The 120,006-nt window shown below is 35.3% G+C and overlaps 2 protein-coding genes across 3 annotated transcripts; both read left to right on the top strand.

Moving 5' to 3' along the window:
• Positions 1 to 8,968: 8,968 nt before the first annotated feature.
• Positions 8,969 to 18,557, top strand: LOC145684380 (E3 SUMO-protein ligase ZBED1-like). Its single transcript, XM_081756978.1, has 3 exons — positions 8,969 to 9,255; positions 11,821 to 13,423; positions 18,510 to 18,557. The coding sequence occupies exons 1-3, from the start codon at positions 8,969 to 8,971 to the stop codon at positions 18,555 to 18,557; spliced, it is 1,938 nt and encodes a 645-aa protein (XP_081613104.1).
• A 2,247-nt stretch (positions 18,558 to 20,804) lies between these two features.
• On the top strand, positions 20,805 to 92,757 carry LOC145683546 (uncharacterized). 2 transcript variants are annotated; one of them, XM_081754898.1, is made up of 2 exons: positions 20,805 to 21,289; positions 92,734 to 92,757. In XM_081754898.1, the coding sequence occupies exons 1-2, from the start codon at positions 20,934 to 20,936 to the stop codon at positions 92,738 to 92,740; spliced, it is 363 nt and encodes a 120-aa protein (XP_081611024.1). In that variant the 5' UTR covers positions 20,805 to 20,933; the 3' UTR covers positions 92,741 to 92,757. The 2 variants fall into 2 exon arrangements, with proteins under 2 accessions (XP_081611024.1, XP_081611017.1); XM_081754891.1 differs by lacking the exon at positions 92,734 to 92,757 and adding an exon at positions 53,251 to 58,840.
• The last annotated feature ends 27,249 nt before the right edge of the window (positions 92,758 to 120,006 follow it).

Raw genomic sequence — 120,006 nt, forward strand, 5'->3', positions numbered from 1 at the left:
GGCTCGGAACTCGACACGAGGATATTACCTTTGACTTGACTCGAAACTCGACTTGAATTCGGGTCGAGTCGAGTTTTAGCTTGACTCGTGCTCATCCCTCTGCGTTAGAAAAAATGGTTGCTTATTATTATTCTGCTAAACTAATTATATAATAATAACAATGTTGTTAGGTAAAATTAAAAATACAGAATATAGAGAAACATTACACTGCAACTAATAAAATGAGAACACATGAACTGGGAGTGAATCAAAATTTGCGAGTAACTCTAAAATCGATACATGCTTTTTAAAGCTAGTTTCAAACTCTATAATCAACGGGACTCAGGATAAGCAAACTGAACTGAAAGAACTCCAATTTACATACCATCAGCAAACTATTTTCTAGTAATAACGTAGGCCTGCTCATTAGAACACAGTTTATTCATATTAACCCCTTACTGTAAATCGTTAATTATGGCACCCTAGTTGCTGATAAATACTGTCCGCCGGGGCACTTCAGACACTTTACTTTTAAATTCTGTCCACCATCATCCTCAGCTTTTAAGTAAAAAGTACTCTTTCAAATGTTCGAACGGTAAAATATTTTCGTTCTCCGTCTTTATAAAAACAACACCAATCAAAGTAAAATAAACTACCGGTATCATTGCACTCCTTGTTCACTCACTGGATGTATTGATTTGGAGCTGTCAAAATCTACGACAAAATCTTCCAGGTGCTTGCCATCAATTCACGTGATTTCCCTAAAGCTGTCCTCATCTTCAAAACACAGCAAGTGGCACTATGAACTTATCTCTTTCTTTGTGTGTCTGTGACTGTAGATCACTGACATACGTAGTTCATGCTCGATAGTTTTATTCTGATAAATTCACTTACAGGAAAGAAATATTTGTTTCCGAAAAAACATACGGTACATATTTTGTAGATACTCATCCGAAATGTAACGCGAAAAAAGTAACGCAAACTAGGTACGTTACTAAAAAATTTACTTTAGAAAAGTTACTTTGGAAAAAATGTAACGCGTTACTAGGAAACGTTACTTAAAAAGTAACGCGTTACTTGCGTTACGTTACTTCCCAAGACTGGTAAGAAGTTCTATCTCATAAATTGCATATTTGCTTTCTGTTGGTGTTTGTGTATGAGATGCAGAAGATTTCTCACAGTGTCGTCAACACATTTCTTGAAAAGAGTACCGTGAGATTGGTTGATCACATTCTTTACAACCTAATTGAAAACGTTGGTATGGAAATGGATAGTACTGTGTAGCTAAAATAATGCCTTCAAGTGTATTATTATTATTATTATTATTATTATTATTATTATTATTATTATTATTATTATTATTATTATTATTTTGCTTAAATGCTTCTCCTAGCTGATAGTGGAGTACCCTTTTTAGCAAGTGAATACCTTATCTCCGTTATTATCTTCTATAGAATATCCTATTAAGAAAATTAGAAGTAACAACAAAAGACTATCATTAAATGCTCACAATAGTTACTTAAATATACGGACGATATAGACTTAGTAGGGGATACAAAATAAATACTACAGTGTTAGCAAATAGGAATGAAATTAACAAAAAAGTAAATAGTAAATTAATAGCAGGTAGAGGCGTAACGTGATCGAAGGTTTTTTTTGGAGGGATGGGATAACCATATACGTATATACGAATGAAAAATTTTTAGGTATTAGAAATAATCTTGAAATCACTATACACACAACATTGCGATAATATTTAGATTAAGAGATATGTGCTTCTGCCAAGACATAAAATTTGCATTTATTTAGGGAACACTTTTTTGCATTAATAGCTTCTACCTATTTACTCAGTCCTGGGTAGTCCTACTTATTATAATTTAATACGTTTGAAATACGTTCAGCATATTACTGTAAGATCATTCATTTTAATTACGAAAAGTAACTGTGATGTTATTTGATTTTTTTTAAAAAAAATCATTCTTTTGAGATAGTATATAGCAATCTTTTATTTGTTGTGGTTTCCTCCTTCCAGGCTGTTTCGGCTCTCTAAGGGTATTCAATCTCAATTAAACAACAATCAGATATTTAAATTTACCATCAAATATATGGGTTGTCATATTTTCAAATGAAAACTACTAGACTTATCAGGGTAGATAAATATTTATTCAGATAATAAAGTAAATCGTAGTAATTCGACGAAATTCTTTAAGGCCAAAAAAAAAAAAAAAAAAAAAAGATTCGGAACTCTTTCACTTCAGAGCCCTGTCCCTTAAGTTAGATGATCATCACTCAGACTACAGACTCCTATAACTTTACTTAGTTAGACTCCACCGATCCGTCATTCCCTCACAGTTTCATCTGAGGCCTACCTCTATCAGGAAAGCCTGACTACAACTTTCCGTCTTTAAACGTAAGAGATCTGTTTGTCAATGGACATCACTTAGCTCAACGACAGATTCTCTTTCTCTAAAGAGAAAACCATCACTTAGGTTTCTCTGGCGAAAAAAAAAATCTAAAGAAAAAACTTTAAAATGTTTTCTGCTTCCGAGGTTAAAAAAAATTATAACCTACTTCTCCTAACTAGAAGATAATGGGAATCACTTATCCCAATAAGCTATCATTTAAGCTTATAACCTGGCTAGCTAAATGTCATCAAAACTTGGTCATCACTCAGACTGAAGGAAGTCACTTATTCCTTGCTCTGACCATCACTTAGGCCAGTCCCTACTTATTTCATTAAAATATCAGAAAATTCTAATGCCATCACTCAGGCTCCAAAGAAATAATTTATTCTCTGTCATCGGCCATCATTCAGACTGTTCCCTACAAGATAGGAAAGTTAAAAAAAAAAAAAAAAAATCGAGGCAGGACCTTAATAACGCAGGTCGGCTCTAACAGCCATAGTCATCCAGCAGTATATCCCTATGCGGCAAGAGACTTCCTTTTATATGGTCGATGACTCTTCCCCTTTTTAGTTTACTTAATTTTATTTTCGCTTAAAAATCCGCAAAAAAAATCTTTTGAAAAACGAGCAACCGTCACAAGCCTCTGGAAAATTCCATCGATCACTATAAGAAAACCTATATAGAAAAAACTTGAATATTGAGTTCGTTAAATAAAGCTGAAAAGAAATCCAAGCTAGAGTACACAGCTTAAGCAGATATACACATATAAATAAGCAATAACAAAGATGAAATTATAAATATATATAACACATAATACGTGTATATGTAATTAAATATATGTCTGGCCAGACTTACCTTTATCAATAACAACATTATATACACTTGTACACTAATTCTTTATTCACAAAAAATTAAACACAGTAAGGGCGAATCCTCGTCCTTACATATTTTAGGTGTTTTATAAATATTTATTTATTTTAATTCTGAAATGCTGATCAAGATTTTTAAAGCAAAGGTCAAATGTGAAATATACTTACTACAAAAGTCTTGCTACAAAAGTTTTATTGGGTTTCCAGTATTTAAAAAATGTTATTTCAATAAAGGGAAGAATTACAGATAGCATTTTAGATGCTTTAGAGTTAAAGAAAGAAATATTAATCATTTTATTACGCTGCGTCTATGATTCTGTGCCTTGAATTTTGTCCGTTTTGGCAGAATTTTCCTTGGGCTTTGTCCTCTTGGATTCTCTTCTGCATTCCTAAATCTGTTTAGTGTTTCTAACAGATTATGTATGAAAAATAACTCTATCTTTAAGTTTCATCATATATTTTGGCTGTTATTCTACTTGTTCTTCTCGGAAAAATGATTAGGATACAATTCTGTTATTAGCTGTGTTATTTGCACTTACTTTATTAATGATGAATGTGATTTAAAAAAAATACCTGCAGGGAAATTGAAAACTGATTGTTATTAGAAAGCCTTTTGATATTATAACTGAAACGAACACAAAACAAACTTACTTCAGTCTAACATCAAGTCATTCTACAACAAAAATTCATTCGGATTTAAAGAAATTTATTTTCTGCGTGATAAGTACTATACACATCCTATACATACATACACTAACTACATACTATAGCTTACATCCTCAAGATATGTTTGGTCATATGTTAAACAAACAATGCAAGAGGATACATAAGACGGCCCTTAAGAAAGAGTCTTAGTCTTCTACATCATAACTCCTTTTCCGGCATCACCTTGTCAGCTGATTTGTATTCTGTATATAGCAGCAATACAAAATATCAATATCACATGTTGAAATACTTCTATGTTTTTGTAAAGTTGCAATCAAATCAAAAGGTCTAATAATCGAGGAAGAAAGGGATTTATAAGATTTTGTTTCAGTTCGGCACTTTTGAAGGTGAATGGTTGCTGGGTTCACTCTTTTTCTTTTTCCAGATAGATGTGGAACTATTATGACAATGTTGAGGGAAGAACAACTAATATTGTCATGGGGTGACACTCTAAATGAAACAGAAAACTGACAAAAGAAATCCAAATATTTTTACATTTGTGCAACTTTTACAAGAACAAAGAGAAAATAAAGCTACTATGTTAATGTTGGAAGTAGGGAACAAGGAATTAAAGCTTAAATATAGGCGAGTTGAACAGAAAATCACAACACTGAGAAGAAGTCTGGAATTATGTGTAAGATTTGGTGTCTTACGTATATGCAGTTGCATACTGTTCACATTTAGAACAGTGATGATTCTAAATTGTATTGGCTATATTGGTGATATGTGATATTTAGTATTCCTAGTATATGCATTGACAATATAAGTAGCTGGCGTATGACATATTGCATGTAATATAGAATCAGGTATAGAAGACAAATCACCTCATCAGGTTATGCCGAAAAAGGAGTTGTCATGTAGAAGGCCAAGGCTTCTTTTCTTAAAGGGCCGTCTTATGCATCCTCTTGCATTGTTTGTTTAACATGTGGTGAAACATGTTTTGAAAATGTGTACTGTGACACCTTTTAAGTACTGCAGGCCTTAGCATGCTGGAGATAAACTACTGGAAATCCGAATAAATTTTGTTTTAAAATGACTTGATATTAAACCGAGGTAAGTCTGGTTCGTGTTCCTTTCAGTTGCAATGTCAAACGGCTTTCTTGCAACTGAGTTAATCAACTCAAAAAAGATGTGATGTAGAAGACAAACGCTCTTTTTTAAGGATCGTCTTATGCATTCTCTTGCATGGTTTGTTTAGTATATGGCCAAACATGTCTTGAGGGTGTGAATTGTGACACCTTTTTACGTACTGCGAGACTTTTAAAGTGCTGAAGATGAACTGCTGGAAAACTGAATAAAATTTTGTTGTGGAATGGCTTGATATTAGACCGAAGTTTGTTTTACGTTCGTTTCAGTTACAATGTCAAACGACTTTCTTGCAACTGACAAAGGAAGTTCGGGAAAAAGCACTTGCCTGCAGAGAAATTAATCATACCACATGAAAGACCAATTCATGCTGATTACAACAAGGTAATCAAATGCATGTACGGTTGAGAACTTTTCAAGAGATTCAATGTTAAACGCAGGATTGCACCTCCTAGCAACATACCGTAATTATACAGTTTCGATGGTTTAAACTTACTACTGCTTGATCACTGTGGTCCATTCACAGACAAATTGTCCATTGTAAGTAGAATGACGGATGGCAAAGACGTAATGATTGAGAATGTACCAAAGAACTGCACATGATTTGTACAACCATTTGATGTGTTTGGATTCCGACCAATTAAAGATTATGGCAGGAGATTTGTACATAGTATGAAACTTCTTCATCCAGACGTTATGATGTACCAACGAAACAATCAAACGAAGTTCGTATCCATGGTAATGAATTAGTTCCGATCACCGCGATACATTGGATTGTTTCAGTTTGCGTTCCACAAGGCATGTTACCGAACAATCACTTGTCGTATCACCTATCGAATTTGTTTTTTGCTTTGATTGTGCGAACTGCTCCCTTGACGGATGCAACGCAATTGCACATATAAAGTGTTCATGATGCAAGGCAGTATTTTGCCCGTGTCATTTCTTTACAGAACAGAAGAGCAGCAGTGATCAATTTTCAACTCTAACCTATGATTATTATGAACAGTATAGGGGAAACCATATAGTCGTTGGCACTCTGACAATTATTGGCACTTTCCTTAGTTTTTTCTCTTCACTAAGGAAAAATGAATACGTGTTTGTAAAAATTTCCTGCAGCTGGCAGCTCTAATCCTCTCTGCCCGCGTTCCTTTTGTTTGTTTTGTCGGGAACCTTTCAGTCAGAGGCAAACTCTAGTCGACAGTGGAAGCAATTTGGATTTTTCAATTTTGCAGGTAATTCTTATACTTTTTGTTAAGGATATCTATCAGCTTAAGATAAATGTAATTAGTTTGCTATTGTTTAAAATCTTTTAATATTTTTTGCACGAGAGGAATTGGGTCTACTAATCATTCCAATGGTACATTTTCAACCGATTTGTTTGTCCTTCGAGTGAATGCATGGGGTGCCAATAACTGTACGAATGAAAATATAAAATGTCAGTTATTGGCACTAGAGTGCCAATCACTGTCTGTGATGCTGAAAAATAAAATAGCTTGAAAACTGTCCGAAAAGGCTTTCCATCTCCACATCTATTCTTGGTCAAAATTTTGGTTTCCTACTCTAATAAATAACAGTTATTGGCACAGTGCCAAGAACTGTATAAATGACCATGCCAATGACTGTAGGGATTTGCAGCAGAATAGGTTCTGGTAATGAAATATGTCTAATATGCCTATTGAAATTATTTGTTTATGTAGTTTAGTCCAGGGGCGGACTGGCAAAGTTTGGCCCACCCGGCTGAGTTACAGAGTTAGCCCACCATCAAAATTTATTATAATAGTTTGAACGTTGAGTTACAGCAAGAAAATATTTTTCAAAACTCAGCTAGTCGGCCATGAAGTGCGCGTGGTCAGACACAAGAATAGTTATTAACAATGGCGAGCTAGCCTAAGTCAATGTGAATAACGGTGTAAAGAAACTCCGGTAAAGAAAAGTCTGCTATGAGATTCAAAACGTTAGTCCCAAACGTCTGGACGGTTATGGACATTGTTGGTGTTAGCAACATGGGCATTTAGTTTCTACTTTTTTTTTAAATGGTAGGGCCTAGATCAATGTCAAACTTAAATTATTTCATATAAAATTAATTACAAAACGTTTTCTTATTGTTGCAGAAATCGGCACACAATGCCAAAGATTGGAAGAAAAAGATATTCAATATAACAGAGAAGTGCTTCCCTTGAAGCAATATCAAAAGGTGTAGGAATAAAGACAGCATCGAAGCAGTATGGCGTTCCTCGGTCTACATTACAAATCCATCTGAGAAATCAAGATGTGAAATCATCTTCCGGACCACGACCCATTTTAGAATAGGAAGAACCATTGTTGGTGGAATTGTTAATAAAATGTGCTGAAAAGAGTTTTCCCAGAAAGAAACAGGATATTCTTAAAAGTATTCAGGACTTTCTCGTGAAACATCCTCGTTCTAATCCGTTTCCAAATAACATGCCGGGAGATGGATGGTATAAATAGTTCTTTCAAAGAAATCGTAAGGTTGCGGAAAGAACGTGCGAATTTGTTACAAGTGCGAGTGCTTGTGTAACAGAAAACGACATAAGATCATGGTTTCATAATATACAGAAGTATTTTCAAGCCAATAACCTTACAGATGTTCTGCAGGATGCAATACGTGTTTACAATGGTGATGATACTAAGTTTTAGCTTTTCCCGAAAACTGGAAAGGTGTTAGCGGAAAAAAGAAGTAAGTAACGTGTACGATGTAGGCACGCGAAAATGCAAAGGAGTCTTTAACAGTTATGTTTACTTTCAATGCTGCAGGTGACGTAACACCCCCAATGATAATTTTCCCTTATGTTCGTGTGCCTAATGATGTGGCTCTATTTGTGACTACAGGATAGGGTATCGGTCGCAGTGAGAAGGGGTGGATGAAAGCCGAAGTATTTTATGGATAGATAGGTAATGTGTTGTATCCGTAATTAAAATCGAAAAATGTCAAGTTCCCGATTATATATTTTGTGGACGGTGATAAAACTCATCTTACTTACCAACTTAGCGAACTTTGCTGCAAGCTTCAAATTGAACTCATTGCTCTGTACCCCAATTCTACAAGAATATTGCAACCTGCTGACGTTGCCGTATTTACACCATTGAAGTATGGTGGAAGCAAGTGGTACGAGAGTGGCAACTTTATAATCAATTGCAGTCTCTGACGGAAGCTAAATTTGCTCCTCTGTTGAAACAAGCAGTTGACACTTACATTTCGCCATCTATTATACAAAATGGATTTAGGGCATGCGGTTTACACCCATTTGATCCCAACGACATAGATTACACTAAATGCGTTGCAAAACCAATACAAACAGTTCAAGAAATACGCGGTGGTAATGAGCAAACTAAGGATGTAGTATTAACCAGAACCGAGTTTGAAAGTATAGTAGGAACTGATGTAATGAGAAGACTTCAGGAAGTTGACAATGAACAAGTCCTTGTAAATAAGAACGAAGAATTCCATGTACTGTATCGCTTATTTCAACATTTTATAGATAATAGTAGGCCTAAGTCTTCGATAGAGAGATGTGATAATCTTCAGTCGGGGCAGACGAACAATCAGCAAGGTTCACCTGTATCATCTGCATGTATCCAACTCAATGATTTCAACCACTCAGATACTGCTAGTGATGCTCATACTCTTTGTGAAGTAAACCCTAGTACACCTATCAATGGCAGTACTACAGATGCAAATGATTTACAAAAAGGTTCCGGCTCAACTCCAAAAAAGTTAAAGACCGAACACCCGTTGCTGCAAGATGTTTTAATATGGCCAGAAACTCCTAAGAGAAAGGGGAAACGAAATGCAGAAAGACTGCCATTTATAATAACGTTTCATAAATATCAAGCTATTTTGCACGACAAAAATGAAGAAGCAATTAGCTGAACAAGAAAAAGATCAGAAAGCAAACAAGGAAGATGTCTGAGAGAAAGGAACAAGGGTTAAAACGCAGAGGGAAAGCATCTGCAAAGAAATCAAAGCATGAGGTCTATCTCGATTGTTCAACGGAGATAAGCGGTCCTTCAGCTTCTAGCCTCGAAAAAGACAAAGGACTGACTGAATCATTACAAAATGGAACGCTCACAAGGATGCTGAAGTTCGATTCGTCATCAGCTGCGAGAAGCAACGTAATACACTTCAAACACTGTTTTCAGCTATTCTTTTCGGGAAGGATGGATCTTGAATGCGAGTTGTGCCACAGCAAGTATCACAGTCGTTGCATTCCATAGTATCATAAGGAACACATACCAGAAGACATAGAAGATGGAGTTGTGTGTCACGGATGCTACGTTCTACAGGATGACAGTGAATGTGGTCTCAGATGCGGACGAGATTAATGAAACGGATTGACATAAATCATTGAAACATACAATTTTGTTTGTGCATTTCTCGTTTATTTAATTTTAAAAATATGTTGTGCATTCCCCGGTTTCAATTTGTCTTTACTTCATAATGTTCAAGGTCTAATATGGCTATTTCTTGTCTATTAATACATATAATAATTTATATTACTTCCAGTCAGGCCTACAAGCCTTATTTCTGTCAATCGTATCTTCTACTGTATACTTTATAATGGTGCCAGTAACTGTCTTCATTGGGTGCCAATAACTGTTTTTTGAGTGCCAATAACTGTAAGATCATTGTCACATTACAAAATATATTTTAATTGCCAAACTTTACCTTTGTATTGTAATTTCTCAACATACTATTCAATTAGAGATTCCCAGAAAGTATATATTAAAAAATCGCTAGTATATGTTATAAAATAAGTCTGTTATAAAGATATGAATGAAAACAAATCCTTAAAGTGCCAATAACTGTATGGTTTCCCCTAATGACTAATTTTAAGTAACAAACACGTTAGTTATTGCAAAACAGTTTCCTCTGTTACCTCCGATAGATTTCAATTCGTATGTTAATATTCGTTGCTACTAATGTTGTACTTAACGCGTTTAAATGCGCATAGACTCATTTTTTATATGAATTTCCAAGTCCAGTCTCTCGAACAGTTCTCAACCGTACAGGAATTTTATTAACTTGTAGTAGTCAGAATGGATTGGTCCTTCAAGTAGTATGCTTAGTTTCTCTGCAGCCGAGTGCTTTCTCCAGAACTTTCCTTGTGAGTCAATCAATTTTCCATTACCCTGCTGGTATATATATATGTTAAAAAATCACATGTATCTTTAGATGTGAATATTAAAAGTAGATGTGAATAACACTGCTAATAACAGAACTATATCCTAGTCATTTTCCCGAGAGGAACAAGTAGAATAACATGAAACTTGAAGAAATAGTTATACTTCATACAGAATCTGTTGGAATTACTGAAGAAAAATCCTTCCCTGCACAAAATTCTCCGTCTCAAAAGATTAGGCAGAACGGGAATTGCTATTCCGTATAAAGATAAGATTTTTTAAAAATATTTTCAATAATGTGCTGGAGGGCGTTTAGGCAGAACGGGAGATATCATTTTTCCCTTACCTCAGAATGAAAAGCAAAGTCCTGTATGTAGGTTTTGTGACAAATTAAAGCACTAGTACCAAGTTTTATTTTGCTTAAAATGCCTATTTCAACGTTAGTTTCTATTTTAGCTTATTTTGCGACTTACATTGTGGATTGTGGATAGACCGGGAGTTGAACCCTGGGACTTTGTCTTTCCATGTCAGTTCTCAGTTTGTAAAGCACTTACACGGAAAGCCAAGACTAGGATACTCGGTTGTCGTAATTTTTCAAGACTTCATTTCTTTTTTCTTTGTGTCACAGATATTGCTACTTCAAATATTTGATAGTTCGGCAAATGAATGGTGTATCCATATCGGTAAGATAGGTTTATAAGGCAACGCTGGATAGCATGCAGAAAAATCGGGAGAAAGCCGTGAACAGTAACAGGGAAAGCCATAAATTCAGGTTCAATTTGCGGTCAGTTCAAATTTTTTCCTAGCTTTTACACTATTAAGTTTTTAAATAAAGAAATATTATTAAAAAAACCCTAAAATAAAAATTCTAGTGCAAAAATAATTAAACGTTCAACGCTTTTTAATCCTTTAACTATTCAAATTGCAAGAGGAAGACTTAGATCTAATACAAAATAATATAATGCACAAATCAAAATTGTGGTTAGGGGTTGTTTTGACCGCGGCATCTGTTCAAGTGCAATACATTTACTATGAGGATAATGGAATTAGATCTCAGAGTGTCTAAGGAAGCTGTTTTACAGTATTGAAAACAGTTCTATATATATTTCTTATACTGCTTTGTTAAGGCTTTTAGTTCTCTAATTAGATGACTTACTTAGATGAAATCAAAATTTTCATGTTTCCAACGCTGTATCTTTTTTATTTTCATTATCAAAGTTTTGTAGTGTTTCTCATATTTGTTATATTTATTTATTCAACAATCACCAGATACAGCTCAGAGGTCATTTTATACTGGATATCTAATAACAATGGAAATGATTTGGGAAGGTATCGGCCAGGGCCTGTTTAGTAGGTACCATCCCGGCATTTACCTGGTAGGACTGAGGAAAACCCTGGAAAACTCAAGTCAGGATGATCGAGAGCTGGAACCGAACCCACGACCTCGCGAATGCGAAGCCAATGTCTACCACTTGAACTAGTATTTGTTTAAAGAATACGTGTATAAATCAATTGTATCAGTTTTATAATATGTTGCTTTTTTTTTAAAAAAAAAATGTTCTTAACATTAGTATATAATTTAATTCGTTTTAGTGATAACAGTAATACATTACTGTTATTATTATTACTTTTAGGAAGTTTCTGGCGTCCCCAAGTCCTGCTTCAGGCCCTCGGGAAGAATCTGATGTATGTGAGACAAGCATTGAAACAACAGCACCATCTGGATCTGAGAACAAACATAAACGTCGTCAGCTTCCTAAATCCGAGAAGCAAACCAAAATTCAAAGTTACTTGAATCGACCCTGTTCAACCCAGAGAAGCCAACAATTGGATTCCTTAATTACTAAAATGATCGTTATGGACTTGCTACCTTTATCTCACGTAGAGGGTCAAGGTTTCAGAGAGCTTATGCTTTACGTAGAACCAAAATATAAAATACCGTCCAGGCAAACAATCATTCGTCGACTTGAAGAACTTTATGATTTTGTTCGTGAACAAGTTTTTCAAAAACTTTCAGAATCAGATTTCGTATCTTTAACTACAGATTCGTGGACATCAAGAACAACAGAATCTTACATAACAGTGACGTCCCACATACTGACAAAGGACTTGCAATTAAAAACATATGTGTTAGAATCTATTGTGATAGAAGAAAGACATACATCCCAAAATCTTACTAATCACATTGAGAGTCTTTTAGATAAGTGGGCTATATCCGATAAGGTTATTGGCATTGTGCACGACAATGCCCCTAACATAGTAAACGCTTGTGAACAACTTCCATATAAAAGTGTTAATTGTTTTGCTCATACTCTACAACTTGCAGTAAACAAAGGTCTTTCGTTACCCTCTGTGACATTATTATTAAATGAAGCAACTGATATTGTGAAGCATTTCAAGCACAGCACTGTTGCATCCCGTGAGCTAAGAAAACGACAAACAACATTAAATTTACCTTTACATAAACTTATTCAGCACGTAAAATCAAGGTGGAACAGTGCATATGATATGCTAGAAAGGTTGCTTGAACAGAAACGGGGTGTTGTTGATATTCTAGCAGACAGGTCTGTTACGAAAGTTCAGGACTCGAAAAAATTAGCATTAACTGAGGAAAGTTGGATAGGTATCGAAGAGCTGGTAACGTGCCTCAAGCCTCTGAAAATAGCTACAGAAGTGTTGTCAGGACAAGAATATGTGTCCATATCGAGCGTCTTTTCCATTGTGTATGGACTGCTAAGTGTTCACTTAGTTCCAGATGGCGCAGATAGTGATGCAATCAAGTGTATAAAACAAACAATCGCCCAAGATCTTCGTCAACGTGTAGGTTTCGATAGAATGACTTTGGAGAACTCTACATTCATTATAGCATCATTATTAGATCCTCGTTATAAAACATTGCCATTTATAACAGACGAGAAGAGTCGTGAGGACATACACAATATGGTGAGGAACATGTTGCAGGAGACAGAGCGTATAGAAGAATGTGCAGGAGATGAATTCGTTGAAACAGGACTTCATTTCTTATTAGGATCTGCATACAAAGAAAGAACAACAGCAGCAGTTGATGAACTGACATGGTATTTAGCTGATCCTGCTCTGCGAATTTCAGAAAATCCACTCAAATGGTGGTCTGCAAATTGCCATAGGTTGCCACGCCTTTATCACATTGCTAGAAAATACTTGCTTATTCCAGCAACTTCGGTACCTTCAGAAAGAGTATTTTCAACAGCAGGACAGGTAATTAGTGCTTCAAGAAATAGGCTGACACCAGATCACTCAAACATAATAATTTTTTTGAATAAGAACATGGAAAAGTAGCATATAAAAATGTAGCATCTCTCTATATCTCTCTGAAGATCCAAGGTTCAGTATACTTTTATGATGCGAAGTAGCGTTTGATACGTCAATATATATATATATATATAAAGGATGGTTCAAAACAACACCGAATATGTTTGGGAGGAATTCCTGACACCAAGATAAGACAAAAAGTATAGACCAACCTGGGTGCAGAAATGCTTTCTTCCGGAGTTATAGGCTGCCGAAAACATGAAAAAATGAAGTTTAAAGATCCATAGCTTCAATACTATGGGACCTATCGTAGTCGAGGCAAGACTTCACTGAGGAACTAATATATGTGCTATTCAAAAATACATATTTCAGAATCTTGTGGTACTCACGCAACATTTTTTATAAAGGGAGTTTGACTACGGGCATATAATTTGAAGTGCTCACCAACTACCTCCCAAAAATTGCTGCGTGAGTACCGCAGGATTCTGAAACATGAATATTTGAATAGCGCATATACTAGTTCCTAAGTGAAGTCTTGACCAGACTACGGTAGGTTCCATAGTGTTGGGGCTATGGACGTTTAAAGTTCTTTATTTTGTTTTCGTCAACCTATAACTCCAAAAGAAAGCATTTGTCCACCCAGGTTGGTCTTTACTTTTTGTCTTATCTTGGTGTCAAGAATTACCTCCCAAACGTTGTCGGTGTTGTTTTGAAACACCCTATATATATATATTCTTATTCGTTGTTGCCGTCATTTTTGTACTTTAAATATTAGAATTATGTTTGATTTTTATGGTAAAAGTTACTGATTTGTTTGTACACATTACAATTGTTTAAATCTAGGAGATAGTTAAGGTTGAAGTGTCTATATCCCCAGGTATAAATGTAGTATAACTCTTTTCGTCTATGTTGTATATTTGCAAGGGTGTGATTAGGAATAGCAATCTCCTTTATTACATAATGTGAAGTAGCCTATTATAATAAAATTTATACAGTAAAGCATTCGTCGTCACTACATTTAATCAGAGTTGAAATTTCAAATTTTGTGGAAAGAAGGTTGACAAGGTTAAAACATTTAAAAATCAAACACTTGTTTTTTAAGAGATACATTTATGGAGTTGATTAAGTTAAAATTCTACTATTATGTTTATTATAAGTAAGTAATAAAAGTTGTGTATTTCTATAACATTCACTAAAAATACGTAATTTTTCTTACAAATTTTAATAATAACAATTTCATTTACAAAATATTTTTAATGTACTTTTATAAGATTTTTTTAAAACCAAGGCTTATTTAAGCAAAGCAAATTTAGTAACAGTATGATCAGTGGCGGATCTAGCCCGGGGCCGGGAGGAGGCTTGCCCCCAAGTTTTCTGAGTGACAAAAAAGAATTAAGCTATTATTTATATGGTTTGAAAGTTTATAATAAAATCATGGTATACGTATTATAGTCTGAGAACTGGTAGCCCCCTCCAGTTTATACCTTCTGGATCCGCCACTGAGTATGATTCTGTTAGAATCGATTATACATTACTTATATACATTCAATTTATAACTACAGTATTATCTTATAATTAATGTTTACTTTTGGTATAATTAACACAATAAGTATTCGTCACAAAGTTTGTATTATGGAATTTTACAGGCACTAATAAATATATTTTATTTGGAAGAACAGTTTACTTCTTATTAATTACATAATGTTAGTAAGAAATGTTTGGATCTTGTGGTTAATAGACTGGTTAGCGCACGTACTTACAGTGCCTCTGGTCCCGGGTTTAATTCCCTGTGGAAGCTCAAAGAAACATACTATTATTATTATTATTATTATTATTATTATTATTATTATTATTATTATTATTAGTAGTAGTAGTAGTAGTAGTAGTAGTAGTAGTAGTAGTAGTAGTAGTTGTTGTTGTTGTTGTTGTTGTTGTTTTTGCTGTTGGTGGTGGTAGTGATGTTGGTGTTGGTGTTGTTGTTGTGATGGTGGTAGTAGAAGTAAAAGAAGAAGAAGAAGAAAATAGTAATAGTATTTTCACTCATCATTTGTAAATGATTTCGTACCCTGTAAAGAACTGCCACTGAATGGAATAAACTAATTGTCAGTGCAAAAGAACTGAAGATGGAAATGAATTCGGTCTGGAACAACATAGATACTCGTAGATAATCAAAATACATTATGTGGAACCGAGACTGTATTAGTGGAAACTATACAATAATGTGAGAATACATTTTAATATCTAAGCATAGTGTAAGTAATAGAAACAAGTTAGCGAAAAAATAAAAAATAGTGGAAAATATATATATATGTCAATATCGAAGAAATTAATGATATATTATGAAATAATCCTGCCCATAGTATTCTTTTAACGTAATAATTGGTCGCTTACGCACCGAGAAGCGCGAAAACTAAAAATACCAAAGAACTAAGTTTGGGATAAAGTATTTAGCGCGAAACGAGACGAATCGAAGAACAACTCTAGAAAAATACACAATGCTTAACTATATTGTGGTGGCTCGTTGGTAGAGCGCTTACATCCGGTTCAGAGGTTTTGGTTCGATTCCAGGCCAAGTGAGTTCGTGGTGGACGATATCATCTGCATGGGTTTTCTCAGGGTACTCCCGTTTCCTCTCACTTTCTAATTCCACCAATATTTTCATAACCATTCAATTGCAATTTCAACCTTCGAGACATTAAACTAAAGGTTTAATTTTCGCTTAACTATATTTTGTCGTAGGTCACCGAATATCATATGGATAATAAAATCCAGGTAAGATGAACAGGATACGTTGCATCCATAGAAGATTGAATGGCGTGTTTAGAGTTCTATTCGAAAATTAATTGGAAAGGAGACCTTGAGAAACACTAAGAATACGGGTGCATTATAGGCCTATAAGCAATGAACTTCGTGAATTCTGTAATGTTTATCCAGATTTCATTAGCTTATCACAGAATATTATGTAATGAAGACGTTTTGTTTCAATGGTAAGGAACCTTCGAGCTTCTTAAGCCATACAGAAATTTCGCAGTCAAACTGCTTCTGCGAACTATTTTTGCACACGGGCAATTTTAATTGTGATTTATATGACACGTAACAGGAAATTAATATCATCCAGACTGTTTTTTTATAACAACAATAACTGAGACTAACGTTTTACTCCAGAAATTGTTTTGTTAGTAAAATAAATTATGTGCATATGGTAATAACATGCCTAGTTTTCTGTATTCCCTACCTCTGATTGCAGTACTGTCTACCTAAGTATCAATCAAATAAGAGGTTCTGAAAATGTTATATTTGAAAGATTTGGGGATTTAGTTGTTCCGTAAATCTTTAAAATGATTTATACTTCATTTATCTTTCAAGCAGATGAAACGGAACTTTAATTTTTCACACTCCATGTCCTCTCCTTATACACCAAAACTTCAAGTGTTAATAGCTGTTTACCACAATGTTATTTTTTTCTTAGTTCTGGATCAGTATAGGATTGTGTTGCACAAACTGGCACAAATAACTAAATGTTCGAAGAAAAAAATGACTGATGGTTTTCCCTGTACCCTTCATTTGTTTTCAAAACAACACGACAACATTTGGAAGGTGATTCCTGACACCAAGATAAGACGAAAAGTATAGACCATCCTGGGCATAGAAATGATTCCTTTCGGCGCTATAACCAGCCGAAAACTTGTCGGAAAAATGCAAAAACGGCCATAACTCGAGAACAAAATGTCGGATCGAAGTCGGGTGAAAGGAAATAATTAAAATCCATTATTTAAAATCGTAGTTACCATTAACACAATTAAATGTGGCATAGCAGCGGCGCATGTGTGACCCCGAACGAAACTGGAGAATTCCTGGGGTATTTTATTAAACGTTGAAGGAGGGAAATAAACAAGAATGAAATACAATATTTCTAATCCTTTGGCTTATGGAACCCGGAGGTTGAATACCGCTCACAAAAGCTCTCCATTTACTTCCGTCCGTAGACAACTGAATCCAGTTTGTACTTTGTGTTCCTATTTCTGTTGGGTCCATCTTAATCCTCCCATCTTCACCTAGGTCTTCCTAATGGTCATTTTCTGATTAGCTTTCCAGTAAAATTTTGATCTCATTTCTATTTTCTTCCATTTTGGCTACATTATCTGCTCACCTGAGGCCTCCTAGACCTGATTACCCTTGATTTGGTAAATGGTATAAGTTATGCAGTTTCTCGTTATGAAGTTTTTGACATTATTCATTCCCATCACTCTTGGGTCCGAATATTCGCATTAGGATTTAATATTTCAACGATTATAAGAACATGATTAGAATTCAAAAGAAGCAGAGATACACATGTTTGACTGATCTACTTTGTCTCAATACAGAATAAACTCTCCGAGAACCCTTCCCGCTGGTCTAGTGGCTGCGCATGAACTTTTGGTGTATGTGGTCCCGGATTTGATTCTTGCTGAGAGCGCATAAAAAGTAATTTTACAATCATTCACTTTCATTAATCATCCGTCTCTTTTAGCCTAAAGGACATAACTGTAAGACGTAAAACTAAACAAAGAACTCTCGGAGGTAAACTGAAATGAAATGATGCCTTTAAAGTCTTACGTTTATGTCATTTAGGCTAATGGTGATGAATGATAAATGAAAACTAATTATTGCAATATAGTTCATGAAATGAAAGTGTAAGAGGAAACAAGTAAATCCTGACAAAACTCACGGACACAATGTTATTCGCTACAAATTTTCATGGTTTGAGATCAAACAAGGAACTCCTCGCACCAGAAATGAGTGCTTTATCACTGAACTAACGTACTCCTCTTTGAGAGAAAAACTAGAACTATAGATGTATAGGTCAAGTAAAAACTATATGTGATAAATCAATATTCAAAGACATACAGAGTAGAGTCCATTTTTCGTCCGTAAACGATAAGTACGTTTTTAGGTCATTTATTCTCAACTGGTATGAGGTTGTGACCAGATTGTAGATAGGTCGACATTAAAGTGCCTTTTAATAAATTTCACTATTTTTATTGTTTGTAAGGAAGAAGGGGTCTATAGGGCTAGGAAAAAGGGAGGTCTTAGTGTTTAAGAGCTAAGAACTCCTTTTCTTGATTAATTAAAAAAAAACTAATTTGAATCAATAGCGTATAAGGACATCAAGTAGATTCGATTTATTTATTTCGACTTGTTTTACATGTCGAGGCTAAGGCTATATGAAGCCTTATCTACCATCTAAACATGATACAAAATTCAAAATTCGTATTTACGAGTCGTACCACGCATAACGAAGTAATCCAGACAGTTTTCTAATAGTGGGGGGACGGGGGAATAGAAACCAACGATGCCGAAGTAAGAAGTTAACAGCCAAATGCAAGAACGTGACATGAGACTGCCTCGAGAAATAGTATAAGCAACTTCAATTCACATTTACAAGTTCCAGTCTATGTGATATTTTCTGGGCAGAAGTTTTAAGATTAATTCTACAAGACCAACGTAGCCACCAATAGTGAACTTACTTGTATTCTCCACTTCATTGAGGCACAATAACTATTTCTTATCCCCAAAATATTCAGTTGTATTTTAAATTCGGATACAGGAACTCACTGGAGGGTTCTTAACAGTGACGTCCCCAGCTTTAATTTCTTGGAGGAGAAAAAGCGGAGAGGGAGGAAAATTTATAGGGGCAGAAAATCTTTCTATCCTGAAAAGCGTGATTTTGTATCATATTACATGATTTACATTACAACTCAACATTTCTCGAAGGAGCTGGGCGCGGATACCTGCCTCCTGTTCTCGCCTTTGCCACGGTGCCACTGTTCTCAACTTTTCCATCATTCAGGATACCGCAAACGTAAGACATATTAAGTAGAAGGGTACCGAGAAGGAAACGTTGCTATGAAACTTCAATTAGGGAAACTTCAAGATAAGAGGAAAAAGACATTAAGGTATTAACGAAGGTAAAAACGTCGTATAATAGAAAGTTCAATAGTGCATTAGTTTAAAAATGTAAGCACACCAAAGATAAATTATACATTAAAAAAGAGATATCAAAGAAATTAATTAGGTATATTGTTCTTAAAATACAATACATTCTTAATAATTGCACTTAAAAAAGCTGCAAACTCCTATTTATCATAGCCCTACATACTTCAATAATTTTTGTAAATGATAAATCATACACATAAAGCATGTATCCATCGGATGCAAATATTCTTCTCCAAGAATTTATTCTGTACTGAGACAAAGTAGATCAGCCAAACATGTCTCTCTCTGCTTTTTTCGAATTCTAACAGTGATCTAACTTAAACGATGTACTACCGTTTTTGAAATATCATATTTGATAGAGCTTTATTTTCCTTATTCAGTGTTGGATAAAACACAACAAGAATTCTTCAGTCTCTTCCGGGATCACCATCACCACATTCAATTGTGTATTAGTGAAATCCATGATTTAAAATAATGGGCATTCTGTTTTACCTGATTTTGATCTGACATTTTATTCTCAAATTATAGTTATCCTTCCAATTCTTCGACAAATTTTCGGCTTGTCATAGCTCCAAAAGGAAGCTTTTCTATGCCCAAGTTGGTCTATTGGTGTCAAGAATTACCTCCCAAATGTTGTCGTTGTTGTTTTGAAACAATATATATATATATTCGAGATTAGACTTGGAGTGATAATTTAACCGAAATCCAGATTTTTTAAGCTCCTGATTTTTCCGAATTCCGGATTTTTTCCGAAATCCGGATTTTTTCTCGAATTCCGGATTTTTTCCGAATTCCGGAATTTTTCCGAATTTCGGATTTTTTCCGAATTCCGGAATTTTTCCGAATTTCGGAATTTTTCCGAATTCCGGATTTTTTCCGAAATCCGGAATTTTTCCGAAATCCGGAATTTTTCCGAATTCCGGAATTTTTCCGAAATCCGGATTTTTTTCAAATTCCGGAATTTTCCGAATTACGGAATTTTTCCGAAATCCAGAATTTTTCCGAAATCCGGATTTTTTCAAATTCCGGAATTTTTCCGAATTCCGGAATTTTTCCGAAATCCGGAATTTTTCTGAATTCCGGATTTTTTCCGAAATCCGGAATTTTTCCGAATTCCGGAATTTTTCCGAAATCCGGAATTTTCCGATTTTACTTTCCGGATTCCGGAAAGTAAAAATTCCGGAATTGGCCATCCCTATCTTATACTTAAGTTTCATGTCTATATTATTATTATTATTATTATTATTATCATGTGTATACTTGCCGGGAGAGTGATCTTCGATAAGAGAAGAGGCAACCGAAGAAGAAGAAGAAGAAGAAAAATATTCTGTGTTTTATGTAAATCGGACAATATTATTGATTACAAGTGTTAAGTTGCATGTATGATTGTACTTGTTAGTCATTTTATTAACACTAGCAGTATAAAATAAACTGAAAGTATCAAGGGCAATTCCAAATTGGTATTAAATTTGTAGTTATAATGGCTGGTGAAGAGCCTATTAAGTTGGAATTGATGTGTAAAGAAGAAATCGACAGTGTTTTTCCCCAGGAAGATCCACTCGAAGGGAAAGGGTGGACATACGAACTGATGACAGACAACAAAGAATTAATATTTTCTACATCGGAAGGAGAGCAAGCAATGGAGAAGGATGTAGCAATATATTCTTTGGATGTGAAATTGAACATCGATACGGTGAAATCAGAATTTCCAGTAGAAGATCCTGCATTTGAAAGTAATAAAGAAATGCTAACAAAAATAGCGGTTGAGGAGACTTGCTCCTCGAACTCTAATGATTACAAACAATTAACAACAAAAAGTTTAGTTGAGCGAGAAAGGTAATGTTATATTTTCTATATATTAACTGGTTTAGGTTAATAATGCAGTTACATGGGTTCGGAAATTTTATAGGTATAAAAAGCAATGCCGGTACTACGCGAGAAATAGTAAAGTATGGGAGATATCTCGAACGTAAATTAATAATCTACAGTTTGGGAGTGTCGCGGTACACATGAAAAATGTGTACACAAAAACACAAGTGATCGATACCATACATACAAATCTTTGGATGGCATTTAGTATCTCCCCCAACTTTTTCATGGTTTCAGAACCGGATACATTGTTTTTTTTTTTTTTTTTTCTAAATCGTGATAAAGGTAGAAGTACAAGTGCCTTGGGGGCTTCTAACTCTCTTCGCTCGCTGTCCCTAGCTCAGCTATATTTTGTAAAGTATGTAACATTGTTGTAAATCTTATATGTGCTAGATTGGGGGAGATAGTAACACCAGCCAAATCTTTCATAGGCGCCTTCCATTCAGGCAACTCAGGAAAAAAAAATGTATCATCATCATCTTAGATATTCATGAAACTTTTTTATAGCAACTAGACATCTTTTTAAGAGACCCATTTTTTTGTTTTGCTTTGTCGAAAAAAGTTTTCCTCCCAAGTAATGGGCCATCAAAGACGGGGAGTACAATTTATGAATTGTAGAAGACATGGAAAATGGTCAGCTTCCGAGCCCCACCATTCGCCTATGGAGACAGATAGAGTTATAATTCTTGTGGTACGTACACTGATGTCCAAAATTATTGTCGCATGTCTATAAATATGTTGTAGGAATGTAATTTGATAACGAATTTGTGCGGTATTTCTTATAATGTTAGTATGTGTATAATCGGCAAAGACATGTATGTGGCAAATCCCATGTCAAAAGAACAGTAAAACGAAAATGAAACTTCGTTGTGTCTTTCTGACTTTCGTATTTGTAAATTTTTCGTATAAAATTTACCACAAATACACATTTCCCGATTATACACATAGTGTCACTATGAAAAGTACAATGCAAAATCATTATCAAGTTGTATTCTTACAAGAAAACAACTGTAGATATGCGACAATCATTTTGGACATGAGTGTACATTGGGATATAATTAAACTGTATTTTATTCTAGTTTGGTTTGCGCATGCGTATTTTTCAGAGAGCCTTTTTGATCAAAAGAATAAAAAAACAGTCAAGAAAACCTTTTATTCTTCATTTAATGAATGTGAACCATATACATAATCAAATCATTGCACTTTTATTGTTTCCAGTGTTGCTAACTGACATCAAAGTTAACGAAACTTCACTAACTATAAAAGGCTGTAGTTAATTCATGAAGCGTTGGTCGAAAATTGTATTTGGTGTGTTTATTATTCATGTAAAGTAGGAACAATCTGACAAAATTTCAGAATTTTAAAAGATTGTGTTTTCAAGAAAATGGCGCCCACAAATGGCGATTTTTGAAAATTTTACAATTTCTTGAATTTTTTGCGACAAAACGGTTGCATACAGAAGCGATATATATATTTTTTTTAAATCGGGTAATTAGGTCTTACCAATAGTGAAAACAGAATTTTGAAATTCGAACCGAAAGTGCTCGAAAAAATTCGCAAACTTCGACTTTCAGATAAATTGGCTTTCATTTGTTTAAATTATGTACAAAAAGATACACATGCGCAAACCAAACTATAATAAAATATATTTTGTTTATATCCCTATATACATACCACAACAAGAATTATAACTGTACCTGTCTCTGGGGGGCGCGGTGGCTCAGTGGTAGAGCGTTCACCTCTAGTGCGTGGGGTCCCGGGTTCGATCCCATTCTCCGCCAAGTGAACTTTGTGGTGGACAAACACCGTACTCTTTGGTTTTCTCGGGGTTCTCCCGTTTCCTCCCACTTTCTTCATTCCACCATTTCACTCATCTCATCATCACCGCCTCCTTTAGCCTAACCGGCATAAACGTGGGACGTAAAACTCAAAGGTTCATTTTTTTTTCATTTTTTGTACCTGTCTCCATAGCCGAATGGTGAAGCTCAGAAGTTGACCAGAGCTTCTCCCTGGCTAAGCGGTTAGCATACGCGCCTTTGGCGCGGGAGACCCGGGTTCGATTTCCGGCGGGAGCTCATGTGGTTCGGATTCCACGTTAATCAGTAGGTCCACGTCTCATCTAGCCTCGCTGCTGAAAGGGACGCTAAGCTGAAATTCAATTCAATTCAATTCAGAAGTTGACCATTTTCCATGTCTTCTACAGTTCATAGATTGTACTCCCCGTCTTTGATGAGCCATTACTTCGGGGAAAATTTTTTTTCGACACAACGAAAAAGTATGGGTCTCTTAAAAACATGTCTAGTTGCTATAAAAAAGTTACAAGAATATCTGAGATGGTGATGGTAGATGCTCTGCCTGAATTGAAATGGAAGGCACCCATAGCTTTTATCTCGATGGAATAGCGATTACTTTATTACTTATTACATATTTGTTACTAATTCTTGTACATATTTACAATTTGGGTGGTCAACGATAGTGTTCTATATATAGTCTTCTGTAAACAACAGGTAGCTTGTCTGAAGGCATCCGAAATTCAAAAGTGAAATCTGATGTACTGAAATATATATATATCGACATTTGTAATTCTTCCCGCGATTTATGTCGAATTCGCCCAGCCTCAATTTGCAGAACGTTTCTAAAGACGAACAAAACAAAAGATAGGAGATGATTCTAACCAAAAAACGGTGCAGGTTTATTGTAAAGAGTACTGCATAAACTCCATGCATATCTGCTTCTTTTTCAGGAATGCGGCTTTATGTATTTTCAGGGCCAGGGTGGCTCAGTGGTAGAGCGTTCATTTCTGGTGCACACGGTCCTTGGTTCGATCCCAGCGCGCGCCAAGGGAAATTTGCAGTATTAGACAAACACTGCGTGCATGGCTTCTCATGGTTCTCCCACTTTCTTCATTCCCATTTCATTGATTTCTCAATATCACCCTCTACAATAGCCTAGCCGGCATTAAAGATTTTGTTTTAATTTTTCTGTATAGCATTACGTGAGCAGACAGTTCTATCAAATTTTGAAACATTTTTTATATTATCAGGTTAGGTTTGAGCTTCTTTATTTGTTTTAGCAAAGCATGCACAAAATGAGGGACTCAATTACTACTTGAGGCTTTACTGCTGTACTGCCGGCCCGGGGAAATATCGAAGAAAGAAAAAAAAACAAATATTATTTAGTTCTTCCCGCAAAATACTAGGTTGTGACCCCAGCCACTTGATAGTCATTATTATTTGAAATTCAGTACAGACCTCTCTTATAGAAACAAGTGCATTAGACACAGACCAACTTGTGCTAGGTGGGTACTAAAAAGCACCAATGCTATCTAACCAAATCAGTAACTTTAACTATCCTTCTCATCTGACTTTCACTCATTCTTCCTGACAATCCAAACTAAATTCTCCAACTCGGCTGGTAAATTTTCTAAAATTTCTGCGGCGATATAGCAGTTGAGCTCTACTTGCACACTGTCTTGAGGAGGGCTCAGCATAAAGACGGTGCAGACTAATAATATGAACACTGCACTGCGTAAAACACGAATCAATTTGTGTTAGGTAGCCACTAAAAAGTACAAATGCTATCTAGGGGGCGCGGTGGCTCAGTGGTAGAGCGTTCACCTCTGGTGCTTGGGGTCCCGGGTTCAATCCCAGCCCCCGCCAAGTGAACTTTGTGGTGGACAAACACCGTGCTCGTGGGTTTTCTCGGGGTACTCCCGTTTCCTCCCACTTTCTTCATTCCACCATTTCACTCATCTCTCATTTATCACCGTCTCCTTTAGCCTAACCGGCATAAACGTGGGACGTAAAACTCAAAGATTTCATTTCATTTTTACAAATGCTATCTAAGCGATTCATGGGGCCGGGCGGTACCGAGGGGTTGCTTCCGTAGGCGCGTCACGACGGGGGATATACTCATAAACGGGGATAGTGGAAAAGAACACTTAGCCCTCTATATACATTACTTTCACCATCACCCAGAATTCATTTCAGTGTAGTGTGCACTGACTGTAATCACTTATATTCAAACTCTCATTCCTTCACGAAAAATATTTTGAATCGCAATAAACCTATAAATTTTCTATTTCGTAGGACCGCCTGTTCGAGTGAACCCGAAAGTAATAAAAAAAAACGCTAAAAAATAGTGGTTGAGGAGACTTGCGCGTCCTATTTTAATGACAACAAACAAACAACAAAAAATGTTTTAGTTGAACGACAAAGTTGATGCTATATTTTCTGTATAGTAACTGGTTCAATTAACAAAAAATGTTTTAGTTGAACGACAAAGTTGATGCTATATTTTCTGTATAGTAACTTGTTCAGATTGATAATGCAGTTACATAGTTTCGGAAATTTTACAGGTAAAAAGCAATACCGGTACTTCGCGAGAAACAGGTTGGAACATACCTCGAACGTAAATTAGTAATCTACAGTTTGGAAGTGGTACGGCACACATTGATTAGCTGTACACAGAAACACACGTGATCGATACCATACAGAACATAGAAATCTTATAAAGATACCACACATACGTCATCAGACTATCGGGATGAAATAGTGATTACTTTATTCTTGATTAGATAATTGCCACTAATTCTTATACATATTTACAATTTGGGTGCTCAACGATAGTGTTCCACATATAGAGCCTTCTGTAAAAGAACAATTAGCGTGACTCAAGGCATTCGAAAATTTTCGAAATTCAAACGTGAAATATGGGAAGAAAATATGGATGTTTGTGATTTTACGCGGGATTTATACTGAATTCGCCCAGCCACACTTTTCCGGATGCCTTCCAAAGACATTACCAAATCAGAAGATAAGAGGTAATTCTTATTTTAAAAAAAAGAAAAGAAGGTTGCACATTCATTCTTAGGATTCGTGCATAAATTCCTTGCATAGTTACTTCCTTTCAGGAATTCGGCTTGATGTATTTTCGGGGCCACGGTGGCTCACCGGTAGAGCGTTTACATCTAATGCATAGGATCTTTGGTTCAATCCCAGTTCTAACCAAGCGAACTACCTACTGGAAAAAATCGAGATCGTTGGTTTCTTCGTGGTTCTGTCGTTTTCTTCCACTGTCATCGTGTATCAAGAACTTGATTTGAAATGAAACACTTCCACGGTAGCTTCTCAGAACAGCGTAAATAAGAGGCCCAATTTAAAATAAGTGAAAAGTAGAAGGAATTGATAGTTTTTCGTTGCTGGTATCTACGGATCCATTAGGTCATAGAAAATAAATACAAATAACTTATTCCGGCCAGCTAATAGAAATAACAAAATTTCAAATTATATCCTTTGCGTTGAGAAGGAGAAAAGATACAATTACTAATTTCAAGTTCAATAATACTTCAGATAGAACGAGTGGAGTTTTTTTTTTTTTTCTTTTTATAACATGTTTCTGACTTTCACCTTCTGCTTCCAACTGCGAAATGTAAGATCTTGTCTTTTTTATTGAATAAGTGTAAAAGATTACTAGTTTTACCTTCCTAAAGTTTAGAAAAGGGTAAAAATGTCCCTGGCTACGAGCTACGAAAGAAGTACCATTCGTTCTATTTGAAAAAAATTCCGAATTTGAACATCTTGTGTGCGCCTCTCTAGATGCTATCGTAATAATATGTATTTGACTTCATGCTATCCCTAGTAGCAAAGTGAAGTAAATCTTGTCTTATCCTTCTAGAATGAAAAGAGATGTAGGATATTCTCTATTCACAAACAAGAGAAAAATCTCGATCGTTGTCCCTAAACTTGTTTCAACCTTTGGCATCTGAACTTCTCCTTTCCTACTTCTGGCTGGTTATGGTATAATTTGAGATTGTGTCATTTCTCTTAGGCGAGTGAAATTAAGATTTTATCATAATAATTTAAAGTAATGTAAGAATATCCTAGGTACAAGTCGACAAAACATTTCCAATCGTTCTACTTAAAATATATTTCATACTTGGACCAGCTTTTGTGAATTATTTGGTTATAACTCCAGATTGTTTATCTGAGATCAGATCTATCTTACTAGATCACTAAAATAAATTATGAGTTACTTTCTTTTTAGAATTGAGATAAACGTGGAAATGGTGTAGATACAAACCACGCAATATACTTTTATTGATTTCGTTTCAAAATTTTGCTGGAGTTGTTCGTATTGTTTGCGCCAGCGTCGCTTCTAACTGAGGGTGAAGTTTTGACCTTATCATAGTCTTATTATATGAGTGAAATAAATGTTTTTGTGAACTCTTGAGGGTATTACAATACAATAAAACCCATTAGGTTGAGTTGATTTTAAGTTTAACGTGTCGTTTAGCAGCAAGGCTATATGAGACGGGCGTACTGATTAACGTGAAATCTGAAACTCATGGGCTTCCGCTGAGAATCGAACCCGGGTCTCCCACAACAAAACTTCATTTTGTGGCTATCCCAGTATTGCATTTATAGCATACAGTTTTCTGGAGTTAATTGTTACTGACTGTAACCACCGCTTGAAGATGCCATCGCGTTCCCACTCGTATCAGTATTTCTAAGAATATTATTTAAAACCTTTTATTTGAATCATTAGGCACTATATTTTTCAAAGGGATTTCCCATGTGAAATAGAAAAAAAAAAAAAACTTTTCTCGTGAAATAATAGTTTCCGTGACGCAACAATCCACGATTTGCAGAACAAACTTAAATACTGAAAACTTAGTATACTAAAAATCCTAAAAACTTAGTTGGTCTGATATTCATCTTGTACCGGTTTTTTTTATTGGTATTTTTGGATTTGAATGTTTCTGGAGAAATCCAGTTTATTCGCATCATGGCACCGATTTAGGACAAGACCTGTTTGCAAAAAGGTAAGGTAAAGCCCAAAGTCCAAAGAAGTTGCTCAAAAGCTTTTTCACAATCGAGATGTCCGTGCTCCTTTACGTGTGAAGCCACTTCTAGTCTGTGCTCGATAAGGAAGAATATTTCTTTCCGTCGTAGACACTGGCGAACATCAAATGCATGAAGCATCCTTGATACCGGAAAAGAGGTCTATGTCAGTTCTTTATATTTTATTCACCTGCATGTTCCGGCTACATTTCCTCTTTCCCAATCACTGCTGACTTTTGAAGATGGGTGCGACCTCCTTGGGGAAACGACAATATGCAATTTCAAACAATTAAGACTTTTTAATTAAACAATTTTTGGTGTTAAAATATCATTACGGTAATACAAGCATTTTATAATAAGAAATTTTACCACTAAAATTTGATTTTTGTTGTAATAACCCCATAATAAGCAAAATCTGTGAAAAAAGAAAAAACAAAAAGTGTTACGTAATAAAGAGGAGAGGGGTTGGTCATTGCGATACGAAAGGTGACAAGGGGAAAAGAGGAGGTAAAAATTGATCAAACGCAACGTTACGTAAATTGTGGACAGCCCCTATATACTTACCTACAGCTATATACATCAGGTTACAGTGGTAAATAAAGAAAATGAAGTTTCTCTCACAAGAAAATTGCAGAATTGCAGCTTACGTATTCCATTTATTTGCCATAAAGACCTAGTTTCGCAACAATAGTTTCTAACATACATAAAGTTTTGAAAATCGGTATTATTACAGAAAGGAACAGCAGCATAGAAGTAAGCAAAAATTAAGAAACTTATCTAGAAATATTTTGTATCCGACGTTCTGCGAAACGAAGCGTCAAAAGAGTCCCGTCGTAAGGTCCAGCAATAGTCAGACAACATTCCTGCACTCCGCTTCTCTTCGTAACGCTTTTCCATGTGACAAATATCTTGTTAAAGCGTTCACCATGTTCGTCACTAATGTCACCAAGGTTCCGAGAAAAAGCCGAAATTATCATTTAGGAAATGCAGCTTAACTGACATGTACATCCCGTACGATGATCTCACTAATATATCTACAATCTCGCCGTAATTCTCTGCCCTTTGGTTGCCTAAAAGTTTTTTGCACACACTTACAAATGACAGCTATACTATTTACTCAAAAAAATTCTCCTCATTCATTAAATCCCTCATTTGCAGTCCTAGAAATATTCCTTTATTTCAGCTTCACTGATCTTTGGAAACTTCTGTCGCAAGAACATGAATGCACGTGATGTTTGGTCCATTCCTTTCACAGAGTTTTTGAAAAGTCCATACTTAATGTGCAGTGGAGGTAAATACAAAATTTTAGTCAGGAAGGGAAGTGTTCGCCACATTTTTATGTCCAGGCAGCAGTTCATTGCAAGCAGGCCATTTTTTTCCACAATAGTGATTTTTTTTCACTCGCATAGAAAGCAGCAGTACTTTGTGTACCACAACAGTATGCCAAGCAGAATAGCAATTGCCCTTAGATCTCCACAGATATTCCATTTGTATTTGTCATATTGGATAAGAGTGAAAAGAGTTTGAAAGTCTCATAATTGTTCCCGTTGTAGAGAAGGTCTGCTTTGAGAATCAATGTACTAGAATCTATGAGCAGATGCTAGTTATTTCCACTCCATTGATGGCCAAGAGTCTCCATAACGAATTTGATATTGTTACAAAAAACAAAAACACGTCACCTTCGAGAAATATTCAGAAAAAGCAGCATGGCGGTCACAAGAAACACTCACTTTTACATCGGGAGAAAAAAGAGAGTCCATAGTATCAGTCGCGAAGCTGAAAGCTCAGATTGCTGCTTAGACAAATTTAAATCGAGGACAAGATCGCTGAAATCTTCTGTGAAAATGTGGCGTATTTGATTCACAGGCCTATTCAAATGTTGGGTCGGCATGAGTGGATAACCCAGCTTCTGAACCTTATTTAAGCTTGTTACTAAATTCATCGTCACTCACTATCACATGTTCTAGAGTCACTGGTACCGGTAATGGCTCACTGTTGCATACAGGTCTCATAGCAGCCTATCAGCAGTCTAACACATGTCAAGCAGCCTATGTGGGGGCCCATTTCTTGTCTTTGTCGCCAACCTTATCTCGAAATAAAGATGATAGTACTTCTTTACGAGCACGGTGAATTTTGGTTTTTATGACTTTGCAGTTACCTCTCCACAGGTAGAAGAAACAGACCTTGCATTATTGACACAGGTACAAGGCATTTTCTATTTCTGAATCAGCCAACACTCAAATTTCACTAACCTAGAGCAACATATAACCACATCCCACCCTATCAGAACTCACAATGCAGCGACACAGGTGCCAAGGATATCAATGCAATTATATGTGATTGAATATGATTCATCGTCATTGCAGCCAAACGTCACTCATTTCCTGGAGTGTAATCTTTGGCCTCAGGGGCGCACATCGGAGTTCCTTGCAGTTTTCTCGATTTTATCTCACTTTTCCTCAACTTTGTTTGAATCAATAAATCTGCAAGTTACTTAACTTCAACAATGGCAGAATAAACCATATGCGGCGTTTTTACCGATTTTGAAGGAAATCAATAAAAAGGGATAGCATGTCAGAAGAAAACTGAGCCCGATAGACAAAACTGATTTCATTTTTTGAATTTAGCACCCTCGACTTAGTTTAGAATATTATTCAGATTCCTTGTGACAAAGGGGCCGCGGTGGCTTAGTGGTAGAGGGTTCATCTCTGGTGCTTGGGGTCCCGGGTTCGATCCCAGCCCTCGCCAAGTGAACTTTGTGGTGGACAAACACCGTGTGCGTGGGTTTCCTCGGCGTTCTCCCGTTTCCTCCCACTCTTTATTCCACCATTTCATGGATTAATCATCATCACCGTTTCATTTAGCCTAACCGGCATAGGCGTAGGGCGTAAAACTCAAAGATTTTATTTCTTTTTCCTTGTGACGAAAACCTTGTTGACTAGTGTTACCTACAACAGATTATGTATAGATTTAGCAACAACATAAGAACTATAAAGTATCTTTTCGACAAAGTAGACTGTTAGTATCTTTAAAAACGGTATATTATACACCAGACTGGATTCTTCTGTACAGGTTTTCTTTAAAGAGAAACGATCATTATGACCATAAATCGTTATCTAAGCAAAGCTTGTCCAATTTGAATTATTTATCTATAACTTTTCTCATAAAATATCAGCGAAGCGTTATTTGTTTATTTATAATTTAGCCCTCAATGGTTCATATTAAGAATATTGCCAATACAAAATTACGAATTATGTAAAGGTCCTTCTCTCAAGTTTTCGATTTTACATGGAACAGCTCAGCGCTTTCATCTTCAAGTGCACAAAGTATGAATTAGCATAGAAAAGCAGTAAGAAATATGTCAAGTGCTATGAGTACACGACACTACTGGCGAAATGCTAGAAAACTCATATCTTGCCAGAATATTATCGAAAGTAGTGTGAAAAAATATATGGAATCCAGAAAGGTTACAAATTGAAGTACAAGAAAATACATAGAAACATAAAGTATATGAGTAAACTAATATATAAGGAAACTATAAACTGTGTCTCTGGCTCCATAACCTACTAGTTTGTCTTTGCTGCTTTCACTCTCATGTTCCTACGCTTCTCATTGGATCATGGAATAAATTCTCCGTGCAAAAATCTTATATCGAAACTTTTGATCTATATTTTTTACATTTCTGAATTTTCGATTTTCTTTGTTTTCATTTCGATGTATTGAACAGGTTTCAATACTTTGTCGATATCGATTGTTAATATCTAAATTCGGATATCGAAAAGTCCTATCGATATTTTTTGTTCAATATATAGTTTGTTGGTTAAGAGAAAGTCATCGTTGTCCTATGTGCAGGAATATTTTAAGAGAAAATAGTGATAATTTTACGGTTGATGAAATACACAGAAACCATAGTGGTGATGATATACGAGAGACCTTATAGATGTAGTAGAGAAATAAAATGAACAGAGGGAAAAATGAATAAGTTTTATATAAAAATAATTTGTAAACTTTTTGAGATATTCCCATTAGAGCTGAATTTGTAACATATCATTCTAATAAACCTAAGGATTTTGGCAGGTAGTGTGAATATTAGCTGTATAAGAGAAGTATCATAGTACTGTAAGTATAATGTAACAAAGTGAGATCAAATCAACTGGCTAAAGAACAAAAGTAGAAAATGAAGTATAGTAAGCATATTGTAGTGGAATTAAGGAAAATATGCAAAGAAAGAGGTTTAAAAAGAAAGTTCCAGCTAAGAGGAATAGAACTTATTTATTTGTTTATTTATGAGACAAAGTTGATATTAAAACATTTAAAGAAACCAAAAGATTCAGAGCATATTCCCATTTAAAGAAGAGAGCTTTGAAGAACCGAAGCCTAAAAAATTAAATAAAAGGAAAGCTGTAAAAATGTTTCCATTAAACAAAACGGAAAGTAAAAACTGAATCAGTAACATTTAATATAAATTCCAAGATTCAGCATTTAAATCAAGATTAGGAATATGGAAATTTAAAACACATTATTAAGCCCATGATGATCTAGAACAAAATATTATTTCAACGTCAAAACCTTTAATAAATACACCAATATATGAGCTTAAAGAAACATGATTTGTTAAAGGTTAATATTTTAATAAACTGTAAATATAAGAAAGGAAGAGAAATGAAAAACTTACTTTCACAAGAACTATACAAATCAACCAATTTAAAGAAATACAAAGAGCAAGAATGAATGACTTATAAGCTAGACTTTCTCGTTGGGTGTTATCAATATTAACTACACAGAATTAGCACTTAATAAATATGCATCATTAACAGGCTCATCATACATAGAACTACCAAGTAAAATGTTTTTTAAAAAACAAGCTATTACTTATGTAATAACCAAAGGTGAAAAATATTTCTTATATTCAGTTGCTACTGAATTACTTCCTGTTGAAAAAGATCCACAACGACTATCAAAATATATGCATGTTCTTCTATACTTAAAAGATATTGTTTTTCCGTAAAAGTAAAGCATTGCAAAAGTACAAAGAAGACTTGATGTATCCATCAACATACAACAAAAAATATATGTGTACATTTTATATCGTAGTCAAAGCAAAAATAAAATAAAACAGATTATTGTTGGATTAAAAACTTAAGAAGATTTATTAGACAAATGACTAAATGGAGAGCTTGAAAATATTTCTGATAGATGTTTTTTATACTTTTACTCACAATATGCATTAGATAAACATGAGAAAGATTGATCTAGTTCCGAAGCTGTTAAAATAGAAATGCCAAAAGAAGACACTTGTGTTGAATTAAATAACTATCAACATTCAATCAAAATATCATTTGTTATTTATGCTAATTTTCGAAATTTACTGCGTAAAGTTATGAGTTGTAAAGAGTGTTATCCAAAAAACAGATCCTATACGACAACATATCAACAGCATAAGCGATTCGGATTCGGTTATTATGATGTAAAAATTAATGGAACTATAATAAATTCTGTTGCATATAGTGGTAAAGATGCCAATAAGAAATTTATGATTAAGCTAACGATAGAAGCCAAACATATATTAAAAAATAACAAATTACTTTTAATACGTAAACATATAAAACAATTCCATAAATCGAAGCACTAATATTACTGCAAAGTAGAATATACTGAAAAAATCATGTAGTTAAACGTCAAGATCGGATAACTGAAAAGTTTGTAGTTGCATTTTGTAATAATAGTAATTTAAAACTACCTGAGTTTGTGTCAGTAATTATATATAACAGGATATGGTTTCCGCTTACTTGTAATGAGCTAGGATGTAATAAATAAAAAATATACCTGATAATGAACAGCGTTATATATCATTCAGTACAAAAGTTGGAACTATCAAATTAAAATTTATAGATTCATTTAAATTTATGACATGTAGTTTAGGCAAAGTGTCATCAAACCTAACAAGAGAACAAATGATTCGTACAAAATGCTCATATCATGATGAAGGACAATTTAAACTTCAATTAGAAAATACGGGATGCTTATTTCAGAGCAACATTGCCATAAAATAGGTCTTATGTGTAGCTACTGAGCAGCATTGCCCTATTATGGTCAAATATTATAAGAATACTTTCAGTAATTAGCAGCAGGTTTGTTGAAATATTTTCCTAGAGCAAGAAACTACAAATAAAAACAAAAAATAACTTTCGGCGGAACGTAGGAGATAGAGCTTTTACAATACTAAATTTGACTGCCCCAGTTGACGAAGATAAATATCTGAACAAGCGACTCGTGAAGCATGTATATAAATATTGTATAAAAGATAATATACCAATTAAATAATCACTGAAATTATAATTCGTGCGGATAACACAATAGAATGGAATGCTGTTTGACAGCAATAGTGCCAAATAAAGGGTTAAGATTGGAATAAGTTTTGAAATACAAAATTTCCACCAAAAAAAGCATTCTTCAAAATGCTTACGAAATCAGATATTAACGATGAATAACATGAGCATCCAAAGAAAGTATAGGAAACATTTAAAATTAATAACCTACGAAAATATCATGATTTATGTATAAATACTGATATGTTGTTAGCAGATGTGTTTGTGAATTTTAGAGAAACATGTTGTGACCTATTTTTGAACTCAAATAATTGACGAGAAGAAAGGAAATCGATTAATTATTTTATTCAGTATATTCTGCGAACATTGCTATTCTGCAGACGGAATATGGTCTCTACTGCGTAATGAGATTTACCCTCTCGCCTTCACGATACCTAGTTCTTGATAATCTAAAATTGTTCAACTAATACAAAGGACTATTGTTTCATTCCACGAGAACAGTAGAGGTACTCACGCTCCAAATGGAGTCGAGAAGCCACCTTCCATGTCACTTGAAAACAGGGTTGGCAAAAACCATGGTTTTTATTTAAAAAAAACAAACCGGGTTTTTTGGTTTAAACCAGGTTTTTTTGGTTTAAACCAGGTTTTTATGGTTTAAATGATTTGCTCTATATATTCATATCATATATGGACAGAAATAAGTTTGTTTCGCCTTGATGTTATTATACAACAACAACAGGGTTATGCTGGAAGGTGTCACATAAGCTTAAAGCGGAATAAAAACCGCTTCTCGAGTTACATCCGAGAGAAATTGTCCTCCATTTGAACTCAGAACCAGGACTAGTTGGCTACAAATGCGATACGTCTGCCGACTCACTCACGAAGGAATCCTGATAAAAAAAAATACGTTGTACTGATCTTTACATGCTCTTTAATATAACTGTCAAGAGTCATTTCAGAAGGACAAAAGCATAAACAGTTGCACAAGTGAAAACATTACACAGAATTACATATGAACAATTTCAAAGTACTACGGAGTATAGAAGAACTAATTTAGTTCAAGTTAGTTAACAACGACTTTTATTGGTCCAAATTAAAGAAATACACCGACTTAATCTGCATGTCAATAAGAAAAGTGATTAAAGATACGAATTATTTGAGTCTACTTTGGCTCAAACTCATTTATACATAGATATATACCAAAGATACTTATTTCACTAAATGCCTCTCATGGGGTCTGTTTGCCCCCCCCCCCCCACTCACACACAAAAAGTACGGCATTTTTGATGTATTTTATCAATAGTAAACATTGAAACGAAACAATATTTAGAATTTTTCTTCGATTGCAATTACATAACAATAATAACAACTACAAAAAAATCACAAAATAAACATTTATAAACTTGTAAAAAAAAAGTTTGTTTTTGTAGTATAATCTTTTTGAATAATGAATGGGGAATTTAGGTCTGAATATAATACGAATAATATACGGGAGTGAAACGTGATAACCCACAAATGTGTGTTCATCAAGATTTTACAAACACTTACACTTTTGCGAACATTTTTGGTTTTTGGGTTTAAACCAGTTGGTTTTTTTGAAAAAACCAGCTGGTTTAAACCTTGGTTCAAACCAGCCAACCCTGCTTGAAAACCTCAGCCAATCACGGATGAGTACAATTAACAGACCAAGATGGCGAAAACTATGACTTCGGAATCGAACGAGATAATCTAAAGTGTTGGATGTCACAGCACCTTTATCCTCAGGCTTCAGGGCAGCGTGCCTTTACCCCGGGACCAGACTTAATGAACGGTGCGATATTTTATTAACCAGGTGTATAATTTAATTTCATACATTATCAAACGATGGACAAGTTCCTTTCTTCTGAGTCTATTCGGCCCTCAACAAACAGGGGTGTATCCTTAGGAATAAAACCACAGCCATGTGCTTCCACGAACACGAAGAACAACGATGTTTAGGTTTCAACCTAAATTCCTTTTACCGTGACAGGACGATCGTAATCTTCCAATAATTACTTTATCGGCGCTGGAACATTTAACTGTTATTATTTTATAGTATTTAGTATAGACATTTTAGTGTCTGCATATAGAACCCAGAACTTCAGTAACGTAGTACACGCAGCAGACGACTTAAAATAATTTTCGGCAAATAGTTAAACTCGTGAAAATAGAGAGAAATTCAGGTTTGCGTGAAAGAAAAAATGATCTGTTATAGAAATATTGCGAGTATAATTTTTCTTTTCAAGAAGTAAAGAGTTACGTTTTAGTAAGATCGCGAAAATTTAGCCCACCAATGTAACGCACACACGAACAAGCATCAACCAGCTGTGTACAAACAAAAGATGTACGAGAAGCACCTTTATGCTTATTTGTGAAGGGAAGTACCGTATAATTAGAGAAATAATAGTTAAGATGGTTAGTAAAAATAAGTATATTAAGTTATATTAAGAGTTATTTTTATTAGGATCTAGCAAGATAGTATTATTGTAGCGGTTTATTATCATTCTAAAATTTGCTTATTTAAAATTCGTATGTCTAAATTACTTGTTTACATTTCGTACTTTGAGTTAGTATCTTTATGTCAATATGGAACCTCTTTCTATTGAACATTAAAAGAATTGTTAGGAAAGCAATCTATAAACGTAGAAAAACTATTGATAGAAACGTAGAAACATATCTGCAAAACTTTTCTCGATTGCAAAGGTTTTCTTGAAGGTTCGAACGTGGTTTACTTTTTCCCGAAGATACCCGAAGTTGGATTTAGAAAATTTTTACCTCAAAATAGCAATAGAGTGCGGTCTTGCTTTATGAGAAAAGGTGTACCGGTACCTGGAAGAGTTAACACTGTATCCGTGCACTTAGTTCAACAATTTTTGGCTATTATTGCTAGGATCAAATATTTGAGGTTGACTGAGAATAATAACGCACGACGCGGTTAGAGTTCGTTTAATAGTAATAATTATACAACGAAGGACGGTCCTTTCGAGTACAGCAAGCTAAAATAACCGGCGCATCTCGTGACAATAAACACAAAAACGGAACTAATAGTAACCAACGAAGCCGAAGTAATGCAGGAAATAACGATAATGAAAATGTAGAGTTAAATAACGAGCAGGGCTATCAGAAAAAATTCGTAACGAAAAAAGATAATAATTGGAAAAGTCATAATAATCGTAAATTAGTACAATTTAGAGGAATCAATCGGAGTCGACAAACTGACCATCGAAGGTGGAGCAATCAAAGTGATGAAAGATCAAATCAGAATCGAATTCATGACCAGCCAGGTGAGAGTCGGGAAAACTATATGTAAACAGATTACAATGGGGGCATTAGTCGAAATAGAAAATAGTGAAATCCCCAATAATGTATTTCGCGTTCGGAATATTACGTTTGAATCCAATTCGAACCTTGATCAGGATGCAAGAAGTGACACAGGAAATGATAAAATTGATGAAGCTGTTGTCAGAGCTTACAACCGACAGTACTCTGCGTATATTAATATTCGTGTGAACGGGATTGAAGTAAAAACATTGTGCCATACTGCGCAGAAACGTCCCTAGCTTCCTATGATCTTTGGAAATAAAGTTCAGAAAATATTTCATTCCCTAAGCTACAATTGGCTTAAGATGTTCTGATCATAGACTATAGTAGAAAATTTAAGGGGAAATGTAGGGGTAGAAGAGTTTTACCTGTCGAGATGGACTCACTTGCATTCACATTAGAAGTTTTTTATTGTTGTTGACCTTAATGACAAATTTATAATGGGTTTGAATGCATTGGAGCAACTACAGAGTATTTTTAACCTTAGTCAATCTAATATCTCCTTAGAGTATGATAATATTGGAATAGTTGTTTCTTTCCTTCCCATTAAACCGTGACGATACCGATGACACATCCGATGAATCAGCTCAGGAGGAAAATGTTGACACAGAGCAGCTACATGTCAGCAATATTACTTGTAAAGGTGAACTTATGTTCGTTAAACGACTTGTGTAAGCAAAGCACTTAAAGCCAGCTGTTGATCGTGCAAGTACTCTAATTCGTATTCAACAAGAACAATTATTGGACTTATCGTTTCAGTAAAGAGAAACTTTTAGAAACTGCTCCAGTAGGTGTAAAGGGTTTCAATACGAAATGGAAATTGATACCACTGAGCCACTAGTTCGAAAACAATGTCCGATAGTTTACAAAATTTGAAATTTGTACAAAGTGAGATTAAAATGTTTTTGCAGCTACAAGTTATTACTTGTAGCCAATCAATTCATGATAATCTTGTTCTAGTTGTCCCCAAGAAGAATAATAAGTCACGCTTATGTATTGATCTAAGATCAATCAATAATCATTCAGTGCCACAACAGATTAAACCTGAAATGATAGAATATTTATTATGTAAATTGCAGGGTAAACCATTCACTACCGTATTAGATCTTCACTCATCCTATCATCAGTGTTCTTGCATCCTAAATCTCAACAACTACAACATTCAATTTTGAGTGGCCATGTACCAATACCAGAGAGTACAGTTTGGATACCGCAACGGTAGACAAGATTTAAACGCGATGGTGGCTCATGTATTGGGTCAATTAAGATAGTAGGATCATTTGTTAATTTGATGACAATTTGGTCACAAATGACACGTTCGAAGAACATTTACAGCTGTTAAAACAAGTCCTTACCAATTAAAGGGAGCATAACATCACTTTCAACATTGATAAATGCATGTTTTGCGCTCCAGAAGTGTCTCTTTTGTGATATATTGTCAGCCCAATAAAATGAAGAAAGGTGAAAAAAGTATTAAGGCAGTTAAAGAATTACCAGCCCTCACCAACTATAAATCAGTATCTACCACATAAGAGCCTTAGGTGGTTAAGTGAGGAAGAAATAAAGAAGTAGCTTTTACATATATATTCGATAATGGTGATACTAGTTACATATTAGATCTTGAATATTCCAAAGAATTACTTGATTATCGCAAAGACTATCCATTACCTCCTCAAAATATATGTTCACCTGGCTCAACAATTAAGGCTGTTAGCACATCATTACTTAGCTTAATATTAAAAAAATACATCGAATAATAGAATTTGAACAATTGCATTGGTTAAGGAATTATGTAGATTTAAACACGCAAATGAAAAATAAACTTAAAAATCCTGTCAGAAAGACCTCTATAAGATGATGGATAAAGTGTATTCGGATAACAATGGAATATAATAGGAAAATATGTAAGCCTGTTCAATTAGAATATGTCCCAGCAACAGTAAAAAAACTTGCCGCTCAACCAAATTTTAAAAACGTAATTATTTATGCAGAGAATCCGTGTAATACTATTAAATAAAACCAAATTAACTTTTAATAAACCGATATCAGTTGGAATGAGTATATTAGATCTATTAAAGTATTTAATGTATGACATCCATTATAATAAGATGAAACCAAAATATAAGGATAAAATAAAAATATGTTATATGGATACAAATAGCTACATTTATCATATTTTATCAAAAGGTTTATACAAAGGTATAGGGAACTATATTGATTTCTTCGATACAAGTTACTATGCAGGAAATAATAGATATAAAATATAACAAATAAACAAGAGAATAATTGTGAATGTGAAAGATGGAGTTAAGGATATAATTAGAGAAGAGATTGTTGATTTAATATTGGAAATGTACAAAAGCACCAGAAATCGATTGAAAGCGTAACTACTTTAAAAGTACGGTAAAGAAAAATGTAAAAAGAAGAGAAGGGTGTTGTATATAAAGATAAGTGTTCTATATAAACAACACACATTTAATGAATATAAAGACACCTTGTTGAATCAAAAAATATTATAAGATGAATCTAATTAGAATTTATAAGTATGATGTATATAGTATTAAAATAAATGAGTTAGCATTAAGTTTTGTAGATGTTATTTTCTACTCTCAAAACACATCTCTATATGTTCATATTAGTTACTAGTAATTGCCTTCTTGCGTTTTTCGTTGATTATCTTAAATTGTTGACCATTGGTTTAGTGGAGGCTAAGTATGGTCATGTATTTTTATACTTTAGTTTCTTTCGACAACGTGGATTATTCCTCCGAATGGAATGTTGTCTTGAAGAGGTTATGCTATGTTAACACGCAGATTGTCTTACGAATTAATTTACCAATTTTGACACAATCTAGCTCCAATTTCGTCTTTTTTCTGTGAGAATGCAGTGGACAAACTGATATTTACAAGATTGGCTCGGTGGTCTGATGATGAATGCATAGGCGTCTCGAATAAGAGAGCGTGGGTTCAAGTCATGCCAGCAGCAAATTTTTCTTTAAAAATATATTTCGGTATGTTCACACATATTATTAATATTTGCTTTGTGCATTTTTCGTACATATCTTAGATTATGTGACCATAGATTAGGATAGGCTAGGTATTCAGGTTTGTTTATATATAGGTTTACACTTTTCGTATCTTCCTTTCAAAATACATTTCTGTCTGTCCAAATTTATTAATAATGTTTCTTTCAATTTTGGTGATAGCGGTGAATAGGTAAGTTTAGGTTCGCACAAAAGATAGAACAACGCCATAGCACATTTTTGTACAGCTATGTATTGTATTCCTTTGACACAGAAAATAACTGAGAATCTGTACTATCTAGCTAAACCTTTTATTCCTTGTCAGTGCCGTGGCATCAGTTTTCTGGACGTAAACACACTGTCAAATCACGTGTTCAGCCACTCATAATGTGTCAGCAGCTGTATCAAAATGTCCTATTCATTTATTGTCCCTATAGTACGTATGTGCGTTAAAATTTGTGTTGGTTTTACCTGAACACTGAAAATCATTTCACTACATTTCAAAGCGGGCATACTAGAACTGGTTCCGAATCAGGCACAATATCACGGCTAATTTTTTGAACTGTATGTGGTATATTATTGTCTGAGTGGTATGTTATTCATATTATGCATGAAACCAAACGCACGTTTTTAAACTTCTAAACTATTTTGTGCCTAAGTGACGGGAATTTCGTAGAACGGCTTTCTCCGTCCGTCAATAAGTATCAGAGCAAAAATTGTAAAAGAATATCCAGAAACGTTTTTATTTGCATTCTGTTCAGCGTACGAACAATAGGTTCTGTCTACCCTGTTAACTGTCTACTGAAACCTGAAATGGTCCAAATTAGTTATTTGTAATTTTACGTTTGTCGCTGTTGAACGAAAATGGAAATATACTGAGAAGCTGTTCTTTGTAAACGATTCTGCGTCTTGACGCAAACTTCAGGACTATCCAATATATTCTACCGAAACCAAAAAGTAGTTCAAATTTAATATTACATCCGGTTTCAAAACTGATTTCCGTAGAGAATAAACGGTAAATTATTTCAAAATGCTGTTTCTGATAATTACTTCAGCATCTCAAGAACAGGTTCCATTTCGCCCGTTAACCCTGTACTCAAACTGACGTTTGTTCAAATTAACCATTTTAGTTTCAACCTTTATTGACGTAGAATGAAACGGTAACGACTAACAGGAAGTGATTGTCTGCGAACGATTCTTTGTCTATAGACAACATATCATGACTATCTACAACTCTGGCAAAACCGGCTGTTGTTCAAATTAACTATTACTGACTGTTTCAATACCGATTTCAACATTTATCGCTGTAAAACGAAAACAGTAATATATAAAAAGAAGCGACTTGCTGCCAAGAATTCAGCGTCTCAAGACAATATACTGCTGCTATACACAATACTCTCTCGATACAGCAATATTACAAATTTAGTTCAACTTCAGGTCTCAATATTAATTTCCGCAGAACAGAAAACGGTACAAGATAAAAAAAGGTTTTTTTTTTCGATCGATGTGGCATAGGTTCCATCTTCTGCATTGAAATTGTATCCAAACTAATAGTGATTAAAATTAGCCATTTCCGGTTTCAATTTTATCGGCATGGAACGAAACCGTTAAAAAATAGCTGTTGTTTTGGTAACGGTTTAGCTCTCAAAACAAGACATCGTAACTATCTACAATTACTTTACCAAATTAGAAAGTGGTTCAAACTTGGTATTGTTATCACTTTCAATACTTACTTTTATAGATAAAAACTGTAAATCATATTTAAATGCGTTTTTTAATTGATTTAATTTGCCAAAAATAGGTTACATGTCTTGCGTTAGCCCTCTGTTAAAACCGGAAATGTTCAAATTATCCACTCTGGTTTCACAATTTATCATAGAACACAAACAGTAATAGATAGCGACAAATAGTATTTGAAATGGATGCAACTTTTCAATCGCATATATGTCATCATAATCCGCATCACTATGTCGGAACCGAAAGTGGTTGAATTTGTTAGTACTTCTGATCTCAGATTTTGATATAAAGAAACTGTAAAAGATAAGAAGTTTTTTTGCGATAACTTCAACGTCCCAAAACTGTCTATTCAAATCGAAAGTGCTTCAAATTAACAATTAACTAAACAATTATCTCAAAAAAAGAAAAACAATAATGATAGCTAGTTATAGCTTTCTGATTTGGATTCAGCGTCCAAGGAAAAGGTTCTATCTTTGATGTTACTCTATGACAGTCAGTTGTTACAGATATACAGTTTCAAATTTAAATATTGAATTCGTATAATTTGGAAGTCCTAGTTTAACACTGTGAAATCATATTCACTTGTTTAACTTTAATATTTTTCTTGATATCTTATGTAATACATGCCACCAGGTTGAAACTGTTAAGTCATAGATTAAGAAAGTCTGTAACGGATATTTGGCAGAAGTTGTGTTAATTGTTAACCAAATTATGTTGCCTTCACTCTTTGTGCTTTAGTGCCACCAATTTAATCCTTTATCCTGTTTTAAATAATTGTCCTAGTACCAAAGCAATGCTGTCATTAGTTTGTCGTTGAGACCATGATGTTTGTTTCGACCATGTCAGGTTCTTACCATTCCAACATATACCTCGAGTATTTCAGTCGCTAATATCCCATCACTTGTTCATAAATGCAGATATTTTCCCATCTTTTAACAATTTTAATTTGATCATTTTAGATCTCTTACTGTAAACAAAAATTTCGGTAAGTTTTTAAACACTTTTTCATATCCATATTTTCCTATGCATGCATTACTTTGTCCGCCTCGATCCCTGTGATAACTAGCTGATAAATAAAAGCTAAAAATTTTATAGTTCGATTTCAATTTGGGTCAAGCTTTTTTGTCCTTTAATGATATATTCCTTAGTGCATGAATAATTATGTCAATGAAGTTTTCTCCTGTACATTAAACTTTTATTAACATGTCCTTCATTCATATTTTCGCGAATGTAAGCACAATAACAGGGTGGTCACTCACCTGGAAAACCTGGAAAACCTGAAAAAGTCAGGGAAATTTTTAATTCTGGAAAAGTCAGGGAATTTTGATGAAAAACCGGCAATTTTTACTCGGAGGAAAATTTACGTTCTGCTGTATTCCTAGGCATTTAGCAAGTTTATTTATATACAAAATAGCTTTGGTCGGTGGGGGCTTTGCCCCCAGATCTCTCCTTCGTTCCAGGTTTCGTTTATCTAGCTATCCTGGTTTGGGCTGCGCATACTTTTTTCATATTCTTTTGTCATTTAGTGCTGCCCATGAATTGAGCTGGAGCGAAATCGGGACCATTTAGTAATTAACACACTTGTTTTGTTCGATGGCTGCTCGATTTCCAGAATTTGCTCGGGACTGCGCCGCTGCATGCCGTTTTGGTAGTCACGTGATAAATATAAAGGCTGAATGGTAGTTGAGCATTTCTGCCGGAAGAGTTCCAAATGTATGTCGAATTCCACAAAATGTGTGGAATTTTGGTTAATGCGTGTATTTCTATGTGGAATCAAAAACTGTGTGGATTCCACATGCATTTGTACTCAGTGGCGGCAGTACTTTTTGCGATACACGATTAATTGGCTATGCTTTTTACAGATATTTGACCTTTTGACCACCAATTTGAACTAATGGCATTCCCCTCCCCCTAGTTTTTACACCCAATTCCGCTACTGCATGTACTACTGTTCTAAAAAAAGCTACAAACAAAATTTTCTGATTTCTTAAAAGCACATTTTATTAGTGTTCATTTACTTCAGTTCCGTTGTTTTGTTATACAATATTTCCTATCTATATCGACCTGTTCCCCAGTTGCATAACCACCACACGCCACTGCTGGCACGACAAAACCTTTGGGACCCGGGCCTACCTAAAGGTGTTAATGCCGGCTTTCTAGACCGAAGTTCGCTACTTCTTTATACAGGTAGCTCCATAATTGTCCTCTCCGTACTCTCTGGGCGAACACCAAAATTTTTGAGTGTCCACAGGAAATCGAACCCGGGACTACGTGCATCTTACGCACACGCGCTAACCATCCGGTTCAGTATATATGTACTTTAGCTACGCCGCATCGATGTGTGCTTGTGTGAAATTGTGTGGTGTTTAAACGTGCTACCCGTGTATTTTGGACCTTGTAATCCGGCAGCTCGATTTAAGAGGTTGAGGATTAAGGAGCTAAGTAAAGATAGATTATGCATATGAAGTTATTAAAAAATATATGAAGCATTAGGAGTTATTTCAGAATACATACGAATCATGATTGTGCTGTTTTATGTTTGCGTGTGAGAGGGGGATCACACGTCGTGTGGCTTGTAATTTTAACTTGTAACAACAGCGAAATTATAATAAACTTTGTGAGTACTTTGAATTGTTAGTAATGAAAACACGTAACTTTATAGAACTATAGAGTTGTGCCTACTGAATTTTTGTGATACACTGTTTGCAATAAGGATGTAGATAGCCCTAACTATTCTTTCATGTAGGCCTGTGTGACCATTAAAGACGGTATCTTTTAGTTACGTGCAAGGGGGTTGGATATTAATGAAATACATAATTCCTCATGATATTTATGACCATGGGGGTCCGCAGAGGGGGTCGAAGGTTCAGTCGATCACTCTGGAAAATTGCATACGTTAATAAAATTTATATAATAGGAAGTTATGCTTTCAAATCAAAAGTTTATATTTATTAAGAAAGCTTGTATTCTTCACTTCCCTGCGAAATTTTCTGTGGACGCCTTTGTTCGTGAATGATGTATAGTACTCTTCAATTACAACATAGTGAAATATATGCTGAGCCAGTGATGACGGGTTCGTAGCATAGAAATTTCATATTTCCATGAAAAATAGTCAAAAGTCGACAGAATACGTACGCAAAATTTCAATACGATACCTTGAAAACTAAGGTCGCAGAAAATTCGCGAAAATTTCCTAAAGAAAAAAAATGTGATTTTACGCTTCCGCGCCCCCCTCCCCCCGTTTTGCGCCGCCAAGTTGACGGTCTGCGAAAAAACCCGTGTGAGCAATGTTGAATTTAGAAACTTCTCCGGGGGGATAATGCTGAATGGATATGTTGGAGAAAATCATACCAGTATTAATATCTTGTGAAGTTTCTCATGTGTCTTCGGGGGGAGGGATTTTTTTATCTCCAGGGGAAATGTCCCCAGGGGCACCCCTGAATTCAACACTGCATGTGGGATGATCTTTGCTCATTCGGTGAATGAACAATAAGAAAAACCAGCTTATGGCCCGTGTGTGAGCTGTATAAGAGTTTTAAAACAACACTATGAAATAAAAGTATACTAACAATTAGTAAAGGCCTGTACATTAGTAGAATAGGCCTAATTTCAAATATAAAATATCTTTATTTTAAACGATTACGGTCTAAATTCAGTATAACTGCACATAACTACTCATTTCTAATTCAATATGATTATATTTTAATTCATTTTACATTATAAAATAATATTTAACTAACCGTTTCAATTTACTCTTTTCAACAATGGAATTATTGCTTGCCAACAATATATGTTTTTAGATCAAAGAAATGCCGAAATTAATAACCAATCAGAAACGAGTTCTTTGCTGTATTTTTGTGTAAGATGTATTGAAAAATCATATTTGGTAGCACAGATATTAATACATCTAAAAAAAATCACAGTTACCAAAAGTAGGAAAGAATTAGTTAAAGCATCATATCTGCCATAAGTGTGAAGAGGTTAAATGAAACTTCACATTTCGCAAGGAAAAGAAATGTTACTGAAAGTCCGATTTCGCATAACAGATGTTAATAGATTCTGGGGAAAAATGTATACTAGCCAACAGTGTGAAAAGTGAATTAGTCAAAGTTCAACCTTGGCACAGCGTATGTTAATGCACACACGACAAATTCAATGTGTATACCTGAAGCTTCGACACGAATTTATTCGAAGTTCATATTTGTCAAGATGCATTTAGACATGCAGGGAAGAAACCTCTTAAATATGAGGAATGTGGTTGTCATTTATTTAAAAATAACGTTTGGAAACATACAATATTCATACAGGTGAGACCCAATATGACCCAAGAGTGTTAGAAAGGATTTAATCGAAGTTACATTATTGCAAGACACATTGTTACATATATACAGCTGAGAAACACCATAAGCGCCGAGGGAAAGGATGTAGTCTAGTTTCACACATGGCAACACATGAAAGTTGAAAACATCTTAGTTGTCCAAAGTGTGGCTAAAGATTTCGTTAAAGTAAGACAAGTGTGCACATACAAATCAGAAATATTCTATATGCCAAAAGTGTGAAAATTCATTCAGTCGAAGTACACATGTAGCACCACACAGGTAAATATATCTTTATTTTAAACGATTACGGTCTAAATTCAGTATATCTGCACATAGCTACTCATTTCTAATTCAATATGGTTATATTTTAATTCATTTTACATTATAAAATAATATTTAACTGAAAGTTTCAATTTACTCTTTTCAACAATGGAATTATTGCTTGCCAACAATATATGTTCTTAGATCAAGGAAATGCCGAAATTAATAACCAATCAGAAACGAGTTGTTTGTCTTCTGTATTTTTGTGACATTCATTTGTGACGTCAAATAACTATGGCATAACCTTGTAGTGCAATATGACAGAGGTTGCTAATAAGCACAGCTGGTGAAGATATAGTATATTTGTTGTTAAATCCGGAGAAATATTTGATTGCAAATTAACGACTAATAAGCAGATAATGAGTAGAACAGTTTCTTGATTTGAATTTTGCAATTTTAAGCCGATTTTATGTAAATTCTGTAATGGTGTTTTTCCAAGAAAATAACTTTAAAAATTATTGACTACTAATTTTTTTTAAACATATAATGTTTAAAAAAGAAATTAATTTTCAGTCAAGCGAGTTAAGGAGTGTCGCAGGGTACGGGCTCCACCTTCGTTGACCATTTCTTAGCTATGGACCTGGATCAAAATACCATGTTTTGGAGTAATTCTTTTTCTTAACACATGGACTTCTTTACCGTATAACTCACATGATTTGTGTTTAATAATGGTTTACGAGTTTGCCGGGCCGGCGACAGGGGAGGGAGAATAGGGGACAAATGCCCGGGGGCTTGGAATCACAAAAGAATAATTAAAAACAATAATTTTACTGGGATTTAGGGGTTCGTGTCCCTGAGTTGCCGAAGGTTCCTGTCGTGGTTTGCGAATTTATTGTGTATACCTTATGTATGATTAACGTGTCAGTTTTCGTTAATGCGCGTAACCACCCGTAAGAGTGATAAAATATACACTGGTAATTTTTGTGAATTTTTCCAATGTCTATGATCTGTAAATATTATGTAAAACGACAATTCTGCGATGGGTTCGATTTACCTTCTGTAATTTTGAGCCGTTTATCGACCTTTCCGCGCATTGTTCGTAATCGTATTTGAGTTTCCGTTACATTCGTTTTTCAGATCCTAAATTCTAGTATAGATTTGTTTTGGTCTGAGGAAATAAGCATGCATATTGATTGTAACATTGCGTAAATGTTGATTCGTTCTATATAAATTATTCGTTTCTAAATATGTGAAAAGAATAACGGATGGCTGATTCATGGGCGGTGATAAGGGGGCATTTGCCCTCATTTTTCTGAAATGATCCATTAATGTATATAGTTTCCTTTGAAAATATAAAGCTTTTTATGTATTTATTTATTTATTTATTTATTGAACAAATTCCCAGATACAGCATAACTGCCATTTTACACAGGGACATTCTAACAAAAGAAAGAAAAAAAACAAGACAACAATAACAACAACAACAGAAAAAAGAGTGTAAAAGTAAAACTATTCCGTCAAAGCTCGTTTAATTGCTCTTTCAAACACTGGGTAGCTCGAAAAAATGTCCACATCAGTTGTTACTTGATTATAACAGTTTGGTATTCTATAAAAAGGAGACCTCTGTATAACAGCCAACCTAGGACGGGCAAGATGGAATAGGTGGGTATTCCGGGTGATGCGGGAAGGGACACGTAAGGATAGTTCCTGAAGTAATATTTCCGATCTTAAGCTGCCATTAACTATTTTATGTAGATATTTCAGGTCAGAGATAATTCTGCGTACTTCAGGAGTCTGAATATTAAGATGTCGCAAGAGCTCCTTCTCAGATAATATTCGAAGTGCAGGAACACGAAAACGGACTATAGCGATGAAGAAATTGAGAACAGAATCAAGTCTGGAGAGATGTGTAGGTGCTGCCATGGCCCTGGAACTGTTTCCTTGGTGTTTGTTAGAGGTAGGAACTGTTGACGACGCTGTGGACTTATTTACATCTGTTGTCCACTCAGCCATAAAGGACGTTGTGCCGGTGAAAGCATCAAAATCGAACAGGTTTCCGGTCTGGTACGACAATGAACTTCGTGAACTTCTTAAAAACAAAAAGTTTGCCTGGACTCTATGGAAATCTCATCCAAGTGACTACACATACAAAAACTTTGCTAGAATTAGAAGTCTTGCCAAGAAGGTAAAGCGGCGTAAATATTTTGAATACATGGACTCAATTGGTGATTTTACTGTTAGTAACCCTAAAGTCTTTTGGTCTGTAATTAAATCTAGAACAAAATCTCCGGGCATACCGGCAACAGTTCAAGATGAAAATACTGTAGCGAGTGATGTTCAAAGACCAGACCTCTTCAATAACTACTTCTGCAAAACATTTACTTCCCTTCCCTCTACAACCCATCTCCCCCCTCTCCACCCCATCTGTTCGGACACCTTATCCATTCTCTCTACCACCCCGGGTGAAGTTCTGGCTCTCTTGCTATCGTTATCTCCACATAGATCACTTGGACCCGATAAAATTAGTCCTCTCTTTCTCAACAAAACTGCTTCAGTTATTGCGGTTCCTCTATCTATCTTATTCAATAGGTGCTTCAAGGAAGGGTATTATCCCACCAGTTGGAAACTAGCTCACGTGACCCCAATATACAAATCAGGACTTAAAGATCATGTATCCTCCTATAGGCCAATATCTCTTCTTTCTGTAATATCAATTATCTGCGAAAAAATAATCAAAGACAGGCTACTTAAATTCACCTCACCTTACATCCATAGTTCTAAGCACGGCTTTCTACCGAAAAGCTCAAGTCTCTCAAACTTAAGTACTCTTCTTTCCTGTGCAGTCAAATGTATGAATAACAATACTCAATTAGATGTTATCTACTTTGATCTCTCGAAGGCCTTTGATTCTGTCAGTCACATTTATCTTCTTCATAAACTCTCCAATAGATTTAATGTACATGGCAAATTTCTCTAATCACAAGCTACTTGAAGGACCGTAAATAGAGAGTTGTTCTTTCAGGAGCGACTTCTAACCCCCAACCCGTGATCTCAGGGGTGCCTCAGGGGAGTGTACTTGGGCCTCTGCTGTTTGTCCTGTATATGGATGATCTCTACACGCACTTATCAGCTCAACCTAGTGGCCTTCTGCTTTTTGCTGACGATTGTAAGTTATACAGAGAAATATCGTGTCTCCATGACACAATTGCTCTACAGGAAGACATAAATTACCTTGCAGGCTGGTGTGAAATGTGGCACTTGAAACTCAACAGTAAAAAATGTGACAGTATTACTATTACTTTGAAAAAGTCGGTTCATAGAATAAAAATGGTGCCACAAAATATTTGCCGCTCCGTGAGTACGTATTTGTTGTGTTCCCATGCAGTTAAGAAAGCTACAAGAATTGCGTTTTTTTAATTGCCACGAAAAATGGCACAAAAATTAACCTATTAGCACGCCATAATTTGAGCGTATTTTCATTTCTTCTTACAATGGCTCGATATGTTAGTCAGCCGCTTGGAACTAATTGAGATAAAATTTCGCAAAAATAAAAAATAAAAAGTCCTTCAGAAACAATGTTCGGAGGCACACTTAGTATTCCGGAGGGGTACTGCAGGTACTATTCTGTTTATTATTATATAATAGACTTTTATTTTGGTCTCTTTCGGGGGAACTCTCAGAGCTTCAGGGGGCAGTGCTCCCCAAAAAACATGTCTGGAAGAAACACTGTTCACAAATTATTCTTTAATTGCAGAAAAGTCGTCAGTTCCTAAAATGTCTTTTCTTCTTTCTACTAGTAAGGGATATTTTGATTTGATTTTTTTGAGTTAACATTCCGTTCAACAGTAAGTCTATATGAGATATGGACCTACTGATTAACGTGGAATACGAACCACATGAGCTCCCGCCAGGAATCGAACCCGGGTCTTCCACGTCAAAGACGCGGCATTGTTTTGCAGTGTAATATACGAGTTTAAGGCAGAAGCGTATATTGTGGGTTATCAAAGCTATCACTGAAGCCCATGTCTAAAGTGAACTAGACAGTTGCTAGTGCTAATTCTTCGAAATGTGTAATAAAACAACTACAGAAAAGCCTGCACTGTTAGTGAAGTTAACATTTAATCAACTAGCCTTATTGTCTGGATCTGCTACGTCTGGTGATAGCCCAAGTCACAATCCAAGCATACGCCACTGGTTTAGAGGTACAATTTTGTATGTACAATTAAATTTAGTGAATTCAACATAATTCTAGGTTTTCGAATTATTTTACATAACTGAAGTGGGGAGTGATTCTAAGTATTGTTGAGTTTTGATGTATTCCAAGAAAGTGAAAATTATATCTAATGGGAACGAACATATTTCGGGAAGCTGCAAAAGTATTTCTTTAAATGTCGCAGCATAAGCTTGTAGTATTTACTCTCTTTCTAACAGTAATAACATATAATAGCATGCGTGGAATTAAAAATATAAGTTGTTAATTAATTCCCAATTTCAAAATAACTTTTGCAAAACAAGCCCCATCTATATATTTTAATGCGCGTGTCTGTCTCTCTATCTGTACCCAAAATATTCACAGACTAAAAGCTAATGGGCTACGGGTACCAAATCTTGACGCATTCGCAATTTGCATTATCACGATTCCGGTGAACTTCCATGTATTTAGTTTTATCTGCGTTTACCTCTAATCCCATTTCCCTGTAAGCGTTTAATAAAATTTTTGCATTTTGTTCTATTGTTCCTTTATCTTCCCCTATCAGATTTACATCATAGGCATATGCCATAACATGGTGAACAACTTTTAGCTCTTTGCCCTGGTTCCTATCCTTTAATTTCCTTATAGCATATTCCAGGACGAAGTTGAATAATAATGGCGACAAAGCGTCTCCTTGCTTCAGGCCTTTCTCAACGTGAAAGCTTGCGGACAAGAATTTTCCTACGCGGACTTTGCTTTGGGATTCGCTTAAACACATCTTATTAATCTAACAAACTTTTTCGGTATACCAATTTCAGTAACAACGTTGAGCAATGACAAACAATAGACAGTGTACTTATTTTATTGATGTTATATATATTAATTTCTGGTGTAAATGAATAGTACACTGATATTCATATTATTATTATTTTTCATTTCAATTTGCGTCTCAATCATGTCTAAAAAAGCTACTTTTTCGAACGACTGTGAAGGACAATAGGAATGCTGCATTCTGTAAGATTTGCAGAAATATTTTTAGCCTCAGCAACATGGGGAAACGGGCTATTATTAGCCACATGGAAGGCAAAAAACACACTACGTCTAGTTTCAGGATTTTGAAACGTAGAACGATTTTAACTTGTAATCTAAGAAATGTGCACTTTCTTCAGAATGCGTTGGTAAAGGCCGGAAAAGAAGATATTTTCTAAAGCTTTTATCCTTATATCCGTCACATCTAACCACGTAGATATATACCAACAGGGTCAAAAATCGTAATGTGGTTTAAAATTTAATATATAAAAGCATTCAGACGATAGTAAAAACACTAGTGGAGATTAGTATACTGCTGGAAATAATGTAATTTGTGGGAAATATTAAAGTTCTTATAACTCTTCCTCTTTTTTACTTTGTCATTATAGTAGCATTTTGATAACTGTAATTACAAAAGTTTGTTGGAATTACTGATCTGGCACAAAACTTAATGATATAATACATAAATATCCTTAGTCACATTGTACCTCGATTTCCACCTTTAATAATATGATGCTTATACCATACTGTAACATATACACTTTTTACGTTCTTGAGTTCATTCCGATATCGTATATATAAATATAGATACAACTTGAAATAAATAAGGATGTCGTCTTGAGAGATATTGAAACCCCCGATAAATTTCGGTTTCGTACTTTTATAACATTTCATTTAATAGTATAACAACATCCACTAGTTTATCATTAAATATAATGTATGAATGTCTAGAAAAGCCTCAACCTTTAGATACAAGATATTGGTTTGTTGTAGTTCCTATACAAGTGTTTGCATTTCTTGTGTGTTTCATATTAGTTGCCTCAACTTGCATTTCTAAATTTATTGAATTTGTTACAGGGGCCGAAACCATGCTCTTCTAACAGAAGCAAATACGCCAAAACAGATGTTAATACCTACAGGTAAACAAACTCACACATGCCTGGAATGTGAAAAGGGGTTTAAAGCAAGATCCAAATTAGCAAGACACATGTTAATACATGAAGGTAAAAAGCCTTACACGTGCCAGGAGTGTGAAAAGAGCTTTAGGGGAAAATCCGAATTGGTAACTCATATGTTAGTACATTTTGGTGAAAAGTCACTCATCTGCCAAGAATGCGGAAGGGGATTTAAATTAAGATCACATTTAGCAACACATGTCTTAGTACATATGAGTACAAAACCCCACGTGTGCCAAGAATGCGGCAAGGGGTTTCTTCGGAGTCCACATCTGGCAAGACACGTTTTAATACATACAGGTGAAACACCTTACCTATGTAACGTGTGTGGAAAGGGCTTTAGAGGAAAATCAAATCTGGCAACACACATGTTAACCCATACAGGAAAAATACCCCACATCTGCCACGAATGTGGAAAGGGATTTAGATGGAAATCTGAATTGACAATCCACATGTTAATACATACAGGCCAAAGACCGCACACGTGCCAGGAATGTGGAAAGGGGTTTAGAAGAAGGTCGCATTTGGCAGCACATTTATTAACACATAGAGCTGAAAGATCTCACCGCTACCAGGAATGTGGAAAAAAAAATTCGAACTCCAGGTTTAGCAAAACAATTTGAAACATTAAAGTCCAAAAGTTTTCAACTGCAAGGAGTGCTAGAAGTGATATATGCTGTTACATACTGGTGTAAGCCATCATAAGTGCCAACAGTGTGGAAAGAGAATTAGTCTAACTTCAACTTTTGCAACACACATATTAATGCATACGGGCAATTGTCCATATACATGCCAAAAATGTGGTAAGGGATTTACAGACAAATCAGACTTTAGAAGGCACGTTTTAACACATTCTCATGAGAAACCTTATACGTGACAACAATGGACATTATATGACCAAAGTTTGAAATAAGTCATCTACAACTTCGCACTAAACAATGCTTTGGTGTTACGTGGAACGTCTGATGTATAATCTAAGTCAATAGTGTAATATTCGGAAGCTTTAGTCAGTAGAATATCTTCACTGCGGGGAATCACTCTACTAGCTGACTTTAAATTAAGGTACTAAATCTCACGTTCAGTTTCGGAGAAAAAAGATCCTTACATATGTGAAGCAAAAGTAGCAGTCAGATACATGGTGTGTCTGCTCGCGCCAAATCATAGTTACAAATTTCATAGAACTACGTTTTCCTAGTAAACTGCTTCTTAAATTTCTACAAGTAATGCATGATATGTGTTAAGCCGAAGACGACTGCTGGTTACAATCCTATGAAAAAGTACAGCTCATAATCCGTTCTAACTGGAAGTGTAATGCTGCATTTTTGAGTTTTAAATGTAAGTTGAATACACATATAACAAAAATAAGTCAGATTTATTTTTAAATGCACAGGGACATTAGATTTCGCCGCACGAACACTTACGCTTAATCAGCAGTTTCTTGAAACACTCACAATCTACCACAAAACGACAGCACGAAAAATCTGACCATTCCTAACGAAACACCAGCCAGCAAATAATAATACAACCGAATCAAAAATTACTAAAATGGTAGAACACGTAGGAGAAAAGTTGGGCAACTCAAATCGGAACTCCCTTATCACTAGGTGTTAAAAGGCTCCTACCTGAAATGAATATAAAGAGTAAGGATACATATGACAAACACGTGTTTCGTATTATAAAACAGAAAAAGACTTGTGCAGTAAGAGAAAACAGCCTGAAACGAGAACCCCACTAATCAACATGTTCATTCTGTAAAGAAGAAAAATTGACGCTTGAGTGATGTTTATATGAGCGTATATTATAAGAGATATGAAACTTTTTTTTTTCCGACAAGCACATTTAGCCGCCGGCCTAGTGGTTAGCACGCCCATTTTCGGTTTACGGTGTCTCGGGTTCCACTTCAAGTACAACAACATCGAACGACACGCTGGCTCGAATTGCAAATTAAACTATAGGCGGATGACTCATATAGCCTTACTGCTCAAAATTTACGCTGATGTTCAATAACCAAACCAAACATTAATCATATTGCATCACCACCAGTAAAATTCTAGTATCTCACAGAACAAAATCACAAAATTTAAATTTTTACAATATTGTTATAGGATACATAAAATGTAACCACATGCAAAAATTCATAAGAAAAGCACTCCCGTGCAAAGGACAGATTTCGTGTTGCACAGTTAAGCTCAAGATCTACGTTCGGGAAACACATGTCAATACACAAAGAACGTATTAATACACACGTCAAATATGTGTGCCAAGTGTGAAAAAATATGAGTGCCAACATTTAGTCGAAGTTTGTATTTCCCAAGGAGAGACATTGTAAGACATAGGGAAAGATTTATTGAAAAATCATATTTGGTAGCACAGATATTAATACATCTAAAAAAAATCACAGTTACCAAGAGTAGGAAAGAATTAGTTAAAGCATCATATCTGCCATAAGTGTGAAGAGGTTAAATGAAATTTCACAAGGAAAAAAAATGTTACTGAAAGTCCGATTTCGCATAACACATTCTGGGGAAAAACGTATACTAGCCAAAAGTGTGAAAAGTGAATTAGTCAAAGTTCAACCTTGGCAAAGCGTATGTTAATGAACACACGACAAATTCAATGTGTATACCTGAAGCTTCGACACGAATTTATTCGAAGTTCATATTTGTCAAGATGCATTTAGACATGCAGGGAAGAAACCTCTTAAATATGAGGAATGTGGTTGTCATTTATTTAAAAATAACGTTTGGAAACATACAATATTCATACAGGTGAGACCCAATATGACCCAAGAGTGTTAGAAAGGATTTAATCGAAGTTACATTATTGCAAGACACATTGTTACATATATACAGCTGAGAAACACCATAAGCGCCGAGGGAAAGGATGTAGTCTAGTTTCACACATGGCAACACATGAAAGTTGAAAACATCTTAGTTGTCCAAAGTGTTGCTAAAGATTTCGTTAAAGTAAGACAAGTGTGCACATACAAATCAGAAATATTCTATATGCCAAAAGTGTGGAAATTCATTCAGTCGAAGTACACATGTAGCACCACACAGGTAAATATATCTGCGAAGAATAAAAGAAAGGATATAGTTAAGATTTTTTTTTTTTTTTTTTTTTTGCAACATCATTCGTGTAACGTGTTCGGAGCATCAGATTTGCCAATAGGTTGTAAAAGGGTTTAGTCAAATGTCAAGTTTGGCAGTATATAGTTGTATAGTTAGAGACAGGTTTTAGCCAAATGTCAACTTTCGCAGTTTAAAATTAACACATGCAGCTCATAAACTTCATATACGAAAAGTGTGAGAGAGGATTTAGTGTAATATTTTATTATATGATTAATTTAATTATTAGATTAATCATATAATTTGATAATACATATGTTGAGGCACAATTGATACACATAATTTGTGTCAAGAGTACAAATAGTATGTAGAGAATTAGTGAAGGCTCAGAAGTAGTAATACATATTGTCCACACAGGTAACAGGCATTGTACGTGTGAGTTTTGCGGAAAGGATTTTATTGAAAAATCAGGTTGTCAAGATCCAATTTAACGCCTAGGGCGAGAATACTGGGAACCAATACAATTTCCACAATTAAGACTACACATATTTACCCAAACAGAAGAGGGTTCTTATCAGTCTTACTTGTGGAAAGAAATGCTGTTGAAAATCATATTTTCAAGATACATTTAAAACCAAATGTAAGAGAGCGGATTTTAAAATAAACTAAATTTCAGAATGCATTTGTATTCATATACGCATATGTATACACATACAACTAAGCATCTATATATACATTATATAGAGAATTTTATCTGGAGAACATTACTTTCTAATATCAGAGTAATCGGTCAGAGGTTACCGATGTATACTTTCTCCTTGAATGTCGCTTAACACATTCCAAACTGTTTCTAGACCCCCAAATGAACTTTGTGGTGGACAAACACCGTGTGCGTGGTTTTTCTCGGGGTTCTCCCGTTCCCTCCCACTTTCTTCATTCCACCATTTCATTCATTACTCATCATCATTGTCTGCTTTAGCCTAACCGGCAGAATCGTGGGACGTAAAACTCAAAGATTTCATTTTATTTCTAAACTGTTCCCATCGTGATTTTATTCTCCTATCTATATTTTCTGCAAGCACATACTGATTTTTCTAAGGTTTGTTGTGAACATATAGAAAAACAGAAAACGTTTCTTGAAGCGAAACGAAATGGCTTGAAAACGCAAATTTATATTAAAAAGTAAGAAATTAGTTCAGCAGAGTTTGTATGGTGTAGTGATAGTGTTAGAACCCTAAATACAAAAGTTTTTTATCTCCAATGTTTCATTTCGGTGCTTACAATCTTATGAAATACATACTTATATCACTTGAAAACTGATAAGAACTAAAAAAATATTATACGTAAGTTAATCTTATTTTAGTTTGTCCTTAAATGTCACAAGTTTGCTGAAGCCCAAGAAAGGCTGACCCGTATCATGCCCTCCTTGTTAGCTCAGTAAAATTAAAAATGGATTCTGCTTACATAGATATTTTCCACTTGTGATCTGGAGGACGATCTCGCGCAGGACCAGGTCTAGCTCATCTCGTCTCTATTCATTTGTCTACAGTATTTCTCGGTAACTAATTACTGCATCTGAAAGAAATTTAGTGGGCAAATAGCACTTTGTCAAAGAAATAAAGATCGGTATATTTGAAATTTTTTGCCCAACATGAGGCTTGGTTCTGACACTTTATCTCTATTAAGCTAGTAGCTGGGTGTGAATGAAATTCAATGGACAAGATATCCATTGTCTAAACAGTGAAAATAATTATATTTGGTGGCTGTCGAAAATATTGTGTACCATTGCTCTGTAAGCTGGGAACTTTTGACTTCAATTTACTGAGAATAATTTGTAACACACACACACGCACAAGATACAATATATAATCATGCTAAAAACTCAAAAGTTCTACATTTAACTATATTTAGTATTATCATTTATTCGATTGTTTTCTCTGTGATATATGTAGCTAAATTTACTAGCTGTGTTTGCAAATAGAAAGCAGTAAGGAAAAGGATATTTAAATATGTACTACTAGCTCCTGCTTAACGGAATTCTTAATGGGTACAACTTGGGCATGTAGGGTTTTTACCTTGGTTGGGACCACACATGAATGGGTGTTGCCTTGAATCTTTAGCAAATGGAGAGAAACTTGAATTACGAGATATCGCACTAAGATCGAAAAGCCAGATATACTGGTGCCTTAGAAGCGATGGACTAACTACACAACTCCCAGTTGAACGAGCGACATCTTACTGATCATAGACAGTGATGCTTATTTAGGCCTATTTTTGGCTAGGTCTAGCATATTTGAAGAGACATTTGGTCACACAAATCTACGAAATGCTTATAGCCTTATATATAGTTTATTTCATTAAACATTTTTGCCATTCTTAGCTTTTTTTATTAGCCGTTAAATTAATTCTAACAATACGTTTCCTTTGAAAATAAAGTGTAATTATTAAAACCTAACCTATTTGTCATTATCGTATTAATTGATTTCTCTAGACAGAGGCTGTTCTATTACGCAACAAACACTTGTTTTTTATTCTTCTTCTTTGTCTTCGCCTACTGATTTACAACTACTTAACAATACCTTGCTGTCGCTACCGTGACGGCCACGTTTGCTACGTTTTATTTATTTTAGTTTTCACATTTCATTGCAAGAATGAAAGTTTTCTAATAAAACTTTAATAAACTGTTTGGTTCTTCAAGCCACAGACCCTGTTTATTAAGGAAAACAAATAGGATATCTAATTAGTTTTAAAATTCTCAATGCAATTATGGGTGTACAGAGACAAACGTAAGAAGTATTTGTAGGGACTATGATCTACCGAAAGAAGTGCTACGGAAAATTAAGACAATTACAGTCTACACAAACAAAACCAATCCACAATCCACTGATCGTGCATCCAGTTCCAGGTCTTTAGCTAGCTGCTAAGTCATCGGTGAAGACTTATTTCAATTCAAGTTATAATATGACTGTTGACTTTCACAAATCAGATGAGTTGTTTATGGATTTTGTTGTAATTTAAAGTCATGTATGCTGCTTGTTGGTCTTCAGAGACTACAATTCAACATTTTAAATTTTACTTTAACTCACTTCTAATCCTACACACAAAAAAGGGGTTTAAAATCTATAATCTGGGTTACAGGTTACCAGTTCAAAATCTAGCCATTTTACGCGTCAAAAAGCTTCTTTTTAAAGGACATCTAGCCTATTTTCTTCAGAGATTGCTGGCAACACGAATCATAGATCTTCATGAAATACGAGAGAGCGTTTACTACTTCTCTCTATCCGTAAGCAAATTTTATCATTTCTCTCTACTGAATAAACAAGGAACAACAGCGTCTGGGGAAGGGTAGAAGGGAATTGTCCCCTGAATTTTAGAAGTATGCTTTTATTAAATTGCGTATTAATATACTAACAAAACACGAAATTTATGTCAATGGACACTCTTACTATTTCTGGAAAAATCTGAAATCATGCAACTGTTCTGTAGCTAATTGCCACGTATTAGATTGGGCTATTTGGACATTGCGGAATAAATTGATGTGCTCTGAAATTTTCCGTAAGGGCATTTCAATATTACATATTACATTTTTATCATTACAAGTTATGCTGCTTATAAACGCGCACTGAGATTTTGTGTAGCCGCAGTAGAGCACTGAATCCAATGTCAACGACAATTTGATCATTAGAATTTACATTTTTTGCAGCAGGGCATCCTGAAGTATAGCTTTGGGCCCCAGAAAATATTGATTTCAAGGCATACGTGGTCAGCTTTTGCCTTTAAACGCTATACTTCTGACTTTTTCAGACCATATCTAAGGTCTCTATAATGTTCTGCTATATATTGTGGGTAGAACTCGAAATTTTAGATGTAAATCCAGTAGCCAGATCAGAGAGTTTGAGTTTGATCGTCAATTTATCACGCAGAGTTGTAATTTATGCAAAGGCTTTTGCATAAACTAAAATCAAGTCACCATTAGCAACTGGCAATCGAAAAGTTCCTATTTCCAACGAATTCGATACATAGAAGTACTTGTTTTGTGCTTATGTTCACTAGGCACCGGATCGTATTTGCAGTCGCCACTTTCGGAACCCTGTATATATATATATATATATATACATATATATATATATATATATATATATATATATATATATATATATATATATATATATATATACTAAGCCCTTTCATAATAAGCTTCTGGCTACGCTACTGAAGTCAGATACTGTATTCGTGGATTAGTCACCAATGTGCAGTGCTATTTCTTCTTTAGAATAAGTTTTTTACAATGTAAACTATCACGTCATCTGAGGTGCAATTCGAGAGTGAAGCAACGCTTCAGCAATCTGATCTTATTATCAATAACCTACACTAGCATTTAATTACAATTTCACTTTTACAACTCATGACATTTTTCCAATTGCCATTCCAACAAACAGTAGTAATTCTGCAACTCTACGATAACGAACGTTTTGCTTTGGGAAAAGGTGCAATAACGTAGTCAGTAAAGTAATAGCCTGTGGCGATTTTTGTACTTTCACTTTTCCACTTGACATTTACGGAAGTAAAGTGCCCAAGAAGATTTTGATCAAATAAGTTTCGAAGTCTACAATAGTTGTGTCAATTTATCCTTGGTATGACCTGCTCTTTTCGTAACCAGTACAGAGTAAACAAGTTGCACAAAGAAGCAGGGGAACGAGATATAAGAAACAAAAACTGATGTTGTCAGAGTACTACAGATTATCATGAAAACTTTATAAGTAAATACAAAATATTTTGACGTTCAAAAGTCTGCGACCTTAACTAATCTTAAACAGGGTGGTCAACGCTTTGTACGAAACTTCAAAATTTACAGTTATTCTGCCGTTGTACATAGACCATATTCTAGTATAACGTAAAGTAATACCATTGTACTCATAACTTAATTCATCTGGTACATTGTCCCACACTCGAGAAATAGGAAAATAACTATGCATGTTTATCATACAAGCTGCAAATCTCGATACAACTTAAAGTAACAAACGTTTATCATTGCGCAAGTTTCTACGTTGCACACGGTGCACAGTCCAAAAAGAAGAAGAAACGAAAAAAATATTATATATTATACTATTGCTGGAGAACCTGTCCAGGAGAAAAAAGAGTCAAAACAAGGAAAACAACGTCGTAAATATTCGTTTGTGTACAGACTGTTATAGTAGGAATAACAAAAGTCAAACACACATCGTCAGGCTGTACAAATGCGCGTTCCAAAGCAAGGGGTAATCCGCAAAGAAATTAAAACAAAGAAAGGAACATTCACGATGGCAGGTAACATTTCGAGGCATTTGGAAGGAATGTCTCTGAGTAGTGCAAGAACGATTCTTATATATCAAAGATACACTTAAAAGTTTCCGAAATTACAATTTCTCCAAAGATATACATAACACTTTATCAACAGTTCTTTTTCAAAATGATAATGACCCGTAACTTTTACAGTTTACCAACAACGCACTTGAAAGTTTATAGGGAAATCTACTAGTACTTTCAAGTAACAATAATGGTAAAGTTTCCGCAACTTTTTTCAGTTCACCGTAGTTGCACTTCTAACTTTATCGGTAAATCCTTCACTACTTTCTGATTACAGTAATTCACAATCGCGTAATAAAATACTAATGCTAATTACACCACACCCTTCATGCTAATTACACAACACAACGTACAACCAGGAAACGTCTTCACTTTAGCACTGATTCTGCAATACTGATTGGCCGGGTAACGTTGCCTCTCTTATATACATGCAGAGAATTAGAAATTAGAAAAATTAGAATTAGAAGAAGTCTATTCAATTCCATAACTCCAGACGAAGTTTTCCGAAGATTCCCCAACCTTGCCGCCCTTTCCCGAAGATAAACTTATTGAAAATGGCAAAGTCTTGTAAGTTGACAATTTGGTATATTTCACTACATGTTTGCCGACAATATACATAAGAAATCAACGCCAATTCCTGTACACTTTTGGTAAATGTAATTTCCAATGACATGTAACTTTATAGATTATCAAGATATACTTGAAGCTTAACGTAGATGTACGTGTACTTTGTAGTAATTGTCACTTTGTATATGAGAGGTAAATTATCAAAACTTCTAAAAAATTTTGGCTTATCAGGAAATGTCAAGAAGGGAGATTTCCCATATTTATTTAACACTTTAGAAAATCAAAATTATGTAGGTCTGGTTCCCGCTCTTGAATATTTTGACCCTGATTCGCGTAGCACGGAAGAAAAAAAAAACATCGCCTGGTACCAAGAACGTGCTGCAAGTGGCGTGCAGTACCACCTGCAAAAGGAGATGGTGGCGTATTGTCAAAATGATGAAAATTTTTTAGCAGAGGCTGTAATTAAATTTTCAAACTTAATTGAGGAAAAAAAGAATGGCATTCAGTGTTTTATCGTCACAGTAGCTAGTTTGACAATACTGACTTCTCGTACCTTATACTTACCCAAAGAGGTTATTCCACCCTATGGGTTCAACCATCGTGACCAGCAAAGCCTGAAGGCGAAGTACTGCTTACGATACTTAGAACATACCTGCACTTCGACACGTGTCTCTGGATTCCACCTCTAAGCAAGGTACATCCTTACAAGACCAGTATTAAAGAACCGCCACGGAAACGGTATTCCTTAAGAAATGAAATCTTAATGTCTTTCAAATGTGGAATGGGAATAGGGTCTTTGGGTGAAGACTGATAAGATCTTGCAGGACTTTATTCAAACTCAGTGTAAGGATCTTGTTGATCACCTAATACCCAAGGATAGTTTTCATGGCGGTCGTACCGATTGTTTTAATGCTTTGTAGGAGTGTACAACGAGGAGACCGTGGCGTGATATAACATCGTTATACCCTTAGGCACCTAAACCGATGTCTTTAGGTACGCAAAATATATACAAGGGGCCGGACTTTCCAGAACTGGAAAGTATTAACGGGTTAGTCAAATGCAGTATATTACCCCCAAATGGCATATGTTCCGGTCTTAACCATATACATGCAATGGTCGACTTTTGTTTGGATTATGCCGTACGTGTATGGAAAAAAGTATTGGCAATTGCATGCATTGGGATTCCGAGCTTGTTTTAACATCCACGTACTGGAACCCCTGAACTCCATGTAGTTTTACAGCTCGGATACAAAATTCTGCAAGTAATTGAGATCTGAGAATTCGAACTCATGGACCCTGAAGAAGGGAATTCAGATGGTCTGTTTAAAGACTATGTGAATTCCTTTCTTCAAATGAAGGAGGAATCTTCGGGATTTCCTGCTTCTTGCAAAAGCGAAGACAAAAGAAATATATTGCAGACTATTATGGACATAAAGGCATTCAGTTAACGGAAGAAAACATTGAATTAAAACCCGGCTTGAGGTATATTTCTAAAATATTCCTCAATTCAATTTATGGTAAATGGGGACAGCGAACTGAACCCAACATTTCATTCAAGACATAATTAAAACACTTACATGTATAAAGAGCCAAAATATGTCTAAAATGCAAGGCATAAGGTAGGGATATGCAACTCAATATTACAAGCATAACAAAGGTTATGCAACCTAACATTACATTCAAGACAAAATTAAAACACGTACATGCATCCAGTCACGTAATCATTCCAATGAAATTTCTGTCAACAATACAAAAATTAACGTAAACCTACGCTTCCTAAACAAGTTTCTCCTGTGTACGTGCATCCAGTCATGTAATCATTCCAGCTACTTCTCTGTCAACAATACAAAGATCCCTGCCGTGTTATCAAAATTCCGAACATACATAAGTGTAGCGATGCACAAAAGGCTGATGTCCGCGAATCTTAAATACAAACAGTTATTGTAAACCAAAACCATCCTTCGGCAGCTGTGGCGTGTGGCACGACAAATGTAAATAATCTTCCTATTCCTCAACGGTGAAGTCTACCTGCTGATACGTAATTTGAGCTTAATTCTAACAACATCCGTCCCCGAAAAGAAAAGCCTCTGATGGTTCCCCGTTTTCTGCAGACGTGTTACGCGATGCTTTCAATTCTTTAATAAAAGAAAAGAAGTGAATCCAACTCTTTAATGTTTCACATATAATATCATAACACAATATTCCGTTCAATTAAAATCATTAAGGGATTAATATCAAAGTATATAAACAGAAAATGTTTCCTAACAATTTCCTTTCGATAACAACACTGAAAAGCACTATAAATGTGGTAAAACACTATAAATTAGCATAAAATAATAATATAAATTTGCCATAAAAGTGTGTAAAATGATCTCACAAGTAGCGTAAAAGGGTATAAAATATAGGACAAGAAACGATAAAAATCTCTTAAAACGGGTCATTTTTTATCATAGGGGATTGACAACACTTTTGGTGAGAAGTGGTACCTATACTACTCACCTCTACATCCTGTCTGAACATTTCTGGCAAGATTATCAACTATATCACAACAGAAGTTCTTGAAGGTCTTAACAGCGTTATTGTGCTTAATTGTGATAGAACACCAGCGAACACAGGAGTGCATAATGGAGTTCTGTGCCGCCTTGAATTTGAGTTAGGCAAATCTGTTCAGTGGGCTGTTTGCCTCATTCCTTTTAATGAATTACCCCTTCGTCACATTTTTCAGTTCCTTGATGGACCCACTTCTGGCCTTTCGTCTTACTCTGGTAGCTTTGGACGGCTGCGAGCAGCTTCCGTTAGTAACGTATGAGCCAATTAACTGTGCCTTCATTCAATTGATCCATCCATTCCTAGTAAGGATCAAAAATATCTCATGGATGTTGTTCTTGCCATTTCCTCAGAAATCTGTCCAGCAGATTTAGCCAAACGCGATCTAGGGCGACTCAGTGTGTCTCGCTGGGTCAGAACAGTGAACAGGATCTTACGGCTTTATGTTTCCACAACGAAACCATCGCACAGCCTAAACACCATACTGGAGTTCATTATGAGAGTTTATGTTCCATATCAAAGTCTGACATCCAATTAAGGATAGAGTTTGAAACATTCACCAATTCACTGTGACCTCTAGAAATTTGAACGAAACTCATCTCAACGTAATCGACAATGTGATTTTGCTAAATGCTTTCGTTACATCTCCACAAAAAATTACGATTGGGTTGGTAACTGACGAAAGAGCACATATTCGAGCACTTGTGTTCGAAGAGTTTTAAAACCCATAGCCGAAGTTGAACCAACAGATGAATCTGATGGTGTTTGCAAATTAAACATTCCTATAATAAATTTTGAAGCTAAGGACTACATTGACATGATCGACTGGCAGATAACCTATCTGACTCCACTACCAGTCTTGAATGGCATAACATCCGATGATTTGCAAACCATACTGCAAGAAGAGGTTCCAAGTGAATGATCATTCACTGACTTCCAATGCCACACACAAGCAAAATGGAAAGAAATATACAACTAATTACGGAGGCCACTAGGAAAGGTTTCGGTCATGAAAACTGTGGCGACTTCATTCGGACTACCTTGAAATCCATATAGTAAAATTTAGATAAGAAGGGAAATCTCTTAGAAACATAAGAGACAGTAAAGAAATCACATTCTAAAAAGGTATATTGCAACAAATAGTTGAAAGTTCGACCGCGCAGTGGCCGTCCAACGAAGCTAAAGAATAATCATAACCGTGTCATTTTAATAACTACCCTAAATGAACCCAAAACTAGCTAGTATGCTTGAAACTGACTATGATGAAATAATGGTTCATGAAAGAGTTCGATCTGTCACCAGAAAAGCGGGCTACAACTGGCGCGTAGCCAGAAACTATATGTTAGTAAATCATATGGCAAGAAATGTGTAGAGTTCCCAAAGCTCATGTGGACAAGTTCAAGAGTAACACCGTTGTCAGTACTTTCCTAATGCAGACTTTCGTTCCCTATAATCCGTTTGAAACTATCCCCTCGTCCTACCTTCGCATTGAAATCCCCTAATAGAATTTTCATATGGTATTGCTGGAGTTGGAAAAATTTAGTTTTTCCATTCTCTTTTAAAACTTCTACAGTGTTATCATCCTTTGTATATAATTCTAAGTGGCTACCAACCCTCGAAAGGAAATCGGCAATACAATTTACCCTAGTTATTATATAGACTTCTCGAAACTTAAACCTTGAGAATTTTCTAATATTGTTCAATATCTTCTTTGTCTTTTGTGGTTATTTAATAACCAAGTGAAACTTTTACTATCTGTATATACCACAAAGGGATTCGCTAAATAATATTAAAATTTTTCAACAGATAAAGAAAAATCCTTCAGTTCGAGTTCATAAATAATTTTGCTCCAATCAGATTGTGGAATCGCCCGATTAAACATTGACACTGGTCTAAGATTGCCTTCTGAATCATATTGACTGACAACCTCAGAAAAATGATGTAAAGAACTGTCACAATGTATAATGAATTTCGAATTCATATCGAGGACCTTTAAAGTGACCTGATTACTAAAAGCATTTTCCAATTTTTGTAGGGCTTCATCATGAACTTAAAAGGTATTTATATTGGTTTTAATCCTTGTAAAGGAGGTATTAATTCTGAATATGCGTAAATAAATTTAGAATAGGGGAAAAATGAACAAACTCTGTTAATACTTTTCATATTCTTAGGTTTTGGAATATCCATTATTGCTGTAATTCTCTCAGGATCAATCGACATATTACCGTTTTCAATACGAAACCTTAAATACTTTATACTAGTCTGAAATTAACTAGATTTTCTCTTAGAAATCGTTAGACGCCATTTTCTTAATCTGGACAATAACTCTTTTAATAGAGCTTTATGACTCTCAATATCTTTACTAAAAAGGATTATGTCATAAAAATAAATCACTAAATTTTTACCAATTAATCCTTCGAAAATCTTTGACATCAAATTACTTAAATCAAAAGGTGATAACATTATTCCCATAGGTACCGATTTATATCGACAGATTTTGTTTTTGTTACAAATGTAGTAATGTTATGACTCTCATTTGACAAAGGGATTTGATGAAAACACGATTTACAATCGACTTTTGAAATGATATGATTATCAAAAATACTAAAGATAACATTCTCCATCTTAGGTGAAGGATAGTTTATTCTTTTCTCCGTTCGAAACTACTAGACGTCTACTACCATCTGAATTTGTTACTAGAAAACAGGGTGAAATAAAAGAAGAATTAACCACTTCTTCAATATCGTCCTTTAAAAGCTAGGCAATAAAAGAGTCGATGAGGAGGTAATTAATAGGGTTTTAACCGAATTGGAGTTTTATCAGCAAGCTCAATTTTTTAAGTAAAGTTTTTAACTGTACCAATCCTATCTCCAATCACATCGGTATATGAATGTAACAAGTTATTTACATACTCTTGTAAACAAGGATCACACTGTAACAATTTATCAAGAACCGTTTAATTACCTGGAAATTTCTCCTCTTTAGTCTCAGGTGGATGTAAAATGGACTTATCAAAAACGAACTCCGCTCCAGGGTCAAACATGTTTTCAACTCCCTTTTCTCTGGTTGCTGATGTCGACTGAACAGGATTATGATTTGAAAAACCAAAAGATCTAGGATGAGGTGAAGCTTTCGGGCAACCAAGGTAACATGGAGGCTGCTTTCCACTCACCCCACTTCTAGAAGTATATGCAGAAGCGAGAGTATTCTGAGCACACAAATTTCATCAGCTCGGATCATAGGAAATACTACTTTCCGAGCTTTGATATATAAATTACCAGCAACATCTGTTAAAGCATTGTATTTAGTATGAAAGTCATTTGCAAGCAGACGATCAAACTCATTAGAGTCCACTATGAAAAATAGTTAACAAAATAGTTGTATTCCAATCTAAAAATAGTGTTACTTCCATATTCACTGTAACTTGAGAATTTCCAAGACCGATTGTCTGTAAATTCACTTTTCTGCTTTTATTTTACATTTTTCCTAAGTTCATCATAAAGATGTGGAGCCAGATACGAACTCGTACTTCCGGTATACATTAAATATTTAAAACATTTACCCGTTATATAATCATGAATAGCTAACAAATTTTTTGTTCATCACTACTTTGATTTACATTTGTACTATTCCGAGTTAAACACTGAGGTTCTAAATAGATATTATGAGTAAATCCCGCCTTATTATGCAAAAGTTTTATTATTATTATAATGAATAGAATGCATAGATGGAGAAACAAAATTTTTATAGACATTTACATGTTCACGAGCTTGCAACACTACTTGCTGTTTTGTATATTTAGCACCAATCAAGTAAGATGGTTTACGGGATTGTAATAAGTCAATTGCACTACGTCCTTGATTACGTAACCTATAATGATCCTTCGAATTCGAGGAAAAATGTTCAAACGAGGAAAGGATAGGCGCAGGTAGTAACGCAAGGTGGGAACATATTAAACGTTGCTTACAGCAGGCTGCAGAAAAAGCAGTAGGTTACCGCGAACACAAAACTGCTAAAAAAAAAACATGGGTTACAGAGCACATGTTGCAGAAAATGAGGGAGAGGAAGATGTGGAAACAGGTTGATACAGAAGAGGGCAGAAAGATGTACAGAAAGTTAAATAATGAATTACGAAGAGAAACTGACAGAGCGAGGGAAGAGTTTTACAAAAGAAAATGCGAGGACATAGAAGAATTAGAAAGAGTTGGGAAATATGAGGAAATGTACAAGGAGGTGAAATCTATGGAATTTCGGAGGAAACAAGGGGATGTTATGATGGCAGTAGAAAATAAGAATGGGAAGGTAGTCAGCGAGAGAAATGAGGTCATAGGAAGGTGGAAAGAATACGTTGAAGACTTATATGAGAGTAGGGATAGACCGTGTAGCCTAAATGTTGAAGTAGAAAATGAAGTAGGCGAGGATGATAAAGGATTTAGTATTCTTCGGGATGAGATTGAAAAGGCTATATCCGAGATTAGGAATGGAAAGGCAACCGGAATAGATAACATACCAATCGAATTCATTAAAAATATAGGAGACAAGGGAAAGAAAGAATTGTTGCGACTATGCAATGAAATATATGAAACAGGAGAATGGCCAAAAGACTTTCTGAAAACGATCATGATACCGATGGCTAAGAAATCGAACCCAAAGAGATGTGAGGATTTTAGAACTATTAGTCTCATATCACATGCAGCTAAAATTCTGCTACGAATACTGAATAGAAGGTTATATGGAAGAACAAATAAAGATGTTGAGGAGGAGCAGTTCAGGTTCAGAAGAGGCAAGGGCACAAGAGATGCTATTGGATTATTAAGGGCGATCGGTGAAAGATTTATAGAAAAAGGGAAAGAGGTGTATGTTGTATTTATTGATCTAGGAAAGGCTTTTGACCGCGTGAATTGGGAATTGTTGTTGGGAGTTCTAACAAAGATAGGGTTGGAAATGAAAGATAGAAGACTTATAAGAATCTTATATATGAACCAACAAGTAAGTGTTAGGATAGGGGAAGAACTGACGGAAGAGAGTGCAAATGGAAGGGGAGTTCGACAAGGATGCTGCCTCTCGCCAACACTATTTAATATCTATCTAGAAGAGATAGTGAAAAAGAGCCTGCATGATGATGATGGCATTTTGGTAGGAGGTAGAATGATTAGATGTATAAGATTTGCAGACGATATGGCGCTTCTTGCAGAATCTGAAAGGAAAATCAATAAAATGTTAGAAAAAATGAGAAAGGGCTTTGAAGAATATGGGATGAAAATAAATGTTAGAAAGACAAAAGCCATGGTGATTGCAACGAAGGGGTCTGTGTCAAATATAAAAGTAGGAGGGGAGAAAATAGAACAAGTGAATAGTTTTCGATACCTGGGTAATATTCTTAGTAATGACATGAAGTGCGAACGTGAAATAAAAGCAAGGATTGGAATGGCGAAAGTCTGTTTTGTGGGACATTGAATAAAGGGTTGAGAAAAAGACTCAGAAAATGCTTCGTGTGGAGTGTTGTACTGTATGGGGCGGAAACGTGGACATTACGTAAAGGTGGCGAAAATCGACTGGAAACCTTCGAAATGTGGGTGTGGAGAAGAATGGAAAGAATTAGTTGGGTAGAGCGGAAAACGAATGAGAGAGTGTTAGAAATGGTGGGTGAGAAAAGAACACTTTTAGATATTATTAGGAAGAGGAAGAGAAACTGGTTGGGACATTGCCTAAGAAGAGATTGTATCATGAGGGACGTCCTAGAGGGTATGGTGGCGGGAAAGAGAGGGAGGGGGCGAAGGAGACTACAATTAATGGATGATATTAAAACAGAAAGATCATACGCGAAGACGAAAAGGTTAGCGGAGGACCGTGGAGCGTGGAAGCTTCTCAGCTGCGACAAGTGACCTGCCAATAAAGGCAGAATACCTATGATAATGATGATGAATGATCCTGCCGATATCTATGTAAAGCATTGTAATGCTCTGCAGCTAAACACAATTGATTTCAATTAATAGGCATACCTCTTTCAGCTAAAAATTGATGGGCAGAAGGCGTTACCATATTAGTAGTCAATAGGCTGGGTCGAAAAAAAACTATTTCTTTCAAATCGAATACTAATAGTTCGGAAAATTGGGACCATCTATCAAAACGTATAAGTGTATTTTTTAAATCGCGCAATATCTTCAGTTCGCGCATCCACGTTAAAGTTTTACCAAATTGTCAAAAATCATACTTTTTCTGGAACACCCTCTATAGAACACATTTTGCTTCTGATAGTTGTAATAGAGCGCTAATTCTCAAGTAGGCATGTAACAATACACAGAAGAAAAGAAAATCAACATCGGATAATATCTCGAGATTTTGCTCTAAGGTCAATTCTCGTGAAATAGTAAAAAAAAAAAAATTGTACTTTTTTGGAATACCCTGTATAAAATAGTTTATGTTGTTATAGCCCTAATAAGGCTGTGATTTTCTTCACGCATATAGCAACAGGCACATAAAAAAGAGATCGAATACATTCTTCACGAAAAATAGAAATTTCACAGTGTTTCATATCCCAATTTGTAAAATGTATATTTTTTTCTTCAGAAATCAGTTTATTTCTGCTTACTATTCTATAATCGAAATGATTGTATTACCTTGGATTTTAAAACGCGCTTTTGATTAATTGTACAAGATTCATTTGACACTTTTGGCACCAAGTTGATTTATTTGTTAAGACAGTCCGGCGTGAAAACCGGCGTAAATGTGTTGGTCTATGCTTTGAAGTCTCATTCAGGCAGTTCTTGTCGAGTTGTTTGAATGTTTGGTTTGTGCTTGTACAAGTGAGTGTGTTTAGTATTACGAATTGGCGTTATTTCGAAGTTATCATTGTTGTGGAAGTGTTTTGGTGTTTTTTGTGTCTGCACTGTGCATGTGAAGCCGTATTAGATCCGAAATGGAGCGGGAAAGAAACTTGCTAACAAGACAATCTCATAGCTGTCCTATATTTGTGTTGCCTGAAAACTAAGTGAAAATAGTTTACCAACTTATGCAGATGTGTTAAGGTCGTGTTTTGAAGAATCATATAAAGTATCTGTAACTTCTGCGTCGGAAAAAATGTTCCTTCTCCACAGTGCCTGAAGCTGTTGCTACACAAATTCAACTGTTAAACAAGAATGCGTCTATTCCAACTGTGACACATACGCGTGTGGTTCAAAAGATAAAATCTTACCACGATAAATACCACGCACTAAGAAATCTTATAATCGTGATATAGGGAAAGATTCGTTTAGAAATAAAGTGGAAAAGTTCACCATTCATGCAAACAGTAAACTATTTGATATATCTTCTTGCAAATGTGATATGACGTTAAAGTGCTCTTGTAACAGAAGAAAAAGCCCTTGCATAGGTCCAATTGTGATGAACTGTATTTGCAAGAAGATAAATAAGATCCCTGTTATCGAACAAAAATCTCTTCATGATCAAAGAACGAACACGAAGGAACACGAAGCTGCAATTGCTACTGTTCAGGATCAAGAGGACACTACATCTTCTGAGATTTGTTTGGACGAGGAGAATACGGAGACAGTGAAACATAACACTGAAGAAAGTATGCAAACAGAATATTCCCCAGCACAACAGCAGATGCGATTGAAACTGACTGCTACAGCCTTACCAAGTGATCGATTCGGTTTATCGGACAGAGCGACCGCAGCAGTTGCTTCTAGTGTCCTACAGGACATTGGTTTAATTACAGAATGCGACAAGTCCTTGGTTATAGATAAAAGTAAAATTAGACGAGAAAAGCAGCAAATTAGAAGTGCATTACAAAATAGAGATCGAATGTGCCCTAACGCTATATACTTTGATGGTAGGAAGGATGAAACTCTGGTACAAGAAAAGATAAGCAATAAAATGTATCGCAGAATAAGAAAAGAAGATCATATATGCTTACTTCAGGAGCCTGATAGTCAGTTCCGTGGCCATACAACACCTAGAACTGGATCTGCAAAGGATATATCTGAGACTATACTTTCGTATTTAAGTGACAAAGACGTGGACTTAAATGATTTTGTTGCTATCGGCTGTGATGGGACAGTGGATACTGGCTGGATGGACAGTTAATACTGGATGGAAAAGTGGGATTATTCATAATATTGAGGTCAAACTTGGAAGAACACTCCAGTGGTTCATTTGTTTATTACATTTTAATGCGTTACCTTCCAGACATGTTTTCGAGTACCTAGATGGTGACACTTCAGGCCCCAAATCATTTTCTGGAACTATCGGCAAACAATTGAAACACTGTGAGCAGCTTCCTGATGTTGGTTATGAGAGTATTCACATCGAAGGTGACCTGAGCAAAGGCCAAAAATATCTTCTTGATATTGTTAGAGCTATAACAAGCGGCGAGTGTCCAAATGACCTTGCAGTAAAGGATTCAGGCCCTATAAGTCAAGGTGACTTACTATAGCGAATCGTATTTTAAGGTTATATATTTCGAAGGAAGATTCTTCATTTGAGCTGAAGGCATTGGCGACTTACATTGTAAAAACATATGCACTAGCTTGGTTTGCTATTAAACAAAATTCGTCAGTAAAAGATGGTGCAAAAAAGTGTTTAAATTGATCCAGATATCACGATATCTACCGGAAAGTTTACTAGTAATTATCGATCCTGTAATACAGGAAAACGCTTTTTTGCGCACCCTGGAAACCTTATTTTGGCCATGGCGATGGATGAACGGAAACACATAAGAGAATGAGCTTTCAGAAGATTGTTGAAATCGAGGAATCAACCACCATCAGGTAAAAGTGTGAGAAATATTTTGAAGCAACTGACTATACCGAATTGATAGATTGGTCAACGTGTAAACTTTCAACACCACCAATAATGGCCCATGTAACAACAGCGAGTATTTTGTAATTTCTAAAGACAAAAGAACTACCAGAGTTTGATAACGTAAAATTTCCATGTCACACGCAGTCCGTAGAAAGATGTGTTAAACTTGTAACAGAAGCTGCTACAAAAGTGTGTGGCTCCTTAAACAGAGATGGTTTTATTTGACCACACTTTTGTCACGGTCTATAATGCCAGATTTTTAGTAAGAAATCTGATTTTAAAATTATGCCCGAAATACAAAAGAAATAAATTTGAAACTTCAACAATGGTAGGGTGGTTGGGAAGGGTGTGGGTGGAACTCGAAGTGCAGCCACTTCCTCGTGGTGAGTTCTGGGTTATTACTAAGGTCAGAAATGAGGGAAGAGATGCACACTCAGATGGAAAACAGAAAATGATTCCTTTCGTAAAATTTTCGATTTTTAAGTTCCAATACATTAACTGAAGAGACTATCCAATTTCTATTTTCTTTTTTCTGAATGATCCCGCATGATTGGGAAAAATATAACAGCCGTAATAGGGTTATAACAACATAAATTATTTTATACAGGTGTTCCAAAAAAGTAACATTTTTTACAATTTCACGAGATTTTGGCCTTAGAGTAAGAACTGAAGATATCCGATGTTGATTTACTTTTCTTCTGTGTATTGTTATATGTCTACTTGAGAATTAGCGCTCTTTTATAACTATCAGAAAAAATCAAATCTTTAAGTTTTACGTACCACGGTTATGCCGGTTAGGCAAAAGGAGATTGTAAATTGTGATTACTTATCCTTCTGTCATATATTTGCTTAATCAAACAAAATTAAGAAGATAATGGCAAAGCAAGAACTAGTATACATTAGTTTATTACAATTTTATTCAGAAACTTATTTGGATATACTCCCAAGATATATGTTCATGTAGATTATTCTTAAAACGGAAACATTATAATTTGTATACATTTAATGGTTAATGAGTAACTTGGTCGAAGTGTTTTACTTTCATTTTTGTTACTTGGGAGCTGATCTCTACTACGTATTTAGATAAAGTTACTTTTCCTTATTGATGACAGTTATAGTGTAGATAATTGTCTATGAAAATGATCATGAACGGTTACGTTCTTGACGTTTGATGGAGAAACACTTGTTCAAATCACAAGGGATTCAAGTCCAAATACAAAGTTGAGAGAAAATAGGTCATAAAGTTTGTTTGCTGCTTCTAAATATATGTAAAAGTGAACATTGCTCTTATTGCAGTATAAGAGTTATAACATCTAAATATGAATCGTTTTGGCATTTAAAGGAGCCTCAGATAGTATCCTAAATATGAAAATTCACCAAAATTGTACTTGAATCCCTTGTGAACCGAACTTCTCCATATTAGTATTAACCGCACAAACACTCATTTCCTATGCGAGATAGGGTGCAAGAATTGAGCACTACCGTAAGGATTGATCTCTGCATCAATCAATATTAGTGGTGTTGCTTGGACTATGTTGGGCAGCGATCTATCATGAATTCTCATACGAGGTGAAATCATCGATCCGGATCGTTAAAATGATTATCTATGATGGTCAGCGACCAATCATTTATTTTTAGACGAGGTAAAACCATCTATGCAGATCGTTACAATGATGATTTATTGTTGTGATTAACCAATCATTTATTTCTCAGATGAGGTGAAACCATTCATACAGATCGTTACAATTATGATCTATAATGGTGAGTGACCAATCATGTCTTTCTCAAGCGAGATGAAACGATCAATGCAGATAGTTACAACGCTGAACTCTGTACTGCAAATCTGTACACAAGTATCATACAATGGGCGACAGGCAATGTGTTCTTATATTGGATGATAACACTTGCCCACATGTTGGGCAAAAAACAGTACTGACTCTCCATATGAAACCCTGAATCACTTACCGTATCTTTTCCACTGACTACAACCTCTTCTGAGAACTCGATCACTTGTTGGGAGGGAAGACCTTCTCTGATGATCTGGCGGTACAATGTATGGTTCTTGCTTCCCAGACTCCACAAAATTTAGTTGCTGACTGAGTAATGGCAAAAGTATTTGGTTCCAGCTGATTATATTGCTTAACCAGGAATTACAGTTGTATTATCGTTTCTCTCCTTTTGAATTGACGTATTAAGCATTCATGTATTCGTATTGAAGAGACGACGCTAGAAACAAGAAAGCATTGTATTTCAACCTTGCAAGGATTAATGACTTTTGAGACTAAAAAAAAGAGAAGAAATGTTGATCTTGCATTTTGCGAGGAGAGCGGAAATATTAATGTATCGAAGTTGAACAGTAGAACGAGATACAATTTATAGTTGAAATAAAAAAGTGCGGATTTATGTCAGTGCGCCTTTTTTTCTTCTGTTGTTGGTTCCTCTTCTGTTCCCAGTAAGTACTTGGAATTTTGTTAAATTCTTCTTCTTGGATTTGTGCCTCTTTCTCCTCAATTTTGTATTCTCTCTGTTTGGTCCTCGTAAAATGGTTTAAAAGGGTCCACTGCAATTTCTTGAAGTATGTCCTTGTACAGTATGTCACATTCTTATTCGTACACACATTAATTTGAAAGAAAACCACTATGTATTAAACATACTGGTGGTAAAATTGACAGCAGATTGCTGGAGGAGTGAGGTAGGACCATGATAGACAAACCCAGTGCAGAAAGGGGCCAAAACAAGGACACCGTAGAAAGGCAGAAAAGAAAACATATGAGAACTCCCGAATTTACGCCACATTGTTATTCGTACACTTGTACACATATTAACTGCTGGTGTTAATGGCGGTGTACACTGGTAAATAAACCTTCAAGAATGGGGAAGAGTAAAGAGCTAGGAGAGAAAGTCAAAGAGACAATCGTAACGCTAGCATTACGGGGATGGTTGTTAAGAAAATAGGACAATTAATAGTAAAAAGGCACACAATAGTTCAATCTGTAGTAAATAAGTTTAAGTATAGTGGTTCAATGAGAAATAAACCAAGAAATTCGATGAATAAGAAGTTAAGTGAGAAGGACGAGAGAGTGATTGTGAGAGAGATTAAAACAAATCCCAGACTAAGTGCTCCAAAAGTCCAAAAGATAGTAGAATGTGCTACAGGGAACAAAGTAAGCACTGAGACGATTCGTCGAGTGCTACACAAATACGGTTACCATGGGTCGAATATCTCGGAAGAGGCCATTCATAAGTCGTAAGAATCCTAAGTTACGACTTCAGTTTGCAAAAAAACATGTTAACAAGAGTCGGAAATTTTGGAACAATGTCTTTTGGTCAGATGAGACTAAAATTAATCTCTTTAGGTCTGATGGGGTCCACAAGGTGATGCGAAAACCCGATTTGGACAACAATATTGTCAATACCATACCCACGTAAAACATGGATATGGTTCTATTATGTTTTGGGGGTGCATATCGGCAAAACGGGTTGCTAAAATTTAGTTTATTGATGGTACAATGGACAAGGTTATGTACCTTGACATTTTGAGGAAGAATGTTAAGCAAAGTGCAGAAAAAATGGGCATGCTACCAACTTTTATGTTCCAACATGATCACGATCCCAAATATACGGCAGTTATAAATAGGGACTGGTTAATTTGGAATGTAAGCAAACAATTGCACACCCCTCCCCAATTCGCTTACCTTAACCCTATTGAACACTTATGGGCTTATCTGAAACCTAGGGTTCACAATAAAAACGTTAAGTCAAAAGAAGACTTAAAACGGGTGGTGACGGAAGAATGGGGCCAATATCAGCCCAACCACGTGTACTACTTTTCTTATTCTATACAGCAGCGATGTATGGCAGTTATTAAAGCCAAAGGCTATGCTACAAAGTATTAGTTATTTTGCTTTTTCATAAAATTGTTTCTTACGTTAATGTTTATATCTAACTGTACGAATAACAATGTGGCGAAATATTGCATATCTTAATTTAGTTACGCACGAATTTTATATTATATCGATTTGTAGATTGTTTCTTTGTGTCTGTAACAACAAACAAGTGTTTCAGAAGTATTTATGTTCAAGCAGAAATAAATGTCGTTCATTTGTTTACGCGCATCTCTCAATTTTCTTAATGATCACCATGTGTACGAATATAATTGTGACATACTGTATATAAATTTGACTCGATATAAATTTGAATAAAGTTTCTCCAAGATTCGTGCTGGACCTTCATACTGAACGGTAAAATGTTCAGGTAAACCATTTTTTCTTGTGGGATAATATACCAAAACAAGGTCCCCTGGGTTATAAGTTGTTTGTCTATGGAGCTTATCATAAAACTGCTTTTGTCTGTTATACGTCTGTTCCAGGTTGTTTCGTATTTTCTTCCTAAAGGCCACTAGTTTATGTCTGTTAATTTGTATATGTTGTCTTGATTCGAGCGTACATTCTGTCGGTATCCTAGGTTCGTAACCACACAATAAGAAGCTTGCTGAATATTTGGTCCCTTCTTGTACGTAGGTCTCGATGGCAAAAATAACATGTGGTAACCATCTTTCCCAGTCTTTCGTATGGTGTTCTTGTACGAAAAACTTAAGACAATTCTGTATGATTTTATTCGTCTGTTCTACTAGTCCAATGGAAGCATGATTATATGCGTGTGAGTACTTATATACGAAATCGTACTTCTGTGCTAAATTTTGTAAATGAGTCGCTCCATGTACTGGATGTCGGTCCAAATACAGCGTTGAAAAAGCTCCAAATTTGAGGATAATATCATGTTTCAAGAATTTCTGTATATTTTCCGCGTTTATGGCGTCTATTGTCTTTGCAATCACATATCGTGTAGCTAGTTCCGTGGCTACTAGTATATACTTATTTCTTCCTTCTCTGCTTGGGAAAGGCCCTAGCTCGTATTACATCCTTGTTGTTGTTATCTCTCCTACCGTGTGATGTAGTAGTTCGGCTTGCTTCTTTCGTGGTAGTTTCTTTAAACGTTGGCAATCCTCGAATGTGCGAATTTTGTAAGTAAGATAATTTTCGAGGTACGGCATACAAAATTTCTTCATGGCGGTTTTGTACGATTTTGAGAACCCAAAATCTGGATTGGTCGCCTGGCGGTGGAAGGTTGTCAACCACAAATTGACTAACAACCTTGGTATACATAGAAAGTATAGTAAGCCATAATCATGGTGGTTTTGTTATCTATATAATATGCCGCTTTTAAGACAAAAAATCTTGCTCAACTGACCATGGAGATCTGGTCCGGTTCCTTTCCCTCTGAAACAGAAATGTTGTCTTTGTAATTGTCATCTTTACGCCGTTCTTTTGCGATGTTTTTCATTTTCTTAATCATTTTCTTCTTTTCCCAAGTTTTTCCTAATATCTTGGGCTTGTTCGAGCCTACTAATTATATCTGCTAGATATTTGGATAAAGGCAAATACTGTATATCAAATTCGTAATCAGCTAAAAATAGCATATATCTTTGTGCTTCCCGACTTTGTCCGGCTGTGTGTTCATCGTCGCTACACACTTTGCGTCTACGTACAGATTAAGGGCCGTATGCATAGTTATTCTGCGGGCTACTTAGGGGCTACGTACGGGACACGTGATAATTTGCGTTGCAGAGTTCTCCCGCAGGGTCAAACAAGCCCGCAACGTCCCCGTAATTCAAGGGGATGGCTAGGTGTGTTTCAAAGCACCCTTTGCTAGCCCGTAGCAGTTTCTGTTGTTTTATAAAATGCATATGCTCCGTGCTGACAAAATAATTGAGTATGTTAATGAGTTTATCGAATTCGTTGAGCTAATTAAGCGATAATAAATGACATATTTTATGGCAATTAATATTTAAAATACCAATTCCTGAAAGAGTATTGCAGAATATTTTGCTTCCGCTAGTACAAATATTGAATACAAAATCAAAGAGCGGACTAACAACTTCTACCTGAAATAACATAAGCGAGTGATACTTGGTGTTATTAGTAGTAGGTTATTAGCGAGAGAGATTTCTCCCCGATAACCATAACATTCCCTCGGGACCACATAATCTATTGTGCTCAATGTGGATTCCCAGTATTTTCGTTAGTAATAGATGTCATCCCCAGTATATTGAAATTCGCGACCACCAGAAAAAAAAAAAAACTTGTGGAATCAACATTGATGAGGAAAATTGATTCAACAGTTATACATATTTCAACATGAAAATGTTATTCTAATATCTTTTACATCCTTTTCCCTGTTTGTGTTTGCCTACATTTTCCAGTTAGCATAGGCTAAGTAAAGTTGATGAGCGCTACCATCCATTTTTTCTTATGATCTGATGTCTTCTGTATTCTTCGTTTCTTACCTGTCCACCAGCTGCGTACACATATATAATATGCTTGCAAACTTATATGTTATAAATAAATAAGTGGGAAAACCATGCACGAATGTGTGCTAAGTGCCCAGCACAAGCTAAGTTTGCATTTTTTCGATTCCAAGCTGGGCACAATTTGCGGGATCACGCGAGATTTTGTCCGCGGAAGCAGGCACATTAGGGATGGTGGTGTATGCATAAGGAAAGACAAGTGTGGAAAACTTCAACCTGCTGTTTTGCGCTGTAATTGCTCAAAGTACGCATCGGTTCACATGTACATGTGATTATGGAAACAGTATTAAGAAGTATGGTCCATAATTATGCAATTATAATGCAAAACTAGGTTTTAGTGACCACCTGTTACAGAGTGATGCATATTTTTTGTACTAATTTGAGCATTATTCGAGCAGACAGTTCTACCAAATTTTGACACACTTCTTACATTTTCAGGTTAGGTTAGAGCTTTGTATTATTTCTTTTAGCAGAGCATGCACTAAATGAAGAGCTTCATTACTACTTGCAGATTGACTTTAGAGGGCTCAGTATAAATACAGGGCCTATGTTTAGCAGAAGGGGTCCAGCTCTTTTCTCTAAAAAATGTTACAATTTTGGTATTTTCTGTTCACATTCGGTTAGTTTAGGGTAGGGTTAGTTAGTTTAAGTTAGGTTAGGCTAGTTTAGGTTTCGTTAGGTTAGTTTAGTTTATGTTATATTAGTGTAGGATTCCCGCATAAATTTCCAAAAAATGATAGAATTTCGCTTATTTCTATAATATTACGTTAGTTTAGGTTTGTTCTGGTTAGCTTACATTAGTTTGTGTTAGGTTAGGTTAGATTTAGTTACGTTATGTTACGTCTAAGTACTTGCATCACTCATTTCTCCCGTAAATTTTCTGTTTTTTACGTGCTTCTGGACCCCTTGTACTAAACATACCCCAAATACAGTGTGGATGTATGGCATAATAACTACAGTACATAAGACACGAATCAACTTGCGCTGTGTGGCCAAAAGCACGAATGCTGCCTAACTGAGTTAGGGTAGGAGCGCATCAGGGGGACCTAGTGGTAACGAGCCGGTGCGTCCATATGGAGCAGGCGCGTCAGCGATGGGTGTATACGTGTATACGAGGAAAGTGGAAGAACACACTTATACATACACTACTTTCATTATCAGTTAAAATTCATTTCAATGTGCTGTCATTGATGGTAACTAACTTATATTCACACTTTCATTCCTTCACGAAAAATGCAAGGCTTCACATCGTATTTCACCCATAAATTTTCTATTTCGTAGAACCGTCTGCTCGAGTGAACCCCTAATTCGCTTACATGTATAACCACCACCGCAAATTCACCCGTTCCTTACGGAAGCACCTCGACTATAGCCCTCCAGCTTAACCTTGGCATACCCCGTAATAGATGCAAAAAAAATGCTTGTTATGAGCAGCTTGCAAAGTTTGGTGCGTGGTTTTCAGACATGTGGCTTTCACTATACTAGCTAAGTATGAATGTGTCTAATACAATTGTACGCAGTTGGTTAATAACACTCTAGGAATAAGTAGATAATAAGTTTTACGCTATTTGCATGGAATTTTCCACCAAAATACTGTATTTATAGTCATAACTTTTATGCCCTCCTATGGTTAACATTTAGGGCCTATTGGAATTTTTTTTAGAAAATACATTTTCGAAAATACTATGGGCAGATTTGTGAAAAGAAAGCACGATGTAAATGTAATTTATTTCTAGTGAATCTCTTTTGAAAAGCTACAGTCTCACACGTTTTCTAGCTACATATCCTCCTTATTTCTTTTTGTGAGTGAATACACTTTGCCTGAAAATTAAAAAAAAAAAAAAAAAAGTATTCGTAATTTACACGGTTAGTTTTCCACTTTTCTACATCCTCCTTATATCTTTTTGCGAGTTAATAGACTTTATCTGAAAATTAAAAAAACTGTACGCAATTCCTAATCTACACCGTTATTTTTCCGTCTTTGCAAGAACAAAGTTCAGAACATTTATTTCATTTTTTAATATAGCATACATTGTATCTATGGAGTTACTGCTTCCATGTTAATGCCTTATTATAGTAGAATTGAGCTTCGGAGTTTTACCTTCAACTTTTTTAAACGAAATTTTAGCCTCGCTCGAGGTGTGGCTAGACCAATCAGCCCTCAGTGTTAACCGTACCTGAGGAATCACTTTGGAAGCTTTATGCATTGCACAGTCAAGGGGAAGGTTGAGGTATCCCACAGGTACGGTTCGTCTAGGGGACCCCTACGCGGTCGACTATGCATATGGCCCTAAATCTTCTATTTTGTATAAAATAGCGAAATTTGAGCAATGTGTATATGAGAGCGTATAACTCTTTTTGCTATATGCTAGCTTTCTCTTCACTTTTCGGTAGGCTCCGAGAACAATAAGCAACAACGTTTTCATTGTCGGTTTTTCGGTCATAGCAGGCCAGTATTCCCCTATTTGCATAAAACTACTATCGCTATAGACGTAGGTTTCTAGCGAGTCGTCAAAATGAGCGAGTGATGGAGCGTTTAATACGTCTTCTTTCAATTGTTCAAAGAGAACATCGTGCTTCTACGTCCATTTAAATTTAGATTTAGTTGTTACTAATTGCTGGAAAGGCTCAATTTTTATCGTAAAATCTTTGATGTGCGCCCTAAGATATAAGCATAGGCCAATAAAGCTTTTGAGAATCCGCTTGGTAGTCGGTCTCTGAAAATTTCGGATCTTCTTAGCTATTGTTGGAGATATTTTAATGTATTCCCCACTAACAAGGTGTCCTAATACGTTAAGTCCCCGGTGGCCAATGTGTGTCTTCCTGGGTGATGCCGGAAAATCGTGTTTCCTAAGCTTCTGAAATAATAATTCTAAATCCTGTAGCTGCTGTAGAAAATTATATGAACTGTGTGACAAGGTCGTCGGCAAAATTTGTAATTCTGTCAGGTAGTCCTTCCAAAATCATCCTAGTAGCAAGGAACAAACTTTGACTTAAGGTGCAATGGCCCATAGCACACCTCAAAAATTCGTATGATTTTCTACTACGACTGAAAACGAAAGTCATATATTTACGGCTCTTAGGATGGAACAAAATTTGGATAGGAATTCGAAAGATCTACAGTTAGATATGAAGATTTTCCCCTTTATAGAGTTTAGAACGTTCTCTGTTGATTGAAATGGTACTGATAAATACTTGGTATAACTGTCACATTTCTGCAGATTGAGAACTATTCGAAATTTCTTCGTATTAGGCTTCTTGAGCACAAGAGGTGAAGAAGAGAATTCATTATTGTCAGTAGGCATGATTATTTTTGTCTTGATAAGGTTTTCAATCTGTTTATCTACTTGACTCCTAATTTTTAATGCGATAGGTGGGGAACGGCATGGCGGCAACTGAATTTGGCATGGCGGATGTGTGTGGTGTAAGTGAAACCTCGAGTGTACAGTTTTCCTCGTTTTTATGCAGACAATGCAAAAGAAACAAGGTATGTTTGAGTACAGCGTGTAAACCATGCCAAATTAAAATTGCAAATACATCTGAAATTATAACAAGAGCGAAATCCAAAATGCAAGCCATAGTTACTAGTGTTCCTATTGAAAATGACAGTGAATTAATACTTTGTACAAATTGTCAAGCAACAAAGGAAGAACTGTCTTCATTACAAGAAGTAATCAAGGTACTCAGTAGTGATATTGAATCTTTAAAACAACAACTAAATCAATTTCAAATCAACGCACAAACAGAAGAGAATGCAGTGCAAGGTCAAAATTCGTGGTCAAGTGTAGTGAGGGGTAAATCTAAAAAATCGCCACAAGCACGTAATACTGTTTCCACAAAATCCGATATTGTTCTAACGAATGGTTTTTCAGTGTTGGATGAATTAGTTTATTCTTATACTTCACCGAATAGAAACAATAGTAGTAGCAGACTGGAAGAGACAACAAAGTGTCAAACTCCCTCTCCAGTACAAGGGTCAAATGTGAATGGCAAAGATGCATCGAAACTCCATACTACCCTCGGCAACACAACTAATATTGCTGTAAACAATGACTTAGTGTATCCTTGTACGTTACCAAACACATACATCCACAGAAGCAGACTTACCGAAACAAACAATGAACAAATATGTCCCCCTGTACATGATCCACACAAAAATTACAGTGCTATTTCAAACACATATGCGTCTAAAGCATGTTTAGTGAATGATTATGAAGAAACGCCTAAAAGAATGTCGAAACAAATGTGTGAATCATCAAAAGTGGATAAAGTACCGGTGACTACAAGGGCTGATTTATTAATTCCTAGTACACATTCTCTAAAATTCAATGATAGGTCTAAAACAGCTGACAGAAAACCGACCATATTAATCTTAAGCGACAGTCAGGGAAAAAACTGTGCATCTACACTCCAAAACCTCAGTAACAATATATCGGTAAGTTCCATTGTAAAGCCAAATGCCAAACTTGAACAAGTGTGTGAAGATATAAACAAACTATCTGCAAATTTAACCGATGATGATTTCGTCGTTCTCCTTGCTGGTACAAATAATTTTCCACAATCCCCCACAAATAATCTCCCACAAACAGAAACACTATGTGCCCTCGAATCTACTTTAGCATGTCTGAATAAGAAAAAAATAAACTCGGTTGTGGTCACCGTTCCCTATAGATACGATTTTCCGCATCGTCCAAATGGAACCTTGAATAGGCAAATTTTTGAATTCAATAAAAATGCTGAATGCATAGGTAAAGATTTCAAAAATGTGGAATTTATAAACACCAGTCGTTTTCCAAGGTATCATTTTACACACCATGGATTACATTTAAATAACGCAGGTAAAAATGTACTTTGTCGCATGATACTACATACTGTACAATCAAAGAGGCTTCAAAAAAACTGAATGGTATCGAAATTGAAATTCAGGAATGCAATATTTTTACTCCAGCTGACGGCAAAAATAAAAGTCATTATTTCAATACGAAATTGACCTCTACAAATGATACTATGATTGCGGACAAGGGTATTAATAACCTCACCGGCACTCAAGAAAGGTCAAAAAATCCAAAAACTATTATTCGCGTTGCTAATCCTGAATTCCAATTTCCTAAACAAAAGAATAATAATACTGTCACTCCTTCATATGAGACTCATGTTTCCTCTATAGCACATTATAATGATTCCGATCATTCTTTTATGGCGAAACAAAAGTCCAATAGTGTCTTAACCTCTACTCAACATAGTCAACTAGAGATTTTTCATCAAAATGTACAAGGGCTTAGCTCAACAAAGAAAATTATGCTGGAAATTTTATTTAAAAATATGCAGGAACCTAGTCTAATTTGCTTAACAGAACATTGAAGAAAACAAAATGAACTTGGTATTATTAATATTCCTAATTATAACCTATCTGCAAGTTACTGTAGAACAAATATGAAACAGGGAGGATCCTGTATATTTTCACGATCAGATGTATTAATTAAAAAGGTAACGAAATTTGAAAACCTAAACATAGATAAACATTTTGAGGCATCCATTGTTGAATTATTATCTTATAAGGTAGTAGTTATATGTATATATAGAACCCCAGAGAGTGATGTAAATATTTTTATCAGAAATTTAGAAAATATTCTTTCATATTATGAAACAAAGACGAAGGATGTAGTTGTAGTGGGTGATATAAATATTGATTTTTTAGACCAAAATTCTATTGATGGTCAATTGAAAATATTACTACTTAGCCATAATCTAGAAGCAATAGTTAATGAACCAACGCGAATAACGGAAAATTCACAAACTGCCATCGATCAGGTGATTATAAACAAAAGGAAATTCTATTGCTTCGTTAATGTTTTCAATAGCGGGTTTTCTGATCATCGGGCACAAATAGCCACTGTGAACTCTTACAATGCAAATGTGTTAGTTAATCCACAAAACAAAAAAACTGGCTGTTCAAAAATAATAAAAATGAGAAAAAGAAATTTCAGTGAAGACAATATTTTACAATTTAATAAGTATCTTGAATCCGAGGACTGGTCAAGTGTAATGTCAAAATCATCTTATTCGGTGAACGATAAGTTTAGTATATTTTTCAGTAAATTTAAGCTGATATTTGATCAGTGTTTCCCATACGCAACGTTTACAATCAAGAACAATAAACAAAAGAAATGGGTGACGCAAGGTATAATAGTGAGTAGTAAAAAGATGAAGTCACTAAATCATCTTAGCAAAACTACTAAGGATAATAGTATTAAGATTTACTGTAAAAATTATAAAAACATATATAAAAAGGTAATAAAACAAGCCAAAAAGTCCTATTATAATAATATAATTTCTAATGCAGAAAACAAGACCAAAATGGCCTGGAAAATAATTAAAGAAGAAACAAATCAAAAACCACAACATGTTCAAAATACTGAAATAAAACTCGCGAACGGCAAAAACTGTAAAGACCCTCATGTTATTGTTGAGCTTTTCAACTCTTACTTCAGCAACATAGTTACTAACCTACTTAAATCGCAAACACCATCGAATGATATTAAGAATAACCCTAATCGAATTAATCAAATAAGTAGTTCTTTATTTATAATTCCAACAAATCCTTCGGAAATAATATCAGTAGTAAGGAATTTTAAATACGGATCATCAAGGGGTCCAGATGACATCCCGGAATTTATAATCAAAAGATGTATCCACGCAATTGCACAGCCTCTGTCTCACATAATTAATGACTCATTCTCACAAGGTATATTCCCAGACAGCCTGAAATGGGCCCTTATAAAACCATTACACAAAAAGGGTGACAAAAAGAAATGCGAAAATTACAGACCAATAGCTCTCTCCTCTAAATTTTCGAAAATTATAGAATCCATAATGAAAAATAGATTAATTACGCATTTGGAACGTAACAATGTTTTATCTGACTCGCAACATGGTTTTCTTAAAAATAGATCCACATCTACAGCTGCCCTTCATTTCTTGCAAGAAGTAGTAGACTCAATAGAAAGTAAATCATACCCACTATCTATATTTTGTGACTTAAGTAAAGCTTTCGACTGTGTCAACCATTCGTTACTCTTAAGTAAATTAAATGCATATGGAATAAGGGGTGTTGCTAACCAATGGTTTCAAACTTACCTTACAAATAGACAACAATTTGTAGAGATAAATTTCATTAATGAAGACAACTTGTATATCGAAACTCACAGATCAACACCTTCTCTGGTAAACATAGGAGTTCCTCAAGGATCAGTCTTAGGACCAATATTATTTCTTTTATATGTTAATGATCTACCACTTTATATCACTCATGGTAAGTTATTTCTGTATGCAGATGACACAAATATACTTGTAAAAGGAAGTAATTTAACTGAGCTGCAAAATAATGTAAATATAACAGCAAGAGAGATCGAAACTTGGTTACACCACAACAACTTAATTATTAACACCGAAAAAACCAAATGTTTATATTTTTTCCCAACTAATTCATCACCAATTAAACCTTCGTTTACAATTAATAATAATAATGTGGAATGTGCTTCAAATACTAAATTCTTAGGATTAAACCTAGACGACAAACTTAAATGGAAACATCATATAAACAATTTATGCCAAAATTTATCTTCTATTGTTTATATGGCTTATACACTTTCCTCTGTTCTTAACCTAGACACTTTAATTTCATTATATTATGCGTCATTTTATTCCCGAGTACAGTATGGTATTGCCTTCTGGGGTGTCACTAATGATTTGTTTACAATATTTAGATTACAAAAGAAAATAATCCGTATCATTACACATTCCCATTTTCGTAGTAGTTGTAGAAGTAAATTTCGTGAACTCAGATTGCTTACGATACCGTGTTTGTATATATATGAGGTATTAAAATTAGTGAGAAAAAACATAGATAACTACTTAACGCATGCCGACGTACATGAATATAAAACTAGAAACTGTGATAAATTTGTAATACCGTCACACAGAACAAGTATGTTTGAAAAAACTACATTTTATAGAGGTGCAGTGCTATATAATAAATTACCAAGAGAATTGAAATACATAAAAGATGATATAAAGTTTTTGAGAGAGGTTAAAAATATGCTAATTTGTAAATCTTATTATTCTGTAGATGAGTATATAGGTGAATAATTCTTTATTATTTCTGAAGGCAATAAAACTTAGTACGTAGATATATTTTAACCATTAGATTAAATAACAAATATTTATTTTTTCCTTCTTTTATTGTAAAAAAATTTAGTTTTATATCGTATGCTTATAGTTTATTTGTATGTGTTTATTAACTCTGTATTTAACCAATGTATTATTGTGAAATGACATGTTCTATACCATATGTACAAATTTGTGTACTCTGTATGGTCAAATGAACGCAAATAAATCAAATCAAATCAAAATCAAATCAAATCAAAACGGTCGTGGAATACGGCAGATTTAGAAATCCTAATTTTATGAACATATCCCCTAAAATGTCCGATATCATCAGGGGCATATATAAAAACATCTCTATTTAAATAGCAAGTCCTACATTGCTTGTTTTTGCTTTCTGTCCAGGTCGGGGTTAACGTCAAAGAAATCTTTATTGAAAAGTGTTTTTGTGTATTTTAGACGTTTCTCCGTTTCTTCTTTTGTCTTAAACCGATATGATTTTTTTAAAAAAATCTGGTTCTTCTAGGGCGATAAAAGAGATTTCGTGTCCTTCCTCAAGAGGCCCCACTGATGTGTTCCTTTTTTAGTGACGCTATTGCCGTTGGGATTTGAAATAAAAATTATCATTTTGTTTGCTTCTATTTTCTGATCGAGGGCATTTAACTTATGCTTCTCGCGTAGTACAGGAAACAGTGATACATACAAACATTATTTATCAGCTATTGTTTTCTTTCCTGCTACCTATATATATATATATATATATATATATATATATATATATATATATATATATATATATATGAGAATGAGAAGGTAAAGTTATTTGCTTAGTCACGTATAAACAATTCTGGTCTCTCTGCGATACTAACTGAGTTATAAAAGCTGACAATGTATTTTCTCTGCTTTGAGCTGGTAGGAGTGGCTTCCTCGAACGTTTAAAGAAGGAGATTGCACTCTTGTTTATGCGAACGGTGGTCAATGGTGGAATGCGAACGTAGGAGAAAGTCAATTCCTACAATTATTGGCATTGTCTTGTCAATTGCTCTAAAGTAATGAGTAAGTGTTGTTTCACCTATTTTCAATTTTATCAATGCTATTTGTTTCAAACGAATATTATTTCCTTAAGTTCCTTTTATTATTGTCTGGAATGAAATGAAACTTGTCCCAGGGGGTACGGCGTAGTTTGGCCAGAAGGACACCGTACTTCCTGTATCAATTATCGCATTCTAAGGGCCAGCTTTAGTTTTAATTGTTAAATGCCACCTGTTAATTTCGTCCTCTAATGTAATGTTTTCCCGTCTTTCTGCCAATTATGCTGCTTGTTCTTTTATTACAGGAATTTCGTAATTTTTGCCAGTTTCTCTTTGGTCTCCCCGTTCCGTGTGATTTTGACTGTCGGCCCCCTTGTCAAGGGGCTGCTTTACACGTTTTTTTTACCCTTGTAGCTAACAGATGCACCATGCCTTGCTTCCTACATACTACGCACACCAAAATTTGATCTTCCGTGGGTGTAGACCGCTGATTGTTCTGGGTTGATTCCCGCTTTTTCTTCCCGTTATTATTGTTATTTCTACTTCTGTTTCCCTGATTTTTATGCTTCGGTTGGTTTCTGTAACTCGACTGGGCTATCACCAGCGACAATTCTGTCATCTTATTGGCCAATGTAGAGAGGTCACTTTGTGAAGGATTTTGCTCTTGGTGGGGAAGTCTTAGGTTCCTAACGTGGGGTTTGAAATTCTTGAGGGTTTGGTTAAGAAATCGCCATGGAAGTATTGATTTGTTGTTATGTAGGTATATAGCTGTTCATCGGTTGTTTAACAGGTTGCATTTGCACAGGATAGGTATGATGATATAGGTGAGGTCCGGGATACATTGTCTTTGGTTCGGTTGGTAAGCCATAGGATATTTCTGCGGGTTAAGTATCTAAGTCTGGTCGTATAACATGTGTAATTTTTGTGATAGCTCTGCATGCTCTCCTTTTTTTTAGGAGGTCATTCACAGCTTCTAAACTGTTTAATTTAGTATGTTGCGCTTCTACCGTTGCAAAACTTTCTAATGCTATTTTATTAAGGAAATCCCTTTGCAATCCCAAGGATAAATGGTGGATCTTTTGTTCTTAATTCGCTTCCGGTAGTAACTGCCTTATTGCTCCAAGCATACGTAAAAATTATAAGTCTATTGACTCTTCCCTGTTGTACCTCGAATAATTCCTGTTCTGCTTTATACGATGGTACCTTTGGCCTCCATAATGCTACTAAATTAGATATTAAATTGTCATAGGTCATCGTATCAAATTGATTCTGGTTTTTAAGTTGTAACATGAGATCTAGTGCTGTGTCTTGTAAATATATTGGTAGAATTTCCTTCTTTTTGGCCGGTGATGATGAGTGCATGGTTGCCATATGGTCGAATAGCCTAGAAAATCTGTCCGGATCTTCATGTACGTATCCCGCATATTTCGTTAAATGTGGAATGTTAAAGGATATATTAGATGCACCCTCTGTCATATTCTTGTTATTCTCTTCTGGTCTGTATGTTTGTTTACCTGATGTAGTTTCTGGCATAAATCGCACTTTAAGAAGGTAAGAGAAAAAAGGGGAGAGAAAGAATTTATATATATATATATATATATATATATATATATATATATATATATATATATATATATATATATATATATATATATATATATATATATATGTATTAGCTGAATTTTGATAGTAAAACTTAGTTAAACTGATTCTGATACTGACCTTTTCCCTGTTCAAAAGTTAATAAAAAGAGCGTCAGGTGCCTATCACCACGTAATGATTTTATAAGTAGAGTCAAATGATGTATCGGGTGACTTATCTCCTTCACCAATTTATTATAAAATTTGTTAAATACAAAATGTCTTTGATTACAAAGAGTAAAGTAGTGTATATCTTAATATATCGAGATGAGAAGAAATAGGTGTTTGCACGGTGCCCAAAAAGGCAGTCTCCAAGGCACTTGCCTGTTCTGGTGAATATTGAAGGATAGCCCCCTCAGCTCAAGGCAGCTTCGCGTTGCTTGGTTGTAGAAAGGATCCAAGGTCCAGTGCGACCTCGGGTAAGGATAGGTGTACCCTTAATCCAGTGTTACCTCAGGGCGGTGTAGGTGATTTGATCAGTTGGATAACTGATGCTGGGTCCCTCGGTGATCCCCTTTTATCTGTCCTCTTCGGGTGCTTCCATGAGGTCCGTCTTCTTTCGGCGATCCTCGGTGCCTTTCGTGTCGGTTTTTGTTCTGTTCTTATGTTTGTAATCAATAGCACATGTTGTGTTGCCGTGTACTCTTGTCCTGATGTGAGGATCCTTACAATATATATCCCATGTTCATTTTCTTGCTGAATCACGTGTCTCACTCATACATTATATGTAAATGTTATGCGTATAATGATGTTCGGAAACTAGTAAGTATTCATAAGTTTTACAGCGTCAAATTTTCTTTTTCATTTTGATGAGTCGTTCTCCAGATTATCATATATTTTCCATATATATCTACGTTTCGTGAACTTTAACTTCCGAAGGATATTGCACTGCTTTATACCAAATTAGCATAAAGGAAATTGTCGACCAAATGAAGTTCACATTATTGTAGCTGCAAAAAGCAAAAACTTAAATTATCCCAAAAAAAAATCTCAAAGTATAAAGGATGGCCAAATCACATGATACTGGAAGTGGACAAACAAAGTACTTTGTAATATACTAAAGGGAAGTGCAGAAAACACAACGAAGCTATTGAATTATCAAGATTAACTAAGGAAGCTACTATATTGCACAAATTAAATTTGAAACTTAAATGAATATGTCTCTAACTCTTCTTAGCCAGTCGTTCGAACTGACATAGTCAGCATATAACGAATATTCCTTTAATGTTGAATCAAAACCTCTCCAGAACTTGTTTCACAGTAGCTTTGACTAGACTTTTTCCCACTTGTTTTTAAAAAATGAAATCTGGCGTTATTAGGCAAGTACTCTGAAACTTCAACCAGTCTGTTTTCCGTTATTCTCAAAATGGCCTCTTTCTTTTGACGTGTTTAAGCGATAAGTTCAACAGCATATTTTGTAAACTGACCATTTACATCCACATATATTGTTTGCTTTTGCGAAATTTATCTTTAACGATTTTTCAATATTTGGAACGAAATCCAGTTTTATGACAGAAGTAAATAAATAAGATATATATGTTTCTTTTCTATAGACCTGCTTGATTTTCTATTGTAATTTATATAAAAGAAATATTTCCGCTCTCATAAGCTCTATTATGTAATTCGATAGAATTCATCACATATATTGAGAAATTGTTAAATGTCAATTTTTAAGAAGAGAGAAAGCTTGAAAATTGGAGAAGGAACTGGTACCTTTTAAAAGCAAACTCCTCAGTTGAATCTAAACAGCGATATAATATAAGATAGTGATAATAGTTTTTAACAATTATTTTTTAAAAGCTGGATGACTTTAAATATGATATGTTCTACAATATTATTTTTCTTTTTCAGAGAATAGATTCGATACAACAATGAATATATTGAAAACCAACACAACTCTACTTTTATCCGTCTGTTAAATAATGTCTTCTGTAGTCTACAAAACGATATCTCAACAATAATGTTGAAGCTAAAATCACGCCATAATACTTCTCTCGCAAACAATGTCAATATGTTCAATGTACTGCAAGAGAAACAGTCAACTAAGTTCTCTCCCTTCATCTGAGCAAGTTTACGAATCAACTATTGACATAAAAAAATATCAGTCAATTGCCAAGTTCCTGTAAATATTGAGTATGCCAACTCAAATAATTCAAATTACTAAAGAGCTCGTGTATTACAAGTTGGTATAAGTCACTGTTTTGTATTTTGGATAAACAATGGTCAATCAATCAACAGAGTACTCACAAGTGAACATCTTATATTGATAGTAACATTGTCCAATCAAACAATGCGCATTCGATAGAGAAGTTTAAAAAGTGAGAAATCGAAAGTTTTACGGGCCGACACCCAGAAACACAGGAGATAGACAGAAAAGAAGAATCTAGAATCATATGAAGATATCAATGCAAAAGATACACTGACACAGAAAGAACTTAAAAATGATTAAAGTAATGAAAATTACATGTACACAGCAGTATAGTAAGCAAACATTGTACGCACAGACATGCTCAATAATATCATATGTAATGCAGTGTTACCAACTCAGCTCAAAATAAAGTTTTGTTAAATGGCACGGAACACAAATTATAACATCTTGAAAATCTAATCATGAATAGAACCATACCTGTAAAGTCGTGCTGTACGGTGTTGCCAACGTTTAAATATAAACCTATGTGAATTCCTATATGAAGTTTTGTTTTGTGTTTGATACTATTCTGATTTTCCACTTGGGCACAACTGCTTCGACACTGTGCTTCGTCCCTTATTTTCGTACTTTAGTAATTATATTCTTGTTTGTGGCCTCACATTTTTGTTTTTACTAGTTCCAACCGTGTACTGTATGTTCTCTTCTACATCCAAGATTCATATGGGAATTCATATAGGTATATCCTCAAACTTTCGCAACTTTGTACATCAAGACGTCACAGGTATGGTTCTACTCATAATTAGATTTTCTAGATGTTATAATTTGCGCCATTTAACAAAACTTTATTTTGTGCTCAGCTGGCAACACTGTATTACATATGATATTATTGAGCATGTCTGTGGGTACAATGTTTGCTTACTATACTGTTGTGTAAATGTCATTTTGATTACTTTAATCATTTTTAAGTTCTTTCTGTGTCAGTGTATCTTTTGCATTGATATCTTCACACGATTCTAGATCCTTCTTTTCTATCTATATCCTGTGTTTCAAGGTGTCGGCCCGTAAAACTTTAGATATCTCACTTTTTAAACTTCTCTATCGATTGCGCATTGTTTGATTGGGAAATGCTACTATTAATATAAGACGTTCCCTTGTCAGTCACGTGAAAAATTTATCCTACTGGAACTAAAGAGAAAAACTTTTGATAGTATTGAATGAGTCAAGAAGGAAGAGTTCATATTTAAGTAACTTGTTCCAAAAACTGTGGAAGTTGAAAATCCTAAATGTTGAAATAGTTTTCGTGGTAACATGTAAAAGTCAACCAGACTCTAATAAGTGTGATTATCAAACGTTCTTCATGTATTCTCCATTCGCAGAAAAATCTAGTAATTTAAAAAGCACATTTGATCAAGTTAAAACATCATCATCTAATGTGGAATTATTGTATCAAGATAAGACTGTAAGTGTGAAGAGGTACCCTGTTCTTGTTGTAAAGATTGGAAAAGGTAATAACTATCATGTTATCGAAAAAAGAGACGAAGGTGACATACGGAATGATTTATTTTTCAGAACTATAATAACACAGATGAATTTGACACCTTCATTTATTGAGCAAAATCAAGCTGAAGAAATATTTGAAGCAGTCTTTTCAGAGGCTTATATGACTTCTTTTCTGCTACCTCTCCTACCGGAATGGTACAAAAATGTATAATACATTAGCACAGGGATGCAAATAAACACTCGCCCAAAGCGAGTGGTTTATCGGTGCGGGCAAGTATTTAATATCTTACCGAAGGTAAGTAAATGATTTCTATTGTGGGATGTGGACTAGTAGCGTTTTTATTGGGCTAGAAAAATTTCGTTTCTTATTTGCATCCTTGCATTAGCAGCTTCTACCACCATCCAATAACATTTTTCACACCAAATTCCACTGTTTCACTTCGGTTTCACTTCTTCCTTCCATTCGATAAATATATTTGGTTACTTATTCTGATCTTCTTAATAATTGTAATATACATTGAGAAGTTCGTTCAGGAAAAGTTCCCGAAAACAAAGTACTAGAAAAGATATTGTGGTAACAGTGATGTATATTTTGCAACTAGCCCTGCAGATAGACAACCGAGGAATAAATTTGAGAAGACATTTTTTATTTGTACTGTTGCATTACTTCTAATTTTACGTTCTCTGTATCAAAGTTCAATTTTAAGTTTTTTTTTTTTAATAAAGCCAAAATATTATCCAGCTCCGAATACAAGAGAAGAAATTGCGAATTCAAACCTTCTGGTTGAAGTGTATAAATTGTATTATAATTTGTTAACAGATTCATCATATCCAATAATGAACCAAATTTGCTCACGGACAAAACGAATTGAAGACGGAATAAAATCATTGAAATTACTGACATTCGGGCATGACAGAGTACTGATAGATGTCCGCAGTCTTACGGTAGTTGTATTCAATAAGTATACAAAAGATGATTGTCAACTCTTTCATGTTTCTAGTGACTCCATTACAATAGTGAACTATAGTTAAATTGTGCCAAAAAACTCTCCACATCTCCCGAGAATTAATAAATTAATAAGAAGGTTAATGGAAGCAGGGTTCACAAACAATTGGGTGACTTTATTAATGCAGGAAGGTAAGGGCGTTGAAACTTTACGTGACTTTGAAAAAAATGAAGTTCCATTATGTATTCACCACCTTGAAGTGTCATTTATACTGCTATTATCAGGTTTGTTTGTTAGTCAGATAAGCTTCATTAAAGAACTTAACATCGACCTTCATGGTATCTTGTTTAGAAAGAACGAATGACACTAAAAGGAACTTAATATGTTATTTTAATGTTATTCTTGAGTATTTTAATATATTATTTTAAATATTTTAAGTATTTTAATATTTTATTATTGAGATTATTTACTTCTTTATACTAAAATAATTAATATTTTAACAAAATGTTGCCTTTACGAATCTTATATACTGACGGAACAATTATTATTGCAGATAAAGGCACTTATAGGATCAGATATCAAATAAGTGAACCAGAAATTATTCAGGGATATGTGCCCAGGCCCGTATCCACGGGGGGAGGGCAAGAGGGGGCCGGACCTCCCATAATGTTTCTTGTACCCCCCATAAATTTTCTTGGAAGGCCTGCAAGAAAATCTCGGTTAATTCTATGTGTAAACACTAAGAATAAAATGGAATATAAGAGAGATTATTCCAAGAATTTTTCCACTTTAACTATTTGATGAATACTTCTAAACATATTTTAAAGGAGATAATGTAAAGTTTATCAGTCTTCTCGAATCTCGTTATGAAATGACACAATACATAGGTCTATTGAAGCAAGTTTTTACGAAAAGAAGGAATATGTTCATAATACTTCATGCCACAGTTGTAATAGCGATCTGGGAGGTAGGAGACGAAGTGTGAAGTGCTTGCTGCAGGCCAAATCATAAAAACAGGAGCAGGAATAAAGCGTTTATCTTTTGTCGATTGCAGTAACGGTGGTAGGTTATTGTTATTCTATTGTGTAGTTGTAGTACATACACGCATTACAAAATCCTCGTCAACAGCAAACCTTAGATTAACTGTGGAACAATTAGTTGGAACAATTGATTATGAATTGAATTAAGAGCTCCGAGTTCCGTTAAAGGCAATTGATTCTAGTAGGATCCAAATTATTATGGTGTGATATGTAAAACAAAAACTGTGGTGGAACATTCACCGAAAAAGTAATGGTTGCAAAAACTTTCGTATGTTTGTTCTCGTAGAAGAATAAAGTTAAGCTAAATTACCTTAATTAGATGAGTAACTGAGCAAGTGAACATATTTAACGTTTAAGTTTAAGGATTAAATTCCGGGTTTTGGAGCCAGGACTAGTAAAAATTTGCAAGATGTAGAGGAGAAATTAAGTAGCAAAATATTTTGTATTGTACTTGAGGTGGAGGATCCCGTGGAAGTAGCTAGTTTTCATATAAAATCCTTATAACTTGGAACTATTTCTTAGTCGCGTACGCGTAATAATGTTGTAATTCAACATGAAAGAAGCAGTCATGCTTTTACTCGATACTAGATGAGTGTAGCGTTGTACTTACATTGAGAAAAATCCGTTCTCCGGACACTGGTATATTGTACAAATATACGGAATCCTCTTCCTAGAAATATCAGAACGGAGCATACGTTTTCTGTATGCTACACAGACACGGCCCTCCATGCCGTTGCAGGATGTAGTCTAATGTCTAACAGTCTTCCTTATATTACATACATATATGTATGTTACCTTCGTCAGCTATATGTTATATACGTCCATTTGTATGTGTGAATCTGACCGCCTATATTGTTTCATACGGAATGTATGTATAGATGGAACATACAGAAGTATAAATACAGAAAGTACTATAAAACACGCGTTTTCTGTTATACGCTTACTGTACGTTAAGTCCAGAAACTACAGTATTTACAAATGTAACCTACGATATTACGTATGCCGCATACATTTTTTCTCATTGTAGCTTTGAATAACATTATAGTATTTTTTTTTTTAGCTGTTTTGGTATGTGTCTTCTTGGTATAGTGTGCAGGTGGTTCATTTATATAAAACGAGTTTAATTTGAGATTTTAATCAAGAACTTAGTATAAATATTAAAAAAAAATACAACTGTAATTATAAACAAGGGAATTACTTCAAAGTCATCTGTCCACCTAATTTTCAATAAAAACCATAATAAAATCTACAATCATCAATTTTTACTTAAACTTTACTCATTTTATGTTCTGTTACGTTACCTCGAGGGTGTGAGTACCGGAGAGGAACCACAAATACATATGGAAATCCATTATTAACCTAAAGGGGAGACTGGCGGGCCGCGCGGAGCACGGTTGTGGGTAGTTAATGGGAAATGCGGAGTTGAGACGAAAGAATGAGCGAAGCGAGAAGCCGAAGTAAGGAGGGATAACGCACTACTAGGTTACTTAGGTTAGGTTATGTCTACTTCGCACTTACCTTAGTACGTACTTAGGTTTGTAGAGCTCTTCTATCTCAAGCAGAAACTCGTGAACGAATGTTGGTGGTCTTTGTTCTTTCATTCATTAAGGCATGAATATTCAAAAAATTAACCTCATTATCAACGTCATGTTTTACAAATGTTCGTGCTGTCAATTCACATTCAGCGCAAAGACCCTGCAGTAGTAGTGGCCCCGTTATGGCTAGCCGAGTCAGCAAAAATTTTCTCGATTCTGATTGGCTGAGAGAGGTCACGTGACGTTAGGCCCCGCCCACGCGGGAAATTCAAATTTTCAGGTCACGTGGTATGACGTCATGAGTCACCCTGCGGGGAAATCCCTCATTCTCTTTTATGACTAGGATTTTTGAAAATTGTTCCCTTTTACGGGTAAGATGAGTGCTTTGATACCTCATTTTGATTGGTTGACAGCTGTCACATGATCTTAGACCCAGGGATATTTGAAAATTCGTTCCCTTTTACGGGTAAGATGAATCCTTTGGTACCACGATGCTGATAGAGGTCACGTGATCTTAAGCCCTGTGACTTTTGAAATTCGTTCCCTTTTTACGAGTAAGATGAGTGCTTTGATACCTGATTCTGATTGGTTGACAGAAGTCACGTGATCTTAGACCCATGGATATTTGAAATTCGTTCCCTTTTATGGGTAACATGAATGCTTTGGTACCACGAAGCTGATTGGTTGACAGAGGTCACGTGATCTTAGGCTCTGGATTTTTTTAAAAAATTCGTTCCCTTTTACGGGTAAGATAAGTGCTTTTGGTACCTTGATTCTGATTGGATGATAGAGATCACGTGATTTTAGGTCCTAGGATTTTTGAAATTAGGGTGTCCTTTCTGATGTATACTTTGGTATCTCGATTCTGATTGGTTGATAGAGGTCACATGATTTTAGACCCGCCACACAGTGAACAGGTTACATGGGAAAACCCCTTACTTATTTGTTTTATTTTATGTGTAAGATGCGTGTTTTGGTACCTCAATTTTGATTGGTGGATAGAAGTCACATGATCTTACCCCCCCCAGTCCATGAGGGAAATACAGAGCGATATGACGGCGATCCATCCTAGACCGGGATTTTTTTTTAATGGTTATGCGTAAAGTTCCCATGAAGGGTTCAACCTCCTCCTTAAATAACCCTTTTTTGGTATCATGATATTGTACTGAAGTTTACATTAAATATTATCGTTCTCTTTGACAGATAAGATGATTCTTACCTTGATGGAGATCCTGTCCTTGAATTAGTAGTCTATGTCTCTGGAAGTAACAATGGTGAAAGAGGGGTGTCGCTTGTAGATTTCTTATAACACATTGTTGTGAGTTTCAGCGATTTATTGCTCAGTAAGCGCTTCATTAATGGAAACAGTGTTGCCAGATTTTTCTTACCTAAACTGCTCCGATTCTTTTCGAAACGGTTCCGCAGAGTACAAGAAATTTTAAACTAAAAAATTTTTCGAACTAAAAAAATTTCAAAACTAAAAAAATTTTAAACAAAAATTTTCGAACTAAAAAATTTTGAAACAAAAAAGTTTCAAACAAAAAATTTTAGAACCCAAAAAAAAATTTCGAACTAAAAAAATTGAAACAAAATTTTGTCGAACTAAAACATTTTTAAAAACAAAAGTTTCGAACTAAAGATGTAAATCACATCTAAAAATTTTCAAATCAAACTTTTTATCGAACTAAACTTTTAAAATTTTCGAACTAGAAATTTAAACCAAGTTTTAGAAAAATCCTAAGAAATGTTTCTCCAGGAATCGAACTCAGGTCTTTCAAACCAAAGATGTGTATCCTAACCGCTTAGCTATGAATGAATTCGGATTTAATCATGCTTGGTGGGTTTCGAACCATGGTCCTTGAAAAGGATACACTTATACTTTAAGAAAATAAATCTGACAGTGTAACGCTTCCGTTCGTGGATTAAAATAAAATGCTGATAGACTTCTTTGTGTGACGACATAGAAGCACATATGATTGAAAAATGCAAACGTCAGCGGATCGCATTACTTTTTGTTTTACTACGAACGTGTCAGCATGATTCATGAAAAAAGCAAACATTGACATTCTCGTATGGAATATGATGAAAATGAAATGTCGTCACAGTTACGACAAGTAGTGACATGTAGAAATCATTTGGGATCGGAATTGCGATACTATTGAGAAACGTGAATGACGTCACGATCGATTGTTACACATCGTTTTGGTTCGTGATTCATGACAAAAGCAGCGAGCGTTTTGATTGGTTCGTTGTGATGTCATTTTATAAATTTCCTCGTTTCTGATTGGTTGACGGTGACGTCGTTTTCACAGCGACCTAAATAAAAATCTAAATTTCATTTTTCAAATCTTACACCGCTCTCAACTATCGTGTGAGAAGGTATGTTCTTGAAAAGTGTCTTCATTTAAGAAGCTTTACTGCACCGACTTTTTGTTCATTGAATTTGAGGTAAGTTCAGTGAGATTTTATTTTCACACAAGATTCGAAAATCATTTTTATTTTATATTTGTGGGCGGATCACGAATACACTGTTTTACTTTTAGTACGAAATATTTAGACTATGAAGAAATTAGTGGAATGGGAAAGTGGGAGTACGAATCAGGATCCCCACACATTAGAAGTAAGCACGATAAATGATATGGTTTAGCGCCCCTTCAGCTTAATGTTGAATGTGAACTCCCGTCGGGAATTGAACCATGGCCAAAGATGTGTGCGCTTAGTTTTGAAAAGAATACATTACAAAATTTCAGAAACTATGCCTGAGAATAATATGGTTCGATACCCTTTGAAACCATTAGCGTCCCTTCAGCTTAACGTGATATTCGAGCAACCGCCCGAGATTGAACCTGGGCCAGAGGTGTGTACGTCAATCATTTAGCTTAGTTTTGAAAAGAATGTATGATAACGCATGAGAATATTAAATTTCAGAAAAGGCTTGACAACGCTCCGATGTGGGAAAGCAAACCCCACCGAGGATTGAACCAGGACCTTCCACGTTAGAAGCATGTACGCTAACCACTTAGCCACGAGTGCATGAATATGTGGTTAAAAAGATTTACGCTATACAGATTTTGTTTTGACAATTACGTATGTGTAACGTTAATGGTTGGTGAATCTCTTCAACTTGCAAACGCATCATTTAAAGGTCGTTGTGAGTAGAAAAAAATGCTTACGAGTGCTTTATCACATCTCAGTACTGTTGAAACATTCATTCATGCATTCTTTTTATCACTATAGAATGGTAGGTCAGTTACATGCTGATGTAATGGTCTCTAGTTTGACAGCAATAAAACACACGTTTCAGTAACATAATTATTTTTAAAAAACTTTGATTTCTAGTACATGTGCTTTCATAATGAGATTCTGTACGTCACCGCCAGGAATCAAACTCAGGACCTTTACATGAATTGGTTAGTTAAGAATTTATCATGAATGTTATGATTTCCTGGGCTAAGCGGTTAGCATACGTGCCTTTGGCGTGGGAGACCAGGGTTCGATTCCCGGCGGGGAGCTCATGTGGTTCGGATTCCACGTTAATCAGTAGGTCCACGTCTCATATAGCCTCGCTGCTGAAAGGGACGCTAAACTAAAAAATCAAAAATCAACTCAAATTCACGCTGCTCAATTCCTTTTTTCCCATTACATATTTGTTTTACCGTACCTGTTTGTTGTTTTCATTTTTTAATCATGGCCGAATCGGGTTTTACTGTTTGTAATGAAATCACTCGTCATTATAGACGATTTATGTACGTTTATGTATTATGAGGTGTACGTCAACCATTTAGCTTAGTTTTGAAAAGAATGTATGATAACGTGTGAGAATATTAAATTACAGAAAAGGCTTGACATGCCCCCCCGACGTGGAAAAGCAAACCCACCGAGGCTTGAACCAGGACCTTCCATGTCCGAACCATGTATGCTAACCGCTTAGTCACAATAATAATAAAAAAATACTATATACAGATTTTGTTTCGACAATTACGTATGTGTATCGTTAATGTTCGATGAGTCTCTTCAACTTGCAAACGCATCATTTAAAGGTCGTTGTGAGTGGGGAAAAAAAATGCTTACGCGTACTTTGTCACATCTCAGCACTGATGAAACATTCATTCATTTCATGCATTCTTTTTATCACTATAGAATGGTAGGTCAGTTACATGCTACAGCAATAAAACACTCATTTCAGTAACATAATTATTTAAAAAAAACTTTGATTTCTAGTACACGTGTTTTCATAATGAGATTCTGAACGCCACCGCCAGGGAATCAAACTCAGGACCTTTACATGAATTGCTTAGTTAAGAATTTATCATGAATGTTATGATTTCCTGTTTATCAGGTGATTAAGATTTTTCTTTCTTCTTTTCTTTTGTAGTAAATTCACACTGCTCAATTCCTTTTTTCCCCACATTACATATTTGTTTTACCGTACCTGTTTGTTTGTTTTCATTTTTAACCATGGCCGAATCGGGTTTTACTGTTCGCAATGAAATCACTCGTCATTATAGACGATTTAACATTGAGGGCAGAATGCTCGAAATTCAATTCAATGCACCGCCCGTAGGAACCGATATCATACAGTATGTACATAACAGTTTCCAAGCAATGCTGGACCATTTATTAGTCAATGTCGACGATGAGGCGATGGTTGGTTTATCGGTAATATCACCACGCAATACCAATAAACCATTTTGGGTGAGTTTTCGCCAAGCACGAAACCTGACACTGGAAACGATGTGGGCCTCGTTCGAAAGAGTGTTACAAAGTAACAATGCATTTCTTCTGCACGAACCATTCACCGTTCATTTTCATCGTGTGGATATTCCAAGAGGATACGGATATGGAGATCGTTTAGCACAAGGAATACTTCAAAATGAAGAATTATTACGTTGCAAGCGTGGGATTGTACGTGTACAAAATCAAGACTCAAGGTGCCTGGCGTACGCCCTTGTTATTGCTATTGGCCTGAAAAAATACAAGAATGTAGATGTAAAACGACATAAGCAATATAAAAATCAATCGAAATGTATTGTGGACGATGAAGTTGATGCGTTATGTTCAAATGCAGGAGTCAATTTGGATCATGGTGCCAGTGTAAATGAAATTCGACAATTCCAGGCATACCTCAAAGAATATAAAATTACAGTGTATACCAGTTTCACAGGCCATGATATCACGTACGAGGGGCCCAACGATGAAAATCGCACTCCCATAAATTTGATTTGTTTGGCTGGCCATTTTGACATCATCCAATCTTTAACTGCTTGTTTTGCAACCAAGTTCTACTGTGAAGCGTGCCATAAAAAGTATGATCATCGTAACAGACATGTAAAAAATTGTCCTGTAACGTGCTCCAAATGTTTACAGAGACCTCTATGCGACAAGAATCAAACGCCGATATTATGCAACGACTGCAATCGGCAATTTTACGGCGAAGAATGTTTTAACAATCATCGTAATATTGTATATCATCAAGGGGAACCTATATGCAAAATGGTGAAGCAATGTACTAGATGTTACAGAGTATATTCTTTTGTGCATACAGGACAACGACTTCATGATTGCAATGAGATCTTTTGCAATGTTTGTAAGAAGATTGTTCCAGGATCCCATCAATGTTTTATGCTTCCTGATCGCCAATGCTTGAAACCTGGTGTTCCTTCACTCATGCACGCAAAGAAAGCCTTGTTGATATTCTATGATATAGAATCTATGCAGGACACGAATATTGGCGATAATACATATGTACACATTCCAAATTTATTGGTTGCACAACAAGTATGTTACGCATGTGTTGAAAACGATAATATCCAGCAGTCTTGCAGTACGTGTGGTCAGCGCCAGCATATTTTCCAAGGAGAGGATCCAGTTTATAATTTTCTCCAGTACTTGCGGGAACGTCGTCCCAATATAAATAGGATTTTCTGTGTCGCGCACAACGCTAAGGGATACGATGGACATTTTATCCTAAAGACCATGGTAGAACAATGCCAATGGAGACCTGACGTCATATTAAATGGGACCAAGATACTGAGTTTAACGTTGAATAATCTGACGTTCATTGACTCGTTGAACTTCCTACCTATGGCATTAAGTAAATTGTCAAAAGCGTTCAATTTACCCGCAACCAAAGGCTACTTCCCGCATTTCTTCAACACCAAGGAGAATCAATCGTATATTGGACCACTTCCAGAAACAAAGTATTATGGTGCAGATGAAATGGCCGTCGAAGACAGGAACAAGTTCATGCAGTGGTACAACGATCATCGTAATGACACGTTTGATTTCCAGAAAGAAATTCTCAAGTATTGTATTCAAGATGTCAATGTACTGCGACAAGCATGCGTTTCGTTTATGACGTCATTTGAAACAGAAACCAAAGTGAATCCCTTCTTGGAGACGATCACGATTGCAAGTGCTTCCAATTTAGTATTCCGCCGGAATTTCCTTAAACCCAATACCATAGGAATTCTACCGGCACATGGCTATCGATGGAGAAGTACCCAATCGATCGCTGCAATGCAATGGCTGGCCTACATTGAAAAAACCGAAGAAAAACAAATCTTACATGCGGCCCGACAAAAAGAAGTGTTTATTGCGGGATTCCATGTTGATGGCTACTACCAAGATCCTGAGACGTTAGAGGAGCACGTCTACGAGCATGCCGGCTGCTTTTATCACGGGTGTAAAGTATGTTTTACTACAGGCCGTAATCAGCCCATCTACAGCAATCCAGAAGACACCATGGAATTCCGTTATGAACGAACGCAACGCAAAAATGCAAGACTGCGTGAATTGGGGTACATTGTACATGAAATGTGGGAGTGCGAATTTAATCAGTTCTTAAAACAAAATCCTGCAATGGCGACGTATCTGAAGAATCACCCGTACATGAACCGCAGACCATTAAATCCAAGAGATAGTTTTTTTGGAGGAAGGACCAATTGCGTGAAATTGTACCACCAAGTCGACGAAAAAGCGGGGGAAGTAATAAAATATTTCGATATTGTCTCGCTTTATCCTTACATAAATAAGTGTGCTAAATACCCTGTAGGCCATCCACGAATTTATCTACAGGGTGATGAAAATATACCACCAATAAATAAAGTCAATGGTCTAATCAAAATGTCGATATTACCAAGTCGCCATCTTTATCATGGTCTCCTGCCTTACCGATGTAACAAGAAACTACTCTTTCCACTGTGTGCTGCGTGTGCCGAAGAAATGAACCCAGACCCTACAGCAACGTGTACACACAACGACCAGAAGCGGTGCCTCACTGGAACATGGGTATCATATGAAATACAGAAAGCAGTAGAATTAGGATATCAACCAGTGGAAATTTTTGAAATTTGGGATTATGACATTGAACAATATGATCCCATCACGAAAACAGGTGGCTTGTTCACGGAATATATCAATACATTTTTAAAATCAAAAATGGAAGCGTCTGGCTGGCCTAGTTCCTGTGTGACCGAAGAAGACAAATCAAAATTCATACAAACCGTCCTGGAGCGTGAAGGTATTGCATTGGATCCGTCCAAAATTGAAAATAATCCTGCACGAAGAAGTTTATCTAAGCTTTGTGGGAACTCTCTATGGGGAAAGCTTTGCCAGCGTACAAACTTTAGCCAGACCACAATTATTGATCGGCCGGAAGAATTTTATGAAAAACTCACTTCCCCCGACATTAAACTCCATCAAATTGTACCCATCAATGATACAATGTTGTATGCGTTCTGGGAGTACAATGAACATGTGCCTGTTCAAAACCGAAACACCAATGTCGTGTTAGGTGCATTTACAACATGTCAGGCACGTCTGGAACCGTACAAGTACCTGGAAATGTTGCAGGAACGTGTTTTATATTTCGACACGGATTCTGTAATATTTACGGAGAAGCCCGGGGAGCCAACCATTGAACCTTCTACGTACTTGGGATGCTTATCGAATGAGATGGAGTCTTACGGACCACGAGCATACATCAAGACATTTGTCAGTGGAGGACCAAAAAATTACAGCCTAGAAATATACAATCCGGATACCAACGTCACCAGCTACATATGTAAAATTAGAGGATTTACATTAAACTACAATGCAGGACAACAATTAAATTTCAATACGCTAAAAGAAATGATTACAAATCAATGCCGTGGACAAGTCACCATCACTATCCCCCATAAGATATGCAGGACTAAAGACCATACCATCGTCACACGAAAGGAAGAAAAAATGTACAGTATCCGATACACAAAACGTCGATTTAAAGAACTCAATTCTTATGATACGGTTCCGTACGGGTATGTTAAAAAACAGAAGATGAAACTGGAAAAAGAAGATGAAGAAGAAAAAACTGTAAATACCCAATAAGGCCGCCATTTCTTTTTCCTTTTCCTTTTCTTCTTTCCCTTCCTTAACCACAAAGCAGCAACACCAAGAAAAAAATGAAGTACCCACAAGAGTTCATAAACCATCAACACCACCATCAGTGGAAGAAATGCAGAATCTCGTACCCAAGGGGGAACCTTGACCATAAAGCAGCAACAGCTAGAAAAATGCAGTACCCAGAAAAAGTTCGTAAACATCCATCAGTGGAAGAAATGGTGTTATCTCGTACCCGAGGAGGAAGATGAGCCTAAACAGATCCATCATTTACGAGTAAGTTTTATTTCTCTCTTATCAATATTGACTCATTTTTATTGTTTCAGGAAAAAAAAAAGAGAATTCATAAAGTAATCCGTCGTTTCTTCTTTTTCTTTACAGGATACGTCTACAACATTCGAAGATGATGATACGTCCAACATATTCATTAAACTAGATCCTGTATTTATTATGTTAATAAACTTGTATGAGAAGAGCACATACCTTTCGTTAAAATACAACAAGTTGAAAAAAAATATGTTTTATTATTTCTTGAAACCCTGAACACTTGTTTTCAAATCATGGTAATCTTGAAAATTTAAGGTGGAAAATATATCCAAGATTTGGTTTACATGATTTTGTTCGAAAAAATAATTAAAGAATTTTTTTAGTGTCCAAAATTTGATTTTTAATTTAGTTCAAAAATTGATTTGAAAACTTTCAAATGTGGTTTACAACTTTAGTTCGAAACTTGTTTTTAAAAATTGGTTCGAAAATTTTTTGTTTAAATTTTTTTCGTTCGAAAAATTTTTGTTTAATTTTTTTAGTTTGAAATTTATTTGTAATTTTTGTTTCGAAATTTTTTTGTTCGAAAATTTTTTGTTTGAAACTTTTTTGTTTCAAAATTTTTAGTAACAAACTTTTTTTGGTTCGAAAATTTTTAGTTTTGAAATTTTTTTTTAGTTCGAAAAATTTTTAGTTTAAAATTTCTTGTACTCTGCGGAACCGTTTCGAAAAGAATCGGAGCAGTTTAGGTAAGAAAAATCTGGCAACACTGTTTCCATTAATGAAGCGCTTACTGAGCAATAAATCGCTGAAACTCACAACAATGTGTTATAAGAAATCTACAAGCGACACCCCTCTTTCACCATTGTTACTTCCAGAGACATAGACTACTAATTCAAGGACAGGATCTCCATCAAGGTAAGAATCATCTTATCTGTCAAAGAGAACGATAATATTTAATGTAAACTTCAGTACAATATCATGATACCAAAAAAGGGTTATTTAAGGAGGAGTTTGAACCCTTCATGGGAACTTTACGCATAACCATTAAAAAAAAATCCCGGTCTAGGATGGATCGCCGTCATATCGCTCTGTATTTCCCTCATGGACTGGGGGGGGGTAAGATCATGTGACTTCTATCCACCAATCAAAATTGAGGTACCAAAACACGCATCTTACACATAAAATAAAACAAATAAGTAAGGGGTTTTCCCATGTAACCTGTTCACTGTGTGGCGGGTCTAAAATCATGTGACCTCTATCAACCAATCAGAATCGAGATACCAAAGTATACATCAGAAAGGACACCCTAATTTCAAAAATCCTAGGACCTAAAATCACGTGATCTCTATCATCCAATCAGAATCAAGGTACCAAAAGCACTTATCTTACCCGTAAAAGGGAACGAATTTTTTAAAAAAATCCAGAGCCTAAGATCACGTGACCTCTGTCAACCAATCAGCTTCGTGGTACCAAAGCATTCATGTTACCCATAAAAGGGAACGAATTTCAAATATCCATGGGTCTAAGATCACGTGACTTCTGTCAACCAATCAGAATCAGGTATCAAAGCACTCATCTTACTCGTAAAAAGGGAACGAATTTCAAAAGTCACAGGGCTTAAGATCACGTGACCTCTATCAGCATCGTGGTACCAAAGGATTCATCTTACCCGTAAAAGGGAACGAATTTTCAAATATCCCTGGGTCTAAGATCATGTGACAGCTGTCAACCAATCAAAATGAGGTATCAAAGCACTCATCTTACCCGTAAAAGGGAACAATTTTCAAAAATCCTAGTCATAAAAGAGAATGAGGGATTTCCCCGCAGGGTGACTCATGACGTCATACCACGTGACCTGAAAATTTGAATTTCCCGCGTGGGCGGGGCCTAACGTCACGTGACCTCTCTCAGCCAATCAGAATCGAGAAAATTTTTGCTGACTCGGCTAGCCATAACGGGGCCACTACTACTCCTGCACACTTGCAGGCATGTTTACTCGAAAATTATCCACAATCCAACAGTCCTGAACCTAGAGAGAAGTAGTTCCCTCTACTTGCGAATTTGTCCCGTCTTTATAACCGCCTATCAGAAGGTATTACACATAAATTACGCTTCACTTACATGTTAGCAATCCCGCAAGCAATCAAATTATCAATTTCTTCTAGGTAAATTTTCAAAATTTTGATGAAAACGAAAGGGAAACTTCGCAAGTTAACCCTAAACAAGAGCCTAAGTAAAGTTGAATTTCCTTATTTCACAATAGATCATCTCTCATTCTTGATCTTAATGTTAGTATTACATGTGGGACTATTAAAACATTTATATTTTAATTCTAATTTATGCAGTTAGTAATACGCATTTAATAAAATTCAAGTTTTTTTTTATGTAGATTTCAGAATGTTAACTTAATGTGTGTGTGTGTAAGGGGGGATAATAGAATTAAGTAGAAGCAAAATACTTAAACATTCAAGGGCAGATATGATGAATTGCTGATTTATGAACTATAATATGGTTGGCTTGGGCCCCGCTTACTTCTACCGGGCCCCCTCTACATTTTTGGGCTGGCTATGGGCCTGTATGTGCCTTTGCATAAAAATCGATTTTCTGCATACGTACGTTTACAAGTAAATGCTGCAGACAAAATATAAACAACAGAAACTATGTCATATACGTAGACAATACTAATACTTTAAAACAACATTTGAATAATCTTAAGTTGTAACCATTTAATGTTTAAGCAACAAAAAATAATTTAAAATAAAGAAACTTAGATGGAAAGTTAAGTGGGTTATGACTTTTTCATATCTCATACCTCACGACAGAAAAATATAATACCAAGTAAGCTGTATGAAAATATTGTGTCTTCAAAGTAAAGAAATTTGCATTGGTTTAAGATAAAATTGATATTTTCACTATTAAGAATCGTGTTCTAAAATTGTTTTAATTTCTCAATATCAATCTTTAGCAAAAAGTTATTTAATTGTTTATTGTTCACACTCGCAGAACGTATTATTGTTAATATGAATAATACTATTTTGAGCAAGCACATGTACCATTGTATGTAGAAATCAACTAGCTTGATCCGGAGCCCGCGCAAAACTCGGGAACACCTTTTGAATGTAACTGAAAGAAGCCAAAGTCTAGCTCGTTGTGGTAAGTATTGCATCTTAGAAATTTTCTGTGGACGATTGTCGGTTGTGTGGAAAACTTATTTGGACTCACATCTAATTGAAAATATTATTTGCTAGTTCCAACTATGAAATTATGGACAACTTTCAAGCTGCAAGCTATTGTAATATATTATTTATTTATTTATTTTTGTTTATGCTGCACTTCGCTGAACAACATTCATGTACTGAAATAAATTATGAAAAATAAACAATGAATGTTTCTTTTGATGATAAGGTTGATAATCCTTACATATAATTTTTAAAATTCTGGGAATCATCAACTTGGCATTCTGAAAAGACAATCAGAAGAGTTAATTAAAAGAGAAAACATATAAAACACTATCCGGGATATATTCAATACAAGTTCGAGCAACCTACATATTTGTTTAAACACTTACTGTCGTGTTGCTCTGTGCGTACAGGACTACGGACTAACCATTTTCAAACCTTTTCCACATTTGTGTCTTTGTACATAGTACACGAAGTAAAAAGCCAAGTTATACAAAATAACATGTAGCCTCAGTCCGCGTTTATTGGCTCTCTGTCCGTGACGTCATGTGGAAGGACTTTTGTCCATCTTGAAACAGTATACCTAATTGCTTATGCAGTATTTCACTTATTCTCTTTAACGAAACTCACAATACCTAAGGATATTATAAAATAGAAGTTCAACTCATTAGTATGTTGGCTCAAAACACTCCAATCTTCATATGTAGACATGTAGTGTGTCTGTCATGTATTTTTATTTAAGTTATTGCTTCAAATTTATATTATACAATGGTTACATGCTGCAAGCATGGGTGTACAAATGGGAGTGAGAAGAAATTACCCGGAATAATCTTTCACAGGTAAGAAAATCACAAATCATAGGATACGTATGGCTGTGACGTATGGCTTCACGATCTTGTGGTATGGGTAAATCCTCTATTTTATAACATCCTTGGCGATACTTTCACGTGAAGTCATCTACCGCAAAGTATCCTGGGAAAATGAGAACAGAAAGGCTGAATCGAGAGTCCCCGGTAAAAAGCATCTATTTTATGTAATTTTGTAGCAAATGTATCAAATTATAACAATAGAAAAGTATTTCGTCATTCTATTTTATATCTCTTTCTATTGTAAAAATGATCATGATGTGGGGAAAAATATAATTTAGTTTATGCAATATTGTAGCACTTATACCCAACTATATCAATAACTGTCGAATTTATCTTAAAATAAAGTATTTAAAAATGTATTTCGTATATCTAATTTTTTCACTACCTGTACATGTCTCTTAATCAGTATAGGTACTCTGCCATTGTTGGTAGGTCACTTACTGCAGTTTACAAGCTTTCATACTTCACAGTCTTCCGCTAACATCTTCGTCTTCACGTACAATTTCTCTGTTTTGATATCATCCATTAATTGTAGTCTCCTTTTCCTCCTCCCTCTTTCCTACCACCGTAATGTCTGGCTCATCCCTCATGATACAGTACCTTCTTAACCAAAGTCCCAAGCCGTTTCTCTATTTCTTGTTAATAATATTTAAAATGGTTCTTTCCTCCTCCACAATTTATAACATCTCATTCGTTTTCCACTCTATCACGCTAATTCTTTCCATTCCTCTCCACACTTACATTTCGATAGCTTTCAGTTGTTTTTCATCATTTTTGAGTAATGTCCATATACAGCACAGTACTCCATACGAAGCATTTTATGAGTCTTTTTCTCAACTCTTTATTCAAGGTTCCATAAAATATTCTTCTTTTTCTTCTAAAGCCTTATTTCGCCTTTTCTATCCTTGCTTTTATTTCACATTCACACTTCTTAACATCACTAATAATTCTACTCAAGTATCGAAAACTAGTCACCTGTTTTATTTGCTCCACTCCTGCTTCTATATATGAGCCGCTTCGTTCCAATCACCGTGGCTTTTGACTTCTTTTACATGTATTTTCATCTCTTTTAAGTCTTTTAAAAATTCACTAAAATTCCAGGCAGCTAGAATTTTCATAGCTACACAAGCACAGGAGAGAGAGTGTGTTAAGTTATACCGTAACAAAGTGAGAGGTGGGCTTCACCAAACGTTCTCTTGACAAGTCAGGGCATCTTAAATAGAGTGAGAGTTATTGAAAGGGTTTAATTTTAACAGAGCTATTTATTGAGGACAGTGTGGGTACCCTTAAGAATTTCGTGCTGTGATTCAGTGTAATTAAGATTTATTAATACTTTTATCTTGTAAGAAATGCCTTTCATGACTAAAAGTTTTCTGTGTACTAGCAGAAAACATGTTTCACAGTAAAAGTTTACTTCGATTACGAGTAGTTTCATCCTATCTAGTAGAATGAGAAGAAAGTAATACGAATGTCTGGAGAAAAGAGTTTTGGTAACTGAAACAGAGGGCAAAAGTGAGGAAAATTCAAATTAAGCTTCTAGTTAATTAAACATAGCAGACTGATAAATTTTTCCTTTCCTAGTATAAAATTTTTAATCATGGTTCAAATTTTAAACGTTGAATTTAGTATAAATGTCATAATTTAATATAACTCAATTATCTTTGCTAATCAAGACGCATCCATATTTCAATTTGTTTGCTATGCAATATGTTTTGGATTAACAAACAACTAAAAAGTAAGAATTAATGTAAGTAAAAGGCTAACAGTCACCGCAAGAAACAAACCACATTACTTGCAAGTACTTTCGAAAACCATCGTCTTCATCTTCAGCCTAGGCACACCGCGAAAATGATTTAAACCACAGGAAAGAAATTACGGATAGTTAAAAATGGCTAAAAAGAATTTTAAAATTTGCGAACTAAAAATATTCTTGTCACTACAAATAGACATATAATGTTAATAGACATATAACATATAATATACATATAATAGACATGTTAATATCTAGTGACAAAAAGATTATTGCTTCGCAAATTTTAAAATTCGTTCTAGCCATTTTTACCTATCCATAATTCTTCCCTATGGTTTAAATCATTTTCGAAGTATACCTAGCCTAAAGATGAAGAAGATGTTCTTCGAAAGTACTTCCTAGTTATGTGGTTTGTGTCTTGCGGTGACTATTAGCTTCTTACTTACATTATTTCTAATTGCAATCACCGCTCGCAATACAGTGATAACTCAAAGGTAAGCCTCGCATTAAAACATAATAAAGTACACGAACATAGATAGTCTTACAGCACTATTTTTCCAATTTAAGCATTTTGAAAACAATTATTGCCATATGTAGAGCATTCAGCACATTTAGTTACAACAATTTAATAGTAAATGTAAGTTAAGTCTTCAACAGTAGCACATGCATTGATATATTAGAATAAGCGAAAAAGGATAGAGAGCTATTTGTATTGAAAGAAAATAATGTTCATAAAACCAGTAAGATATAGAATCCCACTAAGTTAAAAGATTATAATATTACAAATGGAGTTATGTATTCATCTTCCAATTAGCAAGTTTCTGTATTCAGACTTCTGAACAACCACTTGACAATAATATTACTAAGTCAGCCTTATTAACGCGTCATTATTCAAAATCTCAAGAGTTACTATAGTTTGGCTATTCATGATTTTGATCCAAATAATCTACAAGTATGGATTCAAATCAATATTATATCGTTACATATATCCTCTTCTTTAACTTAATGAACATCAATAGTATTTTGCTCCTACAAAAAGTGAGCAAGGCGGAACTTACCTCAGGAAATTTAAATCCTGATTCTGTGTACAGCAATTATTTTTCAATAGCAATTGCATCCATTTGTTCAACATATTGCCCAACGAACAATCAACTAAGTTTATTTATTACCTCTAACATATCATTCTATTGGCCTTTTGATGTAGAAAAAAGATAACTAGAAAATGCAAAATAGCCCTTACAATATACAATTGTGAACATTCGAATTTAAATGGTACGTCCTACAATCAACGAATAGATGAAAGTCAATGTTTCGTATTATTTGTCAACAACAAACAAGCAATAAGTAAATATACACATTCCATAACGCAACTACCTTTCTAGAGCTCAAGGGCAATAGTGATTGTATTACTTAGTACTTCAATGATTATTAACCCTGCAATAGGCGCGCGGATTTTTGTGACATAGATAGTCGCGCGGGCTACCACTGTAGCCCATTTGTTTTTATTTTATTATATTGGCAAGTTTGCTAATATTTTTATCTTTCTTGTAGAGAAATGTATTAATAAACTGTTCTAAGGCTCTTATACACAATTTGAGAAATATATTTATTTTGAAAGTTATGTATATACAAAGAAGATCAACGCCATTCATTTTTCAAAAGTAATACACGAATAGGACTGTAAAAGTTATTTGTGTTAAGCAATAAATGCACCAATCTGGTGCATTTCGAACTTTTCTTCATCGTAAACATATATGTCGGAATTCTTTTTAAAAATACGCATTATTTTACCAAAAGTTTACAAACAAAAGTTACAGATAAACGTATTATCGACAAAACATATACCTTTTCATCGAAATACTTTTATGATTTCCTGCTATCAAAAGTTTGATTACGATTTTGCATAATGATACAAATGCTATTTACTCTCATATGCTTTTCTTTTTCTGTTTTCAAGATCTTCGAAGCATGTCCTCCGCACAAGTGATTGAATGGTCAATGCGCACCTTCCTTCGAGCATTGACCACCCATGAAAAGTATCAAAATGCCAAGAAGGGCACGTATTTCAGTTTCGTCTGTAAGTTTTGCATCACGGTCACGTACAAATCTCTTTCTAACTCTGTCAATGTAAATATTGCTACAATCAACTATAAGTATGAAAATGTTTGAATCTAAAAGCAATTCTAGACATTCATGTTACGACAACGCAGACCTGGCCTCACCTTTAGGTCCAGGAAAACGAAACAAAATATTATGAGCACGAGTACAAATATTACCAGTAGTAGTTTTTTCTTCATCTGAAATTGTCTTTTGCTACATAATAATTTACTTCAGAACTGTATTTATTATCACTATTATCAACAGGTATCATTGATTCCTGCCACCCGGAATTCTCAGTAACATCTTCTGAATTTTTACTATTACTGTGTCCGAAAAATGCAGTTCTTCCGTCTTCACCTTCACTACCACAATCTAGAAAACATTCCTCATCAGAATTGGCATTTTGCAAACCCATTGACCATCTGATCAACCATCAAACTATAATGAAAAAACTTTGACGTTTTGGAACATTCGTGACAACAATAGTCGCGCGGGCTACAGATGTGGCCCATGAAACTTTCAAGCAGAATAACAATGAGCTCGTTTCGATTTTACGTTCGATCACACACTAAACATGCAGAATGATAGTTGATAGAAAGGTACACAGACACCCTTTGTGTTACCATCTCAAATTACCTTGCGGCAAGGAAAACAAAAACGCTGGGCTAAAATAGTAGCCCGCGTGCGTATTGCAGGGTTAAATCGGAATTGCGTGAACTTTTTAATATTTTCTGGAAGAGGAAGCTGTTAAATATTGAAGTAATTGTAAGACAAAATCGATGCAGCGATGAAATAAACACCGTAAATTATGTATACCGTTGAATTAATTTCCACGCATACAATCCATTTATATCGCATACAGATAAATCAGTACGAAGTTATAGCAAATTTCATATAATAGGAAGGCGAGTACAAGATGCATCAATTCTCTTCCAAGACAAATGTAGGGATGTGATGGGGTATCCTCTTACAATGATACAGTTGGATGTTGGAAAAGAAATATCAATTATGAAGAACAATGATGGTAGAAGAGTTTTACTAGATAAACTTTTAAAGATCGTAACGAGTCACATGAATTTTACACCAATTCTAGTCAAGCAGCAGTAGGGAACACTGAACCACACATATAAAATTTCAGAAGTGTTTACCGTCCTTAGAATCGAAGCTGATATTAGTTCTTCTCTCTTGCCAATTATACCAGATCTCTATGAGATTCTAGCGTTTATTACCACTGTTCTCTCATTTCACGTTCATCACCCCACAAGAGAAACCTATGCCTCAATGGATGAATGTGATTCTTCCGTTTAAAAGCCACAGGTGGGTAATAGTCGCTGTATTATTTATTTTCCTCGTAAGTGTTGAATACTTCTTTCAGAAGGATAGTTTCACACAAACAAACGTAAGAAATATTGGAAACAAAGTACTGTATATGTTATCTATTGCTCTTCAAGTATCCGTTGACAGACAGCCAAATCGAAACTTTCCCAGAATAATGTTCATACTCTCTGTGGTGCTGTTTTTGATTTTACGCTCCTTATATCAGAGCTCTATTAAGAGTTTCATGATTAATCCTCAATACTACCCTGTACTGAATACACGTGAGGAAGTTGCAAACTCGGATCTTCGAGTAGAGATATATAAACATCATACTAGTCTCATTACAAATTCTACGTACCCATTTCTGAGGAAGATTTCATTAAGAGCGAACATAGTAGCTGATGGAATAGAATCAATAAGACTTCTTGCTATTAGACAAAATAGATTTGTGATTTACGTACGAACAGTTGCGGATGTTATCAGCAGAGATTATACAACGGATTCTGGGATTCGAATTTATCATGTCTCTAATGATCATCTTGGAATAATTTCCATATGTTACCCTCTAAAAACAACGCTCCTTTTCTCCCCAGAATGAAAATTATTATTAACAGATTGTTAGAGGCAAATCTCAAGTACAAATTGATGATACGAGCCGATAATGAATACAGTGAAACCCAGAAAATTAATCATACCGTCACTTAACCACTTGCTCTCAGTGTTTTATTTACTAGAATTTGGGTTATTTTGCGCTTCCGCTGTTTTTATTGCAGAAAGATTTTGCCTGAATTGTTGTGCTAGTGCCTGTGAAAAGTATAAACAGTGAATATTGTATTTTTGCTTATGTGAGTCTCAATACCTTCGTTTATCATTTTTTAGGAGATAGGGAAGATTTCACGTAATTCTTTAATGTAGCTCTTGGTTCTTGAAATGTTTTCGCTGCAAATTTATAACCCATTTCCTTCTCTCTTACAGCATTTAATGCACAAATCATTGCGTCGGGATCCCACCTTTTATGTTTGGGCATCTGAAATTAGATGGGAAACAAATATCCAGACTTCATTATTTTAAAATCTAAACCGAGACGAGAGAGAAACATTTGTTCCAAATTTCGTCCCGGGGATGAGAATTGGGCATACCTGAGGGACGAAATTAGGAACTCACCAATTCTCCAATATGGAGACGAGCGCGCATAGCACTCGTGCTTGAAACAATTACAACTTTCCAGTTTAAAATAAACATTATAAACTGTTTGTGGACAGAAACTTGTGGTGTGTTTAATTACCTTTCTTGCTAAGAATGTGTACACAACCAGGAAAACAAAACGTTCTTGCTTCTGACAATCATTAAACAATAGAATAATCACCACAAAACAAAACGACTTCACGCACTGACACATGCATCTCACAACTACCTCGTTTACGGAAATTTCAGTTAGACGGCACCAGGCTGCAGCACTTATCAACGTAGATAAAGCGGGGGACGCAATTAGGCGCGGGACGAAATACGGTACTTTTCCTCTATACACGACGACTGACAATAAAGTAATGAGAATTGTTGAAAAAACAACTTTACTTACATTTTTAACCAAACACAATATGATCACCTTCAAAGTACTCCCCTTCTGCCTGCACACTTTTACTTCATCGGCCTTTGAATTGTTGGTAGCACTTCTGGAAGTTATCTTTTGAAATTCCTACCATAGCCCGTGTTACAGCGGTTTGAATGTGTTTCTGCTACAAAATGGCGTCCTTTAAGAAGTTGTTACACCTTAGAAAGAAATCACACGGGGCAATGTCCGGTGAATAAGGAGAGTGTGGTGACACTGTAATGGATTTTGATGCCAAATACAATGCAGTATGGGCTGATGCAATATTGTGATGAAGGATACAGGTGTCAGCAATCTCTGGACGAACACGACGGACGCGTTCTCGAAGCCTTTCAAGAATTTCTATGTACTAATGTTGATTTATTGTCTGCCCGTGAGCTACAGATTCTTTATGGACATCTCCTCTGGAGTCGAAATAGCAGAGAAGCATGTATTTCACTTTGCACTTCCACATGCGGGCATTCTTTGGTCGTGGCGAATCTTTCGAACATCGAGTATGAATTTAAACTAATCGCGGCTGATGTGGTAGGGGTTAAACCCATGTCAGCTGTGGATTCTCATGAACATTTATCTAAAAGTTTAAGCGATAATTCTTACGAACATTTATCTTCCAATTTACATGTTCATGCTAATTATGAAAATGATCTTTCACATGACGTCGCTGTAAATAATTATTCTGAAATAGCAATTAATAGGTGTCAGTACCAATTTATACCGGTTTAACTCGACCTGATTATACGCCATCACTAGATCTAGATTTCCGAATACAGTGTTCCCTTGTAAAGAAGCTAGTATTTCTTCTACTGGAGGATACCTCACTTGTTCCAGATCAATGTGACTGTTAGTGCGTCTCAAATCTAATACCACACGTAGAGAACCATTTTTCTTGGGAACAACATGTAATGGATTAAGGTGGACGCTTCTTGAAGGCCTAATGATCCCATCTCTTAACATATTTGCAATTTGCTGCCGTACATTCTCCCGGTATCTATATGGAATTATATAGGGCTTGGTTACTATGGGTTTGTCTGTTTTAACTTTAAAAGAATAAACAAAATCCTTGCAACGTCCAGGACGTTCTGAAAAGACATTTCTATGTTTATATAAGATGTTCTTAAAGTCGGCTATTACTGTATTATCAGCAAAATCAAGGCTGCTTTCGAGTAATTTAACATGTTCAGAAAATAATACATCGTCCTTTATATTCATCAAATTTTGTTTGTCTTCCAATCGTGGATCATTTAATTTATCACTTTTTGCACTAATAGAAACATTATTCACTATAGGAGACATCTCATTATATTGACAAGCAAGATTATCTAATTTTGGAAGCAGTTTCTGAACAATTTCCTGAGGTATGTCCGGTATCGTCAACGTTTGGTTTTTAAAATCAAGCATGACACGTAATTGGGTTTAATAAATCTAAGCCCATAATTAATTTCTCGTTAAGATCCTTTATCACCAGAATAGGGATTGATATTTCAAAATCTTGAATAGATATTGTCACACGAGTAATTCCTGCTACTCTCTTTTTATGTTTACCGGTAAAATCAACTATAATAAGATTCTCAGCCTTTTGTAGCTTAGGATTCGAATAATTACTAGTAATTGCTTTCCACAATGAATACGATAATAGAGAGGCATTTGCTTATGTGACTCTCAATACCTTCGTTTATCATTTTTTAGGAGATAGGGAAGATTTCACGTAATTCTTTAATGTAGCTCTTGGTACTTGAAATGTTTTCGCTGCAAATTTATAACCCATTTTCTTGTCTCTTACAGCATTTAATGCACAAATCATTGCGTCGGGATCCCACCTTTTATGTTTGGGCATCTGAAATTAGATGGGAAACAAATATCCAGACTTCATTATTTTAAAATCTAAACCGAGACGAGAGAGAAACATTTGTTCCAAATTTCGTCCCGGGGATGAGAATTGGGCATACCTGAGGGACGAAATTAGGAACTCACCAATTCTCCAATATGGAGACGAGCGCGCATAGCACTCGTGCTTGAAACAATTACAACTTTCCAGTTTAAAATAAACATTATAAACTGTTTGTGGACAGAAACTTGTGGTGTGTTTAATTACCTTTCTTGCTAAGAATGTGTACACAACCAGGAAAACAAAACGTTCTTGCTTCTGACAATCATTAAACAATAGAATAATCACCACAAAACAAAACGACTTCACGCACTGACACATGCATCTCACAACTACCTCGTTTACGGAAATTTCAGTTAGACGGCACCAGGCTGCAGCACTTATCAACGTAGATAAAGCGGGGGACGCAATTAGGCGCGGGACGAAATACGGTACTTTTCCTCTATACACGACGACTGACAATAAAGTAATGAGAATTGTTGAAAAAACAACTTTACTTACATTTTTAACCAAACACAATATGATCACCTTCAAAGTACTCCCCTTCTGCCTGGACACTTTTACTTCATCGGCCTTTGAATTGTTGGTAGCACTT

This window comes from Thermobia domestica, chromosome 1 (genome assembly GCF_964235325.1).
Source record: "Thermobia domestica chromosome 1, izTheDome1.hap1.1, whole genome shotgun sequence".
NCBI classification, from domain to species: Eukaryota; Metazoa; Arthropoda; class Insecta; order Zygentoma; family Lepismatidae; genus Thermobia; species Thermobia domestica.

Coding starts and splice junctions, on each gene's coding strand:
- LOC145683546 (XM_081754891.1), top strand. CDS start 20,934: ATGGCTGGTGAAGAGCCTATTAAGTTGGAATTGATGTGTAAAGAAGAA. Junction 21,290..53,250: donor AGTTTAGTTGAGCGAGAAAG/GTAATGTTATAT, acceptor AATTTGTTACAG/GGGCCGAAACCATGCTCTTC.
- LOC145684380 (XM_081756978.1), top strand. CDS start 8,969: ATGTCTGAGAGAAAGGAACAAGGGTTAAAACGCAGAGGGAAAGCATCT. Junction 9,256..11,820: donor TGCGAGTTGTGCCACAGCAA/GTATCACAGTCG, acceptor TATTACTTTTAG/GAAGTTTCTGGCGTCCCCAA. Junction 13,424..18,509: donor TATTTTCAACAGCAGGACAG/GTAATTAGTGCT, acceptor ATTGTTTGTAAG/GAAGAAGGGGTCTATAGGGC.